Source organism: Cheilinus undulatus, linkage group 3 (assembly GCF_018320785.1).
Source record: "Cheilinus undulatus linkage group 3, ASM1832078v1, whole genome shotgun sequence".
Taxonomy (NCBI): domain Eukaryota; kingdom Metazoa; phylum Chordata; class Actinopteri; order Labriformes; family Labridae; genus Cheilinus; species Cheilinus undulatus.
This window is the reverse complement of record NC_054867.1, coordinates 43,517,044-43,649,455: the sequence shown is the minus strand read 5'-3', so window position 1 is coordinate 43,649,455 and position 132,412 is coordinate 43,517,044. Positions and strand designations below refer to the sequence as shown.

At 38.3% G+C, this 132,412-nt stretch overlaps 8 protein-coding genes across 12 annotated transcripts; 3 read left to right on the top strand and 5 right to left on the bottom strand.

Moving 5' to 3' along the window:
- Positions 1-11,888: 11,888 nt before the first annotated feature.
- LOC121529556 (kinesin heavy chain-like) lies at positions 11,889-12,390 on the bottom strand. The gene is made up of 3 exons (XM_041817497.1): positions 12,241-12,390; positions 12,075-12,151; positions 11,889-11,994 (listed from the first exon to the last, which is right to left on the bottom strand). The coding sequence occupies exons 1-3, from the start codon at positions 12,323-12,325 to the stop codon at positions 11,911-11,913; spliced, it is 246 nt and encodes an 81-aa protein (XP_041673431.1). The 5' UTR covers positions 12,326-12,390; the 3' UTR covers positions 11,889-11,910.
- A 4,458-nt stretch (positions 12,391-16,848) lies between these two features.
- tspan2a (tetraspanin 2a) lies at positions 16,849-41,548 on the top strand. The gene is made up of 8 exons (XM_041783380.1): positions 16,849-17,026; positions 23,780-23,882; positions 37,872-37,969; positions 39,657-39,731; positions 39,835-39,927; positions 40,149-40,223; positions 40,418-40,501; positions 40,580-41,548. Exons 1-8 carry the CDS (start codon positions 16,958-16,960, stop codon positions 40,643-40,645), a joined length of 663 nt encoding a protein of 220 aa, XP_041639314.1. The 5' UTR covers positions 16,849-16,957; the 3' UTR covers positions 40,646-41,548.
- Positions 41,549-44,615: 3,067 nt separating this feature from the next.
- slc25a55a (solute carrier family 25 member 55a) lies at positions 44,616-50,133 on the bottom strand. Of its 2 annotated transcripts, XM_041783335.1 has the most exons (10): positions 50,018-50,133; positions 49,230-49,331; positions 48,540-48,665; positions 48,063-48,118; positions 46,792-46,882; positions 46,578-46,696; positions 46,263-46,458; positions 45,999-46,153; positions 45,827-45,902; positions 44,616-45,734 (listed from the first exon to the last, which is right to left on the bottom strand). In XM_041783335.1, exons 2-10 carry the CDS (start codon positions 49,247-49,249, stop codon positions 45,575-45,577), a joined length of 999 nt encoding a protein of 332 aa, XP_041639269.1. In that variant the 5' UTR covers positions 49,250-49,331; positions 50,018-50,133; the 3' UTR covers positions 44,616-45,574. The 2 variants fall into 2 exon arrangements, with proteins under 2 accessions (XP_041639269.1, XP_041639270.1); XM_041783336.1 differs by lacking the exons at positions 49,230-49,331; positions 50,018-50,133 and having other exon boundaries at positions 46,792-47,690; positions 48,540-48,625.
- A 9,204-nt stretch (positions 50,134-59,337) lies between these two features.
- Positions 59,338-68,861, bottom strand: tshba (thyroid stimulating hormone subunit beta a). The gene is given in 7 exon segments (XM_041780641.1): positions 59,338-59,811; positions 59,813-60,046; positions 61,923-62,112; positions 62,206-62,524; positions 64,139-64,280; positions 64,380-64,486; positions 68,845-68,861. Coding segments are annotated over 3 exon segments (441 nt in total). The 5' UTR covers positions 62,085-62,112; positions 62,206-62,524; positions 64,139-64,280; positions 64,380-64,486; positions 68,845-68,861; the 3' UTR covers positions 59,338-59,766.
- On the top strand, positions 62,557-72,764 carry slc5a8l (solute carrier family 5 member 8, like). The gene is made up of 15 exons (XM_041780595.1): positions 62,557-64,493; positions 64,799-64,864; positions 65,099-65,150; positions 65,605-65,672; positions 65,944-66,098; positions 68,366-68,506; positions 68,596-68,725; positions 68,833-68,921; positions 69,228-69,340; positions 70,648-70,715; positions 70,819-70,905; positions 71,030-71,217; positions 72,188-72,297; positions 72,433-72,518; positions 72,625-72,764. Exons 1-15 carry the CDS (start codon positions 64,140-64,142, stop codon positions 72,736-72,738), a joined length of 1,821 nt encoding a protein of 606 aa, XP_041636529.1. The 5' UTR covers positions 62,557-64,139; the 3' UTR covers positions 72,739-72,764.
- A 1,032-nt stretch (positions 72,765-73,796) lies between these two features.
- On the top strand, positions 73,797-76,901 carry si:ch211-105j21.9 (sialomucin core protein 24-like). Of its 3 annotated transcripts, none has more exons than XM_041780608.1 (4): positions 73,797-73,924; positions 75,917-76,414; positions 76,522-76,674; positions 76,759-76,901. In XM_041780608.1, exons 2-4 carry the CDS (start codon positions 75,934-75,936, stop codon positions 76,884-76,886), a joined length of 762 nt encoding a protein of 253 aa, XP_041636542.1. In that variant the 5' UTR covers positions 73,797-73,924; positions 75,917-75,933; the 3' UTR covers positions 76,887-76,901. The 3 variants fall into 3 exon arrangements, with proteins under 3 accessions (XP_041636542.1, XP_041636553.1, XP_041636561.1); XM_041780619.1 differs by having other exon boundaries at positions 73,843-73,924; positions 75,922-76,414; XM_041780627.1 differs by having other exon boundaries at positions 73,853-73,887.
- A 623-nt stretch (positions 76,902-77,524) lies between these two features.
- On the bottom strand, positions 77,525-85,382 carry sycp1 (synaptonemal complex protein 1). Its single transcript, XM_041783601.1, has 33 exons — positions 85,290-85,382; positions 84,802-84,940; positions 84,481-84,565; positions 84,351-84,394; positions 84,093-84,257; positions 83,852-83,919; positions 83,163-83,236; positions 82,999-83,057; positions 82,849-82,915; positions 82,628-82,701; positions 82,422-82,530; positions 81,978-82,072; positions 81,714-81,898; positions 81,545-81,612; positions 81,410-81,471; positions 81,170-81,286; positions 80,975-81,079; positions 80,773-80,876; positions 80,564-80,681; positions 80,433-80,450; positions 80,280-80,342; positions 80,133-80,195; positions 79,992-80,054; positions 79,788-79,904; positions 79,585-79,695; positions 79,382-79,474; positions 79,206-79,280; positions 78,999-79,085; positions 78,774-78,920; positions 78,357-78,416; positions 77,926-78,207; positions 77,759-77,824; positions 77,525-77,676 (listed from the first exon to the last, which is right to left on the bottom strand). The coding sequence occupies exons 2-33, from the start codon at positions 84,928-84,930 to the stop codon at positions 77,536-77,538; spliced, it is 3,114 nt and encodes a 1,037-aa protein (XP_041639535.1). The 5' UTR covers positions 84,931-84,940; positions 85,290-85,382; the 3' UTR covers positions 77,525-77,535.
- A 1,633-nt stretch (positions 85,383-87,015) lies between these two features.
- On the bottom strand, positions 87,016-125,311 carry slc16a1a (solute carrier family 16 member 1a). Of its 2 annotated transcripts, XM_041778654.1 has the most exons (7): positions 125,203-125,311; positions 117,227-117,376; positions 107,148-107,252; positions 94,968-95,226; positions 90,544-90,687; positions 88,125-88,898; positions 87,016-88,031 (listed from the first exon to the last, which is right to left on the bottom strand). In XM_041778654.1, the coding sequence occupies exons 4-7, from the start codon at positions 95,182-95,184 to the stop codon at positions 87,796-87,798; spliced, it is 1,371 nt and encodes a 456-aa protein (XP_041634588.1). In that variant the 5' UTR covers positions 95,185-95,226; positions 107,148-107,252; positions 117,227-117,376; positions 125,203-125,311; the 3' UTR covers positions 87,016-87,795. The 2 variants fall into 2 exon arrangements, with proteins under 2 accessions (XP_041634588.1, XP_041634589.1); XM_041778655.1 differs by lacking the exons at positions 117,227-117,376; positions 125,203-125,311 and adding an exon at positions 115,302-115,333.
- Between the last annotated feature and the right edge of the window lie 7,101 nt (positions 125,312-132,412).

Genomic DNA, 132,412 nt, shown 5'->3' with positions numbered 1-132,412 from the left:
CTGAATCCTTATCTTTCATTTCTACATGGCTGGTCTGTAACATCCCCTTGCCTTGCCTATCCTTTTCTCCAAAGGTTCAAGGCCTGCCTCCAACGCTGTTGCCATAGCCATGAAGTGAATGCCATAAAACAGGAAGTAGATTTTCTGAACCATAATCTCTCATTTCTACATGATTGTGCAGATCTTCCTTAAAACTGGTGTGCAACATCACAATGCCTTAGCCATCCTGTAACCCAAAGCTCTGAGGCCTCCCTCTAACCCTTTCGCCATGGTGATGCAGTGAGAGCCATAAAACAGGAAGTAGCTGTTTTAAGGGTCCAACGTGTGCATACAGTCAACAAATTTTACACACTAGGTTCCAATTAGGTTGTTTATTTTATGGTGTGACTTAACCTAATATAAATGCAACAGCTGTTTTGGGATGAAATGTGGGATCGTTCTCTTACCATGTGCTTTTGACCATAACGTGTTGTGAAACCCAAATGACTGGACATTTTCCTGTAGTCGGCAGAAAGCTTGGACCTCCTTGATTTGACCTCTAGTGTTTATTTTCTATGTTACTAAGTACTTGATGCTTTTATGTAATGAAGTACAATACTTCTCAAAAAATATACTTACAGAAGTAAAAGTTAATAGTAAAATGGACTTGAGCTTGAATAGCTTCTTTTTTTGGTTGTCTGGCTACCCAAATTGTTTTACCCCACAGGTCCCACCTAACTATTTACACCCTTTCACTCCATTCACTCCACATTCACACTGATGACAGAAGTGGCCGTATTTCCTAATCCCATTCATACGCGTCCATGCCCATTTCTACACCAACAACAAAGCCGTGGAAGTAAATCAGGGTTAAGTGGCTTATCTGACCAACTCTACCTACTGATCCACAGTCGCAATGGTAGCAGATTTAAAAAATACTCAAAAAAGCACAATAATCAAAAAATGCTACTCAATTACATTTGAGTAAATGTAATGAGTTATTTTCCACACTTGTACTTTTCTCCAATAAATAATAATAATAATAATACATTTTATTTGTATTGCACTTCATATTTCAGCAATTTCAAAGTGCTACAGAGCAGAAGAATAATAAGACATAATATTAAGTAAGAGGAGAACCTAGAAAAGACATTTAGCAAAAAGCTTTTGTAAAAAGACAGGTTTTTAGGTCTTTTTTAAAAGCATCTGCAGTCTGTGGGGCCCTCAGGTGGTCAGGGAGGGCGTTCCACAGCCTTGGAGCAGCGGAGAAAAAGGCCCGATCACCCATAGTGTGGAGCTTGGTTCTGAAGGCTTGGAGGGTGTTTTTGGTTGCAGAAGGAGGAGGTCTGGGGGGTCAGGATGCACCAATTTAGGTAAGTATTACTTGCTGTCATTTAAAGATCTGAATCATTATCTCTCATTTCTGCTGATATCATCCTGTAATATTCTACTTAAGTCTTGCTCAGTTAAGGCCCACATAAAGCAAAAATCAACAATCTTTACATGGGAAAGGCTGTTGAACCCTGCTGCTAGTGTAAAAACAAACCACTGACAGTATTTGTTCCACTCATTCTGTCCACCAGATGGAGACATAAGCATTACAAAGACATCAGGCCTTAAAATAGTTCAGTTTGGCTGTAGAAACTGTTAGTGACTCAAATGTAAATCTATGACTCACTTTATTTTTAGACATTAATAAACACTGTAAGGACAACGGAAAGAGCTGTGATTCCTACACTAGTCAAAGGATCTGTTGTATTTCATGTGTATTTCATAGGATATTTATAAAACAGCCCTTTTTATTTAAATGATGGTTTTACCAATGATTAATGATGTATTGATTGATTGCCATGGCTTGTAGACACTTAAAGTTTTATGATTTTGGTTTAACCAGATCCTCTGACTCTTAAGGTGTGGCGTCTCGTGGATGGTAAGGATGAGTCAGAGTTGCACCGTATGGAGATCAGGTTAAATTATTGCACCAGATTTACATATCCAGCACAGAAAGGAGGGAGAGAAGGGGGCTGTAGAAGGATAATGACACTTTGACTTCATTATAAACCCAGAGGATATGGTATCTATCTATCTATCTATCTATCTATCTGTGAGGGCCTTTATATTTTGGCTGAATTGGAGTCATCATGTGATTGATGGTGTAGGTGTGCAGCTGTGTGTCGTGTCCCATGATCCTCTGATCCTCACAGATACTCTGGCACACAAACAGGGGGGCCGCTGTTTGTCCTCCCACAGCAGAGCAGCAAACAAAGGAGACACAAACATGAGAAGCTGGCCGTCAGAGCGAGTGAACCTTGCTGACCCTGTCCAGCCTGCAGAGGTCACACAGAGGAGCACTGGTGTCAATCAAATGTCATCTGACATACAAGATATCTGCAGAGTGCAAAACAATTTCACAATATTCTGCAGGCGTGCATGTTCAAATCATTCAAATTGTTTTGAGGAAATAAGAATATATCTATTTCTATCTTCTTGTAGGTAGGTAGAAAGGCTTATAACATGAGGGACATTTACAAGCAACATCTCAATGTAAGCCAGGCTTTCTGTCTGCAGTGTGCAAAAGTTAAGTCACAATATTAAGTGTCATAAAGCCACATAACACTATGTAAGTACAGAAAAATACAAATCTTTAAAATTGTGATTAATCACATGCTTTATTGTCGCTTAAATAAAGACAGCATTTCCCTGCAGCCTCAGTGTTGCAAATTAAGTCCACCTCTGCTCTTTAGTGTCTCATATCAGTTTAAAAAACACACAGGCAGCTCAGTGGACAAGTCAGAAGTCATATGAACAATGTGTTATCAAGCATTTACGATCTTTTCTTCACCTATTTCACATTTAGTGAATCACAAGTTCCTTTTCTGTGGTTAAGTTTGTGTTGAAATCTTCAGTCTACTTGTAAAAGCAGGTCTGCGTCCAAACTGGAAGTCTGTAACCCTTTAGTTTAAGACAGTGGAAAAATCCAAAATGACACAAAAACAGTTTTAGATGCAGATAACTGGAATTTCAGAATGTTACAAAAAATGATGCACTTAATCGCAATTAACAAGAGTTTACGAGATAAATCGTGATTTTAAAAATTAATATTTTGACAGCGCTAATAAATATATACAATATTTACACAACACATTCAGAAAGTATTCAGACCCCCCTTTCACTTTTTTAACTTTTTTATGTTGAGGCCTGTTTTTTGCAAATTCATAAAAAGTAAAAAACTAAAATATCACATTGACATATTCAGATTCGTTGCAACAACACTTGAAATGTAACTCAGGCTCCTCACATTTCTCTGGCTCTTTGCTGAGAGGTTTCTACACCTTGACTGGAGTCCGCCTATGTTAAATCAAATTGATTGGACATGATTTAGAAAGTATATAGAAGACCTCACAGCTGACAATGCATATCAGAACAAAAACCAAGCCATGAGGTCAAAGGAACTGCCTGCAGAGCTTAGAGACAGGATTGATGCAAGGCACAGATCTGGGGAAGGCTACAACAAAAGGCTCCTAAGAGCACAGTGGCCTCTGTGATTCTCAAGTGGAACAAGTTTGGCACAACTAGTACGCTTCTAAGAACTGGTCGTCCAGCCAAATTGCACAATTGGCAGAGAAGGGTCTTCGTAAGAGAGATGACCAAAAACAGGATGATCAATCTGACTGAGCCTAGACAAAGTTTCAGAAGGACAACAATCACTGCAGCCCTCCAACGATCTGACCAGACGGAAGCCTCACCTCGGTGCCCTAAATATTTTTAAATAGCAAAGTTATGAATGGGATGATGTCAACATTCTTTGAAACAGGTTGGTAATATGTTTAGTAGTCATTCTACTATAACACAAGTTATCATTTAAGAGATCAGATTGACTGACTTTTGGGAGCAGGTCTCAAATCGTTGGGGGATTTAATAGGGGTTTTAACTACCCTGACTACCCTACGAATACAAGAATTTTAGCTCTGGCGGGCTAACCTTGTTGGCTCTGAAAGTTTTTTCCCACTAGTGTATGTGCAGATGCAGTGGTAGTTAAAAAAACAGCGCCCTCTGTTGCCCTTTTGTTGTGTTACATTAGCTCTGCTGAATATGCATTACAGGAAGTTAAGATTTCATGATCAGAGGGACTTCCATGTCAAATTTAAAACACTTTTGTGATGATATTAACTCACTGTAGATCAGTTTCACCATGTCAGCTTACTTAAGATAAAACTAAACTTTATTGATCCCCAGAGAGGAAGCTTCATCATTGATGTGGTAGCTCACAAACCAGCATAGAGAGAGAGTTATATTTGTTAAAATCTAGGCTACAGGAGACAATGTGGTGTCTTCATCCACTAAAAACTAAGCTAAGACCCTGATACACTTTCATTAACCGTGCCTCTGAGTCCTCTTATCTGTGATTCCTGTGTTTCAGGTGCACACTCATGTATTTCCATAACAAACACTGATGTATATCTGTGCACAGCATCATGAAAACCATCCTTTAGCCGTTCAATGGTCTGACTGTAAAGTTCTGGAGGGACAGGAGGTAAGAGTGAATTTTGATTAAATCTGGTTTGAGACTTTTTTCCAGTTAAAAATGTATGGCTCAGTCCAGGATCCCAAAGACTGTGTGGGCTCCCTGTGGGGGGTCGGACCATCCTCTGCATACTGAACAGTTTGAATTCATTTCATCAAAAGAAGAAGGAAAAAGCGGGAGTGCAGACAGATGGCTCTTCTGTACACCAGTTTCTCATCACCCACACACATGAATCATTACATAAGCCGACAAATTTCCCTTAAAATTCAAATGCGTTGGACAAATTTTGATTGGAATGGGTCTATCTATTAAATTCTTATTAAAAAATCAAATAACACCATAATAACCACTGAGCTGAAACCAAGGGAATGATATTAAACACTGAATTTACACCTCACACTGTTAGGGGATCTGCTGGAGACTCCCTCAGGAGTCCAGATCGTCCCTGATGTATTTCTGTACCCCAGGACACACCCTAACGCACAATGACATTCACATATAGGGCTGGGCAATATGGACTGGGATTCTCCACCTAAAAACACAAGATATGTCATTGTCACAGAACCAAAATGATAAGCTTTGATATGATCTAAGTAAAAATCAAACAATATTTTTTCTGATAACAATGAATGTAGAAGTCCTAGACACCTGATGATCGATGATGTTTCATTTTTAATACAAATTTCCTGTCTCCATTAAACAAAGACATTTGCAACTTTTCGTTATGTTGAGGTGACCTAAATTTCTTAAATACTAAAAAAAGTATGCATTTCAAATGATCAAATCACCATTTACCTATTTTTAATGATAAGTGGTAAAAAAAAAAAAAAGTTTTAGAAATTTAATGAGTTTCAGTCTGATTTTAACAAAAGGAAGAGCACAGTCTAAATGGCAAAAATACATTGCCAACATTTGGAAAGCCCAAGCTCTTCCCCATTGTCAATATATTTGTGTATTATAGACTGAGTGCAAGGATCTGTTTGCAATTTTTGATTTTAAAAGCCCATCTAAATTTACAAATAAAATTAAAGCTGCAAGCAGTGATAACGGGCCCTTGCAACCCGTTGCATGTTGAGGTGTTACACGAAAGCGGATATGTAACAACTATTGCATGCCAGCAACAAGGCACGCTGCACCCATGGGTTATGTGAGCATTGCAACCCTCACACTGTCACAGAAACAGAGGGTGATACCCGTCATTAATTTCCAGAGCTTGCCATTATTTTGGCAGTAAAACTAATGGAAGGAGGCATGCACCCTGAAAATTTTGAATGCAGCTCCAAATTATGAACAAATCACTGTATTGTCATTTTCACAGCTCCTCTTTCTGCTCTGCTTGGCTCAGCCACTGTTTCTCTATCTCTTTCTCTTGCATGCTTGCAGCCTCACTCCCTCTTCTTCCTGTGCATGCTCACTCCACAGGAGAAAAATGACGAAGTGGCTAAAAGCATTAACTGAAACTTCCAATCATTGGTGATGAAGATCAACCAGAGGAGCAAATAGAGATCTCAGGATGTGTACAAGTTTGTTTCATCATTTTCTTCAATGCTTTTATATCTATTTATATCTCCTCTCAAGTATGAAAATGGTCTCCAGCAGCAAAGATTATCACTCATGGAGATGAGCAACTTAAGATGTGAAAACAGTCTTCAACAGCAAAGATCATTACTCATGGAGATGAGCAACTCAAGATGTGAAAACGATCTTCAGCAGCAAAGATCATCACTCATGGAGATGTGCAACTCAAGTATGAAAATGGTCTCCAGCAGCAAAGATTGTCAATCATAGAGATGTGCAACTCAAGTATGAAAATGGTCTCCAGCAGCAAAGATTGTCAATCATAGAGATGTTCTACTCCAGATTGGAAGTCTCAGTGAAACTGCAGCTGGTTGGAGCTTGTGTTAGCCCAGTTAGATAAGTAAATACTCCAGAGTCATGAGGTTGCTGGTTCAAATCATTTGTGGCTTTTTGAAGCTGCTGGTGTAAATCACTGACTCAGGAGTAAAGAGGACTGCCATGGAGTTGTAAGGTTGTGTGTTTGATTCTTGGTGAATTTTTAAGTCCAGTTCCCAGAGGCAGAGATCAGATCCTCTGAGAAACATGAACAGGTGTGTGGATCAGTGGGTTAATGGAAAAGTCAACGCTCTCTGAATCAGGAGTTCACCGGTTCAAATCTTACCATGGGTTCATCTATTTAAAAAGCCTGAGCCCAGACCTAGACTTCAGGAGACCTGAACAGGAGTTGGCCTTTCAAATCTAACAAATGTCTTTAAGTTTTCGAGATTGAGATGTGCAACTCAATTATGAAAATGGTCTTCAGCAGCAAAGATTATCACTCATGGAGATGTGCAACTCTAGTATGAAAATGGTTTCCAGCAGCAAAGATTATGGATCATAGAGATGTTCTACTCCAGATGTGAAGTCTCAGAGAAACTGCAGCTAGGCTGAGCCTGTGTGTTAGCTCAGTTGGATAGGTCACTGCCCTGGAGTCATGAGGTTGTTCAAATCTTCTGTGGATTTTTGAAGCTGCTGGTGTAAATCGCTGACTCAGGATAAAAGAGGACTGCCATGGAGTTGGAAGGTTATGGGTTTGATTCTTGGTGAATTTTTAAGTCCAGTTCCCAGAGGCAGAGATCAGATCCTCTGAAAAACATGAACAGGTGTGTGGATTAGTGGAATAGCCAACTGACTTTGAATCAGGAGTTCACAGGGTCTAATCTTACCATGGGTTCATCTATTTTAAAAGTCTGAGTCCAGATTTAGACTTCAGGAGACCTGGACAGGAGTTGGCCTTTCAAATCTAACCAATGTCTTTAAAGGAGACATATTATGCAAAAAACACTTTTCAGGCTTTTCTAACATAAATATGTACCCCTGGCCTGTCCACCAGAAAAGTAGCACAAAAATCCATCCCCTTTCTCCACCTTTCAGACAATGTGTGCTGAAACAAGCCGTTCTCAGATCTTACACCTGGTGACCTCACCAGGAGTGTAAGCGCCCGCCCCCAGGTTTGGTTGGCCCTCCCCCACTTGGAGGAAAGTTCCACCCTCCTCTTCTGAACCTCTCAGCTACCAGCTGAGATGCTGGATAGCTCAGTGGGTTATCCTGCTGACTATGGTCTGAGAGGTTGATGGTTCAAATCCAAGTCAGGTCCGACTCTTTGGATAAAAGTGTCTGTGGCACCAGGAGTGCATCCATTTCCTGTCAGGGGTGGAGTCAGATAGCTAATTACCATTTAAAGCCACAGAAACGGCTCGTTTTGAGAAGGGCTAAAATAGAAGGGTTTTTAGACATGCAAAAATCCTATACTGGAGTGTTTTTTCAGCAACTTCACAGGCATGTTTTGGGGACCTCTGAGACCAATATAAACTTGTCTTAGAAGGGTAAAATATGGCCCTTTAAGTTTTCAAGATTTGAGTCCAAATAAAGAAGGAAAAGCCCCTCTGAGGCTGGGTGCATGTCTGGCTCTGTAGCCTAAAGAGATAGTGGACTGACTTAGAGTCTGGAGGTCCCAGGTTCGACTCCCATCTTGGTCTCAGTGAATTTTAAAGCCATGTCCTGAACACAGAAGATAAATGCGCCAGGAGACGAGATGGTAGTGTGAAAGGTATGGCGGCAGTAGCACAGAGGACTGGACTAGACCAGTTCTGCAGGGGATGCTGGGGTTCAAACCCCACTGTGGCCGGTACCTGGATCAAGGCATGCCTGATGGAGAAGGGGGGATGCGGTGCCGCGCCCCCCTGGGGAGCCGTCAGAGATGTAAGTAGGGGGTTATGCAACAAAAACGCAGACACAGCAGGAGTTTTACAGGAAGGAGTCTTTATTTGCACACATGGATGATCACTCATCATCTCCTCTGCTGTAGAAACAGGAAATACTTACCACACTCTCATCCAGGGTCAGGGTACCAAAGTATCATTTATTTTGAAAGGGCATTTGAATGTATGGAAATCAAGAAAACGGACAACTTCACTCGTTTTTCGATTTGTGTCCAGAATTGAAAAACGAGTGAAGTTGTCCGTTTTCTTGATTTCCATACATTCAAATGCCCTTTCAAAATAATTGATACTTTGGTACCCTGACCCTCCAGGCCCTTCAGGTCCTCTCTGGCCTGCTCCCTCTGCTCATTCAGCAGCCTGCAAACAAAAACCACATTAACTCACATTCCACATAAATAAACTTACAGAGGAGTCCTTTACTCACATGAGTTTCTGCAGCTTGGTGTCCTTCTCCTGCTCTTCAGTCTTCAGTTTGTCCTAGTCTGACATCAGCCTCTCCTGCTCCAGCAGCAGACCCTGGTTCAGACTGAGAGGAGACGCTCGCTAAGCTCTGATTGGGTGCTTTTTAATGGCAGAGAAACTGTCTGGAGAAATGTCAACAAATCACATCTACGTATATATATTTTGTTCATCTGGTTTCTGGAAATTTCTCCAAACAGTTATTTGGCTTCAAAAATGGTACAAGGCAGAACATTTCTGAAATGATAGACCTTTACATCAGTGGGTCCTAACCTTTTTTTCTTTGGGGTCCCTCTACTCTAAACACTCTAAAGCCCCCCAGGACAATCTCTGAGAAATGAAGCATCATTTTTAATTGTTTCATTGACTAAATCCCAGCATAACAGGCCTGCATAAACGAGTTCTTCATAAATATCTGCATATAAACTATCCATCATTACAACGGCATTTACAGCCACCATAAGAATACCAAAATGAGAAGGTTCAGTCAATTTTTAAGTAAAATCTCAAACATTTCTAATTTAGCAAGTCATAAATTTACCAGAAAAAGAAAACTGGAAATTTATGCCAACTAAAAGGTAGAATTTTTTGTCATTATAAAATCCAAAAGAGCCGTGGAAAAAGAAAATGACAACAGAAGAAGCTGTTTTCCTTCCATAAGTCCTACAGTTGATCGTCTAATCAGGAGATTTTTCTTAGTAGGATTGATCAGTGAGGAAATGATCCAAGAATGATCACATTATCATTATTCCCCAGACTCTGAAGAGACATTTCTATTCACTGTTTTCAGTTTGGATCCTCGTAAATTCACTAGTTTAGAATATTCAATTCTGACATTACAAACTTGAAATTTTAAAGTGCATGATGTAATAATTTAGAACTTTTGAACTAGAAAATTCTGAGTTCAGGTTCTTGAAAAATAAGACTTTATCATCCCAAAAATGTACTTTTATATGTCACCTTTTTCCAAGAAATGTACAGATCTTTATTTTGTTCGACCTTTTAGAGGGCTCTAATACTTCCTCTTACATTACATTTTCAATCATGACTCTATAAATAAAAGTCCATTATAGGCGCCCTCCCTAGGGGTGCCCGGACCCCAATGTAACAGGTGTGTGTAGACTTTTAGAGCCAGTGTAAAGCCAGACTACAGTCGTATGCAGCTAAAAGTTCCTGGCTCAGTAAAGAGGAGTGGTACGAGGATTTTACATCCTTCCTCATGAGGATCACACACAGTAGACAGTCGTAATGATTGTCAGTACTTTGGTTTGAAAAAACAATAAAAAAAACTTTATGATCATTTGAGCCAGCATAAAGTGGTTCAATGAGAACCAATCAAATCTGTGGAAATATCCTAGATCTCAAAAACATCAAACATGAATAGGTTTGTTGATTTTTCTACTGCTTCATTCGTCTCTGTGGACTTGAAGTCAAAGTTTTAGGCCTAGTTTAGACAGTTTTAGACTAAATTCCAGATCCAGTTCAAGTCTCGTCACAAACAGTTATTAGTCTAAATGAGTAGTACTCAACGTGTGGCTTCATTGGGATGGTTTGTGGCTCGTTTATGTCTTCATTTCAAATATTTTTCCTCAGAAAACCTCAAAAAACTTTCACCTCAGGAATGATCCATATCAAGTCACATTAATCAGTTTGTTTCCCACTCTTATACAGGAGGCTTTAATTGTCAACCTTTATTTTTTCTCTTAGGTTTTTCATTACCTTTAAATCTAATTTTGCTCCCTTTTTTCCTTTTTTTGACACTTTTAATCCATTTTTGCTGCTTTTAGCCCATTTCTGCCACTCCTTCTTGCCAGTTTTGTAGTTTTTAACCACTTTCATCCTGCTTTTTGCTATTTGCAATTCTTTCCCCTTTTTGGCAATTTTTTGGCCACTTTTCACCCAATTTAAGCTGCTTTTTGACATTAAATGACACTTTTTACATTTTTGTCGCTCTTTGCAGCATTTTGCCCATTTTTGCCCCGTTTTGCATCAATTTTCACCTTTTTTTTCACCACATTTTTGCCACTTTTTGCCCCTTTCGGTCACTTTTCACCATTATTCTACCACATTTTTGCCACTATCTGACCATTTTTATCATCTGTAACTCCTTTTTTATGCCGCTTCTCACCCATTGTTGCTACTGTTCACAGTTTTTGCCATTTAATGCCTACTTTTTGCCTATTCACCAATTTTTTTAGTCACTTGTAACTATTTTTTTTACCACATTTGTGCTGCTTTTTGACCATTTTAGTCACTTTTCATTCATTTTTACTACAGTTTTGCCACTTTTTGACCATTTTTATCATCTGTAACTCCTTTTTTAATGTCACTTCTCACTCATTTTTGCCACTTTACATCCGTTTTTTGCCATGTTATTCCAATTTTGCACCTTTTCACCATTTTTTGCTGTTTTTGGGTGTTTAAATCACTATTCATTAATTTTTACCATATTTCTGCATCTTTTTGCTCATTTTAGTCACCATCCACTGTTTTTTAACCACATTTTTTTCAGCTTTTTGCCATTTTAGTCACTTTTCACTTTTTTATACCACATTTTTGCCGCTTTTTGCCCGTTTTAGTCACTTTTTACTATTTTTTACCACATTTTTGCAGCTTCTGACTGTTTTTATCATCCATAACTCCTTTTTTATATCTCTTTCCCCATGTTTTTACCACTTGTACCCTACTTTTTACCATTTTATGCCTTATTCGCCTTTTCACCAAATTTTGTTTCCGCTTTTTGGCCATTTTAGTCACTTTCCACTATTTTTAGCACATTTTTTGCTGCTTTCTGACCATTTTTGTTGTCTGTTACTCCTTTTTTTGACACTTTTCACCCAGTTTTTCCATTTTATTTCCAATTTTGAACTTTTATACCATTCTTTTCTGCTTTTTGACCATTTATGTCTCTTTCAATCCATTTTTGCCACTTTTCACCACTTTAAATGTGGCTATTGCAAAGGTATTTTTCAACAGTTTGGCTCTTTGGTTGAGCAGTTTTCAGTAACACTGGTCTAAATAATTAGTGTACTTATTTTACTGCAGACTTTGATTCAAATATCTCATGTCATGTGTTTCTTCTTATGTCTGTGCTCTCTAATGTCTTTAAAAATGTAGTTTGATTTAAAACAGTCAGACTTACTCTGTGAGCTCGTCCAGCATCCTCTGCTATTCTTCGATCTGGTCTCTCAGTCGGCTCAGCTGTTTGTGGTGAGCCTCTCCGTGGTTCTCCAGCTGCTCCTCCAGAGTTTTCTGAGTCACACAGACACAAAAAAATTCAGCTTTTTCACATTTCTGTGACAGAGATTCTCAGTGACATGTTTCCTCATCACCTTTATGTCCCCGTCCCCATCGTGTCTGCCGATGTCCTCCTTCTCCTTCTCCTCTCCTGACATTTCGTGTTTTTTCTCTGATGAAAAACAAATAGGAAAATTCCATCAAGTTAACCTGTTTTTACTTGAGCTGAGATTTTTAAATGGTTAATATAAATGTGTGAACCGTGAGCCTGCAGCTTAGCAAGCTCCTCGGTCAGAGCGTCCTGGCTGTCCTCCAGCTGTCTCTTCTTCTGCTCCATGTTCTGCATGTAGTCCGTCAGAGACTTGATCTTGGCCTGGTGCTGCACAGCCAACACAAAAATCTGATGTTTGTTTGTGCTGCTCACTTCCTGCCAACGTTTTTATGTTCCCATTTTTTTAAATATCTATTTATTTTGTGGTTGAAAGAAGCAACCCGACTTCATCTGTTCACACAGACATTTGTGTGTCAGCCATGTTTGTCTGTAGACACCACCAGGAGGAAGGAAAGGTGTGCATACATGTGTTTCATTGTCAGTCACACTGCCAACTACTGGCCTGGCATGCATACTACAGCAGTTTCAGGCACATTAGTGGATGTGATTGACATTTAAACACCAAACCTTAAAAAAAAGAAGAAGAAAAGGGATTCTGTTCTCAGAGGATATTTTTTGTGTAAAAATGGCTGTAGTGATAATCATGCTAAATGTGCTGCTTTTGACCACAAAAATAAAAATGGCAGACTTCCTGTTTGTTTTACGACATGGATCCGAAAGGCTTCTTTGTAAAACTTAAAATGACGTATAAGCTCAAGAATTTTCAAAATCCTTGGATAATCCTGCTGCAGGGGCTGAATTTTCAAATTACTGTAGGGGGCGTTACTGGGCCAAAAAGCCATGCCCACTGACAATCATCCTATCAATCATCTTGTTTTGCTACTGGGTGTTTTTCTGCCAAGTTTCATGGCTTTACAAGTTTTGTAAGCACTAGATAATTCTACTTCCTGTTACATGGCAAATGAAAAATTGTCACTGCCACACCAGTTTAGGTAAGGACTCTTGACCTTCAAATTTGAGTAATATCAACCTTGAGGGATGTGCCTGGGCTAATTTCAGCAGGATTTGGCCAATCTTGTAATAAATGGAAGTTTTTTAATGAGCACCAGCCACTTTTATCACATGATGAAGCATTTCAATTTAAGGGGGCGCCATGGCTACGCCTTTCAACTAATGAGAAAATCCCGAATAACTGTGGACTTAAGACATCTCTTCTTGCTCTACACCAAAGATGAAGTAGTTTGGATGAATGCCCTCAGACGAGTTTGTTCAAATACAACCCCTAAAATATGGCTTGTTTTACCAAAAAATTCAAAACGGCTGACTTCCTGTTTGACTTACGAAATGAGGATTTTTTTGTGCGTCCTGACATGACGCATCTGCCCACACATTTAAAATCCTAGGTTAAACCTGCTGGGGGGGGGGGCTGAATTTTTGAAATGATGTAGGGGTACCATTGAGCCAACAGGCCACGCCCACCTACAAAATGATTATCAATCATCTCAGAATGCCAATGAGATTTTTCATTGCTCAAGTTTCATTCAAGTTCAAGTTTCATTGCTCTAGATGTCTTAAAACCATTTGAAAAATCTACTTCCTGTTTCATGGCAAACAAAAAAATTCGCCATGGCCACGCCCTTGAACGTAGCCATCTGATCATTGTATATGTGTAAGGCCAGCTCCCTGGGAACTGTCTGAGTGAATTTTAGAATGATTTGTCCAACCATGTCGGTACTGCGATGTGAAATTCAGGAGTAGTGACTGTCTGTTGCCAGAGGGTGGCACTGTACAATTTTTGTAGTATGGATGTGTTCTGGCCTGGACTGTTATCAAGCACATGCCGTACATACGTAGAGTTTGCCTGTCAAGCTAACGTTACTTTTAACTGTGCATGTGCAGAATTTCCCTGTCAAGCTAACGTTACTTTTGGCTGTGCATGCGTACAAAGTAATTTTTGTCGACATGATTTGCCCATCATGAATATGATTAACAGAATGTATGTCCAGTCACATTTAGATTTTTTTTTTTTTTTTAAAGTCCTGTCCTTCTTAAATATTCTGCATGAGAGGTTTCCCAGATGAATGTTAAATATATTCATGTAATGGAGATATGAAACAGTCTATGGGGCGTGTCTGGTTAGATTTATGATGACAACCGTACTTTTCAGTATCATTGAAGATAAGCAAAGATACTGAAAAGTAGGATTTTTGCTTAAAGCAGGGGCTTTGCTAATCTGCCTTATCTACCAACCCACAAAATGTGAAAGAATCAGTGCCTATAGTAATTTCACATTGAAACTTGCCCCATCACTTGGTATCTCCACTTGGGCTGTAAATCTTTATCTACAGCTCCAATCAAATTTAATTCTATAATATAATTCAATATCTATGCAGAAGTACAAACTTTATTAATATGTATGTATATATAAAACATTCTGTTTCCAGTGCCTTAATCACCCTATAGTTACACATTTGTGGCCTTCCAACACAACCACCTTCCTCATTTAGAGGTCCTTAACAGGTATTTTAATACAGTCAGTCAACAATAAAAAAGATCCAAAAGAGTATTAGCAGTAATGACATGAATTGTATTAGATAACAGAAAACATTTCAAACTAATACTTTGTCCCTACAGGTTGATAGCCACAAACACGGGGTAATCCATGTTTACTGAATCAGGTGCAGAGCATTTTTACCAAAGACTGTAAAAAGAATTCAACCTGTGTGACGTCAGCCATCTGCTTAAAATAGGCAGACTCAAATAGCTTCTGAAGCCAATCTGCGATGGCTTCTATATTGAAATCGCTGTCTCAATCGGACTTTAGATCAACCTAATAGCCCCCAACTCGACGTCCTGTCAGCTAGCTAGCATTCTGGTTGATAGAAAGATAGCTTCTGCCTATCAAGCCATCTGTCAATCAAATGAGATGCGCCAAATCTATGCACAGTGAGGTTTTTTCTAAATATAATCAAAGCAATTGTGGTACAAAAAAATTCACTCCTCGTACAGTGAAAGCACATGAAGATATTGGCTAATGAGACACATTTGGTTTATTTAACTAGGCTGTTAAACCAGAGTATTTCTAGTGTAAAAAACGGCTTTTTAACAGGTGTACAGACAGGACTTCCAGTGTTCCTGCAGCCAGCCTCAAGTGGACACTCACGGTATTGCAATTTTTTGCACCTTTTTGGCTTAATTTTTGTGGACTGGAGGTTGCCGCTTGGTTTTTACTAACTATGAACCACCCTCAATCCTGACAGCGATTATATTTGTCCTGTTAGTTTAGAAACAGCTTCAGCTGTACGAGTAGCGCATTTACGTTCACATGGACATGTCGGGCTGCCTGCTGCCTGTCTCCCTCTCTACCGGGCTACATGAGGCAAAAACACGAGCACTGACTACAGACAGATATGAGGAGAGGACAAACATCAGGTGGTATTGGAGAGGAGGACGTTTTTGTTCCTCTGTCTGCCTTAAAAATCGGCACCCCCACCATGTGCACTCGAAGAAATGCTGATCTATAACTAACTTCATGGTTTTAGTTTGAGAGGAGATCTTTATTATGATCCCAAAAAGGGGCACTAAGCTGTCTTTTTTATAGTTTGTTAATCATACAGGTTTTTTGTTCTTTCTAACTCTATGTTTTTATTTCCAAATTGTTCCGGAGAGACCACTGCAGCTGAGCAGTGTTTTGCACACCTCTGGATTTAAATGGTTTTACACCTTTTCAGTCACTGTTTTTACGACATTAATTTGAATTTCCACATTTAGTGATGAGAAGATTTTCCATGACTTTAGTCATGCATTTTTAACATTCAAAATGTTTGAAAAAAAAATTCTAATATTTGTAATTTGAAAGTGTTTATCGGTTACAAAGTTTGATAAATCAGACGGCTGTCACAGCACTCTTTCATGTCTTTCTTTTTGGCCCAAAAGCTTTGTGCTGTTTAGGGGGTACTTGGCTGAAAAAACACTTCATAGGGGGTACATGACTGAAGAAAGGTTGAGAACCACTGATTTAATGTATATATGAGTGGGGTCAAGTCAAACATTTTATTTTGTATTTTATTTTATTTTATATTATGCATTGTTGGAATGTCAGTGCTTAGTAAATATTTACATATTTTTTTAATTGATTTAGTCTTTGAAGCATTTATATTAATTTATGCAATTGCAATTGATTTCAGTGAGGTTAGTACACAGTCATAGCCATAAATGCAATGGTATTAATAATTGGCATATTAATTTATTTCGGTGTTTTGGTGTTTCAGCTTTCGGCCTTGGTTTTATCATTTTCGGGTTTTCAGTCTCGGCCAAGAATTTTCATTTCGGTGCATCCCTACTTAATACATTTTATATTTTTTTCTTTTACAGCACAAACATGATATTTTGATCACAGAGGACTATGGCAAAAGTATATAAAATGGGAATGTTGCCTCACCTTACATTACATTCTCGATGTGACTTCAGATTAAGTGTGAATAGATTTAAAGCATGTGATTTGGGACACAGCCAATCTTTTTGTTTCTTTAAATCAGCATCATAAACTATACTGATAGAAAAGCTATTGCCTCATCGTTTTTTCTCTAAGGAAAATATCCATTGTCCATATTAAAAACTCGATTTATTGCCCAGCCTTACCCACTCTCACTGAACATACACACACACACACACACTCCATACGCCGGCTGGGCGGGGCATGTCCGCGTGCAGCCTCTGTGCAGCTAGTGCGCATGTTTGGATGTAGCGGTGCAGGACAGCATCATTGCATGGTTGTTATCCAGCTGGAAGGCGCGAATAGAACCTTGTATTTTACTCAAAATTTAGAGTTTTCTTATCGGGATTCGTGACGAATCAGGAGGCATCATGAGCAAAGTGCAGGGTGGGATGAAATGCGTGAAATATCTGCTTTTCGTGTTCAACTTCATCTTCTGGGTGAGTCCACTACAAAAGCATCTCTGCTATCTCCTGTTTTGCATGTTTTTTTCAACCTGGCTGTCTTTATTTTGCTTATTTCTCGCTTTAGTCGATGCATGTTCATTTATTTAGTATTTAGAATGCTTATTAATCGTCTTTGCATGTAGGGATCCTGCAGGAGCCCGCCTTGTTGTGCTGTTTACATGTCCAGCACACTGCAGGCTAACACTCCCGTCTGATGATATTATTAGATATGGTTTTAATAAGCACCTTTCCGTGTGCACTGGGGGGCTGGGGAGTTAAACCTGCACATTTTCTCACTCCACCTGCTCCTGCAAACTCTCAGCTGTGCCTCTACAGCCTCCAACCTATCCTCATCTACTGTTTCTATAAGATTTAATCAGCAGCATTCCCATTAGCTGATGCAGAACAGCAGCTTCTATAAATCAACAATATTTTCATTTAAATCCATTAAGAAGTCCTTAATAGCTCATTACAGCCTATAAGAGTCCTCCATCTATGAAATCATGTTAATAATTCATTTATAAATCAAACCAGAGCCTGTAAACCACCCGCACATTAACACTAAAGTGATTTACAGTGTCTCTATAATGTGTGTAGTCAGCGGGCAGAGCTGCAGTGTGTTGCTACTTTTCCAACACACACACAGTTCAGATCCTGTGCCATGGTTTGTCATTGTGATGTGAGTTTCCTGCTGCAGGTCTCACAGTGTGAGCTTTTTAAAGATAGGATTAATCTGTTTATGGTACACCATGATTATGTTGTTCTGTTCTGCAGCATCAGATCTGCTCAGATAGTCACCCGTGGCTCCTGCTGCTGTGGATTCACCACTTCTTGAAGTAAATTATCATTAAACTTTGTTAGAATTGGAAAATGCATGCTGAGGAATCATGGTCTGTTTGCCACAGAGGCAGCCTGTTCAATCAACCTTTTGGATGCACAAAGTAGTTGAAAATACAGCAACATTATTGAATATCTGACAGGTTATGTTGGCTGAAATATTACTTTTTTTCTTCTTTCCTGTTTATTTAAACATCCAGTGACCCTGCAGATGCATTTTTCGGCCCATTTTGGGGTCCTAGAAACTAGATTGAGAACCACATAAGAATCAAACTCATTTGTTTGTTTTTGAACTATAGATTTTGCAATGCTAAAACTTTGACTTTTGCTCATTCTGTTTAACATCAGATGTACGGCTGAATGATTTAGGAAAATAATTAAATTGCGATTGACAAAAAAGGGTGGATTGAATTAAAGCTACAATATATAGAATTTTGCACTGAAATGTCTTCATCAATTCGAAAATGACTACTCCTTTGTAATTTAAATATTTTTAAATATTTCAAGGTTATAGCCTACATAACCTCAAATATTTCCAATAGTTTTCAAAGACAGAATTTCTTGATCTTTATAGTTGTAATGAGGGCTGGGAAGTTCATCAAAAATTAGATTAAAGCGCAATATGGCCAGATGAAATTTTCAAATCACTGAAGGTGCAATATTTCTTTGACCTGAAATTTGTGCCAAAATACTAGTTTGAAACTTTTTTTTTTTGCAGTAGAAATGTTATGCATGACATATCATCCAGTCATTCAAGTGCCATTTTTCAGAGTAGCCAACAAAAAATCCTACCTTCTTAATTTTTGTACTTTTTTTCTTATTAGATATGAGAATGACAAATACCCTTCAATTCAACAATTCACATCCATTTGGCAATCTAAGTCAAATCATCAGAATGTAATATTTTTAAAGAAGTGTTCAGCCCTTGTTTAGGAATAAAAGAAAGTTAAGGAATATTATATCAAATCAAATCATATCAAATCGCAAATGCAATATTTGAGGAAAAAATGTTGAGCCTTAGTTGTAACTCAATATTTCTTTTTATGACAGAGCTAGTGTGCTTGATGTGACTCGTTTATGGTTGCGGTTGCAGCGTTGGATGTCAGGTTACAGACTAATGTTGCATAATGAAGCAGGAACTGATATAGAGCTTTTTCACTATGACTTCTGGCCGCACAGAGCCAAACCAAGCCTTGCTGATTTACTTTTCCATCAACAGTTTGGCTTTGCCAGGCTACGCCATGCCCAGAATGGTCCTGCTCTGGAGCAGGGCCAAAGTGTGCCGGCCCTGCATCCAACGATGCCTTGGGAACGCCTCACAGACATGTTTAAGCACCAACCGCTGCACCAAACTTTTGTAATACCTGAAGGATTACCAATTAAAGAAGGAGTAGAAACTTTAAAGAAGAAACCAAACAGCATTTTTTCTTCTTCTAGTGGAACAAAACAATAGTTACTGGAGTGCAGCTATTTAACGATGTCGACTTAAAATGCCATGTCATCAGCTCTGGGCGCGCCCAAGGCGGATAGGTTGTGGTGGAAAAGCACTTCTCCCGCCGTGCTGAGGTGCCGATCTGTTGCTGTATCTCATTTGTGTTTCATGCTGCTTCCTTGTAACGGCTCATGATAATTCTCAGCCATCGGTTGTGAATAATGTTGATTTTATGCCCATAAACGTGGAACTCCATCCTCCTTGCAAAGTTGCAGCCTCTGGGCATTTCCAAGTCAAGTAGAGACAAGGCCTGCCGATCAGTAGGCCAACCTCTGTGCGCAACCTCTTGCTCTGAGTTGAGGACTCTGTTCATTAAAAATGGTACTCCATAAGGCGTATTTACACTCACTTTGGTTTCATGGATGAATTTCTCAACAAGGGAGAAAGGTTGTTAAAAATTGCCCTCCTGCTTCATGCTGTGAGCTACTGTATAACAGAGATTGAGAGCAGGACCACACAAATCTGACCTTCTCCTCCCGTTTAATTCTCGCATTCTGCCGCCTTCCCTCCCACCCCTTTTCCTCTATTTCTTTATTTCCTCCTATCCAGCGAGGCCAAAGGGGGTGGGGGTGTCTTGTTTGGGAACCCTAATTTTCCTTAAATCAATGTCTGCAACATGTTAAACATGACTGTATTCAGAATTATCAATCCAGTATCATTAAGAAACTAGAAAAGCACTCAGAGAGCGCAGACCTCCGCCATCAGCCCTATCTCCCAATAGTGAAGAATCCGTTAAAAACATTCCTGGATCCAGACAGTGGTCCGGATCACTCCCAAAAAATAATCAGTTCTTCCTTATGCCATTTCTGACATTTCCTGAAAATTTCATGAAAATCAGTCCATGACTTTTTGAGTTATGTTGCTAACAAACAAACAAACAAACAAACCCACCTGATCACATTACCTTCTTGGCGTAGGTAATAACTGTCACATTGCGTCCTGATGATGGTGTGGTCCTTGCTAGTGTAAATGTATGGTGTGTAAATGATGTGTATTATCATCTTAAACAGTAAAGGCAGCTTCATTTACATGTGAATGGTTAGAACAATGTCATGTTTGAAAATGGTCCTTGAAAAGCTTCTTAAACAGTTCTGTGATAATAAAGTGAATTATTCCAGATTACTATTGAGGCGTTCCAGCTTTAAATGTGGTCAAAGACTGCTGTAATGATCCTGAATTGACCCCCATGTTTTACAGCTAAATGATACAGTGTACATGTACTTTCATGGCTGCATCGGCTCTCTGTGCTCTGTAAGACGATCTCTTGTGTCGCAGAGCGACAGCGGCCTCTTTGTTCACAGTTTTAGGGTGTGAAAGCAGAGCCGTTGTGGTCACAGCCAACAGGGCTGTAATGACCCAACGCTGTCATTTTGGAGTTTAGAGCCAAACGAGCGACCAATAACAGTGAGAGTTACGTCACCCGAGTCGGTGAGGCTGGCACTGCCTGTGGCTGAAATGCACCATGGGAGATGGATGACTGATGCTGAGATGCTAATGTTTAGATATGATCCTTAGATCGTCCATATGGAGAAGAAAAGAAGAAAATGCAGATGTTCTCTAATCATCCCTCACTTACTGTGGTGACTAAAATGACTATGGCCATGGGTGTAGCACAGGGGGGAAAAAGGGTACTGATTACCCAGACCCCCATTAGGGAGGGGCCTTTGAGAAGCCTGCAATGAAAAGTGTGTTTTTAATTTATTTTTTCCTAGTAATTAGTTTTATTATCAAATCAAAAACGTCTAAATGAATCGGTCAACAGACTGAAACTTGTATCATATAGAGTAAAATACAACAAGCCCCCCCCCTTAAAAATGTCCAAATGAAGCAGTCCAGCACTGCAAAATAATGCAAGTAAATTTGATATAACCATAGTAGAAATATTACAAATACAACAAAATACATAGTTATTTGTAAAAATGACACAACATTTGTTGGTTGGCTAGCCAGTTAAGGGGGGCCCTGTGTAATATTCTTTCTGGGGGCCCAAAATCTTAAGCTACCCCCTGAGTATACACATTACCTGGATCATATTTATCATGCAAACACCGGACTTATGTGCAGAGAGAATGAGAAGAAAAAAAGACTCACAGCTGGCGTTGCCATTTATGAAACAACAACTGCACTTTTAATACTTAGTATGTGCAAAAAAGTGCCCAAGGTGTGCCTAAGGCTTAAAATCTAAACTTTAAAATCTAAGCTTCTTTAAGAGTCTTTTGGCCTGGATGGATTCTGCTCCTTGCATCCTCACAAATCTTTTCAGGGTAGTGATTTACCAAGTGTTTCCTCATGTTAGCCTTATTCCCACACCACAGCCACCACAGCCTGGTGGTGTCTACATCAAGGTTATTATAGTTAACTAAAACTAAACTAATGAGTAAATGTAAAAAATCATTCTAGTTAACTGTAACTAAAAAAAAAAAAAAGTGCTTTACCCAAAAAGCAAAAAATAACTTAAACTTAACTTTATGCTTGCAAGACTAAAATAAAATAAAATTCAAAAGCAATTTGAGTCTGCTGACATCACACGGATTTGTCCAGTTCTTTCTTCAGTCCATGGTAGTATCCACCATTTCCTGTTAGATCAAGGAAGTGAGAGGAACGCAAAGGACGATGGGTATGTAAGGGCCAATGGGAAATGTGGTTCCCACTCTCTTTCACTTTGCTCTAGTAAAAATACTCTTTGCTCTGAAGACCTTTTATTTGAAACCGTCACGTCCAATGACAGTAATGAGTGGCTTCTGTCCGTGATATTAACAAAACCAAGTCATCTCCATTTCATTCTTTTTTGATAAGAGTATGCTAAAATTGATACAGTATCCATTATTTTTTATGCATAATAGTATAGAAAAGAAACAGAGTTAACAAAGAAAAAACACAGATTCAGTCTTATTTTCAATCCAAAGTTAAAGAGAGAGAGAGAGAGAGAGCAGCAGTGGTCAATCAACACTGAGCTTAAGTAGAGAGAGAGAGAGATGGTAGTTACAAACAAAGCAGAGATACAGAGAAATTAGGGGTTATTTTCTGAGTGTTTCATGGTGGTTACAAAAACAATGTCATTAGCAATGTCAAATAAAGGTTAAAAAATAATCTGACTTTCATTTAATCACTAAAGTTTACACTGTTATTCACAGTACCAACACATTGGAAACAGGATCCTATGGACATGCACTAATACATACATACCTCAAATTTTTGTGTTAATGTAAATTATTCCATCCTGCATAATGTAGGACCCACTGTCTGTTGTGTCTACTGCCTTTTTGTTGATGTCTGTGTGCTCTGTTATGTTACATGTTAAATGTTTTAGAGATATTTGCACATTTGGAGTTGGGGAAACGAAATTTTGATCCTCTGTGTAATTTATTTTACATGGCCTGATTGACAACAATGCTCTCTTCGACTTCGACTTCGACTAATGGAGAGATGTCAGAGTGAAGAGCTCACAGGGGAATGCCCAAGTGGTTTAGAGGTTCAACTATTTAGGAAGTGAATTTTCATCCCTCCAGCTGCCATGCTAATTTCTTTAATAGGTGACCCTGTGGTACCTCAAAATTTTACCTCAAGTTTTTGTCATGTTTTTACTCCAAAGTCTAATATTTGAATACATGTAGAGTGAAAAATGTGGAAGTTTAGGCAGCCTTTGGACCTGTATATTATTTTATTGGCAAACAGATATCATTTTTGTGAGCAAAACCAATGGAGAAATGTTGGTTGTAGCTTAGTTTCATCACCCTTACATTTTTATTGTGTAAAACTGAATGTTTTTTTGTCATGCAGAGACTTTTATAATACATTGGTACATATTTAGCATTAAAAACTTGATCTGCCTTTAGAGTAAAAATATCTTTGTCAATTTAAACCTAAAATCAGCTGTTAGGTTTTTGCAGAAGGTCAGAAGGATTCCCTTTCTCAGGGTGACTTCTGCCTTCAATCGATCATTTCCATCGATCCGTTCATTTCTGGTAAAGCTCGCCCTGGGAGCACTGATGTCCTCTCTGTACTCAGACAAACTTTTACACGTCAACAGGTTTTTTTTTGTTTTTTTTTTAGCCTCAAACTTACTAAAGACGTAAGTGTTTTTTGGCTGCTGTTCAGGGATCCAGCACTCAGTTTGACAGTCTAAAAGAGGCCGGAGAGGGTCAGCATTAACATTTTGGCAGGAGTTTGGTGAGAAGAAACAGAAGAGAAAACAGACAGCATCTAGAGACACAAAGACGAACGTCAACTGCAGAATCTTAATCAACATGATGAGCCCCAGTGTAAATGTTTCTGGTGATTTGTGTTTTAACTTCCAAAATACAAAGAGCTAGTCTTCATAAAATTTACGTATGATTTAAAAACTGGACCTGTGTTTGAAGGTTAATGGTGTTAAAGTATGAAATAAATACCAATGATGCGGTTTCTCTCCCTCTCAGCTGTCAGGCCTGCTGGTTCTGGCCGTGGGACTTTGGCTCCGCTTTGATCCAGAGACAGTGGAGCTCTTGAATGGTGATGGAGCACCAGACACCTTCTTCATCGGTATGTCAGTTTCTACAGCCTCCAATCAGACATCAGCTTACATTGACAGACCTCTGTGGTGCAGGATAATGAAACTAGAGGCTTTGTTAGTGTTTCTTATTTACATATTTTTCCAGCTATATCACATGACTGTCTTTGATGCGGTCATTTTTTAAAGATTATTTTTGAGGGCTTTTTGCCTTTAGTTGAATGAGACAGCTAAAGATAGACCAGAAGTATGGGAAGAAAGAGTGGGGGAGACATGCACCAGACAGCACAGAGAACAGGAATCTATCCATAGACCAGTGCGTCGAGGACTAACGCGTCTGCATATGGGCGTCTGCTCTACCAGCTGAGCTTAACCAGCGCCCAATTTGATTTAAGTAATTCAAATAACCCTGAATAAGCAGCTCAATTTAAAGATCAACTCTGGCTGGGGTGCCAGTTGGTGTAGTGGTTTAAGTTGCACCTCATTTATGAAGGCTATAGTCCTCCAAACAGACAGCTCCTTTCCCATATGCCATTACCTTCTTTCAGACATTGTCCACTGTCCTGTCAAATAAAATATAAAAGCCCAAAAATAAATCCCAAATTGAAAAATATGAATTGTGCAACAATGGCAGTAATGGATAGATTAGCCACATGCTCTGAAACAGAGTAACTAAATTATGATTTAATCAGATTAAAAGTTAAAATGCTGTATTTTTTATTTATTTCCTCACAAAGTCAGAAATTAGTTTTGCGCTGGTAGTGTGACATCACAGTTCCGCAGCGCTGCCTATCAGCGCTCCTCTCCGTTCCGATGCAGCTGTTTCAGACAGTTTTTCTGCTTGCAGCTGTTGCTGCCATAACAATTTTCATACCAGGCACGAGTTTGCTGCGTGTTGGCTTTGTCTCTCTGTTGTCAAATCTCTGTTATTCCTCCTGAGTTTTACCTCAATAAATCTTCCCTACAAGTGCGGGAGATTTTCTTTTATTATAATTATTGTTTATAAAGCTAAGCATTTAAATTTTTTTATTGCTTCCTTTAAATAATAACAAAATGATTACATAATCCACTGCAAAATGATTAAAATGAATTTTAACAAAGCCTATGATGCCATTGAATTGAAGGCATTGTGCTAAAAATAACTAGTCTGTTTTTTGCTTCAAGTATTTTTCTTTAATGATTAACTTGACTATAAATTAACTCATGTAGGTAATAAACTAAAATCTTAGTGTCATTTGTTGTGCCAATCTTTTACATCAGCTTTTTTAATTTATTTTGGGCATTTTAATGCCTTTATTTGATAGGGGAGGACAGTGAATAGAGTTGGAAACAGGGACAAGAGCAGGGGAGAGACTTGCGGTAAAGGGCCTCAGGTCTGATTCGAACCCGGGTCGTCCACGTACGTGGGGCACGTCTTAAACCAATAGGCCAACTGCGCCCAACATCATCTAGTTTTAACAGTTAATATAATCTTGCAAAATGAATTTATCATAATGAAAATCCAAGTTTTATCATTCTATGGAAAGAACAAGCTTATTCTGAATTTAATGGCAGCGACACATCTAAAAAAAAGTAGGGAACATTATGGAACTAATTGGGAACATGTCTGGGTATAAAAGGAGCATTTTAGAGATGTAGAGTCTCTCAGAAGCAAAGATGGTCAGAGGTTCACCAAACTTTTAAAAACTGTCAAAAAATTGTGGAAGAACTTCAGAAAAATGTTTCTCAACTTAAAATTTTGATTACTTTGAATACCCTACCATCTACAATACATAATATGATCAAATATTCACAGGATCTGGAGAAATCTCTGTGAGCAAGGGCAAGGCAGTGATTTTCAACCACTGTGCCACGGTGCACTACTGTATCATTAGAGATCGCCAGGTGTGACATGGGAAATGATCCAATTTCACTTAATAGGCTCAAAAAATATATTATTTAGTCACTGCACGCAATTGTTTGGCGCCTGTGCCAGCAATGTGGTGGCTGGTAAGAGTAATATTCCTCCATGTCAGTGGGTGGCAGGAGGAAGTGCAGTAATTACCTTATTAATTTAAGACCATAGAATTAGTGATGCATGATAACTGTGGCGGTTACAAGAGCAGTGAGTTTAGCAGGGCTTCACAGTAGAAGAGTCTGGGTCCTAAACAGGCCTGCCTGCAGTCCAGACCTCTCACCAACAGAAAAAAAAACAAAAAAATGTGTCATCTTGGATGACTTCTTGATAACTGTTGCTGATCCTGTAATGCCCTCTCACTAACAATCACTCATTTCTTTGGTGAATTCAAATGTTGGCTGCCTGATCTCTCTGTCATAATAAAGCTAACTTAGCTAAGCTTAATAAGCTACACTGCTAACAGGTTGCCAGACTGCTAAAGCACCGCAGGCATCACCCTTGTATTTTCGACTGAGAACAGAAACATATATGTGGCTTTTTGAACTGTAGTTAATTGTGACACTGTATTATCACCTCATCTGTAGCTGTGGTTTAAAGTTTGGCAGCTCTTTGGGACCCCTCCACTGGCTGGGGACTCCAAGCAATTGCCTGCATTGGCTTCAGACAAGCAGCACCTCTGATGGCCACCAAGAAAGGCAGTCAGCCAAAATTATTAAGAAAGACACTGCAAATTTAGAAGTGGTGCACATTCAAAAACACATGCAAAGTCCAGAACAAATGTGACAACAGAAACATGCTGCAAAGAAGTTAAAATGCTGCAAAAACAACTGCACTTACAGACTTTTAATCACACTAAGTCAGAAAACACTTCAGCAAGGGCTTGTATTTTAATTTGCATCATCTTGGAATATGCTGCATGTTTTTTAATGTTTATATTTAGGTCATTGAAGGTCCTTTGCCACTGTTGGCCACCGTACATCTCTGTGTCTTAAACAAATCTAATTTAGGTGTAAAAACAAGAGTGAGAACTTGGTGCAGTTCCGTTTTCCTGCCTGATGATGACATCAGTTTTATGTGGCACTCGCTGTGATAATCGTTTCACAAACCCCTGTTAACGTCCCGGGGGATTCCTCAACGGCAGTTTAACTGGAGCAGCTCTCAGAGGCCGCAGGTGTTACTGAGCAGTAATGAACGCTTAACGCTTCATTTTACTCTAAAGGCATTGTGAGCTTTCATTACTAGCTTCTCTGCAGAAAAGTTGGTTTTACACATGGCTTTCATCCTTATCTATTAGGCCCTTTTCAAAGTGGCGAATCACATGATGAATGGTCGTACGTGCTGAGAGGAAGTGGGACGGGACGTTAAAGGCACTGTTAATGGAAACACTCTGCTTCATGGGTGTACAGAGAAATTATCATGTTCACAAAAATCAATGTTAATTCTCCATCACAGGATAATTTCTAATGGATCAGTCGATACAAATGAGCCTCCAGGGATGGATCAGCATCTGTTTTCTAAGTCTCTTTTGTACTTTTGGTACTTTTGTACTAACAGGAACAGGAACACATGCCACATTTTAATGGGTTGGTGTTATGGAGGTGTATTTCAGTTCAAAAAATCAATTGACAACAACGTCATAAATTATTGGGCTGCATGGCAGCGCAGGGGGTAGCGCTGTTGCCTCACAGCAAGAAGGTTCCTGTTTAACTTCCTGTTCAGGGCTTTTCTGTCTGGAGTTTGCATGTTCTCCCTATGCATGTGTGGGTTCTCTCTGTGTACTCTGGCTTCCTCCCACCACCAAAAACATGTTCGTTAGGTTAACCTGTGACTCTCAATTGGCCGTAGGTTTGAGTGTGAGCATGCCTGGTTGTCTGTCTCTGTATGTAAACCCTGTGATTGGCTGGCCACCAGTCCAGGGTTGGCCCTACCTCTCAACCAATCACAGCTGGGATAGGCTCCAGCCCCATATGATCCCTAATGGGATAAGTGGCGTAGATGATGGATGGATGGTAATAAAATAATGAATTGGCAAGAAAAATGAAAGGGAAAAAAAGGAAATATTATCAGATGAAAACATCTCAGAATTCAAGATGTGGGGGGCAATTCATTATTAAAGAATCAACTGAAAGATACATCATATTTCTGTAAATTAAGAATAATTTTTGAGAGTAAAAACAATAACATTAAGTGTAATAAGGAAGGAGAGAGATGACTGTGAAATGCTTATATATACAGTATAAATATTTAAAGCTGTCATTGTGCTTATACAGAAATAAATACTCTTGAAATGATATTGTATTTGGAAAATGTATGTCAGGGATGTAAAAGATTCAACAGATTAGAAAAAAATCTAAACTTTCATCCCTTTAAGGTATCCACCTTATTTCTAGTCCCCATGATTCTTTGCGTGAAATATCGGCGCAACTTCCGGTCCTTTCTATCTAAATGGGACTTTGCATAGAAACAAGATGTGAAACATGGTTATTAGAGCAATTTGGACATTTAAATATGTAAAGTTTGTCTGTTTCACTTCTAACAGGATACTTTTATTATTTCTCTGCCCTCTTCTAGAGAGAACAAAGTGACGACATTACCTCAGATAACCTAGACAAGCATATTTAGCTAACTTTATCAGCTTCGTATCAGTATAGTAATAGACAATCACATTTTGTTAAATGAGTTTAGACACCACCTTCAGATAGCATTTCTAGTTTGTGGGGTTGCTAAAATTCTTATTTGACCGACTAATCCCTCTTAAAACGTGGGAATTATAGTAACAAAACTATCCATGACTCAAGTTGTCAGCTCTTCAGTTTGGTAAATGTCAAGTTTTGAATTAATGATAAAATAATAATTTAAGAATTACATCCTATACGCACTTAAACAGTGAACAGCATGTTTAAAACACTGTTGTTAAAGACATATATTTAACTTTGCCACGTAATTAGTACTACAAATGAAGCAACAGGTACTGAGCATTACAGAAAATATAATTTAAAAAGTTTTAGCTCATTTAAATTTATTGATTTAACAAAAATGAAGTAGTATAAGGTGGGTAAGGAAAATTTTTAGGTAAAAATTCCCCCACAGCAGCTCCACTGTGGACTGAAGCTGTGTGACGTGTTTTTTTTGCCTAGTCACTTTCACATATTTGTCACATTTGACTGTGATTTTTGAATCATGCAACACATTCAACATGTTCTCTGAGGTCCCACTGATGGGTCATTTTCACATGAACAGTCATTACTAGTGTCTATTGAAATATGAGACTCTTCTTCTTCTTCTCCTGTTTGATTTTAGATGAAGAGTTGCTTTGCAGAGATCTAAATTTAACACACAGCGTGTGACTAAAGTGTACAGTAGAGAAGACAAACGGGCTTCAGTTCGGAGCAGGACTCTATACAATAGGCCCTCTCTCTCTCTCTCTCTCTCTCTTTCTCTCTCTCTCTCGCCCGCCCCGTGTAGGAGCAGATGATGAGAATGAAGCCTATTCTTGTTGGTCCCTTTTAGACCATGACCTAAAATGGTGACTTCACTTCATCAGCTCCCTGCTGAGCTTCCATGGAACTGACTGCCCCCTCCCCATGCCCCACCCTCCTCTTCTCCCCCTCAGGACATCATAGCAGCAGGTTGGGTGGGGCAGGTGGCTCTATAGCAGCAGCTTTGATACCAAGCCATGCAGTGCATCTCTATAAAAAAGCAGTGCTTATAAGTAGAGGTAGCTTATGTAAATGTGAGGAAGAAAGGCACATAGGACTAAAAATCTTACTTACAAGACAAAAGTATCAAAGTCAAAACAAATATACATTATAGGCATTCATCATTTCAGTGTTATGATGCATTTGTTCGATTTACTTCTTTATTTTAGCATAAAGAACCTCCTAAGACAGACATCTCTGCAACATCTTTGATATACCATTCATGTGTTTTAAGTGAATGAAACAGTCTCTGTTAATTTCATCAGTGGTATCATCATTACTGGATAATTACAGAAATTACACATCTTTAGTCATATTTTTGAGCAAAAGCTGCTGCACGTGAAAGAAAGAGAGCGCTACCTGCAATTTCGGCTTTTAAAAACAACAAATTACCCTGTATCGGTAACCTAGGGCCTCTGTTTTTGTTAGACAGAATTAATCAATCACATTTTTACACTGTATAAACAATTAAATGTACATTTATTAACGTATAACTAAAATACTTACCAAAAATTATTGCTTGTATCTCATTTCAGTAGTTTTGGCTCTCTATCAACACATTTAGATTGAGCAGTAATATTAAAGACAGACTCTTATTCAGTCCTCTGTTATCTCAGTGTCAGTGAGGTAACGTACTGTCTGTTCTCACAGCTGTCTATGTAAATGACTGAAGGTGAGATAACTTTCATCACTTTAGTTTATTTGAAATTCAAATATCATCGAGCTCAGCCAACTTTTTACTGGAACATTTACTGAAATACCTTCCTGTTCCTGTTAAACCTCACTGTTTAGCAGCGCATAGTGCACTCACAGGTCTGTTAACATCACATTCAAAGTGTTATAACACCAAAATTTTACAGACAAATAAACAGTGATTTAAAATCTATATTTTCAAGTATTTCTAAAGGTTGACAAAACTGACAGGCTGATATCCATCTTCACCTGGAACATTAAATATTTGTTCTCAGCACTGTATCAGTACCTAAAAGGCCATTTAAAGACAATGCCGACATAATATATATAAAAGAGTCGTCATAGCAGAAGTAAGTGTAGATTTGAAAATGTTGTGGTTTAGAAGTTTTGTCTATAAGTCTATAATGGATGTTAATATTGGTTTTGAAAATCTGTGTTTAGTGACTTTGAATGTTTGCCTATATTGACTGTAAATACATCCCATATCAGCTTTAAATATTTGTGCTGCTTAAAATATCTGCCTTTATCAACTGTAAATCTTGGCCCAAATTGGCTGTAAATATCTGTGTACATCGGTTTTATGTATTTGCCTATATCCACAGTTACTAGTCCCCTATATTGGCTGTAAATATTGGCCCTTATCGACTGTAAACATTTACCTATAGTGGCTGTAAATATTGGCCTATATTGGCTGTAAATATTGGCTGATATTAGCTGTAAATATTGGGCTATATTGGCTGTAAATATTGGCCTATGTTGGCTGTAAATATTGGCCTATATTGGCTGTAAATATTGGCTGATACTAGCTGTAAATATTGGTGTATATTGGCTGTAAATATTGGTGTATATTGGCTGTAAATATTGGCCTATGTTGGCTGTAAATATAGGCCTATATTGGCTGTAAATATTGGTGTATATTGGCTGTGAATATTGGCCTTTATTGGTTGTAAATATTGGCTGATACTAGCTGTAAATATTGGTGTATATTGGCTGTAAATATTGGCCTATATTGGCTGTAAATATAGGCCTATATCGGCTCTAAATATATGCCTATATAGACTGTTTATATTGGCCTTTTTTGGCTATAAGTATTGGTTTATATCTGCTTTAAATACTTGCCAATGTCAGTTGTTAATTTTGGCCTATATTCACTGTAAATATTGCCAATACCAGCTCTAAATATATGCATCTAACCACTGTTAATATCGGCCTATATCAGCAACAAATATTGGTCTATATTGGCTGTCAACATTGGCCTCTATAAATTTAGGCATAAATTTAAATAAATGCCTATAATGACTGTTAAAATCCAACTTTATCACCTTTAAATACGCTGCTATATGGGCTTTAAGTATCAGCCATACTGTATATGTGTGTTGAGTTAGGCAGGACTTACAGACCTACATCAGCTAAGAATTTTTCTTTGTTCAACCTTAAACTTTAAAGTTTTATTTTAAGGATTACATTTTTGGTCTGAACTACATTAATATATTAGTATCAATATTGGTATCGGCTATATTGAATTTGCAATTTCAGCATACTGGATATTGGCAGAATCAAATATGGTGCATCCCTACAATTGACTTCAATCTTGTCTTTAAAATATTAGAAATAATTCAAAATTTTGATTAAACTGAATCCTGAGCCCAGTGTCATGGTATATATTGTACAGTGAGTTGAGTAGGGCTGGGTCCAAAAAATCGATTTTCCGATTCAGATTAATTTTTGTTTGAATTTTCGATATCCATTCATTTTTTTTCAAAGATCGATCTTTTATTACTGACTGTTAAGTCTATGTTGCACTTTATTATGTTGATTGATCAAATGTGTTGGTCAATAAAAAGTATTTTCAGGAAACTAGTTTGGGGTCAGTTTTTAGTGTGAACTTTAATATTTTAAATATTGGGTCTAGTTAGAAGGGTTCTTATTAATAATTCAACTGAAAGTATAATTTCTGCCATTAGTTCTCTTAGACCCCCTTGCATAGACAAGCAAAACAGGTACTGTAGCTGAAATATCCCTTAATGAATCGATATTGAATTGAATTAAATTGAACTGAATCGGAAATCGAATTAAATCGGGACCTTGTAAATCAAAATCGAATCAATTCAGGAAATCAGTGGCAATACCCAGCCCTAGTGTTGAGTGTTTAGTTAAATCCCAGTGAAAAGTTTATGTACAGAGAAAAGATCTTAATACTTAATGCATAGCGTTGCCCGGCTCTACTACAGCTCCTGTTGTTAGGCAACAGGAGTCTGTACCAGGTCACTGAACACAACATTATCAATTCATCTGAATATGGGAGCGAACCTGCAGAAGATCGATGATGTTCTAACAGTGGAGCCTTAGCAACAAAACAAACATGATCAGGAGCCTCCTGAGCAGAACGAAGAAGTTTAACAGCACAGGGACTGAACAGAGAAAAGCCATAACAGTGGCAGCATTCCCTGTGGATGAATCACTTTCCATCCTGTCGCCTTTGTTGCTCCTTGTGCTACCATGTAAACAGCTTTTACGTGCAAAGGAAAGAATAGATAAAGGTAGAACCTTAGTTACTTTGATATTATGCTACCAATATAAACAAAGTGGAAGTGAAGAGTGCAGGGAAATGTCTGCATGATATCACCTCTTCAACTACTAGGAGGTGCTTTAGTAAAACAGTAAAGTCCATGATAAAGAGATGGAAAACATCACCAGACAATTCAAGCTCTGTGTCGACACTTTGTGTAAACACTCATAGCTTTTTGGCCTGTTATGTTTTCCATTTCAAACCCAGATGCTCCGCTCGGAAGCATCGTATCCTTGGCTTCCAGCAGCTCATCTTTACCTCGCTTTTGTTCAGCAGCAGGAAAAACAACAGCTTGCTCTCCCTCCCCATGTGGATTAATTAAATTGCTGCACTGGTTGCTGTCTATGTCACTGATTAGACCCTGAGCATGGACCTGTGGGACGGCCGCGGTGTTCGGTTACAGTGTAAGGGGGCTCAGTAGTAGTGAGGGCTGGGAGCAGAGGGGGGAGGTGATGACATCCAGGCTCGTAGGGAGCTGGGAGGGTGAGGGATGTAGTCTCATTCTGCAGCAATTAAGCAGGCCCCTGAAAATGTGATTTGCTGTTGTTCTCACTGGACAGATGGCGAGTGTGTTACAGCTTCACCCTGCAGGAACACAGAGTCTGTCTGAGAGGCTGAGGGATCAGTTTATGCAGAAATGGCAGACACAGCTCAGAATTATGGTATCATGTCATAAGCATGATGAGTTAAAACTGGAAAAACTTCACTTTTTTCCAGAGAATGACGGACCTATGAAAGAAAAAGCCTGAATGAAAATTTAAGCAACATTTTGGGTTGAATAAAAAAATAAATTCTCCAAACCAATTCTAAAAGCAACTGCAGGGAGGCGAAAAAGGTTTGGTGAGTTATAATTAGTCAGATTAATGATGTGGTTTATCTGTTATGCTGCAAAAGAGTACTAGATAAAGTACCAGTTGTTTACTGAATTGCACCAAGATAGGCTATTAGTCATGGGTTATTTGGAGAAAACAGGCAAATCTTTGTAAATCAGAAATTTAACACCCCCATAAAGCTGGAATGGACTGATCCTTGTTTCATCAGCAGGTGTTCAGCAGTGAGATTGGCAGCTAACTCAAACAAAGCATTAAATATGCAAGTATTTGGAGTCACCCCTAATTGTTAAAATTATTATTTTTTTATATTTGGGGCATCTTTTAGGCTTTCATCAGATTAGACAGTGGGTAGAGTAGGAAAGTGCAGGGAGTACCCAAAGTTGAGGCTTAAATCCAGGCTGCCTGCTTGAAATACTTTAGCCTTTATACATGCAGCAACATAACCATGAGGCCAACGGCAGCCTAAAATTTTTATTGATATTTGTAGTTTTTTGTTGTATCGCATTTCGCTATAAAGACACCCTGTATTCAGCAGGCCAATTTTTGCTCACTTGCAGTACCCTCATAAACCACTAGGGGCTGACATGCAAACTTTCAAGAGCAATGCCATACAAAAGTCCAATTTGCCTGTTTAATCTAGCTGTCTTATTAAAATCAAAGAGGCCAATTCTGATCTATTAAATGGTTTCTTTTCTTTAAAGAAAAAAAAATGCCCAGGCAGTGGCAGAGTCAGAAGTATTAAGTATGTATACTCACATACAGGAATTAATTTCATTTATTTTCCATGGCTGATTTTTTGTCACATACCTAACAAAACAACTAGCTATGTATCCTACAGATGATTTATTCCTGTGTGCCTTTTTAAATTTAAAAGTTCTAGAATTAGAGATGAAACAATTACAGAGTGTCATTGTCAAATGGGATGTAAAATTACATTGTTAATTAATTGTAAAATCTCCATAACTCTGAATGTTTTTTTTTTCTAAATACAACAAGAGGGAAGAACTTCATTTTCATTCAAGCTACACAGAAAAGAAGAGTTTGACACCACTTTTTCAGTTCTATTTATCCATTTCCATCTATTTTCTACACTGCTTGGGGGTAGGAGGCTGAAGCCTATCCCAGCTGTCATTGGCCGAGAGGCGGGGTACACCCTGGACTGGTCGCCAGTTCAGGAATCTTCTTGCTGTGAGGCAACAGCACTAACCTCTGTGCAGCCGTGCAGCCCCAGCTCAGTTTATTGTAATCTTATATAAATCAGGGTATCCGCGGGATCTTGAAAAGTATTAAAAGGTGATAAATCAATTTTGGGAAAATTAAGACCCTTAAAAAGTCTTAAAAAATCTTCTTACGACTTTATAAAGTCTTACATTTTGAAAGTATTTTCTGAATTAGCTGTCCAAGAGTTTGAGTCCCAAAAACATTGTAAAAGTGTGTGAATTTATTCATTTTTATTAAAAAACAAAGATGAACAGGTACATAAAAAACTAGGCTATTGTGGGTGCGTTCGTAAATTGTCTCTGAGAGCGCCAGAGCGAGCTATATCACTGATGTAAATGGTTACAGCTTGAAGTGGCGGTGAGGTATTAAAAAATATTGAGAAGGTCTTGAAAAAGTCTTAAAAAATTATTAAAATTAACTTCAAGATCCCTGCATATACCCTGTAAATGAAACGTCAGACGTCTGTTTAGGTTTGCATTCATCCAGGTCACAGTTAACCAAATCTTTGTCAAGATCAAATGGACTTGATTGCGGAACCTAAGGAGCTTTTTGGAGGAGAGGTGAAAAGTCTTCAAGAACCTCAGTCAAGTTTAGTTGATGTTTTTAGTAGACATTGTGAAGATTAGCTCAACTATTAAAAATATGCTTGACAGATGATGACAGTAAAACCTATTTATTACCTACAGAAGTTGATTTTTCCCCTGTAGGACCAATGAATTGAGTCCTAGTCATATATTAATAAAATACTCAAAGCAAAAAGGCAGCTAGTTATTAAATGAAGAATAGCTCCTATTGAAAAGAAGAGACTGTCTTTTTAATTTATTGTCATGATATCAATTGATGTACTATTGCGTACTGGTTGCTTTCTTTTGTGTGTTTTGTTCAGTTAAGAAATAAGAGCGATAAATGAAAGAATAAATGCTCATCTTTCAAAGCAGAAGGCTGTACTTGGCCTGAATTTTGATTTCTTACTGTACCTCAGAGACATGTAGAGATCAGTGGGATTGCAGTATCTTTGCAGCTTGCCTGCAGCGGAAAAAACTGCAACCTCAGTCAGTTTCTGCTTATCTTTTATTCTAGTGCTGTCTTTGCATTGCCTTGACTCGTAGCAGTCTCTGGATTTTTTCTGTTTTTTTATTTTGTCTTTATAAATTAATTTAAACTTCAGGAGTGCACAGTCACTCTGGAGTGACATCATGATAAGCTATTTTTGTCATGTGATTGTATGAAAACATAGCCACGTGTTGCATTGCAGTCACTCTGTGTAGAAAGTGTGATTTTTAAGCTCTTTTCAGTTTGTGTTTGATGTTGAATTGTACGTAAGAACAGAAAATATGATCATTTTAATTTTATTTTATTTAAAAAAAAATTACAAAAAGAGGACAATGGTCCAAACTATAAGGGACTGGCACTGTTAAATGTTCATAATTTCAGCATTTTATGTCATAATTTTAAAAAAGCTCATTGTATTTGGTTGTGATAATCATTTTTCTTTTAAATGCAGTCCATGTAATTTAATTCTCCTTGTAAATGTGTTCATAAAATATTTTAACTTCATATTTTGATATAGATATTTTTTTTAAATAACAGATTTAAAAATCAAATTTTTAATTTTTTTTTTTGTGTTTTTGGAGGTCATATATCTAATACAGTAAGTAAAAAAAAAAAAAAGTTTTAATTTCATGGAGTTGAGGTTGTTCTGAAAAAAAGAAACCAAACATGAGCACGGTAAACATTTATATATTGTCAAAGAAACGTATTGACGATAAGGCAGAAATAGCCCGTGGACTTCTAAGGGTTAAAGCTGCTCATTGTCTGATAATATTGAGGTTTTTTCATGCTGCTTTACTGCATCAAATATACACCCAAAAACTCAGTCAGACTTGTAAAATACTGTCCTTTAATTACTGAAAAGCTTGCACCTTTGATGAAAAGCAGTAAAAGTACAGTGGTGGGTCAAGAAAAAGGGCGGTTTCTGAGGTGGCGTAAGTGTAGAAATCAATGACCTTTGACCTCTAAAATCTAATCAGTTCATTCTTAAGTCAAATTGAAAATTTGTGCAAAGTTTGGAGAAAATCCCTCGAAGTGTTCATGAGAATCACTTTCACAAGAATGGCCTGGGCATTTAGATCGACAACCTTAAAACATGAATCACGTCTCGACTATCATCAGGACTTAGGCATTTGAGCAAAAATATGGTCAAAGAAGTATTTTAAAAGTACAGGCTGCTTGAACTGAGATAAATAAGGCTATAAACAACTACTTAAAACAATGAATGGAAGAGGCTATTGGGATTTCTGTCCTGTTTGCTATATCAAAACTAGCGAGCGCTCATCTCTCTGTAAATGAACATTTTCTCCGTTTTGACCATTGATATCCACACAAGGATCCAACTAAACAGTTGTGCACAATAAAATGCCGGCTGAGGTCCGTTTATGTTACATAAGAACAACTATTTATATCCTGAAGTATGGAGGAAGTTGAGGAGCCTGACAGCCTGAGGAAAGTAGGCGCTCTGTTGTCTCTTGGTGCTGCAGCAGATTCTTATGAACCTCCAGATGGAAGGTGATGGTGGATGTTGTCTTTGAGTATATGTTTAGATCTCCGCAGACACCTCAGCTCATTAGTTTTTCATCACTCTTCATACACCCAGAGAGGAGGCAAAGAAACAAAGGAGAGCTATTTTAGGACAAGCCAGAAAAAGTACCAGTATTTTGTCAGAGGTTATCTTTGTGTTCGGACGTCTTTCATCTCTACTCAAAGCTTCAAAGTTCACAAATTTCTGCCCTGATGGAGGACACTGATAATCAGAGTGAGTTGTGGGAGGCGATTCAGAGGTTTCAGGCCACTCGAGGAGTTTCCACCTACACTTTACTGCTTGTGTTCAAACACAACAAGAGCCTTTTTTCAGATCATAGGACGAGAGAAGACACGCAGGCAGTGGAAACATGCTGCCACCCTCAGGCCAAGCTGTGAACTGCACTCTTACTCTTGTCTCCCAGCAAGGCTCCTTGATAATAACATAAACAGCGCTGGTGGAGAGTTTAATTCCTGTGTTGTAGAGTTTAAATAAAGTTAATGATTATTTTTTTCTCCTCTTCTCTCCTTAGCGGTGTACATCCTCCTTGGGGCCGGAGGGCTAATGATGATCGTCGGGTTCTTCGGTTGTTTTGGGGCCGTACGAGAGTCTCAGTGTCTCCTCGCATCAGTGAGTACTTAAATGTGTAATATTGTTTTTCAAGGACATTGCCCTAGAAGGGAATAATTCCAGAATTGTACATTATTCCAAAAAATGAGGAAATTATCAGAAAATTGTTCACAAAACTCAACATCTTGGTTAACTGCTGTTTCCTGTAGTCATGCAGACACCCTATCACTTTCTCTAGAAACAACCAACCAATATACAGATATGTTATTAGCCCCTTATGATTTTGTAAGTATTCCCAAGTGCTGTTAAATAAAGCAAAGATATTTAACACAGCTTTTCTAAACATCCTACTTTTTTGGATGCTTACATTATTTTTCCCTGCACACAGAAACAAAATTACTTCACAAAAACAAAAAACTACTGGGGTTGTAATTATTAGCCCCCTTTAGAACTGACCTTTTTGTTTATCTACAGCTCAAACTACTGTTGTGCAATGATGGGCTTTAATTTGTAATGCTCAAAGTTTGTAAAATCAAGTGAAAACTGAGAGTTATCTTTCAATTCATGCACAGTATCAAAATTTCAGTAAAGATTTGAGCTGTCACTGACAAAGCAACATGGCAGAAACAGAATAAATTAGAATTAGAAAAAAAATTAGTATTAGAATCTACAAAGTTATCACAGCGTTTCCAGGAGTCAAGAACTGGAGTGAGAAATGTCATCAAGAAATTCAAAGAGAGCCATCCAGTCCAGAACAAGCCTGGCAGAGGTAGGAAGAGAAAAATCTCAAAGACCCTGGAAAGAAAACTAGTGAGAGATGTGTCTGAAGACCCCAGAACATCTGCCAATGCAATAGTGAATGACTTGGTCAAGTTGGGAATTGTAGTCAAGGAAGACTATCACTAGAGCCCTGCACAGGATTGGACTGAGAAAAAAACCCACTTCTGCAGAAGAGACACCTTCAAGCCAGACAATCTAGAGAAAGTTTCTGTGTACTGGAAGCATGACCTTTGGTCAGATGAAACTAAACTGGAGCTTCTTGGCCATAGAGACGTTGCTTATGTTTGGAGAAAGGAGGGAGAGGCAACAACAGAAACATAGTGGTGGGAGTATTACCTTGTGGGGATGCTTCAGTGTATCTGGAACTGGGGATCATGAAGAGAGGTGGATATGTGAAGATTTTGAAAGAAAACCTCATGCAGTCAGCAGCAAAGCTGGGTCTGATTCACCACTTTCTCTCCCAGTACAACAACCCAGAACATGTGTTTCTCCTGGTAAAGTACTACCTCCAAAAACCCAAAGTGAGCATTATTGAGTAGCCTGCACAAAGCCCTGATTGAATCCCCTTGAAAATCTGTGGTGTGAACTGAGACCAAGGTCCATGACAAGAGACCATCAAATCTGGGAGAGCTTGAGAGATTGGCCAAAGAAGAATGGTCTCAGGAGACTTGTTGAAAACTACAACAAACGACTGCAGGCTGTTATCCTGCTAAAAGGAGGCTCAACTGACTATTAAAATCAGGGGGCTAATATATACCCTGGTCAGTTTTTGTGGAATAATTTTGTTACTGTGTATAATTTAAGTATCCAGAATAAAACTAGGATGTTTGGAAAAGCTTTCTTTTCTCTGTTTAATGGCACTTGGGAAATATTTGTCTTCATCTGTATGGAGTTAAATCTTACCACCATGAAACTGTGTAAAATTAACCCTCAAATGGAGTCAATAACAGAAGTATTTTGTCTTCAGTTCTTCGCCTGCCTCCTGATCATCTTTGGAGCTGAGATCGCAGCTGGTGTGTTTGGCTTCATAAATAAGGAACAGGTACAACTCTTCAGTGAATCTTTTGTTTTTTATTAGACTTTGATTTTTAGCCTACCAGAAAAATCCTGTGACTGATAATGTTGAATTTTTTTCTCCCTGTCAGATTGTTGAGGAAGTCCAGAAGTTTTACAGCAGCTCCATTGCTGACCTCTCCAACGCCAACAGCACAGCCATAGCTCTCCTTTACCACAAAACTGTAAGTGTATTTGATTTCAAGGCAATCAGATATTTATATTAAACTCTATGGGTTGATGGTTTAGAGGCTGTACAGGGCCTACGGTCCTCAATGCAGTGGTTGTAGCTCCAACTTCTGATCCAGAACCACTCTCTCTCTCTCCTCATATTTCCTCTCTCTCAAGCTGTACACAAATAAAACCTCTTCATGATTAATTTATTTCCTTTGTTGTCCGTTTACAGCTGAACTGCTGCGGAGGATCTGTGACAGAAACATCTGCAGCTCTTTGCTCTGATACTGCCACAGAGGAAACCCCGGTAAACCCTCTCTCCTGCTTTAACACTTTTCAACCACGTGGTGGCAGTGTGGTGCTACTTTAGGATTTAAAATATGCTGGATTTCAGCGTTGCATCAGTGCTGAATAATTCATGCATTTTCATGGTTAATAGTTCACAGCAGGATCTTGTAAACTGCCTATAATTAATCATATTTATGCTTTACTGCTTTTTAGAACTGCCTCATTGCTATAACAAACTTCTTCAATGAAAAACTGCACATCATCGGGTACATTGGGATTGGAATTGCAGGCGTAATGGTAAGAATTTACATAAAATTGAGCTGTTAACCACTTATCACTGGTATTTCTCATTATATTGTTATTGTCTTGTTTCAGATCATCGGGATGGTCTTCAGTATGGTTCTGTGTTGTGCCATCAGGAACAACAGGGAGGTTATATAGTTGATATGTTGACCCCCACCCTCAGATAACCTCATGTGTCCCTTCAAAATCAACCTGTCTACAAGAGAAGGGAAACCAAAGTTACATTTCACTTTCATTTCTAGAGTGAGCTGGTGGGGAGTTTCCTATGATATCATAAAATAATTCATCCGTCCACGGGCCAAATTCAACACGATACGCTGGATCGTCACGTTTTCCTCCACTCTACCAGCGCTGAAAAGTTAACCTTCTGTTCTTTTCCATAACTCCCTCAGCTATTGTCACATGTCTGTTACATTCCTCCGTTTTAACATCTTCCTGTGACTCCAACACAACACGTACATGAAGCCTTCTTAGACACAGGAATGTTGTGATTGAGGAGTATTGCTGTAAATATGGACACCTATGTTATGCACCTGCTCTTAACATTATTTATCGTTCCCTTTTTTATGTCATTTATAGGCCTTATGCCGACTTGTGTGCTTAAATGTTTGGAGGACTAGTCAACCTTTGCAGAGTGAATTTCCATGATGTGCCTACTGTATATTTATTTACACAGATAAGCCTCCACCTCCATTTTCCTGGTGATTTCGATATGTACATAAGAACTGTGCTTGCTCCCAGACACCACTCTTGAGTATTTCTACTTTAAAGCACAAAACAGGAAGTGTACATGTAACCCAAAGGGTTAGAAAAAGTCTGATGATAAACTGCCGCTCTTTGAATCTTCATATTCACCTAAAAGGTCAAAAGTAACACGATGATGTCTTGAGCACTTCTGGAGAGCATGTGTGAACCGTAACAGTGAGCTAGTTTGCCTTTTTGTGTGAATTTTTTTGGATGTACATTTTGTTGTGTGCCAATAAGATGTGAATTATAGAATAATATAGTTTATGTCATACTGTTAACCTTAATAAAAACAAATATTGGGTGCTTTTATTTAAATGTTTGCTTGTTTTTTTGTGCCATGTTGAAGTTTTGGAGGCAAAAGTGTGCTTCCTGTAAGTTCTCGGAGGTTGAAGTGAAAGGTAAATGCAAATTTTGTGGTCATCAGAGTTTCTGAACACATAAGCGCTACATGCACTCTCGTCAGCTCGACATGGCTGTCATTCAGGGCCAGGCAAGCAGGTCTATTTAGAGAGCCCATTTTAAGCAAAGGTTGAAGTTTACCTACGCAAGCAAAGACAAACGTGACTGACATTTAAAACTAGAATTATATAAATTCTTTTATTTAAAGCATGCAATAAACTCAAAATCCAGTTGCAGTATGGCTGATAGTGCATTTAATGATAAAAATGCTGCAAAGTATGATTTAAAAAGGGATAAAATCATTTAAAAGAGCTTTTAATATGAGCTAAAATTGACCAAATTCAACAGAGGTCCAGCCAGTTGGTGCTAGTAGTCTTACAATTAATGAAATAGGGATCACATGAGTGCAGTAAATGTGTCTCATGTGACTGTAGTATAAAGACACCTGTCTTTGGAAGGTAGTGTCACTGGTTAATCATTATCCCTGGCTACAAACACATCCCCCAGAGTTCAGTTAAATCCATCATCAAGAAAGGGAAGGAATATGGCACGTGTAAATCTGCCTAGATCAGGCCATCCTCACAAACTGAGTGACAGTGCAAGAAGGAGGCTGGTGAGAGAGGCCACCAAGACACCTATGACTACTCTGAAGGAGTTACAACCTTCAGCAGCTGAGATGGGAGAGACTGCATACAACAAATGTTGCCCAAGTTCTTCACCAGTCAAAGCTTTATGGGAGAGAGGCAGAGAGAAAGCCACTGTTGAAGAAAACTCATTAGATCTCAACTAGAGTTCTCCAAAAGAGACTCCATGGTCAAGTGGAAAAAAAGTTCTTTGGTCTAATGAGACCAAAATGGAGCTTTTTGGCCATCAGAAAAGATGCTATTGTTGGCAGACACTGCACATCACCACAAACACATTATCTGTGAAGCACAGGGGCAGCATCATGCTGTGGGGATGCTTCTCAGCAGCCAGGAAGGCTTGTAAAGATAGAGGGTAAAATGAATGTGGCAAAATATAGGAAAAACCCTAGAGGACAATCTTATTGAGTCTGCAAGAGAACTACGACTTTATCTTCCAGTAAGACATTGACCCATAGCATACAGTGAAAGCTACACAGACATGGTTTAAAGACAAGGTGACTGTTCTGGAGCAGCCGCATCAAAGCCCAGACCTCAATCCAATAGAGAATTTGTGGACTTGAAAAGGGCTGTTTGCACTGAATCCCTGTGCAACCTGAGAGCTTGAGCAGTTTAGCAAAGAAGAATGGGGTAGCATTTAGTGTCCAGATGTGTAAGCCTGATTGAGACCTATCCACACAGACTCAGTGCTGTGATTGTATTTAAAGGTGCATCTGCAAAATACTGACTTCTGGTTTCACTTGGACATTTAAAATATTTTTTTGTAATTTTTGTAAAAATAAAAAAGCCAAATTATATTAACCATGATTTATTTTAAAAAATCAACAGAAAGGTAATAAATTCCAAGTGGTAATACTTTTTATGGGCACTGCATTTCACAAATTCTGTCCACCTTAATTGTAAGGAATTCACATGAAAATTTGAGTCTTTTTTGGGCTTATACCACTGAAGAGAGCACAAGTATAAAAGTCACATGGAACTGAGACCCATCAGATAAACAACTTCTGTAGAAGTAAATGCCACACCAAAAAGGAAATCTTGCCTGAAAGTCATTTAACACTGAGCTTCACTGGAACAAGAAAAACTCACCCCCATTCTCAGAGGTAAGTGATATCTATCAGAACAAGATAAGACATTTCAGGCTGATGGGAATTTGAGATTAGTGTGATGTTTACTATGGCTGGTGTTTTGTCTAAAACTCATTCAGATAGCATCACTGCATTAATGAGTCAGGCAATGTGGTAACTTTAAGGTCACAGAGACAGAAAGGTCCATGAATCAGGAGTTTCTAGAAACAGTATTACACCACCTTGACAGAATCCTCTGTGCAAGTGGCACTCTGACCTACTTTAGGCTTAGACACATTGAGATCCTGCACCTGATGAAGACAGGATGTGGTTAAAAAGCTCAGCAAACACAGAGAGGATCAGTGGTAAAAGACAGTTCTGTTAAACTGCTGCTACCAAAGTAAAGAGAAAACCAACAAACTCAAATATGATCTTTTACTCTACGAAAATACTTCTGATTCAAATTATTTTATATACTGTGGTATTCCCTCTTTCAGACACACAGGTTCACATCCTCACTAAATACATGATTAAAGACAAAGACAGCGCAATGACAGGAGTGAAATTTCAACAAGGAATAAGATCTGCGTGGTATTTTGTAGGAAATATACAAAAGTCTTTAGACTGTTTTTCCAGTATTTCTGGGATATCAGAAACATTGTTGGTGTTTAGTTTGGGCTGAAAGGGGTGATCATATCTAGATTTTTAGATTCAGATGACCTACTTACGAATTTGGACTTGAAGTTTCCAAGCACAGCTTTGAATGTTGAGACATGGTTTTCACTCCTATCATGATACCGTCAGTATGTTTTGAATGCATCCTAATGGATGTTTCTTGTGTGGTCAAGCATATTTCCTTATTCCCTCGCACCTTTGCTTTGTTTCCTTGTGGATCTAGGTGTGTCTCTGGTAGGAGGATAAGACACAAGTGGACACAATTTTAGGGGACTGCAATGCAGCTAGAGAATGCCTCCTTAAGCCATTTCCCTCTGGCTCTGTTTTTTATTGCACAAAAGGTGAGCAGTATAACTACTGTTTCTGAAAGCTACCATATTTCACAACACTTTCTTTATTCATACCTGCTTATTTAAGGCTTCCAAGTGTGTACAGCTATAAGTAATAATGTTTGTTATAGAAGATGTTAAATATTAACATTCTGCAGTTAAAACTTTCCGTTTGTGACTAGCTTTAAGATTAGTCCCCTACATCTTTAGTACATTATTGAAATCATTAATAAATCAAAGACAAAATGAGTGAGTTACAAATCTTTTAATACATTTTATGTACAAAAAGCCATGACAAATACAAAATTTGATAACAGTCATCTTTCACATGATTACAGTCACAGTAGTAATGCTTTTTCTGGTAGAATGCCAAAGAGAAATGTCGATCTTTTTTAAGGCATAAACCAAACATATTTCGAGTCAGATTGTAGGTATGGATATTTCAATGTGAGGTCATGTGCATAAATAGACATATATAATGTGCATGGTTGCATCTCAAGTTTTTGCAGATAAAACACACAAAGATTGAAGTTCACAGACTACTCAACAACTGTAGGGTTAATATCAAGTATCTAAAGGACACTGCTAATGGTTTGGCAAATGTATGTGGTCCCAAGTTAGTAGGAAGGTTCATGATCACTCAAACTAAACTTTTTTCTAAGTTGTAGTTGAATAGATTTGTAAAAACTAAAAAAAATGTCCCTTTGAAATAAATTGTGCCCCGTGTGTTCTCCATTTGAGGTCACATTAACGTAAAGGCTGATAACATGAAGGAAAAAAATACTAAGAGTACTGCAAGCAGCTGTTTTTGAAATAAAACTAACATTCACTTACAAAATAATATGAAACACAGAAAGGTCTGTTTCTGATGGAGTGAACTCCCTCCCTCACAGAGGGAAACACAGCAGGGCTGTTAGAGGGACAGAAAGAGAATAACACTGCAACTCTGAGTCCCACAGCCCGGTAAGGCTAACTGCTTCAAGTGCAAATATGGGCCACTGCCTACTGGATAAGTCACAAAGTGTTCAAGTGCAACAGAACAGTTAGACCGTACAGGAGATGACACAGTTGGTCTTTACACCCTGAAGCCTTTCTGACCCAATCAGACAAGACTTTCTTTGCTGTAAACTGGTGGTTAGTAGCTGCCAGTTGTTCCACCATCTTTGCTCTCAGAGGTCCTGCTCATATCCAGCGAGTGTGATGATTTTCTCATGGTGAGAGGAGGCCTAGAGGCACGTTGTCCATGATGTACTCGCCAACGCCAACAAAGTACATAACCTGCGCGATGCCGAACAGAGGAGCGATGACAAGAGCTCGACAGCCGGCACCTTTCAGGAAAGCAGAAGGTCCCTCCTTCCTCATAATTTTACTGTAGAGAAACAAAAGGAAAGTTTTATTTACACACAAGTATAGAAGCAGAAAACAGTTATTATTCAACAATGAAAAGCTCACGCGTCTTACCTCACACAATCCATAACTCCATTGTAAGCCTCCTCATTGGACCCTTTGCTCAGTGACTGTAGTCTGGTCTTTACCACTGCAAATCAAACAGAGTAAGCATTAAAAATTATTCTAGAAACACACAAGCCTTGAAACTTCTCAACCAGAGCACTTCATGGCTTACTATACTCACCATCACAGGGGTTGACAGCCACAGCAGCAGTTGATCCAGCTGCACAGCCTGAGAGGAAAGCCCAATAGAAAGGAGATGCCTCCCCAGGACTTGGTTTGCCGAGATTGTTCAGGTTGGCAAACAAGGGGAAGTACACGATAGAAAAGGGAACATCCCTGAAAAAAAAATTAACAAAAACATTAAACAAACCTGAAACCTTATACAAGTGTAACTGGTCCAACAGGTCAGCATTGGTCTTCTCAGAGGGGGAATTTAGAGTTTTACCTCATTAGTGTTGCCCCCAGGCCCTTGTAGAGCCCCTGGATGCCGTGTGTGTGGAGAAGTTCCTTTGCGATCTGTGTTGCAGACACAGCTCGTGGTGCTGTGACTACCATGCCTGAGTTGTAGGAGCGGCTGAGCATGGTGTTGGTAGCTACAAGCTTGGTGGGAGCCATCATGACTGGTTTCTGCTGCTGGGCCGCTGAGGATTAAAGACAAAACAAGTTAATACTCAAACAAAATGCCAACTGGGCTGTGAAAGGTGAACTAAGTCAAAAAGCAAACAGAAAATCCTCAGTATGAACTCCGTAATCTCCTCACCGACTCTGCCTGCATCCTGTAGCTGTATCTTGAGCATTTCCATTGGGGTAGTGACAATGACTTGGCACATGCCTGCACCGCAGCCTGCCAACATCTCTTTGAACACTGTCAGCCCCTTTCTGTTAACAGAGAGGGAGAAATATATTTTTTGAAACACAATTGACCAGTAGTGCCATTTCCTTTAATGCTGATGTCTTTAGAGAATGTTTCTTACCCATCCTTGGCGAGGTGTTGTCTGAAGAAGTCATTAGCAGCAAGCTTGATTGCCTTCTCTGGTGTGACCAGGGTCAAATTTACAGCGGCACCTGAGGAGAAAAATGAGCACATTTACTACTGATGTCACCATAAAGATCTTGTTTAGTACATATAAAAAACATTCCCCACCACTATCATTACAGAATTCAAAATATAAAGTCCTTTGCATCACTAACATAAAAAGATAAAAATGTTCAATTTAAAGTAGCTTGAGTCATGATGATGGAGGGGGATTACATCAAAATAAGTCACATAAAAAAACATGAGCAGGAGGAAAATGACAAACAAGCCAAACTGAGACACAAGACAAGAAAAGAGGAGGGGATGACATCCAGAGAGAGAAGCACAGTCTATGAAGAACAATGAGCCAGTTAAAGAAAACAAGGCCCTCATTGTGTAGGGAGAACTTAAAGAAAAGGAAGACTGTGAGTCTATTGAAAGGCTTTACAACGAAGTAAATTAAAGACAACTTCAATCAAGAAAAATGAATGAATGTTAGCAAAAGAAGAGAATAAGAATTTGACAATGTACTGCGTATGCAGACTTTAGGTAGACTTAAATATTGAACTGTATAAATTAACTTCAGGTCATCACACATTATTTAAGATCAACCAAAGTCCACAAAGACACAATTCAAAGTCAGGAAGATGATGATCTACAAAATTTTGACAGGACAGTAAAGAGACAGCCAAGAAGTTATTTAATGAGAAGTCACATTACAGAACAAATGAGATGGCGAAACAAAAACTTGTGCCTATAGTTTTAAATAGAGCAATATTGTAAGAACCATTAAATGATTTGCCTCCAGCGTGGCTGCGCCTTATCGGCTAGCCTTCACTATCCCAGGGGGACCCAAGTCTGTAATATGAAAAACACAGATGCAAACAAACAGCATTCCTCACACAAGCAGAGACCCAGACTAGAGGTCTCAATTTACCTCACATTTTAATTACAACCACAAGATTTCAACTTTGTCTTTTCTATTTAAAATCAATCATAAATGAACAGGAATCAACCATTTTGCAGCTAATGCCACTTACTTCCCTCCATATTACGTTCACTTTATCTTTAAGTTAGGCAAGCAACCCATGCATTCAGAACAAAGTTATCTGAACCCATATGACTATGTCCCTAGTTGTGATTAACGTTAAAATAAAAAAGACTTTACCCAATCATTTCCTACACAGAAAGGCTACTGCTTAATGAAAGTAATATATGCATTAATCTTACCTCTGTACATTCCAAAGTAACCTTCTGATCGAACTGTCTTGACAAGGCAGTCCATCCTGAAAAAAATGAGGAAAAAGGTTTTTAGTGTCAACTGTTTGTGTTAGTTTATTAAAAAAGAACTTTTTAATTATTCAGAGGAACCCATACTTAGAGAAAGGGCCAGTTATTTATCATACTGACAGTTAAATATAAAACTATGAGGCTGGCTGTGTGAGTAAATGGGGCAGTAAAGTTCCATCCTTCACAGGTATGTGAAAACATTACACCAGCTCAGTGTAGAGGAATGACAAACACTGATCATGGTCCATTGAGTGAGGAATTCAGCTAATACTACTCTTTGATCCTGGTGTCCTGCATGTGTCATTGAGAGATTAGCAGGAATAGTGCTGGATTACAAACGGAGGTAGTAGGCGTAATGCCATGAGATTTGGGAAGCAAGAGTGATGTCATTTAAGACAACAGAGTAAAAATACTTACATGCTCCTGTAGACCTGCTGGCCTTGTCTCTGATTCTGTAACCTGGTCTTGGCCAAGTCTATGGGGAAGACACAGGTAACCCCGACAATACCCGCAATACCTCCATTAATGAGCTTGGCTGGGAGGCTGTAAGGAGAGGACAGAGAAGAATAGCAATGATTAAAATTGAAGAACTGGTCTTGAACTGTAAAATAATTAGAATGACATTAAAGGCATAATTGCAGATAGACACTTTATTAATCCTTGAATTTCCCTCTGGATTAATAAAGTGTCTACCTTTCCATCTATAATAAGTGCTCTAATTCTTTCTCATCCAAATTTTCATCCTTCAATCCAAGTGGACACGTACTAACATCCTTATGATAGCTCGATGACAGAATACCAATTGAAGCCGCAGGTTGTGACTTAATTTTGAATCCAAAATTACTGAAGAGGTTTTCCTGTTCAGTCTCTGGCTCAGTCTTTTTAAGTAAAATTAACTTCAAGTGTCATAATTTTCCATAAGGTCAATAAACCCTATAAATAGCAAATTAGTCAGACTAGTGGCTATAACAAGGGTATATTAAGCATTTTGTTGAAAAATAAACTGTAAATCAAAGTTGTTGAAATATTATGATTTTATGTCTACTGTCAATTGTTAAAATTAAATGATATTAATTACATGGAGTAAACAGGATGTATGACACTCACCTGATTTGCTGCTGAGACATGATGACTTTGATTTAAGTTAAAATAGAAGAGAAACGGTAGAAGTGCAGATCCAAGAGAGTACTTCAGTCAGTGAATAGATTCCTAGACAGACAAAAATGAACAAGTTACCTAACACAGAACAGATATGGAGGTTCCTGAGTATTCAGACTGTGTACACAGAACTTTATCCCAAACACAGCAGGGGCTTTGACTTATCTAGGTGCCTCAGACTCACGAGGTCATGATGCGGCGGCTCTGTTGTAATTTGAGTACTACTACCAGTGGGCGGGTCTCGCTCGCATACCGGATTACCATATATGGCGCTTAGCGCCTTTCATACATTCTTGATGTTAATCTAACGTTACAGCTGAAACTCCAAGTAATTCAACGGCTTTTGCCAAAATAACGCTAACTTTGCTGTACACGATGTTTCATTGAATAAAGTCAATGCATAGCCCTTCGTTAGGTGCAAATATAAAACTGTTCCGTGTTCTAAATAAAGATGCTGAGATGACTTAATGAGAAGTAGCTGTTAAATATAAGGGATATAATCATATTAAAAGAAAAACCATGTATTTACAGATTTGTCTCTAAACGGTTAAGAACCGTTATTCCTAGTTTCATTCCTAACGGTTGGTTAGGTTAGCAGGCGGTGCCTAACTAGATAGCGTTACCCATTCAGACCGAAAACCGTTTCTAAAAGCAACCAGTGATGTTATAAAAAGCTATTTAACCACGTTATAATGTCAAAACAACTAAATAATCACAAATCCAAAGATGTAACTTACCGAGAGATTGTCTTTTGGTTGTTCGTCAAGATAGTTCCGAGCCGTCGTCTCAATTGATATAGCCAGGCGGCCGGGGTGCTTCCTCTATTATAGCAACTGCCGAGAGAGTGGAAATTTCCATTGAGGTTTCAGCCGGAGGGCGGGCTCACGCCTACTACAACTGCCTGAGAGTCAATCAACGTCTAGGAAATTTGCATACTCTAAATGATTGGCTAATGATGACAATCCCCGCATTTTATTGGACAGTGTACCGTTCAATCCAAATGTTTGACCAATCATACACGGCCAAGATGATCACGGCTGTAGACTGAGACAAACCATTGTGTGAGGATCACTTTCAATTTTTAAATAGAATATCAGTAAAAGAGTGTCATTAAATGCTTGTTAACACACATTTAGTGCTTAAACTTATGTTTTTAAGTGGAAACATGGCAGTGTTACCTTAGTTTTTTTTTTTTATGGTTTTGGTGCCATTGAAAGTCAGTGGGCTAAGTTAATAATGGCATTAGGTTCACTTTAAGCTTTAGTGTACTAATGGGATGACATCATTAGGAGGGATTCTAGTCTTTTCTACTCACGTGCATTTTATCTGGTCATAGTGGAAAGTTCCAAGCCCTATACTAGACCAAAGAACAATTTGGGGGAATTTTACATTTTAATTCAATGCACTAATCTAACAATGATAGCTACAAGATATATTTTGTATGAAGATGTAATATTACAAAACTGAAATAGAGGTCAGAACAAAGATTTATGAGCCATCATGCAACATCGTTACATCACCTCTGTCTTGACATGTTGTAACATTGAACAGCTGATTACCTGGACATGCTTGAATGATATATAATTATTATGTTTAATATGGGAGCTTTGTCTGAAAAGTCTGTGCACTGTAAAACTTTTAATAGTGCTAAAAGCAGATTTTTTTTTAAATGCAGGAAGGAATATCCTGCTTTTCTTTACATAAGCTCTGTTTGCCTTTGTTCCTTCATACCATCCTTCAGCAGGAGAAATGTGGGAGGGGGAGCTGAAGAGTTTCAACCCCTCCCTCATTTTCCACTGTTGAGGTGTCCTAGTAAAGCCCTCATTGCTTTGAACGCAACCATGTGACTAAGCAACTGTGTGCATAAAAATCCGGTTTTGCCAGAGGAGAGATCTGACTAAATCACCTTTGATAGATGAATGCAAAGAAAAGAGGAGCAGTGATGTGGTGAGGCAAACACAGCTTATCTCCTGTCAATCAAGAACAAAAAGAAGCACATTGAATTTCTTGAAGGGTTTTTGAAAGTATCATCTAATAAAATGTAAGCAGGTGGGAGTGCAGGAGTTCACTGTACCAAATAAAATTACAGGGTGGATACCAAAGACAAGAGGGCTCATGTTTGGAGTGGAACTGGTTCATCTGATATGTGGTTTTTCATACCATTAGGCTCCTGTCCTACAGATACATGGCAGGCTCTACACTATTGTGCAACAGGGGATGATGCATCTGCAAGTCTTTTGTAGAATGTTCTACGCTTTTCTGCAGGATTTGACACAGAGAACTCCTAAGCCAATTAAGATATTATTTTTAACATTTAAATCTAAATGTATGATTACCAGATATTTCGTAATTCAAGATTCTTAGATTGTTTCTTTTTAAACTAACATCCATGCGAGGCAAATGGATATCAAGTTGACAGCACTCTGCATTAACATTAGGTTGTTTTTACAGCTGGAATCATTTAAGGAACTCGCTACTTTTTGACAACAGGAACTGGGGTCTAAATTTACCTGAAATAGAAAAAAAACATAACCCATGAAGAGCCTGTTAAAGTTTAGAGCTTGAACATTTCTGATAGGTAACTAGGTCAGACTCATAAATGACAATGCAGATCATTAGCATCCCAATGGTTGACTGCCATGTCTCCCTTTCAGAGGAGAGATGATATGCCTCCAAAAACCTTGACCAAGTCCAGATGCCCCATTTGGATCAAGCTTTGGATAACTATGACCTGGATGAGAGAGTGCCTTCACAAGCATTTGATATGATTCTAATAATACATCATAGGGACTTGGCTGTCCCCCTGACTCAGACCTTTCATTACAATATTTCCATATATAAATACAAAAGGTGTATTTTTAACTAAAAAAACTGTGTTACATCAAAACTACAAATACAGTTTTTGCCCCCCCCCACAGAAATTGCATCTGGTCTGTCAAATATTAGATCTCTGGCAGCTGAATATTCATAAGTAAGTATTTTGATATCACAAAATTGTATTGATTCACTTTGTCTTCCTGAAACCTAGCTGTATCAGGATGCCTGATTTGTTAACTTGCCTGGGACTTTAGACCCTGGTGGAAATGTGGACATCAGTGGGCCACAAGAACCATTTTTAGTTCCTCGTTTCCAGGTACTTTGGTTGAAAAGCAAGGAATCAGAAAGGGGGCAAAAACTTTTTCACACCACTGTAGGTCTCCAGAGATGACCTGCAATTGAAACTTTCTTGCCCGCCTCTTATTCCGCAACATCATTTGCGTGTCTCTCAGGCTAAACGAGGCCTTGCTGGTCATTTGTTATCTTGAACTGAAGATTAATTTCAATTTAACCAAAACCTCACAAGGTTTATTCACAAGATTGTTTGTCAGTTCACTTTAAAACATGTTTATGACAAACTAAGTGAGAAATTCTGTTAAAGTGGAACTGATCCTCTTAGCTAGAGGCTGAGTATCTCTGCATGTCATGTGCAGTAAAGCCACTTGCAGTGACGCGTGAAGTGGCTAGCCTCATTAACAGCTTTCTTCCCTTATTTTGTCATAAACATCCTTTGAAACGAAATGGTGCTATGCTGTTTAGTAACTACAACTTGTTGGGTACTGCCATTGACAAGACAAAAAATGGCAAGCAAGGCTGGATAAATTAAAAAAAAAAAAAACTTTCTGCTTAGTGGCAGGCCAGTGCAGATTATTTAATGCATACCAGTGTGTGTGAGCATCTACAATACCAAAGTAATCTATAAAAAGGCATCCCTGACCACCTTCTATAAGCAGACACCCATGATGGGTATTCAAATACCAAGTAGTAATCCATAATGCACTGTGTAGATGCACCTCAATGCAAGTGAAAATGGTTTGGTACCTGCAGCTCAGACTGCATACATGCATGAACTAGGATGCCAGGAGTACCGGCAAACATTAAAGACAACCCCGTCAACTGACATGATTTCCTGTATTCTGCTGGTAAACAAAAAGCATTGCTTTATTTATGTCAGCCCAGCCTTGCCTGGAGTGATGGAAATTACAGCTCTTCTAAAAACCATGACCATTTCTCTCAGCTCACTAATAACAGTGACTATCAGCTCAAACAGTTCATCATTTGGTAGCAGAGCTGGCTCCCAGCGCTCACAAAAAGAGTGAAGAGCGGACTCCTCTTGGAATGGAGCAATTAATTCAGTCTCACCATAGCCTCACAAGATACATTTACTAAAAGTATTTCACTGTGTCATTTCAAAGCATGCTTATGAAAACATGAGGGAGAAAAGCTGTTAAAGATGCACTACAATCCTCTCAGCTCATATCTAATTAACCCCCAAATAATTCGTATTGCCAATGGCATCACTGCACGCAGCATGTGGGGATACCAAGCCAAGGCAAGACAGCCATGAAAATATTTAGGCTGCTGTTTGATTAAGAGCTAGGCAAAGGAGTTCTGACATCATGTTGTCACAGAGGATGCAATGATAGTTCATTATATAGGCTAATGTACCAAAGCAGTGGTTCTCAACTGGCCCAGTTAAGGGACCCACCACCACTCAAACTGAAATCATGGCCCAAATTTATCAAACAATTTCAACCACTACAATTAATTTAATACTAAATGCTGCGCCTTTGACTTTTACTGGAACAAAATGTGACAGATCAAAGACTGCACTTTTATTTAACCCTGTTTGCCACTGAAACATAAATTTCAGTTGCTTCATAACAAGTCTCAAGAAATCAAGACATTATAAGAAATTGCTTTCTTCTAATATTTAAATCCAGGATAGATAAGTTTAGAAAACAACCAGATCTTACTCTTTGTCCTGCAGAGGAAAAAACATATAATATATAGATACATGTCCACCTAAAGCTTCAGCACATACTTGATATTTTGCAACAATTTCCTTCATGCACCAGTTCATGGTGCCCTGAAAACAGCCCAGTGACCTGCTACTGGGTCCCAACCCACCAGTGAGAACCATTGTGCTAAGTACAGTTGCTTGGTATCCAAATGCCCAAAACACATCATGAATGCAACAACAAACAGAGCCTGAGGTACTGGATATCAGATTGTCAGCACACACTGAAGTGCATGCACGCCTTATATTAAGGATTATCTCCTGGTATCTAAATACCAAGCAAGGATGGTAATTCAAGGTGTAAACAGAGTCTTAGAATAGGTGAAGCCAAAACAGGAACCAGATAAGGGATACTATAAACATTAATCATCAACCCTATTCATACCAAATCACGTGCAGTAACTCAAATTAAACTTCCGTGGGGAGGGTGAACAGTCTGTTGTATAAAAGGTTTTGGTTAAGCGTTAGAAGTTCAGAAACTTAAAATAAGCTTCAGGATATGCAACAACAAAATGTTCACAAGAAAATGTTTAAAAGTTTTACTGGTTTGAATTATGCTATGTGTGTGAATGTCTGTCTTTTGTATGGTAAAAGCGCTGCTTATAGAGGACCTACTGCATGTGCTACAATGATGAGTCAAGATTAAGCAACATGCCTAACCTAGTTTAATGTTCATTAGCTAAGAATGTTCTTAGAAGGACGCCCTTCCCTTATGCAGTACATTTTTGAAAACCAACGAGGTGACAGACTGCCAGTAGGTGTGGAAGGCAAATAAAAACAGTTCATGGTAAAATGTTCCCTACAAAACAACATATAACAACGTATAGCAATATTCAAAACTACTTTGAGAAGGAGGACACCGGCACTGCAAGAATGATATTGCAAAAAGCCTGCACTAGTCTGTGAAACACAAAGAGGTGTTTAATCTAATCTCAGTATGATTGACAAGTAATGGTGAGATACTTAGTGCTGTGGTGACAGTCTGCATTAGTATTTTTGTTGCTGTTGTTCTCCCGTCTTTGCACCAACATGTATGACATGTAACCACACTGCTGCAGTCCCTTTGGGTATTAGGAATGCTTGGATTACTTCTTATACAATAATATTCTATCTTCTATTGTACAAATTCATTCTAGTAGTTATAGAAAACTAAGGAAAAAACAAATAAGGAGTGAGTTTATGCTCATAATTCCCCATAATCTAATGCCATTTGGAGATCAAAAAATGAGTAGAATCTGATAAATCAGCTGATTTTACAGTTTACTGATTGGCCAGCAAATAAGCATTCAACCACATCCTACTCAGACCTGTTATGTAGGTATTTTCATTTCACCTTTTCTACTGCTTAGTATAATGACAGAGGCACAAATACCCTGCTAATGGTATACACGTGTTACTAAGTTTCTGAACATTTTTATGACGTGCAACCTGCAACACAGTGACGAGACATTTTCATTTTTATGACAACACCCTGAACGTGTCATCAGAGGAGAATGACTGCTGTGTGAATGTTGTTAAATAGTGTCAGGGTACAGTCATGAGGTCTGGCTATTTCACATTACACTGTTGCTCATTCAGGCTGTACTAGGACACAGTAATCCCACAGTTCTCACAAGTACACAACTATACCGAATTAACACTGATTAAAAGATAAACAACTGAAGATATTCAGAATTTTGTGTGATTTACCAACGTATCGGACGAATCAAAGCTGGTGAAATGAGTAAATTCTTCTAGCTTGCTAGCTTGGAAGTGGCTGAATGCTAATGTAAGCTTTTGTTAATATCAAGTGCTAGGTTACACAATATGCTTCCAGATTCTGAATGTGGTCTTTAGACAGGTTTCTTATATCAATTTAACTGTGAACACAGTGATAGGTCATTCACCTCTTAGACAACCGCAGTTTAACTTTTCACCCTAGGGCATGACCTCAGAGGGAAAATGCTGCTGAGTGTGTGTTAGAAATGTTAAAGACAGTAACCTATTATTAAGCCATGCTAGTAGGTGTGATAAGCTGCACCGAAGCAGTGGTTCTGGGCTAAATGCTGATTAGTTTTCTCCTCAGCAGAGACTGGTAGAGGCTCTTTATTCATTAGTGAAGACAAAATAGAGACTTCTTTGCTTTGCTGCCGACTCAAAATCTTATCCCAAGGACTGAAACCAAGGCTTTAGGTTCAAATGTCAGGTTATCAGGAGGAAGGAGCGACTGCATTGCAGCAGCAAGGCTTGGAGTTTGAGGGAACAAAGCCTCTTCCTCAACAGTCCGATTGAAGGCAATACATTCATCAGCATAAGCTGAAGGAAATGGAAGACCTTGCATCTTGAGAGATTCAGGTTCTTGGTTTGGCTGCTTGTTCACAACCTTACACCCCAGGAGTATCATGAGGTTGTAGCAACAGTGTCACAGCAGCAGTCTGTTGGTTGGCCTGTTAAAGGCTCTTCATGATCATCCTGACAGGATTGGAATAGCTGCTCCTCCACAACCTCATCCACCAGGACTGAACCTGTAAGTGGAGGTTCAGCTGGCAGGGTATCTTGAGGTTGTGGGATGGCATCCAAGCAAAGGAGTCTGTTGGTTGGCCTGACCGCTTTTCCCCAACCTCACTGCCCCCAGACTGGACCCATGACTGGAAGTTCGGCTGGCAGAGTATAGGGAGGTTGTGGAAACAGCAGGGTCTGGCTGTGGGCATGGTTAAGGCTCCACATTAGCAATGAAGACTGGAGGTTGATCAGGGTCTATGTTTGTGTGAGTTTTTTGGCCCAGATGTGTTCCACTGTTATATCTGTGATGATTTTCAGCACCCCAACCTCAAACCTGTTGAGTTTCTTCCTCAGAGACTCAGCTGGATACTTCTGCCTCACCTTCCCTTGACGGAGCGGGCCAAGATGTCTCTTGAAGACTGAGAGGAGGCGACCTGATGGAGCGTGGTGGACAATGAAGGAAAGACTCCATCCAGGATGGCTTTGGTGATGCTGGATCACTGGAGTTGGTCTTTTAAAGCACCCAAAGTGCATGCAGGACTTTGCGGACCACATGCAGGACGACTTCCTGTGGGCTCAGCTGTTTTGGGATGGGAGCGTGCTATAGCTGCTCCACAAGGATCTTGGCATACTCGTGAGCCCAGCCGAGGATCTTCTGGTGGATGTCCTCTTGGACAGTCAAGCAGCCACCAAAGCAACCTTCACCTTGAAGGATTGTATGGGCCTGCAGATCTCCATGGCTTGTTCGTAAATCTGTGTTTTGAAAATCACCCTGATCAGTTTGTAGAACCCCCTACTCCCCTCAATAAACTCCATGATCAATCAGTTTCTGTATATCCAACACAGAAATGGATCACACAGAGGTACTGAAGCAAAACACTTTCCAAACAATTCAAATGCAACACTCTACTCATCATGTTAGCATCAACAGAGGACACTGAAGGAGTGACATAAATCAAGTCTTAGATTGCGGCATAGTTGTTGTGAAATTTAGGTGTAGGTCTTAAAGTCTAGACTGGATTGACACAAGGATCAACCAAAAGCCAGACCATCATTGTCATGCCCATGCGGCAGAAACATTTCTCACATTTGTTCGAGTTGAATAAACACAACACAAACAAAACGGTACAGTTTGTGTGAATGAGTGGTTGGTATGTGGACCACATGGCTGCTCCAGATGGAGCGCTGATGGAAGCAAATTCCATTTCAACTGGGTTTTCAAAACAACACCACACAGGGAATTTGCCCTAGACATTTCAAACTATTGTGTCACATCAGTCCCATGACCCCAGAGTCAAATGTGGTCAACTTTTAGCATAATTATTAACCTGTAGGGATTGAGGACTTGAACAATATGAATAATTTGTCATTTTTTTAACTATTGCACCTTAAAAATGTTTTACAAAACAATATTTGTCACTATAATTTTATAATCAGCTTTGTAATGACTTGGTTAAATTTACTGGGGTATCTATCTACTATAATGAACGCTTTCACAAGTATAAAACACTGTTATGCCTTCAAGCCAGCCATAGCCGAGGCCAGAAGAGTTGTTTAGGGGCATTTCTGTCAGCCTGTCATTCTTGTGAATGCAACATATCAATAATGCTTTGACAGATTTTCTTCAAACCTAAATGTCTTCAATAGTTCAATGTTTAACTCATTAGATTGTGGAGGAAATAGGGGGGATGATTGATCAAAGTTTGGAGGCCAGAGGTCACTGTGACCTTATAAAATGTGAGGCCGTAGTGATCTTGGTTTTTTTTTGGGGGGGGGGGGGGCTCTCGTTGTCACTTTAAATCTTCACTTTTGATTAATACTGGCTAGAGAAAAAAAGCTGTACAGAAATATGTAAACACTGAAGAAAATAACGCAAGATAATGGACTATAAATACAGAGGCTGGATTGATAATGAACTGCTGTGCTAGCTGACGGTCTGCAAGACTGAACAGACTTCTAGGTTGTTTTGTTTATGGTGGTGCAGTACTTTGAAAACTGGTTTCCAATCACTAAACCCCATTCATACAATCATCTTGACCTAATTCAGCTCATTTCACCCCCCATGAAAACAAATGTCACTCTTATGAATCCCATCTGTTATCCAAGACATTGACATATCTTGATATGTGGAATAACACAGACAGGGATTAGCTGTTTGCTGACGTTGGTGGCACCCTTGTCTTAGAAAACTCTTCTCTGTGTTATCTCCTCGTATCAGATGTCTAGAGAGCCTCTTTGACTCGTCAGTTATATTTGAATAAATACTTTATGTTCTACTCCTTTCTGATGATAAAACTTTAAAATGGAGAACATTTCAGAGCTGCAGAATCCACAAATAATAACAATCAGGGAAGAAGACTTTTGGAATAAACAGAAGAATCCTGACATTAGGTGATTAATGCAACGTCACAGAAATTCACATGATGGTTGTACGTTCTCCCACTCTGACCTGCTGAGCTATTAATAAGCACCAGCTGTCCTCCAAAATTCCCTCTTTGTGAATGAGAAACTGACCATACACTTGCTTATGATGAGGTAAAAATACCCTACGGTTAATAAACTCACACTATGATTTTGGTGTTTGGTGACTTTACTTGGTACCCGATCTTTATGGGTCAACCTCCTCAATGATGAGATCTAAAAATACGAGGTGTGTGAACACTCACGTGCACTGAAGGGACTGCTGTGGCAAATATAGTCCCTAGAGGTGACATTGTGTGCTGTTGTGGCCTTGGAGTCTGTTGTGTTGTAAACAAAGCAGAACGGACAGCACAGGATGTGATTAAGTCAAGCACAGCTTAGGCAGAGAGCTATTTAGAGACTGAGCTTTAATTCAGTTGCATTCAGAGTATCCTTTTCAGAGGAAACATAATGAATCTATGAGTCACACAGCCACGAGCTTACAGGAAGTTGATTAATTAAGGTCACCAACTGACCAACAAGATCAGCACCCTCATTGTAATCTGAGAGGCAGAGGTCCAGCACAGACAGGTTTGGCAACAAAGGCACAATAGCAGAGGTGGTTAAACAGGCAACAAAACTAAATGTGTAGTTATTTATTTGTCTGTCACAAGCCAAAGGGTCACATTTTCCCTCTACAGACACTAATGAATCATACAGTTTAAGATGGGTAAAGTAAGCATAATGGGAATGGTGTCAGCTTGTGAATCAGAAAGAGGTCATGTAGTTGCTCTGGTCAGGATATGGGTAAAGACATCTTGACTGGTTTGGTGCAACTAGATCCCACAGGGCTGGCTCTTTGCACACACTCATTAGTTTCAGTCCTGCAGGAATCACACCTGCAGCTGAGAGCCACGGGGTAGGTGAAGACGGGGTTTGCCTCGATGGGACAGCCGGGAAGAATGGCTGTGCGATGCTCAACTTTGTCGTAGGTGCATCCAATCTGTTGGATGTAGGGTGGGCGGTTTTTGTCTTGCCTGATCCGGTCCTGTTCATCAAAACAAAAACACAACAGATCACTTACTACAGATTATTAAAGGTTGGTGGTTGTGTAAGGCCAAAAATAATAGTTACATGGCTGAAGAAAGTATTACTTTTAATTTTTTAATGAACACAACTGGGGGCTCTTTAAGAGATGTTCTTCATACTTTATAAAGAAATGGTGTATTTCATTATGTTTGAAGTTTTTACTTAAATGCCCCAAACACACAGATAAAAATAACTGTTGCATATTAAAATATAAATAAAATAAAATAAATATATACATTGAATTTTAAGACTACATTTTGTATTGGATTAGTTTTGGTGTCATGTTTCAAACACACTGGCTCAGTGGGAAGGGCTTATATAGGTACTGACAGCTGTGTAAATTTCTTTTAGAAAAAGGCCCTGGCCCAAGAGAGTCACAAGCTGTTATTCAAATGTTTACTGAGGCTTACAACAGATATAATAAAGCTATAATAAATAAGTTGTACCACGGTCTCACAGCACTGAATTAAGACAGCACTGTGAAACAAAGATGGAGGAAAAATCTGGAAACGAGGGCTTTCAGCATCAGCCGTGTTTAATTAAGGTCCATGACGAGTGCGTAATTGTTTTTTTAAACCCAAATAATCGCATGCTTTATTGCCTCTTTCAGCACACTGCTGCATCTTGCTGTAGCCTCAGTGATGTAAACATACCTCGCTGTAAACATACCTTGCTAAAAGGCCTCAGCTCAGTGTACAAGTCAAAAGTTATCGATTATCTATTAACTTTTAACTGTTCCTTTATTTTCTTTTTCCATCCATAATTACTTTTTTTCTGTTTCTACGTTAATGTTATAATCTTCTTTCTAATCAGAGTTCCTTATTTTCTTTGAAAATAGAAGCAGGTCTATATCCAGACAGGAAGTTGATTATCCTTTGTTTAAGGTATAAAAAAAACTCATAATGAAGCAAAAACAGTTTTAGCTGTAAAATACTGAAGTCCCAAATTTTACTAAAAAGGGGAGATTAAAAATCTTCATCTGACAGCTCTACTGGGAACTTAAAATAACCAAAGAAATGTGGCAGCACGTTTGGGAGAAACAATCTTACTGGACAAACTCTTGGACATGGAGGGACATCTGTTGGAAAAACTCACTCCTAAACAGAAATCTAAACAAACTGGCACTCAGCTCTGCTGCTGAGGGTTAGTCATGCTCCTATTTCTGATCTGACTTCTCATTCAACCTTTAATAAACAAAGCAGCAACAATTATTCAAATTCTGGATGTCTGCAGCAGTACGACACTTATCTTCCTCTATCTCAGACTTGATCCTAGTGGACTTACTAAAGATGATGCTGAGATCCTGCTAGGAGCCTGCATAAAGGTTGTGACAGAGTACTAACAGCTTAAAAGCACCATCAAACAATTGCATCTTATGAAATGAGAGATCTGGGACACACTTTGCAATCTCACTTGATTTTTTTGCCTTCATGAACAGGTAATTTTATGATCTCATGAACATCTCCTTAGATATGCACCGATACATAGGTTTAATATTGGTGTTGGCCGATACCATCCGCCATTATTTAATGATTTGTTGGTGACAGATCATAGTAGTACTGTTTATCTTCAGAGTCCAATAATTAATCAATTTACTGCTGGCATGTAGTACATCTAACTGCTGCTTTAATCGAGAGGTTTTTTAATAAGGCAGAAGAAGTCATCCGTTGGACACACACTGATCTGTTTTCTTTGTCAAACATGAGTCTTGCACAAATCATCAGTATCAGTACCAGCCCTAAAATTCATGAATCTCTACAAGTCTACTAAGTTTTTTTTTCTTCACTTGAAGGAATGAATGGCAATCCATCATTTCAACACAGGAAGAAACTTACCCATGATGGGCAGAATCCCATGCAGATGGTGGTGTTGATGGCCACACAGAAGTCACACTCTGGTTTCTCCACATGCATGGTGAAGTCAGTGGGTAAACATATCGGGACAACAGGGCTGAACATCAGAAACAGGAGCCAGCAGGTGAACACTGCAGTCTCCATGTTAAGTTTTCCTCAGTTTACCTTGAACCTGCATTAAAAGGGAAGAGAACGTGACAAACAGACAACCAGAGAACAGACAGGATCATTAGTTAATCTTGTTTTTCTCTGCATGTGGATTTACCTTTTTGGTTGGATTCTTGCGTTGCAGGGCTGATGATGCAGTGAGTCTGAGCATCCCTGCTGAACAGTATTTATGCGAACTTATTATAATCCGCCTCCATCCATGCTGGCTGTTATCTTCTATCTTTGACGAAAAGGAACTGCATTCTTGGTCCATTATGTGAATGACATGAATTATTGATTTCCTTCAAGAGCCTTATTCATTCAGTAGTCAAGGAAAATGATGCAATGGATCCTGTTAAAAGCCTTTGTGCAAGGCTCTGTCCACTAGATGTCACAAAATGACCAGAAGCTCCATTTTGGCTTGAAAGAATGCAGAACTGTAAAAAAATAGACTTAAATTTTAACATGAGTTTGAATTCCAAGACAAACCTAATTTGCCTTTCATTTGGATACAAATTAACCTGAGGAAAAGCTGATCTTCAAATACATCTGCAGATGTGGAGTGCTGCTTCATGCTCTGCCTTTTACAAGAACTTAGACCAGTCAGCACTGTGCACAACTAAACTGGCAAACGGTCACAGTCCAAACATGTATTGAACACAATTAGAAAACGTCCGGAGCAATTTTATCTAATCTGCTGTGATAGTGAGGAAAAAAGGAGGACTGCTACCAAATCAAGTACTTCTACTACGGATCAGAGATACCATAGTAGCTCTCAGGACACGGTGATAACTTCACAGAACACTGCCAGACTACAGATATTTTCTTATCTGCAGTTTTATTTCATGACTATTGAGGATTTTCAAAGTCTCTTTGATACATAATGTCATAACTATGAGTTTTAACCTGTTTTAATGCCATTGCATTGATTTTCTCCACCCATGCACACATTGGCAGGGTGTTCCTGCACTATCGTACATTCATGCTCCTACAAAAACAATGGAAAAATTGATTTCTTCATTTCCTATTCCGATCACAGTGTTTGTTCCTTCTTAAGCTCCATAAAAGTCCCGTTTTATAGTTCACGTGGCTAACAGTCTGACATGGCTGTTCATTCAGTGGTAGTGACTCAAGCTTTCAGTGAACATTACAATAGAGTAAAAACATAAACAGAATAGTTTAAGTTCAATGTCCATTTGGTAGCTCATTTTTTTCCTCTGATCTTTCTTAACCTTTACAAACATTAACAGTAAGTGCCATTTTACATTAACTCTGAGAATTTACGGGATTGGATCATTCTCATTAGGAGTGACTAAAACTACATAAACCACCAAAAGCCCTCACCTAATAGATCACTATGACCAAATGATTAACAGATCAAATGAAATGCGTTTCTACACATGACTTAAGAGATAAGAAAGCATGTAATTAAGCTAAAAAAGGAAGCAGTAATCATGTATGACACATGAAGAAGATGTCAAAGCAGCAGCTGTTATCCAAACCGCCCTGCCTGCTGATATTCCTACTCACTAACCTGAAGCTGGACACTATAAGGATCCTCAAATATGTGTGATCCAGTCACTTCATTTCCTAAAGGATTGGAAACCTCATGATAACAAAGAATGTTTGGCTCTTGTTTGGCTCCACAACGACAGCACAACCTCAGAAACACCACAGCATCACGACCTTTGACAGTCACTTAAATTATGGCTGACTTCAGTGTGTCCTTGATGGATTATTAACTAAAGTGGACTAATCTTTATAGACTCCTGAAAGCATCACAGTCGACAAGATTCCTGCCACACGCAAGAGCGGTACTTAAAGTATTTCATTGCTGTCCTATCAGTCAGACAAGGAGAACCCTGATAATTGACTGGAAAAACGGGGGGGAAAAGAAGAATCAAACCTTTAAATCTTTTGATTTTTTTCTTTGTTGGTGGTTTAAAATGACGCATTGGTACTGGACATGAGAAGAGACTGAGGACGATTCAGAGGGAAGAACATTACATTTTGACAGTATTACATAATACAGAAGCTTCTGTCAAACTAACCATGGTTGGAACAGGTGGCCCAGTGGATACCTTCTCAGTGTGGGATTATGTGGTGTTTGCTGCAACTATTTTGGGGGCAGCTGGCATTGGCCTTTTTCAGGCCATCAGAAGCCGTAAGGAGTCCAGCAGTGCAGAGTTCTTGCTGGGTGGAAGACAAATGACAGCTGTGCCTGTTGCCATGTCACTCACTGCTAGCTTCATGTCTGGAATCACAGTCATTGGCACACCTGCCGAGGCTTACCGGTTTGGAGCAGCCTTCTGGCTCTTTGGCTTCTCTTATGCCATCATGTCTGCCATCACAGCTGAGATCTTTGTTCCACTTTTCTACAGACTGGGAATCACCAGCGCCTATGAGGTAAGGAGATATTTACCAAGGCTAGATGACACTCTGTTGTAGGAGAAAACTTACAGCAGGCATACTTTACTGAAGGGCTATAGTAAACAAGGCAAGTATTAAATGAATAAAGGTTCATGGCTATAAAAGGTTGTACAGATTCAAACTGCTATAAGTGTTTCCCTAAATAAATGCAGATGTTAAAGTTTAAAAAGGAGAGAAATAATAATAATAATAATAATAATACATTTTGAAAGTCTTTTGTGCATTTACCAAATCATCAGTTTAATGATGTCTTACTGTCCAGGTTTCCTTTTCATTTCTAGTACCTGGAGTTGCGCTACAGCCGGCCCATTCGAATAATTGGAACATCAATGTACATCGTACAGACGGTAACTACAACAAGGTTTTAAAACTGAGGAATATTCATTCTCTTTTTTCTTAATGAGAAAGTAAACAACACAATCTACATCATGAAAATAATCCATTATTAACATGATAAACATGTAAAAACATGTCTTTATCCTGTTAGACTAAACTGTTCCATTATACAGATACAAGGTAAATATGAATCACATGCTTGTTGTGTTTCCATCTAATCAACTAATGGTCACATCTTTACTCAGGCACTGTACACGGGTTTGGTCATCTATGCTCCAGCTCTCGCACTAAATCAAAGTAAGTTCATGTGAAATTTTGTCTTATTACGATCATGCATATATAAAGCTTTTGTATGATGCTATCATGATGCAGATATCAGTGTTTATTGTGGATTTACAACTTTTCTTGTCCCATAACCTCCTCTGGAAGCAAATCTCTGTGAGCAAGGTTAGATAGAGGGGTTTATTTGAGCCTATCTTTACACAAACTGTGATTGCAACGTAGCGATAAAGTGTTCTTTTTATCTTTTCACAAGCGTATACTTTTGTCCAGATAAAGTTTATAAACCACTGATAAAGCTGTTAAAGGATGATTCTGTTCCTGTCTTTCATGTTTATCTTAGAACATGCCATAGTAGGAAAAGACAATTTGATTTTAAGTTACAAAACCATTGCGTGCTGTTCTGAGTCTGGATAGAATTACTTTGATGTGTGGATCATAAAGGAGTCTTTGTGTTCTTTGTGTTTGTTAGTCACAGGACTGGATCTGTGGGGAGTGCTGGTGGCTACAGGAGCAGTGTGCATCCTCTACTGTGCTTTGGTTAGTACTGTGCTTGCCAAAAAGAAAAATAAATCTCCTACAATTAACATCTGAGTACTAAACAACATGAAAGAAGTGTTTAATGTGTACAATCACCGATTGAAATCTTTAAGACTTGGGGTTCAATATTGCTCCTATAAGGAAGTTTACATTGTGGTGTAGTTAACTTATTTTAGTTTGTGATGAACTGTCTGATCTCAGCCTACACTAACACTCAATAAGACAGACTTAACAAAAGTACTTGGAAATGATAAGCTGGATTTGGTTCCAGGGCGGACTGAAAGCAGTAATCTGGACAGACGTGCTGCAGATGGTGATCATGCTGGCGGGTTTTGTGGCTGTGATTGCTAGAGGAGCTGTTTTACAGGGAGGCCTGACGAAGATTTGGAAAGACGCGGGCGAGGGAGGCCGACTAGAGGCGTTTGAGTAAGTACGCCAGCCAGCAGATTTGTGCTGTCAAATGTCTGATGGAACTTGTTCCTGAATCAAAGCAAATCAGTTTCCAGCAAGAAAATGAACATAATTTATCCACCCAGAGATAATTTTCTTGACAATAAAAGCTTAAGATGTGAGGCTTCATGTCTCTGCTTTGGTAAGGTTGTAAGTCATAACAGAAACCTGACAAATCCTTTCTCATTTAAGTGCTTCTAAATGAATAAGCAACTGAAAACACAATAATTAGAAAGAACCTGAATAAACTACGTAATATATTTACAGGTAAAACCACATATTTCCCAACCCATCAGTTACCATCCTGATTCCTATCGAACATATCTGTCAGTTAGGAATTCTTGTCTTTCCTCTTGTATTCGTGAAACACTAGTAAAGGCTTGTGCTTGCATTCAGGCAGTTAATAGCTAACTCAAACATTAGCCAGGACGTGGCTCAGTGCCATAATAGGTTGTTTTAACAGAAGCTAATGGGCTATCAAAACCTCAAAATGTGTCTCAGTGTTATTGGAGATTTTCACCAAACACTGTACCACAGCTACTTAGAAATCTACAAGCAGAAAAACAAAAACGCTGTGTCTGCTATGCTTCACTTATATGACCTGCAACCTGAAGTATTAAGGTGTTGCAGCAGCAGTGAGCTATTGCATTGTTTAGTGTGATATCCTAGGAAAATGGCTGCTTCTGAACTGGTTATTCTGTTTTTTTAACTCTTTATTGCTCAGGTGTCCCAACAGTAATACTCACTTCCCCAGAAAATGCCCATCATAATAACAAGACAACCAAATATTACCCTGGAAATGTTTTTCACAATTAAAAAAAAAGATAACAAACTTTAAAAGTCTCTTCCCTGGAAAATGTTCTTCACAATAAAAAAAAGATAACAAACCCTAAAAGTCTCTTCCGTGGAAAATGTTTTTCACAATAAAATAGGTCATTGACTATTGACTCACTCTAAGGCCATCAAAATGTTTGATAGTTATCAGAAGCTACCACAAGAGAAAGTGAAAGCAGCTATGGTTCATTTAAATTCATGAGACTCCAAAAACTATCTTTTTAAGTCTTTTGGCATCATGCAAAGATGCAAGTTACACTTAAGTCTCTTGCAACACAAACAACAGAGGAGGAAATTGTGAAGTTAAATGGCAAAGTTTTGGTACTCAAGTGTTCCTCACATATTTTTGCAATACAGACGGACAGTGCACAGAAGTGTGCTTCCAGTTTATGAAAACAAAAGGATACCCAAATATAGGGAGCCTGAGGGCCTGTGCAGTGGAGCGGGGGTTGGTAAGAAGGTATCGATAGGGTTAACTTTAGTTTTTCAGTAATACCATATTGGATCACTCCTTACGAGGGCAGGTCACCATGGTTACTTCTGCTTAACATCTAACCTGCTCTGTAGTGGTGTGTGTGTGTGTGTGTGGGGGGGGGGGGTTCTGGATAACAGATAAACCTGTATGAAACATCTGCCTAATGACCAAACAGATTTCTTTATTGTGGACATCTGTGAGCCTACTGAGAGACCAGCAAATACTTTCTACACTGTACAGCCACCAACATTTTTATTTCATATAAAACAGATGAAATTTAATATACTAATAATGCTTTACAGTATCATCCTACAATGAAAACTACTTTGCTTTGGTTATATTATCATGTTCATATTTATGAGCCCCTTATACTGTTGCTGCTGCAGCTGACATATTACACCATTAGCTGTCAGATAAACCATATAAAAAATAATTAATCAAAGGGGACAAAAGCAAGCGTTTTAGATTTATTTTACACTTTGGGGATTTCTTTATTTGTGCATGCTCCAACATTTGTTGCTACACATTCATGATTTTAGTCCTGAGTATATATAAGCTTTTTAAATGTACATATTTGCTGATGGCAGATGTGCCTGACTGGTCATGTATTCCTAACACTGTCCTCTTAATGTGTATGAAAACTCTGGGTTTACCGTGGAGCTGATATTGTGACTGTTTAGCTAGATCTCCTTTGTTAGGGTTAGTGAGGCCAGGTAACTTCAAGACACTGGATATGTTTAACTCACTTCAGAGTTCAGGACTCAGAACTTCTATTCTGCTGCTGGAGTGTCAAATTAAGTATTGCATTTTTTTTTTTTACATGCAGTTACTTTCAAAATTCAGATATCATGAAAACCCTTCCTCACACACTGATGTTTACATTTTTTATGCACTATTTAATTTTTTTTTTCCTTTCTGATGACTATTTCTACAGTTTTGACCCAAATCCCTTGAAGCGACATACTTTTTGGACCATAGTAGTCGGAGGCAGCATCATGTGGACTTCTATCTACTCTATCAACCAGTCCCAGGTGCAGCGCTACATTTCTTGCAAAACTTTAGGACACGCCAAGATGTAAGTGTTCCTGCATAGCAATACAAACAGTAATCAGTGGCAGTGAGAGACAGGATTCATGCCCTGACAGGCCTTCTTTCCCCTTTCAGGTCTTTGTATGTCAACATGGTTGGGTTGTGGGTAACTGTGAGTTTGGCTGTGTTTTCTGGCCTCACCATGTACTCCATTTACAAGAACTGTGACCCACTTACAAACCGAGATATAAGTACCCCTGACCAGGTACCTGCAGCCGCAATCTTCTCTCAAATTGCATCACACGTTTTGCAGTTTCTTATGTAACATTTAATTACAGTGAGGAGTAAAAATTGTAAATATTTGTGCATTAGCTGCTGCCATACCTGGTGATGGATATGCTGGCAATCTTCCCTGGAATCCCTGGATTATTTGTGGCAGCTGCGTACAGTGGTACTCTAAGGTAAGACGAATATAGATAAAGTTAGATATGTTTTGCTGATATGGAAATGCTCTGGTAGATAAGATGCAATGATAAGAAGGAATAAGCTGGAAATACCTGGGTGTATCTTCCTTAGAAAAGTCCAAGCTGTGGATGCACTGATGATCAAATAGGTTATTCTTGAATTTACATTTCTAGCCATTTTATTTACACACAATGCCATAAACTGTACCATAATCTTATTTCTAATCTTAAGTGCCATTTAACTGCATGAGCATTTGTCTTCCTTTTAGCTGATTTTGTGTTTACTATTGCATATCTTTTCAGCACGGTGTCCTCCAGCATTAACGCTTTAGTGGCCGTCACGGTAGAAGACTTCATCCTCCCTGTGTGCAAAACCCTCACACAGAGACAGACCACCGTGATGAACATGGGCCTCAGTAAGTTGTGTAAAAAGACTTCTACAGTAGCTGAACAAAGAGCAAGTGTTCAAAGATAAGCTAAAAGGTCAAACGCCATTTGCTACTGCTTTTTCCATTAAAACCTTTATGATCTCAAATCCATTCCCACATGATTTCCAGTGCATTTTGATCTGGATTATCAACCTATAGAATGACTCCTTTAGTTTACACACCACTTATCAACAAGACAACCATTTTTATCTTGTCTTGGCTTGTAATCAAAAGTCTTTAATGTTGAACTGAGCTCGTTCTGGCATGATCAAAAGTGAACATCTCCTTTATGGAATGATTACGTTAAAAAAATGCCAGTGGTTACATAAGGGGGTTTTCTAGAGGGGAAAACTGCACAAGTTCAAGCTTGTAGAGAATCTGACCTCTTTGGCACAGATCAAGGGTGTGGCTCCAATGTCAAAAAGTCAGTGATGGGAATTGTTCATCAAACACAGTTCATCATTTTAGTCAACTAATATTTAACTAACTACTATTATTTAACTAATATTTACATTAATTAGTTTGACTTTCTATGCTGTTTGAACAGAGCGGCACAATTTCCTTCATTAAAAGTGCAGTTATATAAAAAAGAAAGCTAACATTGTAAAAAAGAGGAGTGGGATAGTAAGAGGAAATTAAAAACCTATTCCCTTCACTGTCACATATCAGTAAAATGGAAAACTAAACCTGCAAGAGATATTCATAATTACAATGCCATGATTTTTAGTACCATAACATTAATACTATTGATTTATTTAATTTGATCATATTACCTTAGCCCAGATAAAGATTAATCTTGATGGACAAATTAACAGCTTCATTATTATACAGTAGATATTATTGTGTGTTTGTGGTAATTTAAACTGAAGGGTTTAAACACACACTCATAACACAACTTTTAGATTTTTGACAAGTATTGTTGCTAAGACAGCTGGCATCATATTAAAGAAAATTAAAAAATAATTTTTGAAACCTTTAACTTTCTTTTAGGGAATAGAAGGCATTTGATTTCTTTAATTAATCAGTCCATTAGCCTTTGTCATATAAATGTCATGACAAAGGCACCGTTTTCTTTTATGATGGCATAATACTTTAGTTGCATTTGCGACTAAGTGGCAAAAGGTAGATTATGTCAGCAGTTCCTAGGGGGATTACCAGGAAGGATTTCTTCTTGGAGCACATTTATCTTTATGAAAACTTGGCTCATCTTCTTTCAAGTTTGCAGTAAAAACATTTGGATCTATAGTTTCCCTTTTTCTTCCAATAATAACAGTGCTGATTTCAATCTCTGTCAGGTGTATTTTATGGAGCCCTGTGTATTGGGATGGCTGGCGTGGCATCACTTATGGGAAGCATTTTGCAGGTAACAGCAGTTTCTTATGAGTTGCAGCCATTTATTGCTCTACAGCAACACCAAGAGCTGAACAGTAGGAACTACAAGCCCCCTGACAGTTTCCTGTTTTCAGGCAGCTCTGTCCATATTTGGCATGATCAGCGGGCCTCTGCTTGGCCTTTACCTGTCAGGCATGCTTTTCCGCACTACAAATTCAATAGTAAGTATTCTCTCTAATGTTTGACGGTCAAAAGTACTCCCATGACTCCTCATAACACAGAGGCATCACGCTTAAAAACAAATGTGACACCTCCAATACAACTAAGATTGTCTTTACTTTGCAGGGTGGACTTGTGGGAATGGTCATTGGTTTGATTTTGACTCTGTGGGTGGGGATTGGGGGCCAGATTTACCCACCAACGGAGGATAAGACCAACCCTCTGCCACTCAGCACTGCAGGCTGCAACTACACAAATGGCCAAGACTACACAACTTTAGCTCCCTGGACCAGTCCAGTGCCAACACAGCCTGAGTGAGTAATATGACATAAAGCAAAGGTCCATACATGTTTTTTTTAATGTATGTAAAAATGTCTTTACAAATTCATTTCTCTGCAAAATTCAGTAATTATCATGACATTAACTTACTATAACCTTTATCATTCAAAACTAATGCATCAACTACTTTTTGTGAATAGATGTGTTTAAAATAAACTGAAATGTAACTAGTATCTGATAAGAGTGACAATCTATGAGACTCAAACAATCATTTTGGACCAAGTGGAAAGTAAAGCTAATGTGGATGTGCAAAAACTACGGCAAGTTACATGTACAACACGGCCAGTTTTTTAGTAGAAATGATCATGTTGACTGCCTGGTTAAAAAAAATATTTGGTCAAAACAGTTCATGTCTTCATGGGCACACTGTTCAGGGGACGGATGATTATTATTAATTTTGTTACTTTTCAGAACTAGTCCATTCTGGGTTAAGAGTTATGCATAACTACGGGTATGGCTTATATGACTGCGAGCGAGAACTTGATAGCTGTTTATCAGGACATTTTAGGCCTGCCTCACCTCCACCTCTTGGTTTATTTCTCAGCTGACCAAAAGTTTGGTGGTTTCAACATGGTGGCCACTGAGGATTGGTTATAAACACTTCAGTACCAAAATAGCTGACATCCCTCAAGTTTTGTCCAATATTTTCCACAGTCTATGATTTGGATGTATGCCAATCAAAAGAAATATTTCTTAGGACTGTTATGCTACAGCTACCTAATCAGAGGACTAGTCTTGTTCTGTTATCATAAACAGAGCATTTTTCTTTTTTTGTGTTGCTACGCTCTTTTATTGGCAAACATAGTATTCAAGAGTAACACAGGCATTCTTTGGATTCAGCCTTACTTTGGACGGTTTGTAATTCGACGCTGTCGCCAGACAATAACATAACTGGAGTAGAAGAACAGCAGGATGATTACTGAAGTGATTTATTTTGTGTGTCAGTGTCAGACCACCTTTGGCAGACTCCTGGTACTCTCTGTCCTACGTCTACTTATCTCTTTTGGGCATGCTGACTACAATGACGACTGGTCTGCTAGTGAGCGCGATGACAGGTTCAATGTATTTCTATACCTCTACTTCCATTGCTAAGGCACACTAACACCTGCGCTGTTTAAATGTTTATGATTATACTATTGTCCTAAAGAATCAGAAAATCCTAAGTGATTGAATTTTTATTTTCTGTTTAGGTGGATGTAAGCAAGAAAAGATTAACCCTGATCTGTTTGTGAAGAAGAGTGACCTGATCTGCTTCAGTTGGTGTAGTAAATCAGAGGTAAGAGACTGGCTCTTTTGTTTGAACAAGTCTGGACATAATACTAAACTAAACTTACATTTTGCTACATACTAATTGTTTGCTAATTGTTCTCAATCTATTAAAGGATTCAGAGGTCAAAGAAAAGGACATGACAGACTTTTACTCAGGAGCTGACAACCTGTCATACAGAAACTATGACATGAAGAGTAAAGATGTTGAAAAATCCACCAGACTCTGATGTTGCCAGCATGATACACTGCCCTTTTCATGGAGGCAGATAAATTGTATATACATATTGATTACGAGCCATTCTTTGCTGCTACATCTGTGTGATGCATTGATTTGTAAACACATACAATTACTCTGCAACAATGTGCCTTTATTTTTATGCTCATATTTTAAAATGTTAAAATTGAGATACTTGAGATGTGTCATATTCCAAGCCTTATTTATATACCTGACTGAACTGTTCAAGAAATATACAGCATGAAAATCTTCCACAGCATATGGTGATTGAATGTACATAGTTCTATAGTGAGAGGTGTCCAGCTGTTTTAGGAGTCCCCTTAACAATAGGGGAAAAGAGTTTAACATAAACACAGGGCCCCCACATCTTACTTTACACTGACTGTGCTGCACCCATTTCCTGTTCAGCAGTAATGTGGCAAGCCTGCTTTGCTTTGATTGCCCTTTGTTCAATTGTTTGTCCCTGATAGCGGCTTCTAGCTCTTTATTCTGTATTTGAACATTGTCCTCTTTCACCTCATGCTGATACAGACTGGCACATGAAAATACGGTTTGTTATTTTACCACAGGTTTGATGGTATTACTGTTATGGACTAACAATAGCCATTTATTTTGGAGAATTTGCTCTTAACTTGATTATTTTTACATAGAAATTGTTCACTCTCTTTTTGCTGTATGGATAAGTCACAAATTGTATTTGTTAATAAAGGTTTTGTTACAAGTGTTTTGTACAAAGTTCAACTGTGTTGAGTGAAAACAGGCTTACACAAGGACCAGGAAGTTTTCTCAAGACAAGGAAGTTCAGTAACTGTATGACCTTGGCGTGTATACAGTACATGACACAGATGACAATAAAAGTAAATTTACTGCATAGTTAATTATTTTTCAACATGGCTTTGCCTCACACTAGGGCTGTAAAATTTGAACAGAGCAAGGGAGGAGAAGATAGGAGGAACTGAGCTTTGATCCTGTTAATAAGAGCCCTTTGTCTCCTCGGCAACGTACAACAGAGGAAGTTTACAAAGCACAGACCTGCCCACTTTCACCTGTCAGTGTGCAAGCAAGTCAAATCTTAAGCTGGCTCAGTTTGCAGGAAGTGTGTTGTTTACCGTGTCATGGAGGCGCACTCGCCACCAGGAAGGTGAGCTGAGATACTGTTTTTGCAGAAAATAACAAAGGTGAGCACTATTTTTAGATTGTCTACGTTAAGTATATTCTTCTTTACTGGCAGGTGTTACTGTATAGTCTTAAGTGCTTACACAACTGTGTTTAGTGACTGAAGTTATTTCCTGAAGCACAAACAATGTGTTAATATAACATTTGAACCTCATTTCATTTAACCCACTTTCAAAAGATCAAACAATATGTAAAAGTATTGTTTTAGCCTACAACTGTTTTTGGAGGTAAGACTTCAGGCTCGTCAGGAAATAATAAAGAACAACAAACAGATTTGTCAGTTTTAATTTCAAAGTGTTTTCCAGCCTGTGTTTGCGTTAACTTCGTCAACTAAAACTGTGACTAAAAATGTTAGACAATGACCTTTTTCCACAAGTAAAACGAAAGACTAGAAAAAAACAGATCTTTGGTGATAAAAACTATGACGAAGAGCATGTTTGGACAAGGAGATACTAAAACAAGACTTAAATGTTAGTGGACTGCTGGAGAATCAACATCCATGATATTTCTCCACTGTGCAGACTAGGTATGTCAGTATGTTCATCAGTGTATTTTAAATCCACTGACGTTTTGATAGTGCATTAAAATAAGTGTTTTACAATTAGATTTATTTTATAATTTGGCTGATTTAATTAGTTCAAAGAATTTAAATGCCAAGAAAATAAAATTTAAGGACTTTTTATTAACTGAAACAGGACTAGAATGTTTTTTCACCTCAGACTTGACTAAAACTATATATATTTTTGATATTTCTAATCCAAGGACTAAGACTAAATCAAAAATAGCTGTGAAAATTAACACTGCCATGCAAGTATTTTATAGTTAAAAAAACTAAATACCTACGATATAGAGTAATGTTAGAAAACAAACTAAAATAAAAACAAAGCTACACAACAAAATGAAAACTGACCCAACCTGTACTGTGTGTTTACAAAACTAAGAAATATGAAATTAGGGACAAAATATCCTAAGTTTTAGGCTTTGACAGTAGCATACAGACATGTATACCACAGCCTGGAGTGTCTAAATTGACCTGATTTGATGGATGAAGACACCATGGCAATATTAAGTCACAAGTTGTATTCAGATGTTAAATTTGAATAAATAATATTGGGAGTTAATAGTAACCTGTTTGAATATATTTTAAAATATTTTATCTGGACCTTTGGGGTCTTGTCCCTAGGGGTGGAAAGTAGATAATTACATTTACTCAAGTTGCAGTAATTGAGTAGCTTTTGTGTACTTGTACTTTTTGAGTACTTTTCAAAATCAGTACTTTTACTGAAGTACATTTTGTAGGAAGTCTTGTACTTCACTACATTTTAAAAAGCATAAAGTACTGAGTAAAAAAAAATTACACAAAAAGCCAAAACCAGGAGATTCTAGCTTTCTGCCAACAAGGAAATGGCCAAAAGTTTAACTTTCACAGAACATGGCGGTCAGTAGCGAGAGAATGATTCCACGTTTCATCCTAAAACAACTGTTGCTTTTGACTCTAGGTTGAGACTCACCTTATAAAAACAACCTGGTTATAGATTCATGTTCTCTTTTAGTTACTTCACATTAAGAAAAGATCAGATCTTACTGTATAACCCCTGAGGTATCAAAAATAGTTACTCAGTGCTTCGAGTAAATTTTAAATGGTTTACTTTTGACTTGAGTAGATTTACAGATTACTACTTTTACTTCCACTTAAGAATATTTTATCCAAAGTTACTTTACTTTTACTTGAGTACAAAAGTCTAGTACTTTTTCACTTCTGCTTGGCCCTAACTGGTATCCTATATTAGAAATAAATAAAAATAATAAATCAAACATTAAAACTAATAAAATCAAACTAAAACACAGCATTTTCCCAAAATAAGAACTAAACTAACAAACCAAGAAAAAAAATTCAAACTAAACTGAAACTAAAAACAATAAGTGAAAATTAAATAAAAACAAATGAAAAACTCAAAACTATTATAACCTTGGTGCTGTGTTTTTCTTCCTAGTACAGTACCTTGTAACCATGGATACCACCTTTGCAGTCATGGCTTGCTGCCTTCTGGCATGTCCTTTTGCTGTGGCACAAAAAGATAAGGACATATCTGTACTATCAACTCCCTTAAACCTCACTGGTACAGCAACGGTAACTCCACCTAACTCTACAGCAAATGTAACTATTATCGCCAACTTGACTGAGAACACAACTCCATTGGCTAACACAACCCAGAACAATGCGACAACCTCTGCAACTGTAGCAGCTACAACTGAGAGTACATCTGAGAGTCATCCTCAGACTGTTCAGTCAACAATCACAACTCCTCAAACAAGTCAGATGCCTCAGACGACTGCAACTGGCACCAACACACCAACATTGACAACACTGTTAACACTGGCACAGGAAACCACAGGAAGTCACATAACTTCCCCTGCTACCACAGTTACAACGGCTGTTTCATCCAACACCGTTAACACAACTTCAGAATCAATGCACAGAACCACACAAAGTAGGCATCTGGCTTTATGCCCCTCTATTTTTAAGACTTTAAAAAATTATCAAATGACTTTTATGCCCATGTGGATGACTTTTTTTTTCCTTCTCCTGTATTTGCAGGTTCTGGCCTTCGTGGTTCAGAAATGAATTTGACCATTATCTTCAGTGTTATCCTTGGAGTGTTTGTCATGGCACCGGTTGTGTTCATGTTTCACAAATGCAAACACAAATTCCAGTACTTGCACCAACCTCTAACAAACATCACTGAATCAGGTAAGGAATCCCCTTTATCACACAACTAATACAAACCATGTTACTTTTTACCTACATTTAAAACACATATTCATTTCTCAATAGATACGTTTGGGGCAGATGATGACACACTTGTAATTTCTGGAGGACTATATGATGGCCATCCAATATACGACAATGTACCAACAGTTTCAGAGGATCAATCTCAGTTCCGCCTGGAGTTCCTTCATTAATATGGATGTACTTCTGCAGTGAGACATCACCTTTGGAGCCTATGGACCATACTTAATACAAGACTGAATCATCATCCTTGTGAACTTTTAGGCCAATCAAAAAGTGTACAGGTAACTGGTAATTTGTTTACCATTCAAGGACCATGCTAATGGATTTGAGCATTACCTTTACTTTCAACACATCAAAATACAGAAATATATTAGCTATATTCAGCTGAAAATACTTAACTGCACCTTTTCCCACAACAACAGTATGCACCTATGCTAAATACATGCAATTTCATTTGGCAGAATTGAGCAAAATTCTTCCATTCAACATCAAAACAAAAAGAACTGGATTCAAATTTAAACTGCTTAAATAGATAGTTGATGAGGCAGAGTCACCTAAATATTACCCTCAAATAAATAAAAGTCTAATAAAACAAACTTCCTAAATTATAGAAGTGTTAAAACTGAAATCCTTCAATTCTAACAGTACTGTTAAGCTGGTTCAACAGAATTCTGTCAATGCATTCAAAGAAATAAATTAGTCTGGTACTGAATTACTATCTATTTGATCTATAAAGGTAAGACATCAAGAAAGATTAAATGTAAACACCTAACCCTGTCTTGTCATAGCATCTGTTTATCTGAACTACAACGGGCCTATTTAAGCAAAGATCTTCTCTTTGGTCTTCTTCTTCTTTTTGTCATTGCCAGTCACAGCAGTCCACCCAGCATCTCTCATCCTTTTCATGGCAGCTAGCTTCAGGGAGTTGCCTGGTGATTTATAAGGAACTGGGCTCTGGATCTAAATCAGTGAAAAAGAGCAGGAATTATATATGTACCTTAACATAATTTTAAATTGCATTGTGTTATTATGGTCAATTTACCTTTTTGAGGATGTTTAGATTGCAGGACGATGCAGATAAATTTGGTTCTGGTACACTTGCAAAGACCTTTAACCAAGAGAAACAGAAAACTCATACTGGTCTTTTCTGGCATTTTTAACACAAACCTCAAATTAAATCTAAAATATGAAGAGTTTGATTCAACTCACCAAGAGATCATTCAGACTAGAGCTGTCTGACTTAGGGTCAAGCTCAATAGCATTTTTCTTCCAACATGCAGCCTTTTCAGCAGAAGGGGGTGTCTTTATTCTGTAGGACTGAAAGAAAGAGTAAATGTCAGCTAATGTTATAAATATTTTTATTCCTCTTGCAAAATCTAAAAACAAACAAACAACAACAAAAACCCCAAACATAATTACTTTGATCTTTGAAGTCCCTCCAACTCTGTTTAAGGTACTTTGTGGGGTCATGAAGTCTCCATTTTGACTTTCCTATGAAGCGGAATCGAAGTCAGTGTCCATTATTAGATAATAAACTGTAGTATAAAAAAAAATCCCAAACTGAATTCACACACAGCTACCAGTCTGAATTACCATAGCCTGTCAACCTTTACAGATTAAAACACCGAACTGTCTGTTACCTGAATCTTCTGCGTTGTTCCACATGGAGTTCTGACAGATTCAGCTTCAGATTCTTTATTCTATAAAGAAGACATAAAATGTTACTGCAATAAAAATTATATGGATACATGTGATTCTAGCCTGGAGCCTGCATAAACACTGTTGAAATGTAATAAGATTACATCTTAAGTGGATGATGCTTTTGATAGAACAGCAAATAAGAACAATGTGTATATACATTGTCTTCTCTTAAAAATCATTGAATATAATGCAATACCATTTACAATGCCAATCAAAATTTTTCATTGGAATAAATGCATAGGACAGCAAAAGATTAAATAAATATTTGAATATTTAATTGCCAGCTCAACTCTATGTTTAACAATTCAACTGACATGAAAAATCAACCAAGTAAAAACTAAACAGATTAAACTTACATCAACCTTCATGAGTGCTGTGCTTCCTTTGACTTTACTTTGGGATGGAGTAAATCTGCACTTGGAGAAGTCGAACATCTGTCTCTTAGAAAAGCTCTCTTTGGGAGTCTCTGCATTTTTCCCTTGTGTGTAGTTCAAGGCAGCAGACTAACATTTGGACATTTTTGGTTAGGTATGAGAAATAAACACTGCAGATTAACTATTCATTGAATTACATATTTGTACCTGATTATTTCTTGCTTCTGACAGCACTCTGATTTTCATCAATGACATTTCTCTCTTCAGATCAGTAAGCTTCTTTTGCAGGTTTGCCTAAAAGCAGTGAAAAAAGTAAAGAAAGTGTTTCTTAAGAATAACTATATTTGGAAAACATTCTGTTCCAGCAAGGAGCCAAAAATACACCAAATTGATTGAAATATACAGTAGATCTACCTTCTCTGATTCTTCAGTGTTCAGCTGCTGTTTCAGTTGATCATTTTCTGCTTTCTCCTTCAAAAGATCCAGCTCCTGGTGTAAAAAGGGTTATGCAAGGTTAGGAGCCATTTATTCATTGTCATGTCTATTTAATGTCTTAATAAACATAGCTTTATTGGTTATATTTATTGTACCAGGGATTTCCTCTGGGCAACTGCCTCCATATCTCTCTTTTTGTTCTCAACAAGCTCTGCATCCTTTTCTTCAACCATCCGGTCATATTGACCCTAAGGATGACGAGTGAAATTCCTCTCAATGAAACATGTGTTTAGATTGACAATGCTGTTGTAAGAGAACATCTTCAGAAAGTAAAATGAATCTCTTATGAGAACCCAACCTTGTGTTTCTCCATCAGAGTGACCATATCTGTTATCTTCTGTTGGCATTTGAGCTCCGCATCCTCCTTGTTCTTGATGGCTTCTTTAGTTGTTCCTCTGAGCTTTTGAACCTTTAAGATAAGATGTTTGTAATTTTTTACTTTTTTGCTTAAAATACCTAAAAATGTCAACATAACAAGATGTAAGTAAGTGAGAAAGTAACCTCATTTTCCAGCTCTGCTGCAAAAGTTGACTTGGACTCAAGATCCTTAAGCAGTTGCTGACGGTCTTTTGCATTAAGTTGCTTAAGATTCTGGGACTCCTCGTAAAGATTGTTGATCTAGGGGTGCAGAAGCCCTACATTAAACAAGACTAGACTATGTAGTTAAAATTACTAAGGAAAATATCAAAAAAAACTTGACCATACCACATTTTCAAGCTCATGGGATTTTGCAGTCTCCTTTGCTATTTGTTTTTTAAGCACTTTGTTCTGAAAATCAACAAGTAAAATGTTAGCTGAATAATGATTACAACATTGTATATTTGAAATATCTAAGTCTTAATAAACCTCTTTCTGGAATTCCTCATTTGCTCTCAGTTTGATTTCAAGCTTTTTCCTGAGATGGACCAGCTTAAAACAAAGACATGTTCTGTTATTTCCTTCAAGACATCAGCAATATTACCAGCATTATTATATTTATTTTCCTATGATCACCTTAGTTTCCACAGCTTTGATTTGTTTTTCCCGTTCAGTGATTTCCTCTTGCAAATATTCAAACTATGCACAGAACAACATTTAACACTTTTAGAACAAGCAGCACATTTCTGAAAGCCAGTTTTTAAAAATTGGTTTAGTTGGTATGGTTACCTTTTCTTTAATTTCCTTCTGTAGTGTTTCAGTTTCATATTAAAAGGTAAGTGATTAAAAACAAACAGTGATGCAAGTGTTAACAGATTTGTGTGAAAATGATCTTCCAGATTTGAATGAATAATGCAGACCTCCAAGTTTTCCTCAATAGCTTTCACATTAGCAGATCCACTCTCAAACTGCTGTTGAATCATTTTTTTCTCAGACTGTAGCCCAATAAAGTTGAATAACAGCTCTTGGTACTCTTTTCTGAAAAATGACATCAATTTTACTTTAGACATTAAAACTACAATGTTATGTGCAGGCTAATATTAAGGCTGAGTGAGAAACAACAGCTCACTCATGCTGTGTGATGTCTTTCCTCAACTGCTCCATCTGACAGGTGTGTTCTTTATTTTTCTTTATTTCGGAAAACAACTGTTGCTCCAGCTCCTGCACTTTGATCTAAAGTATCAAAAACATGTTAGTATTGCACCTTATCCATGAATCTTTCATTCTCTAGTGTATAGAAGGGCAACAAGAGAATTAAATAATGCAAAAACCCCTATGGCTGCTGATTTCTCCGTTATATCTTCTTGTTCTTTTTTGGAAGCCTCACATGTCCTCTTCAGCAGATCATTTTCAGTAGATGCAACATCTGCTTTATCCTGTGTCAAAAATACATTAAAGCCATGTTGTTTCAGTATTAGTGTGTAAACACAAGTTTCCTTGTAAAATTTTATGTTAATTTACAGTACCTTGAATAACTGCGCTTCTTTGTTTTTCCTTGAAAGTTCAGCTTCAAGATCCTCCACTTTATCTTCAGTTATGGCAAGCTTATCTTGCATGGACTCAACAGATTTTGATTGTTTGTTCTTAGACAAAAAAAGAAGTTGAATAACTGTCTAAAGTTATCTTTTAAAGGTCTCGCAGCTGCTTTGCTTAGTTAAGTAACACAGAACATAAACCCTACAGTTACATGTAAAAAAAAAAGTTACCAGTTCATCCTCTAGGCTTTTGATTTGCCCATCTTTCTTTTCACTCTGATCCATGGTCTCTCCTATTGATTTAAACATTCCATATCAGCAGATCAGCAAAGAAAAAATAAACAAATATTTTGCTCATTAAGTTACCTAAAAGAGCACTTGTCTCCTCTAGCTCCTTCTTGTTTGATACAAGTTCACCCTCAAGTTCTTTGACCCTTAAAAATAGTCATGAAAAGACAATATGCATTATAGGATAGATAATATAAGATTATTTTTTGTCAGAACAATGCTTGGACCTTTCGGTAGTTAATCATACTTCTGTATCTCCATGGCTAAAGAGCTCTCTATCTCCTGAATAGTTGTCTGAATCTGCTCCAGCTTTGCTGCTTGTTGAGCTTTTTCTCTGCTGAGCTCCTGTAAGCTTATGTCTTTGCTTCGAATTATCTCTTCATATTCTTCTTTGCTTTGTTCAAGCTGTGCAGCAATAGCTTTGCATTTCGCCTGAGAGGAAAAAGCATCCAATCAGTGTGGATAGAGCCAAATGAGCCCCAGTTTCACTGACAACGACTGGCATACTCACATCAGTTTCTTTCAAATGCTTCTCCACACTCTGCAGTTGTTGAAGAAGGGATTTCTTTCCAGCTTCTGACCTTTTGAGAAGCTCATGTTGTTCATCTGTAAAGTATGTACAGATTCAATTAAGCTATTTCATATGCTTTTGTTTCAGTTTACCAGACAGCATTTATGGTATTTACATAGTATTAGGGGAAAAAAATAAAATCTAATTAATGTAGCATTTACAGTAACTACTGACACTGAAACTTAATTTGATAATACTTCAGCATTTGAGCTGACAATGATCATACCCTTGTCACAGAGCATTGCATGTTATTTAGTATGAATGAAAGCACAACATATGTTTGGTGAACAAAAATTTTTACAAAACTTAATTTTGGAAAAATGTTGAAAACCAAAAAATTTAGTATCAATGATCCCATTGTGTTAAACTGGACAGTGATCTTACTTGTTGTTCCTTCAAGCAGTTTACAGTGCTGCTGGGTTTCATGGAGGTCAAGTAGGATCTTTTGTAGTTCATTCTTCTTTTCTTCAAGTTTTGTTCGAAGAACTGCCACCTGTGAGTGCAGGGTAAATACTTTAGATCTTTGTTTTAAAACTTGAGATTACCTTGCATTCCAGAAAAACAGGTGATCTTAAACAGTTTCACCTAACCTCTTTCTCTTTCATGTCATATTCTTCTGTAAATTTCTCTTTCAGGATCTCAAATTGCTGCAAGCCTTCTTTGACTGGAAAAAAGGTACTGGTTAAATGATCACTGATGGACATGATTATTGTCAACATATTTTAACCTTGTGTTCATTTTGACCTATCACAATTTTAATGATTTGAAAAGAGAGTTGTAAAAATTTCAGTAACACAGAAAAAAAGGAAACCTTGGTGCATCTCTTGCTGATCAGCTTCGACTTGAATGCGAAGGCTTTCAAATGCTGCAATCAATTTCTACAGTATAGAGAAAGCTTTAAGCGACAGCATAACAGAAAATGAGAAATAAATGCCAAATCTATGATTTAGGGGCAGTTTACCTGAATACCTGCACTGTTTTCCATGAAGGTGTGCTGTGTCTCTTCTCTCTCAGATTCAACTGCAGAATAGAAAAAGATCAACATCTGGAAATAAATAATGCTATAACAACTCTCTATTTGCAGCACTACTGGTAAAAATGGACATTTGGGGGGGTGTTACTTACATAAATGCATTTTTTCAGCTGATCGCTCAAAGGTATCTTTGAGTATATTACACAAGTTCCTTGTTGCGTTGTTTCTGTGTTTAGAGTTGGATAATTGAAACAAGATATGTCACATAGACAAAGTTTAATATAATAGATATAAAAGACTGTCTTTGTCATATTTATCTGGCTATATTGCATTATATTGAAAGGCTCTATTAAATGAGTTTCTTAAAGCTAGGCTGTTTTTCCTTAACTTGCCAGACAAAATAAAGTTAAAGCCTGATCAAAGATGGTCAGGTTTCAAACCCTGTTAGTAAACTGTTAACAGGGTAAAAATGACCATTTTTATTCAATTTGTTACCAAATTCTGGGGTCCTCTGACATTTTCTTCTGTAAAAAATTGAATATTTCAGATGGCCAGATGAATCCAGATTGTCATATTAAAAGGCAGCAGAGAGGCAGAATATTTAAAGGGGTGTTATATTTCATACTATTAAAGAATGTTTCTTTTCATTCATAACCAGTGATCATTTTCCCTCAGGTTGGCTGTTATACATATGACAACTTACCCAAGTTAGAAAAGAATATCGTTTATGATATTGAAAACTTAAGTGTCAGACTTTATGTACTGTTCTAGCCATTCAATCTCTTCTTAGAATATACTTCTGTTTTGTCCTGGGGCATTTAAAAACAAATAAACCTCATACTTGTTCCTCAGATCCTCATTTTCACTGATCTGTTCCTCCAGCTTTATGCTAAGATTTTCATTTCCAAACTGTAAGGACAGAACACACAACAGATACCACTTTAAGCAAAAATAGTATGTAGTGTTAGGGTATACTGTTTGTCTATAATCAAAAACATATTATTGAAAAAAAAAGAATTCTGTCCATATGTGGTTAGAAGGAGAAAATAGGAATAAAGAAAACAAGTCACTGTGTTAGGCACCTGTAACTCTTGAATGGCTTTTCGCTGAGTTTCAATTGTTCTTTTGTTTTCTTGGAGTCTCCTTTCCTTCTGCAAGGTGTCAAAGTCTACTTTGATCTTCCAGCTCTTAATTTTCTCTACTTCATCAAACAGCTTGGTATAAAGCTGTCCAGGAGTGCAGTTTTTCTGTGGAGTATAACAATAATGGGAAGTAAGCTGCCATACTACTAAATGATGCAAAGACCAACTCCTTTTGTACCACAACAATTTCAAAATTACCTCATCTTTTTCCATTGGCGGCACGGCTTTCATCATGGGGAAATCTTCATGAAAAAGAGATTAATTTCAGGTTTATTAAATCTGCAAACTGTTTTAATTGATGTAATGCAGGTAGATTAAAAGAAAATACCTTGTAGTGTTGGTTTAGTTGGTGCCACCATGCTTGTGTTGACAAAATTCACACTCTGCTCTTTGTTGAAGCATTTACTGTAGCCCTACAGGAGAACACTAATTATGCTTTGTCATCATGGGTATTAATGAATACTGCCTCCAGACAACAGCTGTCCTCCATGTATTACTGCTTCCAGTTTACAACAAGTAAATCAATGGTTTTAAAGTTGGATAATAATTACTGGGCAGCTTTAAGGTGTCAGTGCTGAGCAAGCATTAATGTGTGTGGTAAAGTCTTCATTAATGTACCCTTAGTTACTTATTGGCTATTTTCACTTACCTGGTCTAATGTACTCACAAAATCACCACAGCGTTCATGGATTTCTTGTGGTCTAACAGCAGATATCTGTCCTTTACTCGCTCTGGGCGGTACTACCAGTTTGAAGTTGAACCCTCGGTCTCTCTCCATTCTGCAATCACTACAAAAAAACGTAACGGCATCAAACGTAAGTATGTCTACTATGCTTGAAATGTTAATGTCTCATTTTTCTAAATTAAGTTTACAAAATAATTTCAGCCAACCTGTACATTTTTTAAATCCATCGAAGTATGTGGTTTAGCTTAACCGTTGATTAAGCTAACTAAATAATTTCAGTTCAGTTCAACTGTCAACCCAGATAATTTTAGCTTACTTCGCCGGTTAGCTAAGGTTCACCTACCTGACGAAATGGATAAGTCACGAAACAATTACAAAATAACCGGCAAAAACATCATTTACGTTAAGCAAGACCTTGTTTTTGGTGAAGAACACCGTTTCTACATACCTACCGTTGTTTTTTTAAAGATAATTTTGAGAATTTATCGACACAACGTCAAGGGCAAAAAATGTCTAGTTAATAGTTGACATTTGCGGCTTGCCGCGTGAGCGAAAGCCTGGAGACGAGTGGCGTCACGCTAACGGTTAACTTGAGGCTTGTAGAGCGTAAACCGTTAACGGCCACACAGGACGATTTCATCCATTATCGGACACAGGTAGAAAATTGTATCTATGGGAAATTACTCCTGGTATATTCTCACATACTTTTGGGGAATGCTCATTTCTTGTTGTATGCCACGTAATAATACAATATTATTAACGTACACACTTTCAAGTTCCACTTCTTTTTAACCTCTAAGGCATACATTACCCATGTTCATTACCCATTTGTTTGAAATGTACATTTTTCTTTTGATCTATTACATAGTAATGGCTCATAAAGTACGACTGCATACCAACACATTTCTCCTACCCATAGTTCTAAAAACTATCCACCAGAACCGTTGCATAAATGTTATGAGCCAGGGAGCACTCCAATTACAAGGCGTTGTGTTACCTAAAATATGTTTTACAAAGATATGAACGATGAGAAATAGTAAAACAACCTGCTTCTACTGCCGTGAGAGAAAAATCAACCATCTTCCAGGCTGCAGGTGTACAATATTAAATGTAGAAGTGGCTCTGTCTGATACAAATTGATCGATAAAGCCTCAATTAAATTTCTAATACCTTCACAAGAAAATAGGTTGTGTAGACATTGGGGTCTCAATAAATTAACTGGCAAATAAAACCTTTTGTAGCCCCTTCTGCCTTTTCTTGTAGATCTTTACTAGGACATACATTAAGCAAGGAAATCTCCCTCTAAATCAGCACAAAACTATAAAAAAATTAAAGGGGATAAACTAATTTGTACATAAAGTTTTATTTTGAAACAGAGGATCCACAAAGGCCCTTTTATTATCTGTGCCCACAGTTACATTGACCTACTCAGTTTTTTTTAAACCTTAATGTAGCCTAATTCAAAGATATGGCCTCCTACCTTTTGTGGCTAAAATATTAGTTTTTAAAAAAAATTCTTGTTTTTGTCATATCCCAATTCTAGTGTATATTTTTATGGCAAGTGGAAATATTTTGATTTGTGCATGTAGGCATCTTATATTTATTAAAGCCTTGATTTTGTGTTTTTACCTCCGCCAAGGAGGTTATGTGATCGGCAGGGTTTGTTAGCTGGTGTGCTAGTTTGCAACATAACTCAAAAGTTCTGGATTTTCATGAAACTTTCAGGAAATGTCAGAAATGGCATAAGGAAGAACTGATAAGATTTTGGGAGTGATCTGGATCACCGTCTGGATCCAGGAATTTTAAAGGGAGATATTGGGAGATAGGGCTAATAGCGGAGGTCTGTGCTCTCTGAGTGCTTTTCTAGTTTTTTAATATTTTCATTTTTATGTTTTGGATATTATAAAAACAAGATCAGTTAAGCAATATGATAAAAAAAAGTCATCAAATATTAATAATAACCACAATGAAAATGTGTTTATGAATATATAGCCAGTATTCAGAAAGCCTACAAAATGTTGCTACAGGACATCTGTTATTTTTGTCTTTTACTTCATTGTGAAAGAACAAGCTGTAGGTGTTGCTCTGGAGAAAGGTAGTGCATAGTATTTACCTGTACCTTAATTTATGAGAAACATCACACATAAGACTTTGCATTCTTGTCTAAAGACAGTTTATTTGACCTAACACGTGATCCATATAATATACTTGCAGTCAGTGGCACATATTCCTATTGTGAGTACACAAAGCTGTAAAATGTTAATACTCTCCAAAGTATTACTAATTTTCATCAACAAGAAACTGACAATATTGGATATTTGAATGAGAAATAGTACTGAATATATTTGTTAAAGACACAAAATTGGTAACAAGGATATTTCCATATCTTCCATAAACTACATGCTCCTTGTGAACAGGACAAAAAATATGAATATGTGTGTTTAGAGCTAACATGGGCTAATGTGCCAGGCAAAGCAAGGTGATTGCTTTAATTACACACTTTCACATAACATGTTTGCAGTCAGCTTTAAAAAAAAATACAGCGCTGCACTTTGAATGCTCCATACTGAAAATATCTTTAATTATCATATGGTACATTGTAGAGGGTTAATAAACTTATATAGTGGTGATTATGATACTATTAAATTACATTTTAATAATACCCCAAACATATATATGCTAAGCAATCCTTAATAGTCTATCACACATATATATAACAATCCCTGTAAGAATATCAGAGGTATTTTAAGTTGGTAATTCATTAGAGCTTAAAGGGTTTTAATATGTGTTTAAATATTTTACATTGAAATGATGGGACTCAAATGTATGTGCCATTTAAACAAATGAAACAGAAGATTTTTCATCTGTTGTCTTCTTTAACTCACCCATTCATCATATGTACTGTATATCTGCCTCAGAAAACAACCAAAAAAGTAGCTTAACAGGGTACACAGAGAATTAGACAGTGTCTTCTGTGTTCCTAGCCTCTGCTACCTCCTTGGCAGCGTTGTCCCTGTTGGACTTTTGTTCTCGACCCCCCACCCTGGCCTTCCTCTCCTCCTCTTTCTTCTCTTTATCCAGGAATCGATAGTTGAGTCCCATTCCTACAAAAAGGAAGACACTGGAGACGATGAGGAGGATCCCACAGCCCTGGTATGTGTACTTGTAATCATGATAGATGTCTTTAAACTTCCCTGTGAAGACAAAACAGAAAGTTTTTTTTTTTACTTTCAGGTGTAATAAACTATAGGGAAACAAAGATAAAAAAGAGCTAGTTATGTACTCACCAAGCAAAGGGGGGCCTAGCAGTACAGGACCACACTCCACAATAGTGACCAGCCCAACAGCACTGGAGAAGCGCTGGGCCCCCACCAGGTCCATTAAGGTCTCAAACAGCACTGAGCTTAGCCAGCCAAAAGCAAACCCAAAGAACATGGCATATATCACAAACCCTGTGTAGTTTACTGATATCGGTGCTAGAATGTGACAGACACCATTGTAGAGCACAGAGGCAGCAAAGAAGTACTGTATTCTGGGCCGGACCCACTTAGTGTTTGCCACAAGTCCCATTGAAGGACGGGCAACCATGTCAACAAAAGCCAGCACAGACAGTAAGAAAGCTGCCTTCTCTTTAGGGATCTCTTTACTCTTTGCATAATTACTGAGGAACACCAGTGGTGCAAAGAGGCCGAAAAACATGATAATGTTGCCCATGATGTAGAGCAAAAAGCCACGGTGCTTGAACAAAGACAGATCAATGAAGCTGTTAATGGTCGACATTACAGTCCTCCTCTCTGTGTTCTTCTCCACAGGTTTGGGTTTTGGTCCGATGGGTCGCATAAGGGAACCAGCGACACAGCAGTTAAAGAGCAGGCCACCCAGAATCAGGAAGCTTCCTCTCCAGCCAAACTGGTCGAAGAGCCAAGTGTTCAGAGGAGCCAGGGTAGAGAGGAAGACAGGGCTGCCGGCCATTGCTATTCCATTAGCAATAGGCCGCCTCTTGTAGAAGTACTTTCCGATCATTGTGAGGGCAGGGTTGAGGTTGAAGGCTAATCCAAGACCTGAGAGGTAAGAACACAAGAGTGAAAGAGTAAAAAGTTTTTGTTTTCTATCCTAAATTAAGCTGGAAAGAAAGTATTATAAAACAGGAAATATTTCAGTACTTCTTTATTGTTGTTATATAAATATCAATTTGAATATGATGACTACCAGAATAATATCATGCCAATACTATTTGACTATTAGGGCTGATCATTTATGTCAAAAATCATTGTTATTATTACTTTGATTAATATTGAGATCCCAATTATCAAACATGATAACTTACTAATTCACCATCTATATTATATATAGATATATAATATATTTTGAAGCTAAATTTTATAAACTTATAAATGTTTTATTTCACTGAAATTTGACCTGGTGATTCAAAACACTGGCTTGTCATACAACAAACCTAAATACAGATTTATTTACACTTTACAAGGTCTTTAAGCTCTAACACTCATAACACTTGAAACTTGAGCCCTTTTTTGGATATAAGTGATGCACTATTGTGGCAAAACTACAAAAACAAATACTGAAATATTCCACATGCCAAAACCTATGGATAAAACAAGAGCAACACTTCATGCAGGAAGCCAAAATTGTAACTGACACTGACACTCAGTTAATTTCCCAGCACGTTGATATTTTTAATTCTTACACTGTGTTGTATACAGTGTTATAATGTCACACTATTGTGACTTTATGCTGATCCAAGTTAGAGTATATGACTACTATAACATATGGCACAAAGATGGCTGGTACAGATGGATTAGCTTTATTTCTCTTCAAATAATTGGACCAGATTTGGCCTATGAATTTTAACAACCAATCTTAGAAGTTATTAGTGTTACAAACTGGCAGAAATTCTAATATGCTAATAATAGTGTGTTTCCAAGTGCTCCTGCATGCATTTTGGTTTCATTCTTTACAGTCACTACTAGCACTACTGTTTTCTGCTTTATATTATAGTATTAAAATTGATTTCTTCCCTTTTTATACTCTCTTATTCCATACCTAACCCAATAGTTTATAGTCAGACATTTTTCTACATAGCGTTTCTTATAATCCCCTGGAAAATTATATAATTACAGCGAATACAGTGGACTGTTGAGAAATTGTGAAAATTAAAGGCAAATTTGAAATTATACAAAACCAGTCCATGGATCTTTATGGATGTAATTTTGTTTTTGAACAAAAAATTTGAATGGATTTAGATCGTGGGGACTATTTGTGAGTCAACAGGACTATCTTGATGGAATATAATGATCAGGAAAGTACAGGAGAGCTTCTCATGTTGAGCTGTGTCACATTTATAATTGTTTGTTTGTTGCCTGACAAATGTATAAAATAGGGCTGCTGTGGTAGATTTATTCTAGATTGGTTGACATGGTCATAATCCTGAGAATCATAGCTTTTTGGTGATATTTAATTTGTGGTATACTGATGAACAGTCAGTTTGTTAATAACTGAATAGTTTAAAAAATGTGAAAGCCCACTGGAGGGCCCTCAGATTTTTAAGAGGTTTTAAATATCTAATCATTAAATGTGTTGAGAAATTCATTTTTTGTGTGTTTTTATCTTTGACTAACACTAGATGGCACCAAAGTGCAAAGAAAATAGGTGGCTCATGACTTAACTTAAAAATATAAAATTAGGTACCTCCTACAACGCCGATACAAAAATACAGAGCTTCAACAGATTTGCAGAAGGAAGCACCAACAAGACCCAGTCCAGACAGGCATCCTCCAGCCATCATAACAGGACGACTTCCATATTTATTTACCAGGATGCTGCTGATGGGACCTACAGAATGGGAGAAAACAGATACATTATCAGCATAAACATGGTAATACCTTTACAATTCAACAATGCTAAATTTAACCACCAGAGGGCTCCAGTGTCACGGCTTTGGCTCAGCAAAGTCTAACAACTTCTGCAATCATTTCTGTCAGTGCTGCAGTGCAGTAGATGTGTTCTCAAGCCATTTATAATGCGATCTGTCAGAAAAACCATGAAGGCTGTAATGAAAGAAGCATTTATTTGGATCAGGAATTCATAAAAATTGAAAGATGGATAATTTGTTTGTTGATTCTTCTTAAAAGGGGTCTAAATGCGTTTGAAGTGATTATTAGAGGTGCTTCAGTTCAGATAAGTGGGTGGATGAAAAAGTGTGCATGTCTTTTGGGGGGGAGGATGATGAGACTGATGTAGGCTATATACAGAACATTTTCTGCAACTTTTCTGCCCAAGGTGAACTAGTTTGAAAGGAAGCTTTTCAAAATAGAACAGCACCAAGGCAGCTTATTATGTGCATGTATCTTGAATTCAACAGCTATTTAAGAAAATTATGACTTTTGAGCAAATCATAAAAATGCTCTGAGAGTTCAGGTCACAAAACACCATCTACATCCCATAAAAACCAGTCTAAATGAGTATGAGGACCCACATGGAAGACACTTCTGCCTTCCTGCCAAATCCCAGCACTATCCAGTGAGCCTAAATAGAAACTGACAGTTTTTGTTTAGAGGTTGTCCACACTCATTTGCCAGCACAGTGCAAGACAAAGGGTTTTATAAATTGTAATGCAGCCAGTCTCCACACTAACAATGAGTTCTTTCCTCCCACCATGCAGGGAGAGTTGCTTGGGATAAAAAGGTTGAAGACACACCAATGTAGAATATTATGAATGTAATGAAACCAAAATTGGAGGAGTGCAGAGGTACGCAACAGTAGGTTGTTAATGAACTTCTCCTGCTGATGTGCTCTGAATGTCTACCACAGAGGCAGACTCAGCTGTCATCCACTCACAGCACTGGCAAACATTTCCTCACTTAGTTTCAATTACCATGCATAGCTGGCTTTCATCTGTGTAAATTTACATCTATACATTTGCATGAATTAACAATGTAACATTTGATTGTTGAGTTAGCAGCTCCTAACTTCTTCTGAGAGGTGCATATTATTTAAGAACCATGAGGGAAGGTAGAAAAACCCACAGAAGGGCTTCAACCAATGGGTAAGCCTGTATAAAATACCAAACAGACTTAAGACTATTCACATGTCCCCATAGTGTAACCTTTAGCCCCCGCAGGAATGTAGTGCTTGGTTACAAGCAGAATTTTTTCCTTTATGGGATTGGGAACCTTCATTTGGCAGCAATGAGAGCTTTCTTGAATTTTAACTTGAGCTCCTCTTGACATGCTTTATGTTTTTGAGTTGATCCACCAAATTCGCATAGTTGCTATTCTTGTCTGACATAATGCAAGTGGGATGCTAAAATGCTGCTGTTGTAGTATCATAAGTTATTATTGTTTATTCCCAGGGAAAAGGTAAAACAAGCTATTTGATAATGCATTTACTACTGTAAAAAAGACAGCTATCATAAGCATTCAACCTCCTCTTGGCTTAAATTGCAATTAGCAAGGAATTTCTGCCTTTGGTATCATGCCAGCTAACAAAGGGGTTATGGTGTGTCTTAGCTTATATGGTGGTTGTTGCCAAAAAGAAGCAAATTCAATTCAGTTTAGTTCAAACAGGTATTTTTTCAAGGTTCTCACTAACATGATTCAAGGTTGTGTTGATGGGATATGAAATATGTTTACAGTTGAAAATCATGCTGAACTGCTTAATGCTTAATAAGTGTTTGTGGATATGATAGAGAAGCCACATATTTCTAACTAAATGTGATGTTAGCCTGCTATAAGAAACATAAGCTATGAATTACACTGCTTAAAAAGGTAAAGCAGAACAATGTATAATTCTTAAGCTACTTAGACATGAGCTAGCATTTACCTTAACTTCTGTTAGAAAGAAATTCTTCAGCAGAGTTATACTATCTAGAAAGTGTTGGCATGCTAATGTTAGCTGTAAACAGCTGATGGGTTTTTAGTATGTTTGCATTTGCAAATCAGTCATGTTTTGAACGCAACATAAGCTATGTATTACACTGCTGTAAAAAGTAAGTAGCAGTGTCTGCCACTGGTATGGCCAAGGTGAAACAACACCATTTACTATAACCCATTTGCTACTAAAACAAGAGCTAGCATTAGCATTTCAACCACCTCTTTGCCCAGTCTACTGTTAGCTAGGACTCACGACCACATAATACCATCTAAAACAGGTAAGGAGTACTTTAGCAAACTGCTATACTTGGTATGAAGCGTTAGCATGCTAATGTTAGCAGTTAAGCTAATGGGTAATTATAATGCCTGCAGTTGCAGATCACTAAAGTGCTGAATTATTGCTAAAAGATAAAATGAGAAAGACACATTTCTAGGACCCTAAGGTTAGTAAGTATTTAGCCCCTGAATTTGAAGGTTAGTAATGTCAGGTCTAGCCAACTCACTAGCTTCTATAAGATGATTGCTAACATTAGCAGTCAACCTCTTCTTAGCTTTAATTACTGTAGCAAGGAATTTACGCCCTTCTGTAGTACTATCTAAAATATTTTATTTATTAGCAGACATTAGCTAGGTATCATCTAATGCTAATTTTTAGCGGTTGTTTGACAAAAGTTATATTTGTTTTTTTGATTGTTGATTGGACATTGTTGATTTAGTGTTTTGAGAACGCAGAGATGTCTTCAAATAAATGCCTGAGGTCAATTTAGCCAACTTTAGGTAATGTTAGCCAGGAATTTGTTACTAAAGTTGATTGCTAAAGGTAACCTTGCTGATTCCCCGCTAACTGGTTGTGACGTATTTTCTCCTTCTGTTTTATGTAGTATCAAGTTATAAGTTAATGATCATGATGAATGAAAACAAGTGGTCATATTTCCCAGGTTAATATGACTTGTAAACCAGAAAACAATGGTTCAGCTTTATAGTGGGGTGACCAGACTTTGCCATTTTCCAGAACAGTCTCTGTTTTGAGAGACCCATCCCCCGATGGTGGCAATCCCAACTTTACCTTGAATTTTGTAAAATAAATTAAAAAACAAACTCCCACAAAGTTAAGTAGATGCTGCAGCTGTGATTGTGGTTGCACAGAGGCTGATAGCCTCTTCAAGAAATGTTTTTTGTTTTTTTTCCCTAGGCTGTATGTATTTTAATGAGTGGTTAAGAGCTAACACTGACCTCAGACATCTCCTGTAAGTAGTCTTATGTTCCTTCAAAATAAAAGTCAAGTTTTAGAAGTTAAATGATTTAAGTGGGAAGCTAAGACTGCACAAAACATTTGGATATAAGCAATAACTGGTCATAGCGTCAAGGCAGCTTATTATTAAAAATATAATAAATGACCAAATATAATGAACAATTGCACAACACAGTCTTAACTGGGCTGCAAGGCTGTGTATATAATTCTAATCCAATGGAGTGAAGTCCATTGCTACTTCTACTACTATGCAAACTATCCCTCTTTCAGAGTGCATAAATAACACACTCAGGCCAGAACAAAGCATCTGACACAAAGAAGTTATGCTCTATTTTTTTCTCTCCTCACATCAATCTGGCACACTAAAGCAACTTTCCTGAAACTTCCCTAAGATTGAAAAAAGATGCTTAAGTCATCATTTTCCCACTTTATCACACGATGGAGTAAAGAGAACTGCTGTGTTTTGATTTCAGAGCAGACGGTCTTGAGGGACAAAGAGAGCTCCTTTGAACTCTGCTTTCCTCGTGTTGAATATCACGCACATGAATAGATTCTTATCACTACCTGACCGCCTGGACCTGTATGACATCACCTGGCATTCATCACGTTTGCGCAGAAACACAACAAAACCCTGCTGTGGCCTTCAGCTCTCAAAGCACAGGGGAAAACAATACGTGAGTAAAACCTATTCATGTGCTCCTGGGACAGATAGTGTTGCACATTTGTAAACAAAACTTCAATGAGGGGGTTGTAGTATTGTTATACCTCAGTGTGAGATGTTTGATTTAAGCCAGACCATAATTCTGAGAATGTGTGGACTCTTTTGACAAACAGAGGCTGAAAGGCAACAACACAAGTTTGCATTTTAGCTTTTCACTGCAGGGATGAATCTTTTACAGTCATGCTAAGAGCCAGAAATAAACAGTATCTATAAAACCTCTACAGTGTCTTAATATCATAGATTTTGCAGGTAGAATTTGTTCACTTACCTCCACCATACATGCATGCTAGCATGATGGAAGAAATCCAGGACACCTGACTGCTGGTCACATCGAAGATTGCCTCGATCTCTTTAAAGAAGACAGTGATGGACTTAGGAAAGGCGTAGGAGAAGCCGATAGAGATGAAGGCCCCAGCCACCACCATCCACCCCCAGCCACCTTCAGGTGGTGTGTAGCCTACAGGACCACCAACAGCAGGTGCCATTTTCTCTCTCAAAATTTCAGCAAGTTATACAGAAATGAGGACCTGTTTAAGAGAAGGAGAAGGGAAGAGAACTTCATTATTTGGTTATACTTCTTGAAAATATTTGTTTCATATGAAAGCCAATGGAGCTTTGGAAATATTTTACAGTTTTAAACAGTTAACCTGATAGACTGTTTCATATATCAATGGTGTGGGATATATTTCACAACCACTAGTCAGATGTCTGTCTGATTCATTTTGGACAAATCAGAGCAGTAAAACATGATGTAGTAGAGATGCACAACTGCAGAAAACTAAACTACATAACACAAGCCTAACAGGCAGCTGTTATCTGCCAGTACACTTTTCTACACTGTCAGTGGAGCCAGTTGGCAAAATAAACTCTTTCCAAAGCCGGTATAGAGAAGAGAAAAACAACTTCTCCACTGAGAAAAGCTTTCAGTGCAGGTGTTTTCCCTTCTCTGAATAAAGATATGTTTAACAGTCCTGATAAAACTGCTAGCCTAGCAGCTGTGTCTTCACAGGCCGCCATTGCTTACAGCCTTACAGTATTTTCAGCTTAACCACGCCTGTAGCTACTAATTCTCTTACCCTGAGCAAGCACATCAGCTTGAGTTTTGCAAGTTGGATCTGCCTGATGCCTGAAATGCAATCTGGCCAGTCTATTTGCTTTGCAAAGTTAGATTTTGGCAGCCATGTGGACAGAGCAGTGCATCCTATCTTTATCCATGTAAACAAGTGATGTTCACCACTCATGCTGCCCCAGCAGTAGTGGTTACTGACATTAAAAATATAATATTATAATAATGTGATGATATCATTCCATTATCATGGAATTTATTCTAATTATAAATTAGAAAAATGATTAATGAAAGCCTTAACTGTAAGGTCAAACTTTTCCTTTTCACCTCTGCATTTGCTATTCTGTATCATTAAATGTGCACAGGTGTTTCTTTAAACTTTAACATAGTTGCAACAGTTTACTTTGGGTATAACAGAGGTTCCTCTGGCTGCTAACTTCATGGCTACATGCTTACCCTTGAACTTTAGATGCAGGTGGCTGCAATGAATCACAGCTCACTGTATTCACTGTAGTATTCACAGAATTTTACAGTGACCATGAAAGTGGGGAAAAGATGCATACCAGTTGCTTTGTATCTGAAGGTTTTCATTTATAAATCTGACACAAAACTTCTCAGAGCTGCTAAGGTCAATGCTGAGGGCCAAACACTGGCGTTCCCAAACAAACAATGATTAAAAAAAGGATTGTGAAATATCAGAAGCATAACTATTTCAACCTTTATTTTACAGTAATAGCCATGTTTTTATTACTACAACTCCTAGTAGATGTCTGACACTGCTTTTGAACTTCTTAAATACATTTTTCTTCCCACGTAGAGGCTATCGACATTCATTGCTGTTTGGCAGAATTGATCTTTGTCCATTTCCATTTGTCTCCTGCTCTCTGGCCTCTCTTCTCCTTCATGCATCTCATCTTTAGTAAATAACTAAAATCTGACATCTTACTCTATTGTGGATAGAGCAGTTTTCTTTACTTACTGTATTAAATCACCTTCTACACACTTTAAACCAGCCTATGAGGACTCCTCAGAACCTTTGCTCTGCTGATACCTCCTGTGTATTTGGAGAAGATTCAAATTTGTCTATATTTCCTTAATTGACAAAAAGGCTCAAGAGTAAGATGCTGTTTTGGGCTTTTCAATGCTTTGAATTTTTCTTCTGCATGTTTGCTCTTAAGCCTCTCTGGTTGGTTTCCCTTTAGAGGAGATAAATAAAAGTCCGTCTGCAGAGTCAAAGTACTTACTGTATAGTTTACACGGGGGAGTGTGTCCAGAGAAAGCATCGATCAGGTGAGTTCAGGTTGAATTCACGCTGCTCGATACCTCAGGGCTCTGCTCAGGAGTGGGTGATGATGTAGTGTTTTTCAGCCTAGGAGGACTTGATGTGGTTGATGAATTGGTTTAGTGCTCTGAAAAACTTATTGGATAAGCCAGTAGTGTGCAGCGAGTAGTGAATATTTAATGCGTTAAAGAAATTTTGTTATTGAGCTGGGACCTCAGCTGCTGCTCTGCAGCTGTAAATGTTCCTCCTGCTTTATTCTACTGATGCAATCTGTAGTATAATGGAAAAAGAGACGAGATTCTTTTTTTATTTATTCATACAGAGAGGCATTATGGGTTATCCAGAATGAAAGAGGAGCAGATTATATGTACAGAATTAAATTTGACCATACTTGACATATTTGATCTTTATTTGAGTATTGTCTGTCATCTGAACTGGATGTTACAATGTCATTTAGCAGAGGCTTTTATCAAAAGCATCATACAACACCAGCAAAGATCTAGACAGATGGAAACAACATTAGAAAGTGTGACAGTGTTTCAAGTCAGATCAGACAAAAGGTGCTGCCATGAAGTGCTAGAAGTGTAAAGAAGCTTTTTTTAACGCTAAGCATCACTAATCACACAACCAATGTTTCATGCTAGGTGATTCAGACAGATCAGAAGATTTTTGTAAATCTTAACCAAGTTTAGAAATTTGAGAGAGCCCACAAATGATGAAAATTAATTTCATATATAATTGTTAAGTTTTTATTGTGGGTCGTGTGCAACAAGATTAATTCACCAACAACTACAGTCTGCAATCTCAAGACTCAAATTATCAGGGGGTCAAATGCAGCCTAGGAGTTAAAAAGCTAAATGTGGCTACCAGCTACACAATGGTGTAGTGGTGCCTGCACAAGTGGGTATATTCTGAATTTATCCCCCACAATTTAAAGCAACCCATCCTGCAAATGTTATAAATGAAGACATGCAAGACAATCCTGCATAATAAGCTAACTTGAAAATTATTCAGTTAACATTTGTACACTGTCACTGAACTTCTGCTGCTTCAGGAAGCAAAACAAGAGCAGACTTAACGATTACCACTGGCTCAAAGATTATAGACTGAAACAACTTAATTTTATGCATTTTAAGTTAACAAATCCATGTTCTTTAGAAGTGGGGTAATGCATGACAAAACAATGCACAAGTGAACTCAGATTACTTTGCCATCCTAGGAGAAGATTTGAAAGTGGGAAAGTGAGAAGTGTTCTCTGGCAAGAAACATGCTAGATGCAAAAATTCAAGCTGTATGGTCCATGGAGGGGGCCCTCCCCATGTATGAATAAAAGGCTTAAGTTTTTATAATTCTAGGTGATTTAACATATTTATATGGGGTATTTATAAATATTATGTTCCATTATTACCAAGTTTGCTTTGCAAAACGCCACTACGCCAAATATAACACATTGCACCTTTAAGTCAAGTTTGTGTCAGTTGTTACATGTTGCTTTAATGATATGAAATGATGTTGATTTACCTTAACACTTGTAATGCCCCCAGTCTGAAAAACTGAAGGTCTGTGCCATCACAGAGAGACTGAATGAGACACTTTAACTGTCCAAAAACATTCATTTCTCATCTATCATTCTACATCTCAAATAGGACAGTGTGCAGGGGAAAAGTGCTTTACTGAGAAGCAAAGAAAGAGATTTCCTTTTTTTGTATTGTTGGAGGAATGAAAAATTCAGTGGTTGACATGAGATGATGAATGGCAGAACAACTTGAGTCAGATGGGGCACCGGGTAAAATAGCAAAAGTACGCAAATAATGAATAAAACAGATAATTTCACACAAAGGATTGATCGCTTGTCACTGAAATTGAGAGAAAAGTTTTGAAAAGTTCAGTGAAAACTGCAGAGTCTATTGTTTTAAAGCACGTAGGAGAATTCTACATGCAGACAAATGAGAGGAGGCATCAGCGCTAACCCCTCCTTATACTGTAAAGGTCTAAATAAAGCCATTAAAGTGGGTGGCCTGAAAGTGCCACTTGACATACACACATACCAGCAGAGAGCAGGGTGGGCTCAGCAGAGGATATCAGCAGAGGTTTGATGTCACAACTTTAAAGATAAAACTTTTTTGTCCTTTCTTTAGAGTTAATTTAACTAACATGTGTTTCTTACAGCTCTGCTGGGACCCCAGGCTTGGTATGTGAAGTTATGTAAACCTTTTGTTGGATGTGACCCACATTAGCAGGGGGTCAACTTAAGCAAGGCACGCCCTCCTTATAGAAATACCCTCTATATGGTGCATACAGGGACCCCACCTCTACATGTTTTCTCTATAGGGCGGCTCCTGGGAAATAATCCTGTGTTCTACTTTGTGTCATTCCAGCTTGGATTTTGATTTGTTGTGAGACATAGACACAATTAACGTGTCTAGAATCAGATTCTGTTTTTTTTATTATTATTATTATTTTTTTTTCAGATAATTTTATTCTTTCTGCGGCTTTGTTTTGGGCCTTCAGCTTACAATTTTAGGTTTTTGATTAATCAAAAAATATAGCTTTTCAAAGCAATATTCTGGTAATGAAGACAAACTTTGGTAGTAGTTTATCAGTTAGATCTGAGGTTTGTCATGCTATCTTACAACTCCCTACTGCAGCCTGACCTTGAATCATGAATATTAAACTGTACCACAACAACCAATGAAGGAGCACAGATGGATGTTGTCACCAATCATGCATGTTATGTAGTTCTGTGGCTCACAAATATAAACACAACTGTACCTTAATCCTAACCACGATTTCACCCATATTTTTTTCTTGTTTCAAGACTTTTGCTGCAGCTTTAATGCATGCCTGAACAGCCAGCTGAGGATTTTGTTTTTTTATTTTTCTTCAGCGGTCACATTTGATGACAAGTTTCTGTGAGATCTCGTCCAGGGAATCGTCACGGTGAAACTTTACTACAGACAGCAGGTGTGTGCTCTCAAGGTCTGGCTGATTTGTCTAGTGTTTGCACCGAGAGTGATGAAAGAATTATTGGAAACGGTTCTTCTGTCTGAGGTCTCATTTGTTTCCAAAAATTTCATTGGTAATTTTTTTTATATCACCACTGTTTTCACTTTTCAGTCCAGTCGCTCTACTTCAGGTCTCCCTTGAAAAAGAGATCTCAGTGGGACTAACCTGGCAAAATAAAGGTTAAATAAAAAAATCTAAATGATTCATGAAGGTCAGGTGGTATTTCAAATACAAAAGCCTGGAGCAGAGACGGGCATTTTAGGCCATTATTCAATAAGCTCTTTAAAGTGTAAGTGAACCCCCAGCTTAAAGCTAAATCCATCCACTTTAGGAATTCAAAAAAGTAAAGAAAATGGGTGGCTTGATACTGAGAGGAGGGAGGGGAAAAGGATGGGGTTTTCCAGATAAGGCGGGATTGACAGTGACGTCCTCTTGCCAGGCAGTGACACAGAGTCCTGCAGCACTGCTGCCTCAGAGCGATCTTTTGAGGTGGAGGATTTTCCCCCTCCAGAGTCCCCTAAAGCAGGCTGTAGTGTGGTGGAGGACCGTGGTGGCCCTGAGCACTACCTGTTTGGGCCATTTGCTCCAGCAAAGGTGTTACTAAAGCCAGAGCCGAAGCAGTGCAGGTGAGGATGGGAGTGGTCTCTGAATGGTAAAGTTGGTTAGAGGCGGTAACGACCTACCTTTTATATAAAGTTTGTGATTTATGTCATGTATGTCAAATGTCAGAAATAACACCAGCATTGATGTGTTTTACCATGGTTCGGTCAAGATACTTCAGTGTAAAGCTAAAAAAAAAAAGTTAAAATGTTCACTACCTCTTTAGGAGGCTGTATGCACTTGCTCAGGTTGTCTGCTATACATATTTCTAGGTAAGAGCAAGGTTTGGGTCTCTCTTCTTTCTCACGTAAACAGACTGTAGGTACACCCAATGCAAATTCATTGCAAGCAAGTCAGTGGCAAGAAGTTTTAACATCTTTCAGACTTTCTCTCACCTCAGGGGTCAGCATAGCACATGATAAAAGTGTGTTCAAGCAGCAAAAATGACCTAAACAGACATCTAATTAGCCAGAAGAGGAAGCTTTAGCTAAATGTTTTTTTTTTTTCCAAATCAACACTAAAATTAACAATTAGTAAAAATCAAATGCAGATATTTCATGAAAAATTGTTTTCTGGACATGTGCCCATGTCTGGAGGCTTCGACAAAAAAACAACAGCTTATCTGAAAAGATATCTCAAGAGTTTTATTTTATTGAATAGCATTTCTTTAATGCTGAGGTCATGTTTCAGGAAATCCAAGTAAAATAATACAAAAGATTAAGAAACAGATTTAATCCTTTACATATCTTCTTATGGCCAAAAACTGTGCTTTCTTGAATTGTAGCAATGCTGTACTAATAAAATGTAAGACTGAGCACAGCAAACTCAATCCATATAACCATTATCTAGAGGAAAAACGAAAGGAAAAACGTTCATCAAAAATGATGCTTCAGTTAAAGAAATGAATAAATTTGGTTAGTTTTTTAACACCAAAATGGTTCAGCCACATTAACGGTGCATGGTTGTACTTCCTTGATTTAAGACTGAAGACATCTTGACATTAAAGCCCCTATATATATAAAAAAAATCATCTAACTTTAACACTGTAACTTTATGGTGGATAGGTGTTCCAATATGAAAAGGCATTCCTATTATTTTTTTGACCTGTATGCTTGTATTGTTCCCTAGATCACACAGGGAGCAGGGGCCTCGTCTGAAAATCAATAAACATTGCTTTGGCGTTGCCACATTCCTCCAAATACATGAGGCCGGGACCAGAGAAATGTTTATTGATTTTCAGAGGAGGCCCCTGCTCCCTATATGTGATCAAGGGTGAGACGGTGGCAGCAGAGCAGCAGTTTAAGTAGTTTGACACTTTATAGACAAGAAGCTAAAAGGCAGAGAGGAGGATTTTTCTTAAAAACAATGCAAAGACTATAAGAGAATAATCCTTTTCAGTGATCACTTCCGACCCACAAACCATCCATGGCACTGTCTGTTTTTGCCTGCCTGTGTTTAATTTTCTTGTTGCTGTGTAAATGTTGTTCAGAAGTATTTTGTAGCTGCTACTGAAAAGAATAAATGTCTGTGTGTCAATATGACCCAGGTCAGGTCTGAGCTGCACACGCAGAAGTGAAACTAAATTCAGCAGGGAGGGATGAAGCGTGGCTTCAGCTGGATTCACAGAAAATCCAGCATCTTCCTGCAGGGTGGTGTGGAGGTGTGGGTGTATTTACTTGTGCTTTAAACATGAAGGCTGTGAAATAGTCAGAAAATATCAGTCTGTTCTTTGATGTCTTTGTTCTTGCCAACCTCGCTTTCTCTCTATTAATTTTCTGCTCACTTGACCACGTCTGCGAGATCTCTTGGTTGTTAAGTGTGGAGGAGGGGCCAACTTTAAAAGTTGTGTTAATTTTGGTGCCAACTCACTAAACTCTATGCAAAAGGCATGCCCACACTTTCTTTTATAGTGGGATTTTTGAAGTTTTAATGTGACTATGGTCCTGATAAAATCATTCTATGATTGTTAAATTAAATCTGGAGACACTCCAATAACAGTAACTGAACCTCTGATACTTCTGTTTAGTCTGTCCCAATGAAGAAATGAGCTTTAGAGATAAAACCACCATTTTACTAGGGCTTGCAGTGTGGGTATAGCTGAGCATGCCAACCAATGCACAATTAATTATTTAAGAAAATCAGCTTAAAAAAACAATGGCTTATCTATCATGAGACAATAATGATGCTATTGAAAATTATCACCTGTTTATTGTGTAATGCAAGCATCTGCTAGTAATGCTAACACTGAGCTGGGATACACAGGACACAGACCAGGTTGACTTTTTACCAGCTTTTCTCCCACATTAGGTCATCATCCTGCATCTAAATAAAGACATGGGATACTGTGATAGTAAAGTCACAGTAATGATGTGATAGTAAAAACAGACAATACCGACAGCTACAAAGCCTCGCAGAAGCTGCTTTTTTTTTTTTTTTTTTTTTTTTTTTTAAACTGGGAAACCACCAAACAGTCTGTGTCTTATATACCAGGGCAGTTATAATCTATATTCTGCTTTAGTTGTTTGGATGAACAAAAGTAAGATTACATGTTGCATTAAAATAATGAGTTCACTGTATTTAGGACACATTAAGAGGAATTTCTATAGCTAAAAGCATTCCAGTGACACGTCATGCTCTCCAGAGTGACCATGCCCCCATTTGAGTACAAATCAAGCCCCCATACTAAATGATGATAGATTAGAAAACAATAGAGTGGTGCAGTCATGATGTAATTTTGTAGGCAATACCTGGAAGTTAGTATTGCATGGTTTTCCCGGCAGCAAGCCTATGGGATTTTTCATTGTTTTTTTGGATCATTGCTGAAAATAAGATCTGTGTCCAATAAAAGTTTATGCAATTTACATTTTTTTTCATAAAGATAATCTTCATAAATTGATAATAAAAGAATTATATCTGGTTTGTAAATGTGACTGATGAAAGTAAAAAGCTAATGTCATGCTACATTGAACTACCACAACCGCCTTTGTTAAGACGTGAAAAGATACACAACTCTATGGTGGGGAACGTTGCAGATGTATTTTATGTTGTAGGATAAAACGTTAAACTCTTGTGAGCTTGTGTTCACCACAGACCTTATTTCAGGGATTTAATGGAAAACTCAGTCAAAATTCCATAGACTTTCAGACGAGGGAACCGGAAGTGCTAAAATGCTAACTCACTTCTGCGGTTTAGGACTCATTCCTGCACCACTCTATTGTGTTGCATTTGCTAACCATAATTCATCACATTTTCATCCTGACATGAGAAAGAAATGTAAAGCAGAGTTCTTTGTATCTGGGCTGAAACTAGAGCAAAGTGGTCAAATGTGGGAACTGTGTTGTATTTCTGCTGACTTTAAGCCAGCAATCACTCTATAACTTAAGGAGCAGACGTCGGCCTATCAACAGTTTCTTCCCACAAACACTCACACAGTGGTTCCCCTGCTGGACCCTCTTTGGCAGCTAACATTTTTTAGCCACAACGAAAAACTTTAAAGCGGTAGGATGTGTTTCTAGGAAGGAATAGACTCTCTCTTCAGTCCCCATCATCACAAAGGTGAAGCCAAGGGCGAGATATGACTCGGCATATTTTCTTGTCCTTGTTAAATTGGTTTCAATTTCTGGTGTAGAATCACTGTCCGCCCTTCATTTTCCTGAAAACTGGCTCTGAAATTTGCTGTGCTTTGCTAACAATGCAAAAAGGCACACATTGTTTAAATTTTGTCCCCCTTAGGGGCCATGGGCCCTACTTTGGGAATCATTAATTTGAAAATCCAACTCATTTAAGAAAGTTAAAATGTGCACATATGGTATGTGATGTCACTTTATGACATCTCAGGTAACAAGATGGGCTCGCTTGTCCAATTTGATAGGGGATTAAAAGCACACTCTCAGACACCTATAGCTAATTATCAGGACCGTCAAACCATTGAAAGCATTAATCACAAAATTTCTGTAGTTAAATGCAATTAATCTCCTCTTCATGTTGCATTCCACTACTCTACTATTTTGCATTTTGAACTGTTTGTGTTTCATTTTGGATTTTTGTACTGTCTTAGTTGACTTCCTGTTTGGACACAGATCTACTTTAATTATGAAAGACAATAAGGAACTTTGGATATAGTGGAGGTTATGACATGAACTTATAAGTGGAAAAAGGAACTTGTCATGGACTGACAGGCAACTAGTAAACGGTAACAGTAAAACAGTGAATTTTTGATGAGACAAGCTGCAGAGGACTTTTGACTGAGCTGTCTGAGTTTCTTAAACTGAAATGAGACATTAAGGAGCAGTGGTGGATTTATTTTACATCTTTGTGGCTGCAGGGAGATGTTGCAGTGGCTTAAAAAAAAGTGTGCTAGAAGGGACATAAAGCATGCAATTAATTGCTATTAAAATAATGAATGCAACAATTATGGACCTTAATCAATTGCAGTTAATGCATTAATGTTGACAGCCCTGTTTATCTGTACTGTTATGATGCTAAACCCTGCTCAGAAGAGTCATCTTTGTTATATTTAACTCACTGGAAACTAGATTTTGGCTCCAAATAACCTTTAAACTGTACAGTTTTTGTATTTTTTAAGATTTTAAAGGGCTAATGACCTTATCGTTCCCATTTACAGCCATTCATTTAAATGAAATGCATTCACTGAGAGAGGGGCGTGGCTGTAATGTGGCTAAGAATGGGGTTGATTGCTCTGATTATTCTATTCATGTTAAAAAATTTCATAGTCACACTAACTTATACTTGCAATCATTTAGTTTACTTGCATTTAAATTGAGTTGGTTTGTCATCAAAGTATTTCCTTTTAACTCAGAATTTAACTGGGATTCAGGATGCTGTGAGGAGATAGAAGTAGCCATTGCTTTATAGCCATTTGGTTTGTTGTCCTCTTAATCTTATCTTAAATTTATATTTGTGCCCTTTTAACTATCAGGAACATCATTTTGACTCATGTTCTCAATTTAGACTAAATTGTTTAAGTTAGTTGGAAACAAATCACTGATGTCAGGCCAAAACCTTGTAGCTTTTTTTCTTTTCTTCTCTTTTTTACATAAATTAGTGCTATTGGTCACCCTGTGCCTCTGTCAGTGGGGTTTAGCAAATTTTAAAGCAATAAAATGTGCTAAAAAAAAAGAAGCTGACTGTGACACTTCAGTGATACATTATTTAAAAAATACAGCATCTTTTTGTTTCACTGAAAAGTGGTAATTTTTTTACATAAGGTAAGCAATTCTTCAGTTTATATAACATAATCATTCAATAACTGAAATTTGCATTTCCAGTAAGACGAGTGGTTCTCAACAGGTCCAGCCTCAGGACCCCCCAGTCTTGCGACCCAAGTTTCAATAAAATTTTCAGTGCATGTGTAGGTAAGTAAATATGTTGCAGTTTGGAGCATGATTGGAGCAAAACATCTGATATAAAAAAGAAAAACCACAAAACGGGACGATTTTTTTTTACCCTCTTTCCTCATCTTAATGTGTCTTTTTTTTCTTTTTTACTAATTTTCCAGAGAACATGTGAAATTACTTCATTGTCATGGGAAAAAATAGCCATTTATTGCAAGAGGAGTAGATAAATTAGTTGAAATATTGATCAAACATTTAAATTTACCAAATTTCACAGTAAAACAGTTAAAATAAAAATGCATGTCCAATAAAGACTTCAGGACTTTGCCACCATTTTTTAAGACACCTAGTCACAACCCACTGAAAACTACTCCGTGACTGACTTTTGGCTCCCGACCCACCAGTTGAGAACCACTGTGTTAGACTGTATCACCATGCATCCATAGCACATTTTGTGCCTGGTGGGTGTGCCACCTGTGTCTACAGTCATGTCTCTTGGTGTTTTTTATTCCTTTTAGAAACTAGAAAGAATTATCTTGCTGGGCTCGGCTACGTGACCTTCAGCACCTGCATGAAGTGAGGGTTGTCTCAAAGGCGCACACTCTTATTTTGGTCCCTCAACATCCTTCACATGTCGAGTTCCAGATGCTTCAATCAGTGTGCAGGTTTATTTTCCCCAAAGGTAGCACTAATAGAACCAGATTGTCCTTTGTTCCATCTGCTATTGCTTTTTTAAACAAATTATAACCCCGGGTGTCCTCACGTCTTCTTCTTTTCTATCTTTTAACACTTGAGGTGACAGTGTGGCAGAAATGAATCTTAGGCTGTGTTTGAATATGGTGTATTGCTTGTATTTGTGTTTGACAACTGTCTGTTAAACAAATTGCCCCTGGGCGACATTAAAGTTTAACTCTCCTCATTTGATCGGGTGAATTTGTCTGATTAATTATAGATGAGAATCACACCAAATATTTGTTCAGGGAAATTGCACCCTCATGTAATAAGTATTGTTTTAACACTGACAAAGCAATCCATCTTTAATGCATAACCAGCTGGAAATAGACTACTTATGCACGTCTTTATTTTTAAAGTGATGTCTGGCAAATGTTGAGTGTGCACGGCGTGTTTCAAGTGTCTTACCTTGTCAGGGACTCTTCAGTGGGGCCAGATGAGCTCTGCAGATAAACAGCAGTCTCTGAGGCGCGTTAACACGCTGCAGACTTCATTGAATGGGACTTGGAGTCTCTGAATATGTATGAAATAAAAAGAGAAGTCACTGCATATGTTTCAGACACACTCCTGGAGATATCTGTGACTCTGTATCCAATGTGACAGTCCAAAAGTTGCCGGCGGCGCCTCGGCCTCAGACTTCATCTGCGTCCAAGCTGAAAAGTTAAGTTCATTCAAAGCCAGGATCAAACAGCTGGACGATGTGGACACTGTGGTGCTAAACTCAGAGGTCAGTCAACTTCTTATTGGCTGTGGGAGGCTTAGTGCCGTGCCCCTACAATGCTTTCTCCACCCCTCTGTCATGTGCCGGGCTCACACACAAGGTTAAAGTAATTCACTGCCAGGGGGGCCTATAGTATGTGTGACTCAAAGGATATCAAAAAATGTCTGCACTGTCAGAGATAAGATGCTTTCTAAGACTCTGATATCCTGCATTAGCTGATTTATAAACCCTTTTGGACGCTGCAGCTATAAGAGATCCATTTGACTTAAACAACAGACATTGTTTACCTAAAGCACCTGAAAGAAAGATTTCTGAACTCTTCAGGGGTCATACATGGTTGAGCCTTTCTCCTAAACTCCCTGAGGAACTATTAATGAGTCTGTATAAGGGCTTGGGAAAGGAAAGGCCCGAGTACAGGAGGTTATTCAAACAGCATGTTCTTACAAAGTCACTTCAAATTCTTGACACCCTTGAATCATTATTTCTCTTTGTTATGTTGTTTCATGCTGTTCCCCTCATTTTTCCACTCCAATAAGGATTTTTATTACTTTTCAAACAGAGAATACATTTCAGTTCCACCTACAATACCCTGTGTTCTTCTAAGCTGATAATTCACAATCACTGAGTAGAGAATAGACATTAGACATATAGGACAAAATGTTAAAAATCCTGTTTTATCTGTAATTTTTTATGAAAATTGTTTTAGTGACTCTAAACAACACAGTGTTGGTTGATCTCTTACTTTATCCTTCTTATCTTTTACAACATACAAGTGTTGTCACTCTCAGGATGGTAATGTCAGTCCTTTCTATGGTGCACGAATTAAACCAGACCTCTGAACATATACGGTGATGCCAATAAAAAATTATTGAATTTGACTGATTTTATAAATCAAACATGGTCAATATAATTTGGCTTTTTTCGAAAAAAGAAAAATTACAAAAAATCCTCTTTGGTATCAAAGTGAAAACATGTTTGACAATTAAACAAAAATATAGAATGTAAAATAAGTGTCTGCATAAAGTCAGTATTTCGCAGATGCACCTTTGCCTGCAGTCACAGCACTGAGTCTGTGTGGATAAGTCTCAATCAGGGTGCACACTGGACACTGCAATTTTACTCCATTCTTCTTTGCAAAACTGCTCAAGCTCTGTCAGATTGCACAGGGATCAGGTGTGAACAGCCCTTTTCAAGTCCAGCCACAAATTCTCCGTTGGATTGAGGTCTGGGCTTTGACTCGGCCACTCCAGAACATTCACCTTGTTGTCTTTAAACCATTTCTCTGTAGTTTTCGCTGTATGCTTCAGGTCATTGTCTTGTTTGAAAATAAATTTTCTCTCAGCTGTAGTTCTCTTGCAGACTGAATAAGGCCCCGTTCACACAGAAATGAAAACGCTAAACTGCCGTTTTGTTTTGGAAAAGTTTTCTGTAAAGACGGGATCGTTTCAAGAAATATCCGCGTAAACACGGAACCACTGAAATGACTGAAAACACTGTAGTACATATGCCAAGCCTATATGTGGTGCTGTAACGCTGCCACGGAAATGCACCAGAGTAGAAGAATATCACAGAAAACTAACACAAACTTTCGTTTAGTTGCCCTTCTGGTTGTTCTCTGCGTTGGATTTAAGAACGTATGGTGTATGCGTTTCGCGGTGGTGGTAAAGGAGCATTAGATTTTTCTGTAAAAGCCACAAGAAGCTCTGTAGCATCTGCAGCACCAACGCAACCGTGTAGTCCGCTATTATTGTTTTGGCCTAACCCGTGCAGGCGCCTTATGGGCGCTACGCTGTGTGTGACGTAAACGTTTCAAGAAAGATGCGGATAACAATCCACACGGAGACGAAACGGTATTCGTTTATGGATTTATGCACTCTGGGACCCGGTTTCAAAAAGTATCGTTTACAGTCACCTGAAACGCCATTTCCGTGTGGATGAAACGCCGATCTGACAAAAAACTTTTGCGTATACACCTGAATTCGTTTCCATGTGAACGGGGCCTAAGACTGTCTGCCAGGATTTTACTTTATTTTACCCTCTACCTTTACAACCTCTCAGGCTGCCGTGAAGCATCCCCACAGCATGATGCTGCCACTGTCATGCTTTACAGTGCAGATGGTGTGTTTGTGGTGATGTGCAGTTTTGGTGTCCATCAAACATAGCCTCTTGTCTGGTGGTCAAAAAGCACAGTTTTGGGCTCATCAGACCAAAGAACTGTCTTCCACTTGATCATGGAGTCTCCAACATGCCTCTAGTTGATATTTAATCTGAGTTTTCTTTGACAGTGGCTTTCTCTTTGCCACTCTCTCCTAATGCTTTAACCCGTGAAGAACCTGAACAACAGTTGTTAATATACAGAGTCTCTCCCATCTCAACTGCTGAAGCTTGTAACTCCTTCAGAGTAGCTATAAACACTTCACTCCTCAAACAACTTGATCTAGCTAATAACAGAAAGGTTCACTCACTCCTCTTGTCATGGAGATCTTTTGGGTGTTCCCTGCTGAGAGGGACAGGGAGTCTCTACCCCTCTGGTTCCCACATGTCATGCTAACATCAACGGGCATCAACCCCAACTTTCTTTAGTAGCAACATCGGCAGCTCAAGCCAGCAGATCATCCGTCTTAGACCACAACCAACTCCACCAACTTGTCTCAAATCTTCAGCTTTCTCTGACTCCAACCAGCTCATCTCTGCAGCCATCTGCACAGTTTTTCCCAAGTCCATCCCTTAATCTCTCAACCCTTACCCTCATCCCTTCATCTATCCATTTCTCGACCCTTATTATCTCAATATTGAGCTCTTTAAACCCATTTCTGTCTGGCCTGGTCTTTTTTACTGAACCCAGATAGAAAGGGGAAAAACTCTTGAGTCATATAGTCCACAGCAGAAGAGATTCTTGTGTCAGTTTGAAGCAGACGCTCCTGGTTAAGGAAAGTCAGTGACGCTTGTGTTAGTGTTGGTCTTTTTCCTCTCGTTTCTCTGCTAATGCTGTGAAGACAGGGGCCACATTTGTCAACAGTTCTGTCAGTCGTGGCATTAAATAAATTCTTTAAGCCCATGATAATTAACTTAAAGTTAAACTTCTCAGAGGAAATGAACTGTTACAAAGTATACGCAAGTCTTAATTCTTTTAAGAACTTTTCAAGACCATCTTGACAAATCTTAAGACCTCATCACATCCTCAGTTTCTTTCTACATTACTGACACAGTTTTGTTTATTTTCTATTCCGATTGTGAGATAAAAATGTGAAACTTAGAAAAGAAAATTCTGGAAGTATTAGTATGTAAAAAAAGCTTTGTGGAGCATTTTGAGACAGAACTATGAGGGAAAAAAAGACCTGGGTGTGATACCAAAAATTAGGTGACGGTAAAAGGTCAGACTTTTTTTTTTTGGCAAAATGACCTAAAAGTCTTAAATGACCTTAAAGCTGTAAGTGTAACTAAAACTCAGCATGAAAAAACAACTGACTCAGAAACACCTAAAACCTATTTTGATCAATATAAAAATTGAAAACAGCTGCAAATGTAATACCTTTTCATTTTGCATTTAAGACTTTTTTATACTTTTAATTTTCACTCAAACAATTGATCGACTTTTAATACATTTTAAGACCCTGCATCCACCCTGAGTTAGACATAAGTCAGCGCTTTAAGAGTTACCCATGGTGACAGAAACATTGTTTGAAAAAGTTTTCTTTGGTGTGCACTTTGGTTTTAATGTTCCATCTGCTACCACGGTGGAGACGGGTCTGTTTTGACCCATGCTGCAGTGAGTCCTGAAGGGGAGTCCCAAATGTTTTGGCTTCCCTTTTAGGAAGTCTCTTTGTTTACCACTTTTTTATACAGTCCATGTTCTGTGTAAAAAACATCAAAAACTAGCGCATGCCAAAAAATCTTGAACGGATGTTTTCAGTCCCAAGAGGAAGATTGTTAGCAACAGTGGTGATATTCTGATTTTCTCTCACTCGTCTAGCTGGCTCTTACTTGTCCTTCTGTGCTTTCTGATTTCCTTTCTGTCTGCTATATCTTATGTTAAATCAAGGTCACTAGAAGGTCAGTTCTACTTTTGATGGTGCTCTTTCATCTCCTGAAGCACAACCAGTTTAAAGCTTTAATTTTTTTAGAGAGAGACATCTCATCATTCTTGGCCAACTTGTATTCCAGTAAGTATATATTATTTGATTTTTATCACAGATATATTGACCTCAGCATGAATGTTTTTGACCTCACATCTGAAGACACTTTAACTCACAAAGACTGGGGATCTTGTTGAATCACTTACTGCAAACTAAAATTAGATTCTTTTGAGATTATTTTCCACCAATTTTCAACCACAATCTTTTTTATCAGAAATCAGCAAAGAAGAAGAAATGTTGGGAATAAGAGGCCACAATCATATAAATCCTTGGAATCGGTTGAATGTTTAAGCTGTGTTCATTGTGAAAATTCAATCAATTACAAAGGATTCAGCTACTTCATGTATAAAGCTCAAACAAACTATGCATTGAATGATTTATCCACAATAAGGACATTTCTTAGCTAAACCTTTTTTAAGTCAACAAAAGGGGAATAAAGTAGCTGGCTGTAATTAAGTCATTAGTCAGCTGTTTTGCAGATGGCTGGCACATATAAAAAGCCCTGCTTTCTCAAATCTGTCCAAAACCAGTTTATAATCAACATAGAAAAAAAGGGTTCTTCATAATATTGATTTACTATCAACATTATCCTTACTTCTATCATGACTAGAACATTTAAATTGAATATAAGAGCAGCTTTACATTAATTGTTGGAATTATCTAGAGGCATCTGGTTGCAGCCCTCGGGCAAACCTCTTCGCTGGGGCAAAACCTCTACACTAGGGCGTGACATATATTACCCGCGATGAAATTTCAGCTCATCCACTTGCCGACAGGCTGACCCTAAACCTAACCAGTCAGATTTAAAAGCCTAAACCGAACCAGTCGGGGTTTAATAGTGTAGACCCATTGGCGATTGCTACTGCACGGTCCAGCATAGACCCGTACGCTGGGGCTTTGCCCCAGCGTAGGGGTCGGGGTGTGTTGCTACACGCCCAAATATATGCTAATGTGTCATAAGCACAGCATTGTAGTCATGCTAACAACAGCTAACACGCTGCACACCCAAGCGTAGGCTTGGGCAATGACGTCATGCCCCAGCAAAGAGGTTTCGCCCCAGCGTAGAGGTTTGCTCGAGGGCTGCAGCCAGACCCTCTTGGAATTATCAGGAATAGTCCCATCCATTTCTCCATCCTAGCTGCTATTGCATTGTTCTGTTTTCCATCAGTCTTGGTTGTTATTATCAATTCTTTACATATTGCTACCTTCATTACTTACGTTATAGCCATATCCTACAAATTGGAAAATAAGTTTATGGCCACAACAGCCATAGATTTGTCTTCCATTTGTTGTTTCTTTTGTCACTCTTTCTACCCCCTCTTCTCGCCGCCTGCTTCTCCTCCCTACCCCCAAACCAGGCCAATCTTTAGGCATGAAAACATCACTTAGTATTTAAAATAAAATCATGAAATATAAAGCTGTAGTATCTGCTCTAGGGTGTCATAGGTGTGTTGGTTGAATGTGTTTACGCCATAAAAACTCAGGAGAAAGACAATCCTCTCTCAAATAAAAAAAAAACTGTGTACAGTGTTAGTTCAGGCAGTTTATAACTCGTGAATCGTGGGTTTTTTGACAAGGTGATCCTGACTGAAATGCTTTAACTTGAATGGAGGACTAATCTGTCTGCTTTACTGGACCTGCCAGCTCAATCTTCAAGCCACCAGAGCCATAGTCACGCTCATGTCATCAAGGCAGATAGTTTAATGCTACAAAGTGAGAGTTTCATTTTCTCATCCTGCATTTGAAGACTTCAGGCTTCCTCATGTTTCATTTTTGATGTATGATCTGAACTTGTATAGATCTCTAAAACAAAAGTCTTCCATGAAAATGACAAGCAGAAAGTTTTATTGTGACAAATTTGGTGAAAATAGATTGTGTTTATCATTCGACACTTCAACATGAACTTTTACCTTGTAATGCTAGCTGAGAGCAGGGACTAACAGCCTTTGAGAGAGACACACAGCCTCAGCCTGTCCTTTTAATCATCTAGGATCAAAGACAGGCAAGTTATCAGTTAAAACACATCTTCAACAGATGTTAGTTCCTGAACTTGGCTCAGCTGACTCTAGAGATTTAAATTTCTTGTCTTCTGTTTCAAACCACACTGTTACAACACTTCTAATAACCTGCTGCCACTGTGGCTGAAAGACTGTGCTAACTCACCCCACACTGAACGATAACACAACATTTGGCTGGTGGCTAATTTCCAGTAAAGTCATACACAGGCAAACAATGGACTGCATTAAATTACTGCGTTAGATATTAGTCGAAGTCAATATTATTTTAACAAATGCAAGCTCATTGAACCTCTAGGTCAGAGTGTCAAACTCAATCACAGCAGGGGCCGGATTTTGGATTCAGAACTAACCTAGGGGCCTAACAGGGTCACCTTTTTATCCATAAACTGTCAACCTTGTTTCACCGGTAATAAAATATGAAAAAAAAAAAAAACCTTAGCACTGATGATAAATGATTTGACATTTAAAAAGATAAAAAGATAAGTTTAAAGGCTCACAATCTGAGAAAAGTAAATTTATTAGTTCAAAAAGATCAAAACATGAAAGGTATATTGAAATATAATGTTTTTTTATTGGCATATATATTGGAAGGAAGTCAAAACCATGAGTTTAAAAGGTCAAAATTGGAAATAAAATTTGTAGTTATGCAATATAAGTCAAAATATGATTCAGAATTTTAAATTGTGAATCTAAAATGTCAAACTATGGGAATATGAAGTCAAAGTCTGGAGTTGAAAATATGAGGTAAAATACAAAATAATTAGTTAAAAAGGTCAAAATATCACAGAAGAACTAGAATAATGAATGTTAAAGCTCAGAATATTATATGAGAAGTCAAAATTATGAGTTGAAATGCTCAAAGTATGAAATAAAAAGTCAAAATCCTAAGTTTGAGTCCTGATTTTAAGATGCTAAATTGAAAATATCAAATTAAAACAAATTAATTTCTTTTCCCACATTCCTAACTTCTTATGTAATTATTTTTACTCCTTACTTTTTCAGATTTAATGACTTAACAAGGATTTCTTAAATCATCAAGGATAAGTTTACATTTTTATACTTGAGGAAATCTGCAGACCTCAGACTGATGGGCCAGTTATGACAGAAATATGAGATCATCTTGGGGGCCGGATTTAACTGTTCCATGGGCCGGATTTGGCCCCCGGGCCTTGAGTTTGACACCTGTGCTTTAGGTGGTGTGCACATTTAAACACATGGATCCAGAAGTCAGATTAACCATTTATTTATGAGGGCAGAGCACATGAGTGGATGGATTGATGAATGGATTTAGGGATGAACGGATGAAAGGATGATTTTCTGTTCAAAAAACAGATAATAAATCAATACATTGCCACTCACATTTCAGTATTAAATTAAAGCCAACAGGAATTAACTTACATTAATTTATGCATCCATTAGATACATAAGGAGTGAGGAATTTCTCCAACTTCCTGTTACACAAACATAAATTAGCACACTATGAAAATAGTGAAGCTTAGATAGGACATTTACTCACTGATTTGGGTCTCTTAAAGTAGACAAACAATTCTAGGACACTATTCTTCTTTTTGGTTTCATTGGCCATAAATAAACTTCTACCTCTGGTGAAAGTGCTAAACACAATTAAAGGATGCACTTATTTGACAAATCGAGGTCAAAACTTGAATCATTCCTCAAACAAACTTACTTAGGTGCAGTGGCAGCATGGACCAAGCAGGCTCAAGGACAAAGGGAGACAATGACCACACCCATCTCTTATATAACCTCCTGAGACTCCTCCTCCCTGCTCTGCCATGATTGTCTCAGTGTATTTGAGGATTTCAGATTTTTAACAGTGGCATTAGTGGGTTTGGGATAACGGCACAGAGCCCTACATTTTGCCCTGCCCCCCAAAAAAAATAAAGAACTGAAAATGGTCATTTGTTGAATTTGCAGCAATAGGAGGTCATATTTACTGAAATCAAATGCTATTTCAATCAAAAACATCTTAACAAGCCAAGTTAAATGTCAGCTCTTTGATATCACCTTCACAGTTCTTGCATCCATTGAATTTTTGAGTTTTTGGAGAGTTTCTGCTTAAATTTCTTTGCAAGATGTCAGAATAGCCTCCCAGAGCTGCGGTTTTGATGTACAGATCTCATAGATCTTTCGCTTGAGGATGCTCCAAAGGTTCTTGTTAGGGTTGAGGTCAGGGGAGGATGGGGGCCAAACCATGAATTTCTCTCCTTTATGCCCATAGCAGCCAATGACTCAGAGCTATTCTTTGCAGCATGAGATGGTGAATTGTCATGCATTAAAATCATTTTTGGTACGCAAGGCATGGTTCTTCTTTTTGTACCATAGAAGAAAGTGGTCAGTCAGAAACTCTATATACTTTACCGAGGTCATTTTCACACCTTCAAGGACCCTAAAGGGGCCTACTAGCTCTCTCCCTATGACTCCGGTCCAAAACATGACTCGGTCACCTCCTGGCCAGATCAGTACAGAGCAAGGGTTGACACAGCAAAGTGCCATGCCAGAATACTCTCCCATACCTGACCTGACCTGATGAATCCACCTAATACTTTGATTCATGACCAAATAATGATAAGCTGATAATATGGATAGTTGTGAATATGCTAAAGAGTATAGTTTTGTATGTGTTTCCCTGTGTATGAAATATGCTCCATAAATAAAGTTTGTCTTGATTTGAAAAAATCTTTCCTTTCAGCCTCTGCTGTACTTTGTGTTCAGTGCTAATTAGCATGTTTAAGCTTCCTAACATACTAAACAACATATAAAACCTTCTTAGTGTCACCATGCTGATACTGTCTTTGACAGCGTCTTAGCATGTAGCTCAATGAATCCACTGTGTTTAAACACAACATCCGCCAGACGCTTAGTCCTCACTCATTAGCTAAGAATAAGGAAAGCAGGATGCAGATGGAGTGACTAAGCAGTTAAAAACAGACTGATGAGCTCATTCACTTTACTTTAAAATCACTATCTGGTTGATGTTGGCACAACAGAGCCTGCAAGATCCACACATTTCCTTCAGCTTCCTCTCTGAATCTCTTTTTTTCTCTTCTTGTTAGCAAATGTGAGCTTGGGTTTATTCTGCAGCCTGCTGGTAGGAAACCTGTGCTTCAAATGACCTTATAGCATTGTCAGAGGGATTAAAATTGATTAGCCGAGCTACGTGAAACACAGCTCCTATAGAGTATAATAAGCTGCAGTAAAACAGCTATATGTACTCAATCAAAGTAGGACATTCTCAGTCAACACACAGCGCCAGTGTTCCTGCTTCATTACTGTGACTGATTTTCCAAGAGGCTGCTCTATTCACAAAAACAGAAAAAAAAATGTTCAGCTGAGCTGTGTACCCCAGCTCATCAAGTGTTCAGCGTGTGCCTCCTCTGTTTACTCACATATTATACGATAGATCCATTCTGCCATATAATAAGAGCATGAGGTGTCTCATAAACCTGGTTATTTGACAAAAAAAAACAACACCAGCAGCATAAGCAGGACGCAACTAAACATCACACCACCTCCAGAGTCGACTGCACTGGGTGTAAATGCACCATGGCACAAAGAATTGACACTCACGGGTCAGAAGTCAGAGGCAATTACCTTTTTGCCCAGGCAAGGTGGTACAGATGAAAGTGGAGTAAATCCCAGCTCCACGGACTGAGCGAGACAGGGGTCTTCATGAGGGTCAGGGCGAGGGCAGGATGATGCAAAAGCCAATTAACTCCACATATAATCCATTCCACATAGAAGCTGCAGAGACAAGACAGTTTTCACTCAGTGCAATGTTTACAAAGGCTCAAAACCCACATCCAGACTCACATAACCTCTTTGTGTGTTTCTCTCGGTACAGATAAGCTGTTGTTGGCACACATGTCCCACTCTGGAAGCAGGCCAGACACCAGCCTGAGAGTGACTGGAGGTCTCACCATCTTCTCTTCAACAGCGATGCATCATTCACTCAGGGAAGCTGTAAGAGGAACATCACTCTCTTAAATGGCTCACTAAAGGATATTATGCACTTATTAAAGCCTTGGACTTGAGGCATTACACTCATCACACCGTGATGTGAGGCACTTTTTGGATCCTAATGATAAAGCTCATTTCAGCTCTTGGGGACGGGGACTTGAGTCATATACAGAACTATAGGTGACAAAGCAACTCGTGCAGAAGTTGAGATATAATTTTCTGTATTTTTATGCCACCGTGCTGGCGATAGTCAGAGCTGGAGGTATTGTGTTTTTGGGTAATTTTGTGAAAAGGATATCCGGAGCATGTGGTGAGAGATTTTCTTAAAACTTTGCACAAATGTTAAGTCTACCTAAAATGATCAGTTTTGATGGTCAAAGCTCAAAGGTCAAGATAATTAGGACACATATGAACCCAACAGAGGGATATGAGTGCCTCTTCCTCCCAGCGCAGGCGGATATGATTGCATGCGACTCACAGGCGGAGTCTTTTTCCCCAAGCTGATAGTTGAAGGTAACCTTGTAAAGCAGATGGATATACCCGTTTCCGTGTTTCTCACTGGCGAATCCATCCTGCAAAGCTCCAGTCTGAACCGTTTGGGCCCGGTTAGAAAGTGACAGGACCAATCAGTGTTGAGGGGCAGTACTTTCAGGCTCGGCGGAGTCGTGACGTAAGCATGAGTCAAAAAAAGAAGTATACAACACAGCTGCGCTGAGCTGAGCAATGCATCTCTGCTTGACATACTTTGTTGTTGTGAGGCAGAATTTTAAACTGTGCTTTTAAGATCTAAAATCTGTTGGCCTTGAACATTTTTTGTCAAACATCTATGTATAACAGCTTGACTTTTGAAGCATTCTGTTAGAAGATCATCCTCTGCTACAAGACAAAAAAAGAAACACCTGAGTGTATTCATGCCTTTACACAGCTGAATCCTCCTAATTTGTAGCTAAACACAAAAGTCACTGTGCATTCCAACACAACCCACACAGAGGACTGTGCCAGCCTCTGAATCATTCACTGAGGTATTAAATCACATTACAAAGCCTTTTAGGGAGTCATTTATGCTTTGCAACATTTCGCAGCACATTTCAATGTTATCACACAGATTCTGTGACAAACATGGCACACAGTGATACACAACAGTGGGCGCCACAAAAGGTGAGAGGTGAAAGGATCGGAAACTACAAGTCAAGAGTTTTCTGATAAATACCTCGGTCACACGAGCTCTGGTTTGATCTTGTGCTTGTTTACAAGACCCCTCCTCTTTCACCAAAAACACACACACAAACACACAGAGCGTTTTCTCTGTCTTATAGAGCTCTTCAGCCCTCCTTTGTGTTGACAGATATCCGGCTACACAACACTTCCTGCCATAAAGGCCTTGAATTCAGCCCACTACAGGCTGTGCTGCATTAGTGCACGTGCACTCCTCTTCAGCTCTGCTGATTTAATCTTTATGAAATGTTTTTCTCCTAACTGAAAAAGTCTATTAGAACTCATATTTTTAAGGCATCTTTCTGCATAGGTTACTGGAATCATTTTATTAAAATAAAAATATCAATACTTTGATATAACTTTGAATAGATAGATGTAGAATCTACATTTTTCTGACATTGCTGCTCTAAAATACACATTTACATGATTGTAATCTGCTGTTTTTATGTTTGAGTATTTTTGCTGTCTTAGCCAGGACACTCGTGTCAAATAGATACCCATTCATTGACCACTTTATTAGGTACACCTGTTAAACTACTCATCTATTTGAACAGGTGTACCTAATAAAGTGGGCCGCAGTTTCTCAGTGGGTCCACGAGGTACTGTAGATGGGTCTAAAGTGGTTTTTAATATTATTTGTATCTTGAAATCACTTTTAAAATGGTCATAATGTAAGAAAGGATGCAGAGTGCCCCTACCCCCCAACACAAAGGTCAACACAAGCTCAGGATAAGCATTTCAATCAGTAAGTCCATCAACATTTGTTTGTATCGCCCCAATTCATAACCAAAATTATCTCAAGATCGTTTACAAAGAGGGCAGGTCTAGACTGTACTCTCTGAAGTAGCCTATGACCATAAAGACTATCACTAACCACTATGAGCTCAGCACTAGCTGAAAAACCTTCCCTTCAACTGGAAGGAATGTGAACACAGAGATCTTCGGTTTAAGGGCCAGGAGGGCGGTAAACTATAACAAAAAACTGATTGTGAGGATTTTTTTAAAACTGGATGAGAAAAATTAAGAACAAGGTTGTAAAACAAAATATGCTTCAGCCTTGGCTTAGGGTGGATTAAGAGAACCCCACCGCCTCAGCCATTGTCTCGTGGTATGAGTATTAATAGGACAAGGAGGAGTTTATTAATTTAAACTTACACATTCATCCTGGCCTCAGTTTACCAATCTGAACCAATATGATTTTCTGATATTAGATCATTTACTTATAAAAAATTTAGATGTAAGAAACCTGATATCAAGGAACCACATTTAATTGTTACGAATCACTACAAAGTTTTATCAATAGTTCAGAAATCAGTTAATGGAGTCGGTTCACAGATGCACCAAACACCCAAACAATAAAAAACAGTATTGTTTTATAGCTCTAATCAAGGCCGCCCATAAGGGGGGATAAAGGGGAGAGTTTTCTGGGGCAAACCCAAATGAGGGGCTCAAGGTGGGCAGCAAAACCATGGTCCCTTGTAAAGGTAGTCTGTGATAGCCATATTTTATTTTTAACCTGAATAGTGACATGAATTTGTTTATGCTGTAATAAAATACATTTATTTCGAAAACGTCAAACCCTAGATTTACCTTTTTTTGTAATTTTACAGTGTGAACAGGCACACTGATGTACGTACACACCAGGATGCAAGAAAATAAAGTAAAAAGAACTGAAATACCTTTAAGGGAAACATAATTGAATAATTACAAAAAATAAATAAAATAATTGATAGAATGGGTTAAAAGTGCCAAAAGTTTGCAGAAAAAAGTGTTACATAGTTGGAAAACTTAGTCAGAGTGTAAAAAATGGGTCATGTAGGGTGAAAAGGGTCAAAAGGGGGTAGAAAATGATGAAAAGCAAATAAAAAATGGGTCGTATGTGTCACAGAAGGGGCAAAATGTGGCACAAATGGGTAAAAAGAAACAATGGGTTACAAAAGAAAGAACATTGGTAAATAAGTGGCATAAATGGGTGGCCAGAGTAGTGGAAAATGGGGTTTAAAGTAACAAAATATGTGGAAAAAAAGTGGCACAACAGGCAACATTCTCTGGGTTTTCTGGGGCTCAGCCAATTCTGTAGACAAGCCTACCTCGAATAGTGGCTCTCAACGCACACACACAACCCAGACAAAACAATAATCATTGTGGCAACTTCAAACGAAACGTATCCATGTTGCATACGTAAAGGGAAACCTCAATTTCACTCACTTACCTCTTTAATCGAGAATAAATAAGGTTTGATGGATAAATGAATTAACAAAATCACACACCAATTAAGCTGCAAACATCCGACTACACTGCTCACTTTCTTATGAATTTATTACTGCCTTTGAAGACATTAAGGCTACTAGGAAAGAGTTTGAACAGTCATTAAGTATGCTCAAAGAGATAAATATTAGAAAAAATAATACTGGTACTTTACAAGTGCCGGATAAAAACAAACATATTGTGGTGGCTCATTAATTGTGCTTTTAACTCCACAGACTTTTTCCCAGCAACATTAATGTCTCTGGGGACTAAGCATTCACATAATGGTTCTCTGTTTATGAACTAATAATTATGGAGATTAATACTTTGAATTTGATGTTGGGTTGTATGAGAGTTTTGGCGGGCCCCAGAAAATATTAGGGCCCCTAACATACTTATGTTTGGGAAGACTGACCTAGTCAGCCAGTCACATGGCAGAAACCAATGAATTTAGGCATGCAATCAAGGTCAAGACAACCTATTGAAGGTCAGAATCTGGTTTTAAACTAAATGACATAGAGTGCTATGAACATGATAGCTCCACCTCTGACTTCTTCCCAGTTGATTCTGGACTGAGGAAGAGGTGCGTCTTAGCTCCTATGCTCTTCAGTACTTCTATGGACTGGATAATGGGACAGATAACAGGAGTGGCAGACTTTGGAGTGCCATTTTGCAGTGTTCAGATCCCTGATCTGGACTTTGCTGATGATGCTGTGATCCTTGCAGGCATTGTAGATGTCCTTGTGGGGGTGCCGGCTGGACTCCTTTATGGCAGCTTTTCTTTGGCGCATTTTTGTGTATTGTTGGAAAGATCGTGTGTCTAATGCTGACGTGCTCAGGAGAGTGGGGTTGGGGAAAGTCAGTTGTCTGATACGGGAATGGCAAGTGCATTTTTATGGGCACCTGGCACACTTTTCCAGACCTGATCCAGCTCATTGCATAACCGGGTACCCAGGACCTGGTGGGCTAGTCCTGATGCCAGGAGAGACCCAGTATGTCAAGAGGCGTAGCAGCTGGGAGGATACCTGAAGAGATGAGGCATGGGCCTGGCGCAGGCCTGGACCATGGCCATCAGGAGTCCAGAGTGGTACAGCACCAAGGCTGGCACTGTGGAGCGCTGAACCAGCATACGCTCCGATACCTGACCTGATCAACCATAGAATAATCAAAGTCACTAAATACATCTTTCTTCCCCATTCTGACACTTTGTTTGAACCTTAGCACATTTTCTTCACCATGTCTACATGCCTAAATGTATTGGTTGCTGCCATGAGATTGGCTGATTGGATATTTGCATTAAGAACAGCTGAAAAGGTGTACCTAATAAAGTGATTGGTTTGCATAATTGTACATTTTCAGTACCTGGCACAAAATGATGAATTAAAATGCTAAAAAGCAGTAAAAACAAACACATAAACTTCATTTTCCCTCTTAAATCTGAAACAAACTCTGCATATCTGTGTTCATTTTAATCTTTTCTTTGTTCACCGTCTTCTGCTGAGGTTATTGCTGTACTGTCTTCAATATTCTGTGTTCGTGCTTCAGTCTTATCTATAACTGATTTCCTGCAGCTCCAAAAACCCGACTTTCCTTTGGGGGTCATTACAGATTCATCTAATCTGAAAGAGAAAATCTAATCTTATCCTTACACATGTCCCACACAAAGCTGATAAAATTAAAAGTTGAGATGAGTTAGAACAAGTTTATCTCACGTCTTTCTTCTTCTTCTGCAGGGAACGCACGCACAGATCTGTGGCACATCAAACACTCAGCAGTGTAGGTTTCTGTGTAAACAGATAAAAAACCTATGGCGGGGCATGTTCCGTCTCAGCGGGGGTCCTATTGTTTGATGAAAAAGCCGTTTAGGAAACGATGTGAGGACCCCCACAACACATGGCCTATGGTGTAGATTGAACAAATGGGAAAAAAGCAACAAAGTTCCCTTTGAGTAGTGTTTCCTGCTCCTTTAAACTGCAGTGAAATTCAGCTTTTGTATCCGAACAATAACAAAAACACATTCCAGCTTCTGCATAAATCATTTTAAAGAGAGGGACTCAAACTTCTGACTATAACACTCTAAAGCATAAGTTGAACTTTTATGCATCAAAACTCATCAGTGTTTATAACCCTTTACTTTTTCACTGCACCTGCTTAGTGCCTTATATAACACAATGAACATACGAGACTTTTGAAACTAATTCACCAGATCACATGCCCCTGCTCTGGAGCACAAACTGCTCCCCTGATTTTTTGCACATATTTAAATGAGCCATGATAGAGTCGTTTGGAGGACAAATGGTATCATTTGCGAGGGAAAAATAGTAAAATAGAAACACTTTGGCTCCAAGTCTTCATTTATGTGCTTTAAATGATTAACAAACATTTTATACAAGGAAAGATGTTTACTGAGTAAAAAAAAAACATTTTCTTAGTTTGACTGTACAGAAGTTTTAAGTTAACATATATCACAACATTATATTTACCCAATTTTTCAGGGTAAATGAGTAAATTCCACCTGTTTTTCAGAAATAAACCTATTTATTTATCTCATAATCATAAACATTACTGACTTTCTTGTGAAAATGGGTTAATTTCAGTTGTTTTCTTGGTGTCCCAACTTATTTTGCTTGTTAGTTTTGTCTAACAAACCTGTTTTCCCATCATAATTGTAATTTAGGGCATGATCTTGAATAACAAATCATGTTGTTTTTTTGGGGTAAAATGGATGATTTTCTGGCAACCTAAAAAACAAAATAATAGGCTGGTTACACATTTTGCCAAATGATGACATGACATGCTGCCACATTAATGAGGCAGGTTAAAAATATTTGTGTTTCTGTGCTTTTGCAAATGAGGATATGAAATAAGTAATGAGCATGAAAATGAGGAGGAATAGTCTTTCTTATTATTCATTGGAAATTGGAGCAAATACAAACTCCAGTTAAAAAAAAAACAAAACAAAACAAGACAGTGATTTCCATTTTGCTACAACCTAAACTGTAAAAACTGTTATGCGCTCCAGGACAAAATACTGACGCCTTTTCCACACGTAGACGAAAACGATATATTTCTGTTTTGTTTTGAAAACATTTTCCTTAAACACAGGATCGTTTCAGGAAATTTCCTTGTTAGCATGGAACCACTACTGAAAACATCTGAAAACATTGTAGTATATATATGCCAAGCCTGTAAGTGACACTGTAATGTTGCCATGGAAATGCACCAAAAGAAAGAAGATTACTATGGAAAACTGCCCAAAACTTTCTCCTGGTTGTTCTCCACAACACCCATGTGGCGTGAGTGGGCTACGCTAAGTATGACGTACTGCTGACTGTTCACATGGAGACAAAATGGTAAACAACAAAAAACGTATGCGTATACTCCTGAATTCATCTCCATGTGGAAGGGGCCTGCGTATTGAAAATTTACAAGGACTGTTTAAATCCTGTCTGACTTCAATCTGCAGCTCCTTACTCACTCGTACAAGCTGTAGTGAATCCGCAACCTCAACAATCCAACAAGAAACAGAAAGAATTTAAATTCTTGAAAGTGTGTGAGGTTACTTCAGCAGTTTTATTGATAAAGTCCTACCAGAGGCTACGGTATGGTTTCCAAAAAACAATGTATTTTTTTTAAGTTCAGCCAAAAATGTATCAAATCTCTCAAAAAGCCAAATGGAAAACTGAGTCTATCAGATTTAACAGATTACATGTATAAGTAAATTCAATAACAGTAAAAATGGATTATTTGAAAGATTTTTAAATGATTTCATGGATGAAAAATTATGTAAAAATCAATTCAGAAGCATAAGCTAAAATATTGGTTCAAAACAAGTATATAGGTTGCAAAAATATAAAATGGTAAATGAGTAAAAGATATCAAACTGTGATCCAAAACCCTCGTGAGTTGAAACCCCAAAAGGTAGCTCCTTTTGTACTTCAGCACGGATCATAGAATCTGTTTATTCTGATCGGCTGATGGTTATGTTAGCACACAAAATAACAGTCAGGATCACAGAGACTTCTGTCTTTCGACAAAAAAAAAGTTTTAGTTTTTGGGTAGCACTTGTTAGCTTCTTTTCAACCGTCACTGGGTGAGGGCTTTCCTTTCCACCAAGGGTAGCTACAATCCATAACTGGTTTGCTCACCGACAACAGTTATCGCCGATTCTCCACAGAAGGTCTTCGAGGCAACAGGTTTGAGTCTGTAAGAGACCGATGATGGGCAAACTGAGGTCCTTTTAATAACTGGTTTCACTGACGAATCTTCATGGAAAGCCCTAAACTCTTTCAGATCAAATTTAGATCAAGTCCTCAAGTTTGCAGGAACTGAGAGTTCAATAGTTTATCCAAAAAGTCCCTTGTAGTTTCACCTCGACTCTTTTTCATTGAGCTACGCCATGTTTTGGACAAAGGCCTCGCACTTCTGTGAAGCTCTTCACACTTCTATCAGGAAGTTTGTGGTTTGGCCAGTGCTGCAGCAACCATGGCCTGTTTAATGACATGTATGCATACAAAACTACAGTAGAGAAACTGAATTATTGCTTAACTCACTGAGTGCCAGCCCTTTTATAAAAAGGAAAGTGGCTTGTGCCAGCATTTTTGGCCATTCTGAGTCATCTTTCAAGACCCACAGAATATTTTGTACAATGACTCTGAAAACACCAAATAGCTCAAATGAAAGAAACTCTCTATTTCATCATGGAAAAAAATGTTTGTTTTCACCTTGTTCTGTTCTTGATTTATCTTAAGCTGAATAGAGGCTAGTTTCACCAAAAAAAACACTTTTTTTCTAGAAAGCTGAGAAAAAGGCATTTTTGTGAAAGAGAGTCTGTCAAGCAGAACAGTGATTTGAATGTTATAATTTTGCCTTCAATGACATAAAAGACATCTGAAAATTGTATTACAGATTAGGGGTGACCTGGAATAGTCGGCAATTCGACGATTCAATTCGGAAGAATCTGATTCAACTATGAACCTCATAGTCGAATGTTGTTATGTAACCAATATCGTACCATTCTGACTACATGGGGCTGCTAAGCATGAGTTTCCGTTAGCTGGCATTTGCTGGTCATTGACCGGTAAAGAGGGCGGAAGTTCGGAAGATATAAATATAACCGGTCAAAATGTCCGACAGAAAACATGCATATGACCAGATAAGTAAATACTGAATACTTGCATATTATATTTTGTGTAACCTAGAAGATATATTGCGAGAATGCATTAATATAAACTAAATGTTGCCTAATCTTACTACACCCACTGTCCTGTGGTGCTGGGGTTGTTTATCTCCTCAGACGGCAAGCACATGGCTAATTATGTATGCAAGATGACGTCAAATCAAATCTATCTCTGTGCATGCTCAGTATTGCTGGGGACTATGCAGGGAAAGTGGGAAAGTTTGACCAGAGCTTTCTCGTAAAGCAGAATTTTAATCTAAGTGAGGTTTTCCTGGTTAACCAAAGGCTTAATATCATCAGCGTTATGGAGGGACTTTGTGTCATTGCTGTGAGTAATGAAGAGGCTGAAACAAAGGGAACTATATAGATGAGCGTCGTAAACATCGATGCAGCAGCAGAGAGAGAGCAATGCCGGTCATTTTGACCGGGGACAAAAAAGTCTAGCAGAAATGCTGTTCGACTATTAGTCGACTAAAGGCAAAATCTGATGAATCAGATTCGACTATGAAAATCCTTGGTCAAAGACACCTCTATTACAGATGTTATTTTATTGTAAAATAATTAAAAATGCTTCCAGTCACTGTCATGCCATTCACACCCTGGAACTGGACAGCCTCCACGTGACCCCCCGATACGCCCACGTCCTCTCCTGCTTGCGTGTCCCCTGACACTGCTTGTAAATTTTAGAAGTAATATAATATATAATATGTTTTATATATATAATATATAATCTATAATATAGAATTTTTTTGTTGTTCTTACCTCTTTTTCTGCCAACAGATGGTGTTGTAGAACCGCATGGGGCTTGCTCTTCTCTCAAGTCTGTTTCTGAAATCACAGGAGCATAAGTGATGGTTTCATCTGACAAATTTGGCTGAATAATCAGTGGGTTCCTAAGGTTAACTTACCTCCATCGCTCTGGGACGGAGAACAAGATCCACTCCACTCACTCGGTAGCCATTCCTCAGAGACTGGGTCAGAAAAGTCAGTCTCTGGCGCACCAGTAGTCGAGTGGTTAAGGCGCATGCCATATATGCAGGCGACCCTGGTTCGAATCTGGCACTATTTCCTGCATGTCTCTCCCCTGTTTCCAACTCTATCCACTGTCCTATCAAAATAAAGGCCAAAAATAAATCTTTAAAAAAAAAAAAAAAAAGAACAAGAAAAGTCAGTCTCTGAAGTGTCGTCGCTGTATGCATCAAGTTGGTGAGTGGATGCCTTTTTTCTCCGATGGGGGAGACCTCGCGGCATTCTTTAGCCTCTTGGCTGGCAAAGGCAGATTGGACCACACTTATCCCTGGATTCGCTGTCGTTCAGTTCAGTGTCGGTTTCAGTGAGTAAGCAATTTCTCAGGCAAAAGTTTAAAGTTTCTTCCAGTGTCTATTTTAGAACTTTTAGCTTAGATTACCTCCATAAGGATTGCTCTGCTCTTTGACCCCAAGGGTCTGCACTTTGTGCTCTTATCTCTGTGGCTTTGATCTACAGTCTCTTCAGTGTTCCAACTACGTATCCCAGTAGCCCCAAAATTACTCACAGGGAGCGTGAGAACACCCCCTTGTGCCAGCTGCCGAAAAAACACTTGGATGTATATATACATCAATGGCACTCAGTGAGTTAAGAAATAAATGGAAACATTTGTCTTGTTAAACCCAACTTTGGTTAAATGTTCAAAAGTTTAAAGAGAATCACTGAATTAGTGAAAATTAAACTTAGAGTTACACTATTTTTTATATTAAATAATAGTATATGTGATGTATATATGGGGGCTGAACTTAAAAAAGTTAAGTAACTACGTAGTTTCCCAGCTTTTCTGAGTTGAGGGGCCTGACTTAATACTTCAAGTTTTCATTTAGTTGGCATCAAGTGCTCATAGCTAAAAATGTTGTTTTGGCAGAAAACTTTTCCAATACAAATACAGAATTTAGTTAGCTCAACTAAAGTAGCTGCACCAGCTATTGAAGCTGATCCCCCCTGAAAATGTTGGCACAACATAACACTTCTGCATCTTCACCTGGTACATATTTTTACATGGTTTAAGAAACTCAGTGTGTTGTATCAGCTAGTTAAGTTAGCAAAAGTACAGCCAATACTTCATCATTTCTCCACAACATTTATCAAGTTAGATTTTTACTGTATATTCAGTTAAAAACAGCACAAAGACAAGATATTTAGAATTACATAACATTAGTATATAAACACTCTGAATTTGATAGCTGCAATACATTCCAAAATAGCTGGGACAGCAGCACTTTTACCATAGTGCTACATCGCCTTTTCTTCTCAGAACATTCTGAAAGTCTTGGGCCTGAAGACACTGATGGTTGAATTTTTTAAAGTGGAAGTACCTCTGAAATTGCTGAACAGTGTGGGGTGCCACACATCATATTTAGAACTTCACATTACACTATACATTTAAAATGGGAGACAGGTCTGGGCTGTATGTATGTCATTCTCATACCTGTGCCCTTTTACTGTGAAGCCATGTGGTTTTAATTTGTGTAAAATGTGACACGGCATTCTTGCTGAATTAAGCAGGGACCTCTTTGAAAAAGGCATCATCTGGTTAGGAGCAGTTGCACCAACATCTGTATGTGTGGTGCCTTCTCAGATGTGCAAGTTCCCATGCCATGGGCACTAAAACACCCCTAAACCATCATAGATTCTGCTTTTTAACTTTGCGTTGCTCACAATTTGGATGGTCCTCCTCTTTCTTTTTTCCAAAGGACTCGACAGCCATTTTTTCCAAAAACAATCTGAAATGCAGTTTCTTAGGTCAGCCCATCTCAGGGTTCAGGTCTAGAAAAGTTGGATGCACCTGTTGATGTTGTTGATACAGGGCTTTCACTTTGAATTGTAAAGTCTTGACTTACATTTGTTGAAATAGAGACATACTGTGCCACTGATAGTGGTTTTCTGAACTGCTCCTGAGCCCATGTTGTCATATTCATCACAGAATGATGCTGGTTTTAAGACTAGTGCTGCCTGAGGTATTAAAGTTGCAAGCATTCAGTGCTGGTTCTCCACCTTGCTCCTAAGGTGCTGATATTTCTCCAGATTCTCTGAATAGTTTGACAATATCATGGACTCTAGGTGGGGAAATCTTTAAATGCCCTGCAACTGCAAATTGAGGAATGTTGTTCTATTTGCCCACACAGTGTTTTTTTTTTTTTTTTTTTCAAAGTGTAGAGACTGACACCATTATTGACTATGCCTTAGCCTTTAAGAAGTGGGGATGTGCATCGAAATCTGGCACCAACATGGTACTGGTAACAACACATCTGATATCTGCCATACTGAAATACAACACCCATTGAGATACCTCATTTTGTCACTCTTAGCTGCTCCAAATGGTAGGCACAATAAAAGGTTATGGAATCTGTGCAATTTATGTCCAATAACTTTATTTAAACACTGATTTCCTTCCTAATCCTGTGTTCTTTTGTCATCTTTTTGAGATGTTTCTGTGAGTCATTTACGATACCGAGAGGCTTTTATTCACCAAACAAAACAAATGATACCCAACCCTATTTCAGAGATCTCCCTTTATACCCCATCTACTACTACCTGTTACCCATTAACCTAATTTCAGTCATGAACGCTTTGTCAAGAAACACACGTGATTTGCAGCTACAAATATTTCTTTATTAGCACTTATTAAGTAGCACTTATTGCTGTTTGGCTGTTCTGGGATCCCCCTGGCCTTCCACAAGTAAACATGGAAAGCATCAAGCAGGAACAGCACACATTCCTGCTTTTCTTATGCCAATAAGGACAGCTTAATGCAAGGAGAGAAGCATCAAAAACCCAGAGCAGAGCAGGCATCAATGACAATGGAATCACATTGATTATGTCTGAAGCAGAATGACGGAGAAGCTGGGGTGGAGGAGGGCTGCAAGAGAATCTTGCAGAGGCTGCAGCAGAGTTTAGGCAGGCAAGAGCAGTGTAAATAAGGCGGCATTAGATCAATTAGCCTGTAGCATGCTTAGAGCAAATCAGCTGGCTGTCAGCTGACGAGGACTCGGCCTTCCTGAGCTAACGCTATATGCCTGGTCTTTTCTTACACCTGTCCCAACTTTTCTGAAATATGGTGTAGGTATCAATTTCAGAGTGTATATTTGTATATTTCAGATTAAAATGAAATAAGATTAATCAGTGTGAGAATTAAATATCTATGTGCGGTAGTCAGTGGGTTGGAAAAGATTTGCAAATCACTGTTTTTATTTTTATTTTGCACAACATCCCAATCTTTTTTGGAATAAGAGTTCGTAAAATGTTTGGCTACATGTCCACTTCAGGCTTCTGTATCAATGACTGAGATAATAGGGATACATTACCCTGTAATCAGAGTAATCACCAGTAGCAGCTCCCGGCCCCACTGACGTGTGAAGCGATGTCGATTCATGTAATTCACAACATGTAATTTTCCCTCCACAGATCTGTAGACTAATGTTTATAAACCTCGTGTCTTTCATTTGGAGCCATTTTGTGTCACCTACATCTTTTCCTCTAACCTCCCGTGGCGCTGGAAGGTGGCCGTAATCATCAGCGTATATGAAACATGATTGGAGCGTTCGGGCGGAGGGAGGCGGGTTGGAGGGCTTCAGAGTTGATGTAACAAGAGGCGGTAACAGGAGAGCTTCCTGCTACTTTGTCCAACTGCATGGAGCGCTGACCTTGAGGGGGGAAATTGACAGTGAGGGGGGCGAGAGCTGTAACAAGGGCCAGCTATATATCAGGGAGGCAATTTGGAGCGGTTTATCCGATGAGGGTCAATTCCTGCCGCAGCACCATAGATCAGAGTTTTCCAGCCTGAGCCTGACGAGAGGTTAGGATGGATCCATTTCTGAACGAGTGAGCAGCTGATCAGGCCGCAGCGAATCATTCACACAAAACGCAGAGGAGAGGGGTAATCATGAGGATTTGTGATGCGGAGAAAACGTGCATCAGCAGATTTATCTCCGGCTATTTGTGGCCCTTTGGCTCTGGTCCAAATCAAATCTCCTTTAAGAGGCAATTTCACAACGTTGGTTTCAATTATTTTACATATCAAGGACACGGAACAGGTTATTATCTAGATGATACAGGCATTAATGTTATTATTATTACCTGCCATAAAAATGAGCACCCTCATTTGGGACTAAAGCACATTCCTCCATACAGGAACGACATTAAAGATGTGCACCAGATCTGTCACTGTGTTTGACGCCGCCACGCCAACAGAGAGTTATCCTACAGATGCCTTTACTACCAGTCTGACCTTTTCTATTGCCGCTTCTATTTTGGATCCTCGTCTCTTTGCACCTCTGAGACCGGCCAGATGGCAGCTCTATTGAGTGATAAAATTTGAGAGACAAGAGCGCTGTTTCACCACCACAAGACTGTTTGGCTCGGGCCCCGGCTTCAGTGGAGGCTGAATGAGCTCATAACTCCAGAACAACATTTGAATTTCCCGTCATTATTATCTCCTCCTTCTGCCCGGCCAACAGACTGAGCACAGTTCATATGCTGTGAGGTTTTTACACGGTGCTACATCAATATAATGAAGAGTGGGAGTTATGCTCGACATCTACATGCAAATCGTTCCACACTGAATGGGCTTAATATGGGAAACGTTAGTAGCCTTTAAATGAGCAGATTAATAAATATTTCGAAAATTAATCACTATCGTCCCATTCAGCTGGGCTAAAATAACACATTTTATGTTATTTTTCCAAAAATATGGCATTTATTTACTCATTTACACCCTGTATCTCTGAGGACAGCATCTACAACAGAAGGACTAACAAGAAAGGACTACAAATATCCTGGGACACCTCAAACAAATGATCCAAGAAACCAGTATACACCCTTTAACGTCAGGACAAAATATGTGCCTTCCACCGTAAGAGTCCCTAACACATCAGCCAATCTTGGTGCTAAACTATCCCCCTTTTTAAGTGAAATGTATTCTTATTGGCTTTACCTTAGACTGCTTTTAACTGCACTTGTGCATTGTCTACTGGCTGCTTTACCACACTTTGTGTTGTGTCTGCACTTCTTTTGCATGCTTCTTTGAACTGAATCAACACATCCAGTTTTGCATATACTACAGCATTTTTCCTCCATCTATTTATATTTCGCATACCAAAATATATAGAGTTACAGACCATCGTCGTCAGTCGCCAAAGACAGCCACAAAT

Bases quoted from the DNA above. Each gene is read 5' to 3' on its own strand.
- LOC121529556 (XM_041817497.1), bottom strand. From the start codon at position 12,325: ATGCAGAACATGGAGCAGAAGAAGAGACAGCTGGAGGACAGCCAGGAC. The intron at 12,152-12,240 runs GTTCACACATTT...GTTTTTCATCAG, and splicing joins TGCTAAGCTGCAGGCTCACG to AGAAAAAACACGAAATGTCA. The intron at 11,995-12,074 runs GTGATGAGGAAA...TGTGTGACTCAG, and splicing joins ATGGGGACGGGGACATAAAG to AAAACTCTGGAGGAGCAGCT.
- tspan2a (XM_041783380.1), top strand. From the start codon at position 16,958: ATGAGCAAAGTGCAGGGTGGGATGAAATGCGTGAAATATCTGCTTTTC. The intron at 39,732-39,834 runs GTACAACTCTTC...TCTCCCTGTCAG, and splicing joins GCTTCATAAATAAGGAACAG to ATTGTTGAGGAAGTCCAGAA. The intron at 40,502-40,579 runs GTAAGAATTTAC...GTCTTGTTTCAG, and splicing joins TTGGAATTGCAGGCGTAATG to ATCATCGGGATGGTCTTCAG.
- slc25a55a (XM_041783335.1), bottom strand. From the start codon at position 49,249: ATGTCTCAGCAGCAAATCAG. The intron at 46,154-46,262 runs GTAAAACTCTAA...TTTTTTTTTCAG, and splicing joins CTGGGGGCAACACTAATGAG to GGATGTTCCCTTTTCTATCG. The intron at 45,903-45,998 runs GTGAGTATAGTA...TTTGATTTGCAG, and splicing joins GGCTGTCAACCCCTGTGATG to TGGTAAAGACCAGACTACAG.
- slc5a8l (XM_041780595.1), top strand. From the start codon at position 64,140: ATGGTTGGAACAGGTGGCCCAGTGGATACCTTCTCAGTGTGGGATTAT. The intron at 65,673-65,943 runs GTTAGTACTGTG...ATTTGGTTCCAG, and splicing joins GCATCCTCTACTGTGCTTTG to GGCGGACTGAAAGCAGTAAT. The intron at 71,218-72,187 runs GTGAGTAATATG...TTTGTGTGTCAG, and splicing joins CCAGTGCCAACACAGCCTGA to TGTCAGACCACCTTTGGCAG.
- si:ch211-105j21.9 (XM_041780608.1), top strand. From the start codon at position 75,934: ATGGATACCACCTTTGCAGTCATGGCTTGCTGCCTTCTGGCATGTCCT. The intron at 76,415-76,521 runs GTAGGCATCTGG...CTGTATTTGCAG, and splicing joins AATGCACAGAACCACACAAA to GTTCTGGCCTTCGTGGTTCA. The intron at 76,675-76,758 runs GTAAGGAATCCC...ATTTCTCAATAG, and splicing joins AACAAACATCACTGAATCAG to ATACGTTTGGGGCAGATGAT.
- sycp1 (XM_041783601.1), bottom strand. From the start codon at position 84,930: ATGGAGAGAGACCGAGGGTTCAACTTCAAACTGGTAGTACCGCCCAGA. The intron at 82,702-82,848 runs GTTTCCTTTTTT...CCTTTTTTCCAG, and splicing joins TCAGCAAGAGATGCACCAAG to TCAAAGAAGGCTTGCAGCAA. The intron at 78,208-78,356 runs GTAACAGACAGT...TCCGCTTCATAG, and splicing joins GAACAACGCAGAAGATTCAG to GAAAGTCAAAATGGAGACTT.
- slc16a1a (XM_041778654.1), bottom strand. From the start codon at position 95,184: ATGGCACCTGCTGTTGGTGGTCCTGTAGGCTACACACCACCTGAAGGT. The intron at 90,688-94,967 runs GTAAGTGAACAA...CCCATTCTGTAG, and splicing joins AGCATGCATGTATGGTGGAG to GTCCCATCAGCAGCATCCTG. The intron at 88,899-90,543 runs GTACCTAATTTT...CTTACCTCTCAG, and splicing joins TTGTATCGGCGTTGTAGGAG to GTCTTGGATTAGCCTTCAAC.